General features: G+C 34.4%; 1 protein-coding gene across 6 annotated transcripts; it reads left to right on the top strand.

Annotated features, from left to right (window-relative positions):
- The first annotated feature begins 38602 nt into the window (after positions 1 to 38602).
- PCDH17 (protocadherin 17) lies at positions 38603 to 137596 on the top strand. Of its 6 annotated transcripts, none has more exons than XM_059143892.1 (5): positions 38603 to 39180; positions 39287 to 43694; positions 75080 to 75138; positions 75272 to 75444; positions 132851 to 137596. In XM_059143892.1, the coding sequence occupies exons 2-5, from the start codon at positions 41121 to 41123 to the stop codon at positions 133531 to 133533; spliced, it is 3489 nt and encodes a 1162-aa protein (XP_058999875.1). In that variant the 5' UTR covers positions 38603 to 39180; positions 39287 to 41120; the 3' UTR covers positions 133534 to 137596. The 6 variants fall into 6 exon arrangements, with proteins under 6 accessions (XP_058999875.1, XP_058999877.1, XP_058999876.1 ...); XM_059143894.1 differs by having other exon boundaries at positions 38603 to 43484; positions 43611 to 43694; XM_059143893.1 differs by having other exon boundaries at positions 38603 to 43694; positions 75275 to 75444.
- The last annotated feature ends 6583 nt before the right edge of the window (positions 137597 to 144179 follow it).

Below are 144179 nucleotides of genomic sequence, written 5' to 3'. Positions count from 1 at the left end.
GAGCGACAGATGGAGGGAGAAGCTGGCTCCCTGCTAAGCAAGGAGATTAATGCAGGACTGGATCCCAGGACCCTGGAATCATGACCTGAGCTGAACGTAGATGCTTAACCAACTGAGCACCAGGCATCTCTAACCCCATGTTAATTCTTTCAAAGCCAAATGTATCACGTGATTCTCTTCCAAGTTTATGTTTCTTATTTTGCTTTATTCTTGACTACATGTTCTAAAATCTAAGTTGAAGTCAAACCTAAGTTATATCCCAAAATCTATTTAGCTGATAAAATAATATTACATACTGATGGGCTGACTATCGGACAAGTGGTGGGGATTTAGGGAAAGAAAGCAGCTGAGGTTGACCGTAGTATTTCTTACTTGTAAAATTAAATAATTGATGATATCATTAACCAAGACAGTACAGAAAGAGGAAGTACAAGCTACTTAATTTAGGTTGAAGCATGTCAATTTCAAGTCATCTGTGAAATACACTGAAGATAATGGATCTCAGAACAGAGGAAGAACATAGATATAGTAATCATCTACAGACTGGAAATCACAAGACTGGATGACTCTAAAGATGATTCCACTCAGGAATAGCATCTGGAACAGGAGATTGGCCAATGTGTAAGAGACACACCAAAATTTATTGTGTGGAAGGAGAGAATCCTAGGAATAGTTATATTCATTATAAAAGAACATAGAGGGTAATCTCCTATGATGCTAGGGAGAGGAGAATTTCACAAATACAGCGGGTATACTACTAGCAATGTCAAAAGCTAACAGGAGATCCCATTAAATGAAAACTTAAGATAAGCCTTTGCCTGGGGGACTTCAGCAGAGATGGAATTCTGGACGGGCAGTCAAAAGCTATGGCCGAGATGTGAATTGATTTAAGGAAATGGAAACTTTTTGTTCTTGTTTTTGTTATTTTCAAAGAGTCTGGAAGTGAAGAGAAACCAAAAAAGAAAATAATAGATAAGGAGGGAGGCTGAGGCAAGAAGAATGTAAAGAAAGTTTCAGAAACAGATAAATTTGATCTCAGGGCACTGTTGGAAGTTAAAGCTTTGAGCACTATATTTGCTCTGTTTATTTGCTCTGGGCCAAGGTGAGTAAGAAAAATGTGCAGAGCAAAAATTTAGAATAGTTGCTGTAGGAAATATAGAAAAGGATCTGGATGAATACATATGTGGGAAGGACGCCATTGGTATTGTAGGTGATATTTTGAAACCATCAAGTTATAATTAATCCATTCTGAGTTATTAGTTAATTATCCCCTCAGCAGGCTAAAAAAAGGAAAATTCCACTTTAAGAAACCAAAGTGAGAAAGAAATGCTATGAAATTTTTCTTGAGTTAATCTCATTTCCTTATAAAAAGAATAGTTCACTGAAATGTTTATCAGCAAACACTTAGAAACAAAATCTTTTTTTTAAAGGATCTAGAGCAAAGAATAAGAATTATATCAAGGACCCAATAAGCTTCAGTAAAATTAGTATAAATCCAGCTGTATTATTTAGGAAAATTTAAATTAGTTCAGTGCCTCTTAGAATTAAAAGCCATTTTTAATCAAGTGTGTCTTATAAAACTAGAAGGGCTGTATTTACCACCTGCAGAGGTAGTTCTGTTGAAATAGCACTCTTGATAAAGAAAAGGAGACTTTAATTAAGGAATACTTGAAACCCAAATGGAACCATATCCAGTAATAGTACAATATTATTCTTTACTTTGTATGTGTAATGGAATATTGACATGGTATAGTTTTTAAAGTTGGATTTGGTATGAGAAGATTTAGGTTCAAATTATAGTTCAGCTCCAACTGTACGTTTGTAAATTTGCAGCTACTATGCTATTTCAATGGTTACAAGCCAATTGTTTAAGTGGCTATGTCCACATCAGACCATTGGAGTTCACTTGGTTTTGTTTCGTTTTGCTTTTTTTGTGCTTTATATCTATTTGAAAAAATTACAGTATGAAAAAATAGGTAAGTGAAGTGTTTCAAGCGTAGGTGTTACTAAATAAATGATACATTATTGTTATTGGTTTTGTATACATTTTCTATCAACTATTTTCTTTGCCTTTCATGCTTTAAATTTAGGGAGACTTTTCCTCCTACAGTAAAAAGGTAATTAATTACCCCCTTTGCATCCCTAACCTGACTAATGAAATAGTCCACATTTAGTATTTTTATGATCCATTCAGCTGATCAGCTAATGTGAAAATGTATGAATTTCCTCTGGTGAAAACCATGACTTCCATTTTGCACTAGGAAGTTGAAATAATCACATGATTTAACAAGGAGAGTGGTGCTACAGCAAAAAAATAATAACATTACAGAAATTTCTTATCTTTAGAAAATACTTCAAAGCCTTTCCAAACTACACATGAGCTTTTCTTTCCTCAGAAAAAAATGGATTAAAATTAAAGGAAAAAGCAAACCAACCAAACAAACTTTTACCTTTCACATAGAGTTGGTGTACCTCATGAGGAATTTATTATATTATTATAGTATATGTGAGGCTCTTTTTGTAAAATAAGCTGAATTTTTCTTTTTTGACAGGAAAGTACATTCACTATTTTTAACTTGATTTTCTTAGAAGCAAGCACAATAAGATGTCCACATACAAATCTCTGTACATTATATTAAACATAAAATACCCAACATGCACACGCTACTTTAGAGTCATACTTGTTAAAGTTCATTTTCGGAACAAGATATAGTTGAAAGCTCCGTTAAAGGAATATTGCCATTACAGTTATGATCAAACCACAACAGGGGAATTCTAATTTTCTGTATAAATTGTTATATGGCTGGTAGTACAGATGTTACCCTCTAGTAATTGCTTCTTCTAGAAGCTTCTCCCAGGGAATCTCCAACCTCTCCCAAAGGAAAGGACAGCAAAAACAACACCAACCAGCTATGGACTGACTGGAAAACAACATAATCTCATTTACTTGCGAATGGAATAGTGCCCCTTTATAGATTGCTCGTTGTTGAAATGTTAAGAAGCTATGTCACTACCACTATTATAAAGTGGATGTAGCAATTCAAAGCAAAACTTCTCTGCTGATTCTGCATTGTTGTGTGTGTGTGTGTGTGTGTGTGTGTATGTGTGTGTGTGTGTGTAATGGCTAGTATAAACACCACGTAAGCCTTGCAATATGTGAGGAGACAAAGTATTAATCAACCACCGGGGAGCTTACCCCATATTAGACCCCCTGAGGATTCTGAAAGTATTTTCAGCAGAGCAATTCCAATGCCTCTGGCAGTCAAAGGGTTTTGGTATGTTAAACTCAACTGCAATTTTCATTGCGTGAGGAGAGGGATGCTCTGGAATGCTTAATGTGGCAGTATGTAGTTGCTAAAAAGGTGTAGATTCTGTTGTTTATTTCTACATTTATTTTACCTGACAGAATCCTACTTATATCCTAGGGTTTTAAAGTCACGAAATGCAAGGAGCGTCTGTTTTTTGGCAGTTAGACAGACTGCATATTTACGAATAGAGCCGAAAATAAAAGACAACCAAAAGATGTCGCAGTTCTCAAATGGTTTTGTGGTAAATCAGCTTTGAATATGGTCTCCTGTGTAGGTGGACCATAACAATGATCAGATTCATTTTTCCTTCTATCATCTAACCATTTTTGGATTTCTTGAAACAATTTATCCCATTTAATATTTACCATTACCATTACTACAATTAATCCCTCAATTTGGGATATATCTTTTATTTCAAAAATCATGGATTATCAGTTGACAACTGAAATAGAATGAGAATATTATTTCTATTTGCACTGAATTTGGAAAGTTAAGGGTAATTGAGATAATTTACCTAAGAGGTCAGGAATATGATCAATCAATCAATCAATAAATAAAGGAACTAACAGCTTTCTCTACCAACTTTTTCTTATGCATGGCTTTCATTACATCATTTTAGTCTAACTTAGGGTGTGGATAGAAGGTTAAGGAAATAAATAAGAGTTAAAGGGAGGGTAGCAAGTTAGTCATTTACAGAGAAAGCCATCACAATGGAATCAAAATGCACCAGAGTTCAATTGTCTACCAATTTAGCTCTTCCCATGTATAAAAACAATGCAAGCTTTTCAGTGTTTTAGTAGACAAAATCTTTCAATATCAATATGCTGAAAAATATCAGAATATTATAGTCATACATAGAATATTTGACAAATAGAGGCACCTGTGTGGCTTAATGGGTTAAGTGTCTGTCTTTGGCTGGGGTCATGATCTTGGGGTCCTGGGATCAAGTGCTGCATGAGGGCTCCATGCTCAGTGGAGAGCCTGCTTCTCCCTATGTCCCTCTTCCCCTTCCTGTGTGTCCTCTCTCTCAAATAAACAAATGGATAAAATCTTCAAAAAAAAAAAAGAGAATATTTGACAAAGAAAATATTTACTATGTGATGTTGTGTCTGAATGTAGGGGAATAAAGCACAAGTAAAAGACATACAACTTGGGGCACCTGGGTGACTCAGTCGACTACACATCTGACTCTTGATTTTGACTCAGGTCATGATCTCAGGGTCCTGAGAGGCTCCATTCTAGGCATGAAGCCTGCTTAAGATTCTCTTTCCCTTTCCCTCTGCCCCTCATCCCAGGCACTCCCTCTCTCTCTTAGAAGAAGAAGGAGGAGAAGGAAGGAGAAGGAGAAGAAAAAGAAGGAGGAGGAGGAGTAAGAGGTGGAGGAGAAGGAGAAGAAGGCAGCATACAACTCTTCATATTAATACCTGTTTTAATTGAAATAATATAGAAAATTGTGTTTGTACCAAAGGATATGAAGTGATTTTGTTATGTTTATATTATCTATAAATACTGCATTCAATTCCATAGCTATAGCTATGTTATTAATATTTTACAGGTCAATTTTCAATTATAAGATACATACATACAATTTGTAGCATTACAGTTTTATGAGTTACTGCAGAATCGGGTGGTGTGATTGGTCCCAAAGAAAATAATTTATTTGGCCCAAGTGATAAACTGCTCATGCTATAGAAAATATCTCAAATTATTCTTTTTTAAATTTTTATGTTATTTATTTTACCTCCTTTAGACCATACAATATCCATTGGATCTTCTGTCCCCTTTCCATTCCAAATCTAATGTTTGTTACTTCCATAAGTGTTAGCATATATATCTCTTAATAAAACTTTTTTTTTAAAGATTTTATTTATTTATTTGACAGATGGAGATCACAAGGAGGCAGAGAGGCAGGCAGAGAGAAGGGGGGGCGGGGGATGCAGGCTCCCTGCTGAGCAGAGAGCCCACGGGGATCATGCCCTGAGCCAAAGGCAGAGGCTTTAACCCACTGAGCCACCCAGGCACCATCTTAATAAAACTTGTAATATTCCATTATTGTTAAATGACATTCGATGTTGTTGTTATTGTTGTTTTTAAGATCTTCCTAAGAGTCAGTTTAAGAGACTTTGCCCATCTGGCAGGAAAGTTCTGAACATGGGTATTCTTACATGATTTTTTTTTTCCCTGAAGATTACCAAATCTTGATATAATTTTTAACTTTTCTTTTATGTCTTTTATGACACAATATCTATTTGTTGCCAAACATACCAATACATTTTATAAATTTTTTCCTGAGATATTTTATTTTGCCCTCAGACACAACTGCTGCTGATGCAAAATCTGATGCCATTCTTATTTTTATTGTATCATAGGTAGACTGGCTTGTGTCTCTGGATCCTTAGAGTGTTTCAATCTCCCAAATGTTCTGAAATTTGGGTTGGGTATGTGTAAGAGTTGAGTCTTCAAAATTTTTCTTCTGCTTTTATTCAGAGGAAACTTTTTTTTTTTTTTTTTTTTTTTTTAGAATTTTAATTTTTTATTTTTTATAAACATATATTTTTATCCCCAGGGGTACAGGTCTGTGAATCACCAGGTTTACACACTTCACAGCACTCACCAAACCACATACCCTCCCCAATGTCCATAATCCCACCCCCTTCTCCCAAACCCCCTCCCCCCAGCAACCCTCAGTTTGTTTTGTGAGATTAAGAGTCACTTATGGTTTGTCTCCCTCCCAATCCCATCTTGTTTCATTTATTCTTTTCCTACCCACTTAAGGCCCCATGTTGCATCACCACTTCCTCATATCAGGGAGATCATATGAAACTTTTTTAATATAGAGATCCATATGTATTTTTCTACTTAGGGTATTTTTTCTACTATTCTTCTTCTTTTTTTTCGTTTAAAGATTTCATTTATTTATTTGAGAGAGAGAGATATGGTGAGAGAGGGACCACAAGCAGGGGGAGTGGGAAAGAGAGAAGCAGGTTTCCCATGGAGCAGGAAGCCTGATGTGGAGCTCAATCCCAGGACCTTGGGATCATGACTTGAGCTGAAGGCAGCTGCTTAACAACTGAGCCGCCCAGGTGCCCCTGTACTATTATTCTAATTGAATTAATAATGGACCTCGGTGTCTTCTCAATCTCTCTCTCTCTTTCTTTATATTGAAAGTTACCACTGAATAAAAGCAGAAAAAAATTTTGAAAACTCACTCTTAAACATGTCCAAGTCAAACATATATGGTATTTTTGACTACATATTTTTCTCTCTTTTGTATTTTTATAGTCTATAATTTGTTTCTAAACATTTAGACATTCTCTTAATTTTGTCTTCATGATCACTGAAACTCAATCAGTAAGCATGTGGCTTTGCTACAAGACTACCTGGATTCAAAGTGTGGCTTCTCCTGCGTGATGTATGGAATTGCTGAATCACTATATTGCACACTTGAAACTGATATAGTACTGTAAAAATAAAATAAATAAAATAAAATAACAAAATGGAGCTGCTCATTACTAAATGTATAGTTTTATGCTAGTTAGTCTCTCTCAGCCTTAGTTTCCTCATTTGTGAACTGGAGATGGTAAGAATCTCAAATTCATAGCTTTGTTTTTAGATTGTATGAGTTAAGAATATATCAAGTATATGGAATAATATCTAATCTATTATAGTCATTAAATAAACGTTATCTCTTTATTTGATCAAAAAGTTGGTTTTTATCCCTGGTAATGTGTTATTCAGTTTATTCTTTTTTTTTTTTTTTCTTATTTCAGAAGTCAAGTAAATTTTACTGTTCTATTTGCTCTATCTTTCAATGTATGTTTTAGCCCATACAATCTCTCCAGGGAAATTTATTAAAAACTAGTGTTATGATTGTTATTTCCAAGTTTTCTTCCTGAAAAATGTGGTATCAGTGTTGTTGTTGTTGTTGTTTTCCATGTCTGTGTTAGTCTCTATATGTCTGGTAATCTTTGTTTTTATTTCATTTTCTAAAAAGATTTATTTCCTTATTTTAGAGGGAGAGTGAGAGTGCATGTACACAGGGGAAGAGGCAGAGGGAGAGGGAGAAGCAGACTCCTCACTGAGTGTGGAGCCCTTTGCAGGCCTCCATCTCAGAACCCTGAGATTACGACCTGAGCTGAACTCAAGAGTCAGATGCTTAGCAGAATGAGCCACCCAGGTGCCCTTTTTTTCCTTTTCATTTTTATGAAAAAGGCCATGTTGTTCCATATAAGCAATTGATACAGCCTTATTTTTCATTTCTATAGGTCTCTTTCCACTGGAGATGACTTCCTTAGTAAGGAAGGCGAATGAGGGACTCCACACAAGAGGATATCTGTGGGGCAGGATGCTTGTCTACAAGAGGCCTAAACATAGGGAAGACTTACTCTTTGACTACAATAGTTCAGTAAATTTGATAAAAATAGGCAAAGAAGGTTTTGCAGTGTTTTTAAAATTTTCCTTCAGAAGTATTTCTTTTTCTCGGTCCCTGACACTAACATTTAGAACTTCCTGTGGCATAACTGTCACTTAATTTAAAGAGTGGATCTCAGTTTTAAATCAGGCCACAACAGTTGCTGCCTGTGCTTTCTATGTAGGACAAGAGGATGGGAGGAGGAAAGCTCAGGCTGGCTCAGATGTTTTAATTAAAGTTCTGTAATAAATTACCGAGACAATTTCTTCTTCTCATCTCCTGCTCTTTGGATTTATTGACCCTGAACTTAGAATTTGTCTGAGGTTGCTTGGGAAAGAAACTTTATCTCTGGCATTTTCAGGTGGTGTTTGCTTTTCTGTTTCATTTTTCTAAATCCAAATCCAGTTTATTTTTTATATATATTCAAGGAACTATCTGATAACTGCCATGTGCCTTTTTTTTTTTTTTTTGAGCATGTTATGGTTGCACTGTATTTTCTTTTAATATAGACCTCATTATCTAAGGATAATCAGTTCTAGAAAAAAAAATGTCACTTGATGTAAATCCACTTATAGCAAAGACCAAAATTTTATATGAAGAAATGACAAAAAATGGTTTGAAAGATTAACTTAAATGTAGAAAAATAAACCTTGTCAAGATCCTTTGTAAAATTTTCTTCCTCGGTGGTTAATTATTTTAATACTGACATGCTTTGTATTACTTTGCATCTTATTCCAGAAGTTGTGTTTTTCTGACTTCCATTGCTTTCATGAAATCCTGCATCTTTCTTCAAAAATTTAATTTTATTATTAAAAATATGCAGATTGTTTGCAATGTATTGTGGGGTGTTCGAAATATAAGATTGTGGAGGATAGAATAGCTGACAAAACTTGGGTGCAATAAAGCAAAGAACAGCTGACATTAAATGGGAAGAAATATTTGGAGTCATATATGCTAAGCAGTTATTTTATGACGGTTTTGTTTCCATATGCAACCTCAAGGGGGCTTCACCAGTGAAGACTCTGAAGACTGTGTATATATTTCATCAATTCAATAGAATGAAAGCTTTTAAACATTTTTTGTACACTTTTAGTTTTGAAATTTCTGGTGACATTTTCCTCTTTTCTAGATCACAAACTCTTCTGTGTTCCATAAAAATCAATGATCTCAAATAGTTACTAGTTAAGTAGTTAATTATTTAAATCTTATTGAATATTTTCTTACAATCTTTTTTATAATGCTATTTCAAGTTAAACAAATGATAAATTTTCAGTATGAGAATTCAGAAATGAAGTCTTAACAGTGGTTCCTAATTTTAATGCTTTAGCTAATCATCAATGTTCACTATTGACAATTCCTGTATATGTCATATATATACACATATTCTTTAATGCACACTTAATTTAAAGCACTCTTACTTGCAGGAAGACACACTCAATGATGTTGTTTTATTGAAAAGATTTCCCAAACATTTGCTCATCATAAACACTCTCTCTCTCTCTTTTTTTTTTTTTTTTTTTTTTTTTTTTTTTTAAGATTTATTTACTGGGACACCTGTGTAGCTCAATTGGTCAAGCGGCCTCTTGATTTCAGCCCAGGTCATGATCTCAGGGTCCTGGGTTCCAGTCCCACAAAGGTCTCCCTGCTCAGCAGGAGTCTGCTTCTCCCTCTCCCTCTGCCCTGTCCCCAGTTCATATGCTCGCTCTCTCTCTCTCTCTCTCTCTCTCTGTGAATTTATTTATTTATTTCAGAGAGAGAGAGAGAGAGAGAGAGAGGGCGAGCATGAGTGTGAAGGACAAAAGGAGAGGGAGAGAGAGTCTTAAGCAGATTCCGTGTTGAGCAAGGAGCCCATACCAGGGTTCAATCTCACAACCCTGAGATCACCACCTTAGCTGAAACCAAGAGTCAGGCAATTAAAAGCACTACCCAAGCACCCCTTTCATAAGCTCTTTTTGATAATATAAGTCTGAATGAATGTTTCTTTATTTGTAAAATTCTCCTTTCCAAAAGACTTCCTAATTCTTGCCCACCAATAATTCACAAAAGGTCCAATACTTTATTTGTCTGTTACTTTCTATTTGCAAATTTCTTGGACATTTTTTAGGAGACTTAGGATATAACAGCATCCCGTCTCTTTTTGTCAAAATCTTTTTAGCCTTTACTTGATTAAAATACATCTTGTCCCTATCAATGGGTATTCTCTACTGAGGGTATTTATAAGAATACAGTAAGGATCTTGGTTTAGCTACTCTGTTTTCATAACCTACTCTTACACAGATGAATTTGTTTAGAGTCTTTCCTTAGCATAAGTTCATAATTAAGTGGTAACAAAGATTGTTCTTTCATGGTGTGAAACACAATAAAATTTCTCTGCTACTTACGATATTTTTAAATAACAGTAACTCACTTGTTAGTCATGAAAGAAACCTGCAATGTTAATAAAATATTTTAACAGTTTCAGTGATTATTACCAAAGGCTGACTAAAGCTAAAATAATTTTTACAAGTTTGAATCTTCATTAATCTATTTAATATTATTCTCAAGTAAGTCTAACCTATGATACTCATATGTGAATATGGAGTATAAATGTTAATTTGCCTCATTTTCTACAAAATTCCAATTTGATTATGTTCATCCTTTCAGCAGAGAAGAAACAACTGAAGTAATAGTCTTATTCATTAACTAGGATGATAGAATGATTGATTGATTGCTTAATATTTAAATGTTCTTCCATGTGCATTGAATTAACTCCTCTGTTGATAGGGTAGCTGTCATGCATAATGCTTAGACAGCTTAAATAATGAATTATTTCATTAAAAGAACTGCAGTATCATCATTGTTATTTGTTATTCATACAAATTATGCTAATGATTATCATGTCATATTTTAAGGAGCTTAAATGAAGTCTCTTAAAATTAAGCAATAATTTTAGGACTATAAAGTAATATACTAGGACATCCCACTTGCAAAATAGGGGTTATGTGAGCCATGATTTTAGAAAACGGCTTATACTGATCACTGTATGTCTCATTTGTTTATGTATCCTAGAGAATATGTATACATACATATATAAATAAATTAAATATTTATGTAAATAAATAAATTTACTTTTGTATCCTGAATGTACTCATATTTATTTGATGTCATTTGTTTATAATGATTTATAAATTACAAGCTTTGCATACCTTTTTCTTTCTTAATTTATATGCCCATGTATGATGCACAACAACTATTAAAGATTTCTTCATCAATCTGTTGTTAACTCAGCTGTACTAAGTTATGTTCAGACTTTGTGTCTGGACAATCCAAAGCCAGTTGAAAGGCGATAATTTCATAGTTCTTCTCTTGTATGTATTGTGTGCTAAGATAACTGAAGTTCCATATTCCTGAAATTTCAAATGTTCAACAGAGTGTTCTGTTAGAGGGAACAAAACACAGTTATAAGCACTATCAGAAAAGGATAGGATAATTTATTTCTATTTTCATTGACGGGATGCTATTTGCAAAATGTTGTCCTAGACAGTGTGGGCTACACAAAGATGGGTCAATCATTTTTCTCCTCTAGGTCTTTGTAATTTACAAAAGAAGACAAATGATATAGCAATTAAGCAGAAATGACAATAACAGAGAAAAATAAAGTGTGTGTCATAAGAAATTATAAATAAATTGCTTTAATGGCCTAAAAAATGAAAAATCACATCCAGGGAAAAGGACTCAAAAGAGGATTTACATACATATGGGCTTTTTAAGTGGGCCTTAAAAGATATTAAGGAATGACTTTATGGGATATAAATATAGAGAATTAATATGATGTCAACAGGTAAAGGCTAGGTTCTAAAGGCATTCTAATTAAAAGGAAAATAGGAAAACAGAAGGCTTATTTAAGGAATAGCAAATAGTTCAGTCAGAAATGCATGTAAGCACAACATGTATTGTCTGATCACTGTTTTATTTCACTATCTGATTCCTTATTACCTTGAGAGAAGCAAAATTCCATCTGAGAAGCAAAAACTGTGGAAGATGGGCCAAAAATTCTCTGACTCGGTACTTTAGAGCTTGTGTGTGTGTGTGTGTGTGTGTGTGTGTGTGTGTGTGTGTAAAGAAAAACCTCTCTTTAATGATGCCAACCCCAAATTCAAGGTCCACAATCCTGAAGTAACTAAATGAATACTCAGTATGCTGGTAAGCTTTCATGTTCAATAATAATGTGATAATACCATTCTATCCACACTTCTCACAACTTCTCCCAAAAAATAAACAATGAAGTATATAAATGGAGGAGTAGCAACTACTTGTCCACAAGAGTTGACTCTTAAACCTCATGGATTGAAATTGAAAGTGTCCACTCTTGAACAACATGGATTAGAACTGCATGGGTCCACTTACATGCAGTTTTTTTTTAACATAAATATAGCATTACAGTAAATACTGTGAATACATTTTCACTTTCTTATAATTTTCTTAATGACATTTTTTCTCTGGCTTTATTATAAGAATACAGTATGATACACACACACACGTGTATATATATACACACACATATATATATGACATACAAAATGTATATTAATTGTTTAAGTTTTCAGTGAGGGTCCAGTCAACAGGCTACTAATAGATTTGGTGGGAGTCAAAAGTTATATGTGAATTTTTTATCATGTCGGGGTAGGCACCCATAACCCTTTGTCATTCAAGGTCCAATTATACATTTAAAAATGTCCATGAGTATCTACTGCATACAGTGAAGGAAAGACACAATTAAGGGGAGTGGAGCAATCCTTGCCTATACCACTCTATCACCCTAATCAGGAAAGGACCTTGTCTGGTAATTAAGAGAGGAGACTTAGAACCCTACTATTATTCCCAATCTTGATAAAGTAATGACAACATTAAGTGCAGGGTTAGTCAGAGATCATTAAGGTACTCAAATCCTGAGGCTCTGTTATTTCTGCAGGTTCTAAAAATCTAGCCACATCGAAGAGGTTTCAAGTGGCCCCTGTAAATGCCCCTTGTGTGCGGTCATATCCAGGAAGGACAATGGCAAACATGGTGAGTGGAGGGAGAAAGCTTTTCTTGCTATTACTAACCATTGCATTCGTCTGCTACTCAATTCCTGAAGACTACTGAGTTTCAAAGGGTCTTGATTTGAGTGACTTGCTCTGAAAGCTGACACAAATGTATTTGAATCCAAATTAAATGTTACTTGAATTTGAACTAATCCCTTCCTAAGCTAATGTTTATATTACATGGAGGAAGCATTCCATTGAAGAATTTATACTCATTAGTAAAATTAATAAACATAATTCACCAATAACAAGGAGGAAGAAATCATTTTGTTCTCAGATCCCGGCTTTGCCACTTACGAATTACTAACCAGAAATTTATAATTTTATACCAGTTATTTGATTTCCATTATCCTGTGAATTTGATACCACCTGTGTGAGATTTGGCTTTCTTTTTATACACTGAGTAACAAAAATTACTATTTACATATTACTAACATCCACATTTTACAGATGAGGAATCCAAGCCACAGAGAGGGTAAGTAATTTATCTAAGATCACATAGCCAATAAGTGGGCAGAACCATGTTTTGACTGAGGTAGCATCTCCCAGAGTCTGTGCTTATACGCCTATGCCAAGAGAAGAGGTCATCAAAGGGAACTGGGAAAGAGCATCATCACAGCATACAGTAAATTGGAATATTTAAAACTTCTAAACTCACTTTCAGAGCTTAAAATTTATAACACCAAACTATTTATGAATAGGGCAATAAACGTGAATTAGACTGTTATTACCATAATACGGTTATGGAAGTGACTTTGAAGAAAAGATTAATATATGTAGCATAGTGCTCTATCACTAAAAGAGACGATGGAAACTATGAAATCATACAACTGAAGGATCATGAGGCAAAGATTTTAAAGATGTTTTTCTTTTTGTCCCTCAGTGACAACCTCCTTAGACTGGAAGGAACTAGAATAAGTCATGTGGACCAACTGCAGCAAACAAGGTTCTACATAGACCTTGTAAAGTAACTATTCTGGGACAACCATTTGAGTAGTGGTTCCTTCTGTTAGATGAGTCAGTATCTTCAAGAAACGTGTTTGAATGTCTGTCATTGTAAAGAGTGTCAAGATGTTTTTATTTTTTTTTTAAAGATTTTATTTGTTTATTTGACAGACAGAGGTCACAAGTAGGCAGAGAGGCAGGCAGAGAGAGAGAGAGAGGGAAGCAGGCTCCCTGCTGAGCAGAGAGCCCGATGCGGGACTCGATCCCAGGACCCCGAGACCATGACCTGAGCTGAAGGCAGCGGCTTAACCCACTGAGCCACCCAGGCGCCCCAAGATGTTTTTAAATTAAAGCTTATTGTGCACATTTTCAGATAATTAATGTTCAGAACATTACGATTTAATGAATGATTTCTGAAAATAACATATTTTAATGTGTAACATAATCCTGCAATTACCCGAAGTCACAGAACACTGAAAAATCACATTGCTGACTTTTTTTGTAGTTTTAAGAACAGTTTGAAGAGAAAAAAAAAAAAAAAAAACTGGGACTTAGAGTAAAAGAATATTTTATACAGGACATTTTGATCCATTAGTATTCCAGTTCTTGTTCCTACTATTCTTAGATGTCATGACCTTTTTATTTCCTATTCACCACATGCATTGTATTTAATATAATATATTATGACTTAATTTGAATTCATTAAAAAATACAATTAGCTGAATATATTAATATTTTCTTGCCTGCCTTTTTTCCCAAAATGATTCTCAGAGATTTACACATTAAAAGCAAATGAAATGTCCTTGACGAAGGTTCAATAACTGGGCCTTAGTAAATATTATAAAAACAATAACTTCTTCATCAGTATGGGGAACCAGTTTCAAAGGCCTGAAGAATATGAATTAAATGTTCTCTGGGAGAAATGGAAAAGGTTAAAATTCATCATTTTAACTGATAGGCTTTCTGTGGGAAAATAAGCAATGCAAAGAATACCAAACATAGTTCTAATTTTATAGTCTTCCCAAATACATTTTGTAGGGGAAAATAATTTTATTACTTTAATCATAAATAAGCTTCTTAAGATAATTATTGATTTATATTTAATTGTTCTAGTAAGATATCTTTTTAATTTAACAAACATTGAATGAAAAAATTTCTTCTTTCTTTCTTCTTTTAATTCAGTACAGCCATGAATTGTAATTTTAACTCCTTCGTGTTTGATGTGCTAAATCTCATGGTTTAAGTTTGAGCCTGCTTTTATGGGTACAGGTAACAGAATTAAGCTGTAAATTTAAAACATCAATGTCTTCTTAGGAGTATGAATCAGATTTTTTTAAAAAAAGAAACTTCCATAATTCTTTCCTTTTAGCTTTTGTTCACTTGTGGGGAACAAAGTAAGAAAAAGTTTAAAGTCATTAGCATTCTTCTGGTTTCATTAGAAGAAGAAACAAAGAGAGAGAATTCATCATAGTAAACTATGGCACCAAGATGAAGTTTTCTAAGGATCCAAATTTAGTTGGATTATTGCCGTGTCAAAGACCATTCCTGTTATAGAATGGTATCATTCATTCCCTTTACTTAGAACAGAAATGAGAAATACTAAGGCTAAATATCAAACTACAAATTATCTACAGACAATAGGAGTCAGAGAAGTAGTATTGTTGGATAGACACTTTTGCTGACACTACTCTTGTCGCCTAGCTTCTTAATCTAGAGGACAAGGGACCCTAGTTTCTAGTTTGCTAGAAAACTACTTTCTAGTTTGCTAGAAAACAAACTGTGTTTCTAGCACAAAAGAGGAGGACAAATTTCCTGAAAATAGTTACCGAAGGAGATGTGACCTTAAGGGATATTAATATAAAAGCCTTGATTTTGTTTAAACAAAGAGGAACTTGAACAAAGGATTAAAAAGGGGACTTGGGCGACCTGAAAGAGTCTAGGCAGCAGGATGGAAGTCAGGTCCTAAGGATGGAGAATTCCTTTCATATCAAGTTCTATATTGAACCAAATTGTGTTGTGGGATTCTTTTGTTAAGGGTTAAAAAGAACTGGAGGCTTGATTTTTCCAAAAGCATTTTTGTTTATTTGAGTGAGTGAGAGACAGAAAGAAAGATTTGAAAGAGTATATCCTTGATTCTAGTACTAGACAAAAAGCCAAAATGGAGCCCAAGGGCTAAGGTTGGCTAAGAAGTATTGAGGCAAAGTTTACACTGGACAGAATGTGATTAAATACACAGATAAATGCTCAGGAGAAGAATCCATGGTCTGTACTTGTGGAACCAATGCAAAAACACATTTCCAATGCCATTTTGACTTATGTTTTCTCTTCTTGCCAAACATCTATTTTTCCATAGTTTCTGTGATATCTCCACATTTAAGAGACATGGAATTTCTTATTAAGATACCAAATGGAGTATTTACATCTTTTTGTAATCTTATTTTTTAATCTTAGATTTGTTTTCCAAATATGACCATGATATTAACCAGGTCATACTCACTGTGTCATCTTAGAAAGTTTTCTAACTTCTCTGAATTTTTCACTTGTAAAATGGGGATAATCATGCATCAGAATGTTGCTGGGAGGATTAAATGACATGACACATGTACATTCCTGGTAGTCAGCAGTAATACATGATATTTATTATCATTAATTTAAGTTGTTTAGTTTCTTAATTTTATACTTCTTTAATTCCTCAGCTTGCTAGGAAAACCCAAGTTATAAAGTTGGTTTTAATAATATTTTGGGCATATCATAATGGCATAACCCATTCTCCTAGTTATCTTGGACAATTTGGCATTGTAGCTGTCCTTTCTGCGGTGCCAGTTTGTTTTATTCCAGTACTGGAGAAGTGAGGGGTGAGGTCAATAAAGTCTCCTCAACACCCTGAAGCTATTCACTATAATGAGCAATTAATTTCCACTGTTGGATGTTTTCATAGTAAGTCTCCATTGGACATGAAAAGAGCATAAAATTTAAACTTGAGATGTTAGCTAATAAAAAGTCAAAATAAATATGCATCCATAGGCAACATAAAATATCTTCTTTTGCAAATTTGTATTTGTAATTTTTATTTTAATGGAGACTAAAATGGCCTCAGTTATTGATATTATTTAAGTATTCTTTACTGTTGTGAGAGATTATTATCTTTAAGATCCTTAAGTACAATTATATCAAACACAATTTAACTGACTAGCTTTTACACATGGTCTAATAAAGACAAAATTAATCACAACATGTTCCATTCTCAGTACTGTATATCCTTTGTTCATACAACCATGTATTTTCAGGTTCTGTTTTATTACCACCATGTCTATTTAACTCAGTTGGTTAGTGCATGCTGCTAATGAAGCCAAGGGCATGGGTGATATCAGTTTTCAGGCCAATTAGTTTTACTCTGTCCACAGACTATAACCCTAACCTAAGGCAAATTGTACAAAAATTGAACGCCCTCCATTATAAAGCAGCCAGCACAGGGAAATGTGTGATTCTTTTGTTCCATTTGGAAAAACAATTGTCTATGTCTGGACAAGTTCAATCACTGTAGTCTTACATAAACACAGCACATTGCTATTATTTTTTAAATTACCTTTTTGTGTATAAATTATTACTTTTTTTCTCAGATTCTCTTGAAACAAATTAGTTCATTGGTTTTGAAATCTTTTTAGTTTGATTAACCTTTGCCCATAAACTCCAAACCACAAAGAGGTGAATGGTAGTTCTGAGTGTGGGCTTTCTATCTGGATTTAGAATTATCATCTTACAAAAATAGTTTCAACTTTCATTTCATTCTTCATGGGTCCACAAATAAAAATATTATTTGAACTTTAGGTCAGTTTCCGTTTTAACATTAATTTTAGAAAGATGACCTCTATTCATACCTGCAGTGGGCATTAGGCTGGTGATTCCCATAAGGGTGTTGAGGCTTTAGAAAAGCACATATACTTCTTACCATTAGTTAGCCCTAAAAGTGTGGTTGAACTTTTTTTTTTAAGATTTTATTTATTTATTTGACAGAGAGACAGAGATCACAAGGAGGCGGAGCTGCCATCAGAGAGAGAGAGAGACTCGAGAGAGAGAGAAGGGGAAGCAGGCTTCCTAGTGAGTGAGCAGGGAGCCCGATGTGGGGCTCGATCCCAGGACCCTGAGATCGTGACCTGAGCCGAAAGCAGAGGCTTTAACCCACTGAGCCACCCAGGCGCCCCGTGGCTGAACATTTTTAAACAGTTTATAAATCATTACAATTAACAACTTTTAAACTGCCCATCGAATGCAACTGGCTTGACATCCCATCTGTTATTTTTCCTTTAAAGCCCTCTAGTCTGTTTATCTAAGGCAGCCATTTAACATTTAAAATGATATTCCTTTTTAGGGTATGTGATGGGCTGATGAAGACAAGCTTTTGTTTTAATTATCAACAATTTCTGTGATGCGATATAATTTTTGCAGTGCTCAGGGCCCTTTACAAATCAAAAGGAATCCAACTAAAACAGTAATTAATGTCAAATGACTAGTCACAAAAGGCCCTATTTAATTAAAAAGTTCTAATCTTTGATTAAACCTCATCACACATTCTCCTGATTGCAAACTGTTGTCTCTAAAAGGAATGTAATTGGGTACATAGTATATTGTCTATCTAAAATGACACCTGCAAATTACATAAAATCACTAAGATTTACTTAAAAGTTGAATTTTGTTCCTAAGTTATATTTTCATATTGTTTCTCTCTTTTTGTCACTATAATTGGAAGACTTGTTTTTCATTAAATAATATACCAACTAAGAAATAGAAAGAGTGAAGTAAATTTATCTGTGATTTATAAAAATCTGCTAATAAGGATATTTTGGATCAACTATATATTTTGAAGTTGAAATTCAAGAGAGTAGTCTCATTTTTATAATATCAGTAGAAAAGTTCTGAGAAAAATGCAAATTTGGGTCAAATAATTATGGCATATTTTGTGCTTATATTTAGAAATGTTACAAAATTGATTTTTTTTTTTTTTAAGAGAGAAAGAGGGAGTGGAAAGGGAAGGGCAGAGGGAGAGAGAAAGAGAGAATCTCAAGGAGACTCCATGCCCAAACTGGAGCCCCATGCTGGGCCAAATCTCATGCCCCTCAGGTCGCAACCTGAGCCAAAATCAAGGGTCAGATACTTAACCAACTGAGCCATCCCAGTGTTCTTCAAATAATTCTTTATAAATCTAACATCTTTTTTTAATACTTCTCATGTTTGAAGGCACATTGTCTTTTGCTGCATATTGAAATCACTGATTGCAAATTCAGGTTTCTTTTATACATTGCTTTCCATTGCAGTTATTTTATTTTGTGATCACAATGTTAGATTTAGCTATAGTTTTCCTAGGTTTGGGTATAGATAATGGATATTCTAAGTAGGTCATTAAAACAGGTATAATCCTAAATGAACACAAGGACAAAGGCTTGTTGGCATATTCTAGGAAGTACTTAATTGCTATGTTTTTTCTCCATTTTGATGACTAGTATCTAAACCATATGCAACCCAATAACACAATGTTCATTATAGATTTAGTATTACTGATTTATAAGATGATCTTTAATATAGTATTTTATTATTAATAAAAATTAAAATAAACAATAAAATAAATTAAAATAAATAAATAAATTGATGAATGTTCAACCCACATTATCATTGTTTTTACCCATATCCAACCAAGTTTATGCTAATTTCATGTACCATTCCAACCTAACCTGCATCATTCCAATCATTTCTATTGTTTTAAAAAAATGAATAGGGAACGATTTAAGAAAAGTTGAGGAGAAGAAGATCAAAGTCATTTATTCTGTGTCCACTATTGCTCTGTGTGTGGTAATTATTTATTTTATTTTATTTTTTTAAAGATTTTATTTATTTATTTGACAGAGAAGGAGATCACAAGTAGGCAGAGAGACAGGCAGAGAGAGGGGGAAGCAGGCTCCCCACTGAGCCGAGAGCCCGATGCGGGCCTCAATCTCAGGACCCTAAGATCATGACCTGAGCTGAAGGCAGAGGCTTAACTAACTGAGCCACCCAGGGGCCCCTATGTGCGGTATTTAATGTACATCATTTCATCTAACCTACCATTTGAATCATTCACCAGACTTTAAATAAAAATTCCTTTTGTATATTTATCACACAGAATATAAAGAAAAGTGGAATATTTTTCATTATATTATTAAAACCATATAAAATATAACTGAAACTTTAAGAGCAAGCTGTTGTTTTTATGACAATTTGGTGTCTCATAAATTATTTTTGATTCTAAGATCAAGCTAATAACTAAAGAAATAGAGATGCTTTCTCAAGTCTTCATCTTAAAGTAGAATTAAGTCCTTAATCAATTATCACAACACATCTTAAACTATAACATTGAGTCATTTATATGTATGACTTATAAGAGTAAAGCAGTTTGCTAAAATTTGTGGATCTGACACTTCAGTAAAAAGTGAAATTAACTTCATAAGGATAATTGAAACAATAAAGCAAGTTAAAAGACATATCATAAAATGATTCTAAAATTAATCCTGTCAAGTACTTAGCATATGATGTCAAAACTGATAACTATCTACCTAAAGTAAAAATATAAATATAAATTCTTATTGAATTTTGATGAGTCTCTTCTTTGAAAATTTAACAGACTGCTATAATTATTTCATACACAATAAGATAATAAATTCTCTAATTCTGGAGACAATTTCTGTGATCAGATTTATAAAAGAAAAATTCTACCAGACTAGTTAAATAGGCAATGAAGATTTTATTAAAGTTTATCGCAGTAGGAGAGAAAGATTGAACTCAACTTCACTCAAACAAAAGGCAGTGGAGTTTTTAAACACCAATGTGCAAAATTAGTGCAAAATTACTAGAGGACATTCTTGGGGTGGTTTGGTCAACATAATTTCTCTGCATTTGTTAATTGTCCCTTGTGAAAGTTCGACTCTAAACTCTCACAAAAACTGGATGGTGGGGACCCTTATCTTTCTAGATGATTACATTTTGAAGAGATGATTCCCAAATCCTTGAGAAAGATAACCTTTGTCTGTCGAAAATAACATCTCAAAGGGGCAAAGAAAGAAATTGCAATTGCAAGTTTTCTAAAGTAAATGCTCTAAGAAAAAAGAGGTCAGGGGCCTGGAGTTAGGAAGAAGTCTGTTGAAGTTTCGTCTAAGCTGAGGAAATATAAGGCCATCTTGGTCAGATGATCTGTTTCACCTTTACTTAAAAATGAACTTTTTGTGAAGAGATAGGGCATCATACTAATAATAATATACCAATTTTTCTACCGTACACTTCGGATTCCAGTGAATCTCTTAATTATTAATACATGTTGAATGCCAGAATTTTTAAAATATTAGACTTCTTCTAGTTGTGATTCTTATGATACCAGAACTGAAGTAGGTCAGCTGTTAAAATCACTTGACACACACTTATTGAATCTTCATAACACTACCTTGAAGTAGTACTCCATTTTATTGCAGAGGAAATGGAACCATAGAAATGTTTAAGTAACTTGCCCAAAGTCAAACATTTAGGATTTGTTTAAACCTAGGTACAAACCCAGGTAGTACACAAAAAACAATCACATTTCTCGGCTTAAGAATAAAAGCATCATCTGAATGATGAAATTAACATCGACTATGAAAAGAATTGGGACTTTGGGTTTTTTGTTTTGTTTTGTTTTGTTTTGTGTGTTTTTTCGTCTTGAAAGACAGAAAACAGAAAAGAGATCTAAATATCACTCTGTATTTGTAAGTTTTTCCTTTGTATTGATTTGACATTTTGCATTAGGCCATGTTATGTACCTTTTCCTTATGTGATGATAACAAATGATGATGATGATGATGATGATGATGATGATGATGAAGAAAACTGAGCCTAATTTCCACAAGGGACAATTTGTAAATGTAGATAAATCACATTGACCAAAGCACCTAGGGTCCTGAGCTAGGTGATTTACATTCAATAGCTAATTTAACACTGACCTGTCACAAGCTACTTTCTCTTCCCAATTATGTTGATTTAACTTATTTCATTAGATCAATGTCATTTATTTTTATTTTAAATTATCACAGTAGTAATAATAAAAGCATTTATTTGATATTTATTACTTGTCAAGATTTGGATTAAGACTTTTACATCTATTAGCTCATTAACTGCATAAATAGCACACAGGCACAGACAGAATTTTTTAAATGGTATAGAGTATAAAACAGCAAGTAGATAGTGGAACCAGAATTTGAACTAAGGAAATCTGACATTGGAATCTTCACTCTGAAATGCAAAGATCAGAGGTCTTGTCAAATATTCAAATATTCAAATGGCTTTACATTATTAATACACAGTAAAGATAAATAAAATAGATTCACAGGACCATGAATCCTTTGGTGATATTAACTTAATCATACTTACTGAATACAGTTTTAACTCTGCCATTTAACAACCCTAACACCCTGAGAAAATCAGTTTCCTCTTTGAGAAATGACAAAGATAATTTCTGGCATATCTATTTCAGAAGGGTATTGTGTACTAGAATAAAGTAAGTATGAAAGTGTTTTATAAACTGCCAGGTAGGAGGATATAAGTTAGTATTATATTTGTCATTTTCTTTACCTCTAAATATAAATATATAAATAAAAATAAAAACTATGCCACTAGACCCAGACAATTGCAACTTAACCCCAAATTTCTCTTTTTCTTGAGTTTATTTATATTTAGTCATTTCTACACCCAATGTGGGAGTCAAACTCATGACCCCAAGATCAAGAGTTGCATGGTCTACTGACTGAGCCAGCCAGGTACTCCAATCCCAAATTTCTACTGGGGAAAAATGTTTCATTTTGGCTTTAAAAAGTAAATAAGTACATTTAAGCATATATTTAAATTAAACAATCTACTCTTGAACTCTTTAAAGTTTTCTTATTTCATGTCTTTAAATTCAATAAATATATTTATTTAGTTCATTAAATGTATTTGTGTATAAGCAAAGCATCTGATTTAGGCTATGTTTTGCTGCTTTAGCAAGGTAGTCTGTCCTACATAGACAAACTTTTTACCAAACTAAAACAAGCTTCCTAAAAATCAAGTATATAACTGATATTTAGAAATGCATGCTTTTAAATGTAAAAATATAAATTGCAATAATTAAATTATAATTTTTCACTTGTCCATTTGGCAATGAAGAAAAAGATTCTGTAATATCCCCTAATGGGAAACTATGCAGAAATAGACAATCAATATCTGATGAGGTTATAATTTTTTCCTGCTTTATTTCTATCAATTTTATTTTGACAGTTTCAAATGTAAAGAATAATTACAAGAAGAGTGTAAAGAACTATCATGTACCTTCACCCAGTAAGCCCAGAACTTAGTAAAGTTCTTTGCAGTCAAAGATCCAATCAGGAATTACCATTGCACCGCAAGGTGTGTTACTGTCATTCAAACAGAAACAGTCTGTTTCTCTTTGATTTTTTCCAAATTTGGCAAGTTCATGTATTATGTGTTGGTCATTTTTTAGACTTCCCTTATATTAGTTCTTTGCTGGTGTTGTAAATGACCACAGGTTTAGTGACTTAAAACAACACAAACTTTATATTTCTGGAGGTCAGAACAAAATGAGTCTCATTGGACTAAAATCAAAGTGCCAATCTGACTGTTTCTTCCTGGAGGCTCAAGGAGAAATCTGTTCCCTTTTGTTTTTGATCTAGAAGCTACTCTCATTCCTTGACGTGTGTTCCCATTTCTCCATCTTTGAAATCAGCAAACTTGCATGAAGTCTTACACTGCCACCTCTCTGGTTCTTTCTTCTGACTCATTTTTTTCACTTATAAGGACACATATGATTACACTGGTACCACTGAAATAATTCAAGGTAATCTCTCCCTCTCAGGGTCAGTTGATTAACAGACTTAATTCCATTTGTAAACTTAATTCTCCTTTGTCATAGGTCATCAAACATAGCAACAGATTCTGGGATTAGGATATGGACATCTTTGGGGAGGCCATTATTCTGATTACCATAGCCTCTCATTTTGGGTTTTTCCAATCTTTCTTCAGTTATTTTTAGCAGGAATATCACAGGTGTTCTTTCTTTTCATTACATACTACTGGGTAGCACACAATGTCTACTTATCCCTTTAGTGGTGGTAACATTGATCATTTGATGATAATAGATCAGCCAGGTTTTCTAATGTAATGTTTCTTATTACCATTTTGCAATTAATAACGATTTTTGTGGTGACACTCTTGGAATTATGTACATATTCCATCTCCATCCGGCTTTCATTCCCTACTTTTAGGATCCATTTATGTACCTTGCTTGAATCAATGATCATTCAGATAATTGCAAATGTTGATCTTCAACACCATCATTTCCTCCATATTTATTATTTGGTTTGCTAAGTAGCACTTTCTCTTCTCCTTACTTATAAATTTGTATCACTAAGTACTTGTACTTTCTTATTTTATTCAGTAGGTTACAATGTACCACTGTCACTATTTTGATACTCTGCTGTGTCAGTTTGGCCCATGGGAGCATTTTTAGGCTATCTTTTTAACAATATTCCTACCACTTCTTGATCACCTTTTTACTTATAAAACAAGCTTTTTCAGGCTCATTTTACTCTTTTCTCTACCTCAGCCCCAGAAGCAACAATTTCTTCAAGGACCTGTTTCCTTGTAATATATGAAAAGCACTTGGAGACTAGATAAGTTCATTGCTACTGGAGTCTCACCTGTCCCCGGCCATTTCAGTAGAAACAGCCAGAAAATACATGTATGTGTGTACATGCATACACACATCTGCATGTGTTTCTACATCTATGCATGTATGTTGATAACCATGAATATATACCAATATTTCCAATTCCACTGTTAAGTTACAGGATTCACACTACTCCTACCCACTTCCAAATTTTTGCCTCCCTTGGTAGAGTGTGAAATACTGCTCCAATCACCTCAAGCCTCTTGAATATAGCCAATCTCCCACCCCTGCCAGGCTGCAGCATCCACTTAGGGGCCCCTAGACCGACTTATGCAGATGGATTTTTACATTGGAAGGAAGGAAAAAGGAGAGCAGAAGATAGAGGGAAGAAAGCTGCGAATACTGTTAAAAGAAAAGGGAAGGGGAAAAGAAAGGAAGGAACAGTCCTGTTTCTGGGAGAGCAATTTGTGAATATCTACTGATTTTTTTTTTTTTTTTTTTACTTAGAAATAATTTCACACTTAACGAAAAGTTGCAACTATAATGGTAGTATAAAGAACACATATAAATCCTTTACTAGGTTTACCTTTAACACTTTACCACACTTGCTTTTTCCATCTCTCTCTCATCTTCTCTGTTCTCTCTATGTCATGTGTCTGCATACATATGCATCTATGTAAGTACATTTGCATATACCTCAGATCTGTGTATACACATTTTTTTCCCAGAATCATTTGAAAGTAAGTTTCGTATGCCATATTGTTATGTATATTTTCTTAAAATAAGGGTATTGCCTTGCATAACCCCAGTAGGGTTACTAGTATTAAAACGTAACATTAATACTTTTTGTTGTTGTCTAATGAACTATGTGTATCTCATTTTGTCACTTTATCCAATAATGTCCTTTATAGCATTTTTAAAATTCAATACTCAATTCTACCTAAGATCAGATATTATAACTAATTGTCATGTCTCTTTAGTCTCCTTTTTTAAAAATATTTTATTTATTTATTTGAGAGACAGAGAGATCACAAGTAGGCAGAGACAGGAAGAGACAGGGGGTAAGCATGCTCTCTGCTGAGCAGAGAGCCCAATGCAGGGCTTGATCCCAGGACCCCCAAAACCATGACCTGAGCCGAAGGTTAAGGTTAAGCAGAGCTTAACCCGCTGAGCACCCAGGCGCTTTAATCTAGTCTCCTTTAATCCAAAATATTTCCAAAGCCTTTCCTTGTGACATTGACATTTATGATGAATATAGTTCCTCTAACTTTTTAGTAGAATATATTTATATTTTTTATTAAAATATGTATTTCTTTTGACATAGCTAATTACTTTCTTATAAATTAATTTCATGTGAAAGATATTTCCACATATATGTATATACAATATGTTAACAGTGTCAGTTTCAACATTTTATTTTTATTTTTTTTTGTTTCAACATTTTATAAATAAAATGTCAGAAGCAATCTATATGCGTATTGAGAGGAAATTAGTTACACACATGATTATGTGTCTAACCATAAAATTCTACATATTTACTAAAAAACATAATGGTTTGGTATAGAATGATGTGCTTGATTTATCACTACTGAGAAAAAACTAACTTACATAAAGGTGTGATTAGTAATCTCATCACATGTATACCCTACTCAAGTGGCATGATGGTATTGGTGCTTTTATAAATACTGTGACTGAACTACATTTTGAAGACATTATATTAATATTACTTTGTACAAAAATTATTTGATATCAAACACAAATTTAGAATATATATAAATTATATTTTAGTGCTAACCCAAATAATTAAAATCTTTCCTATTAAAAAATTTTAGAATTTTTACTTTTCATCAGGTTTCTGACATTAGATATCTATAAGACTTTTAATGACATGTAAAACTATTGTTATAACCTCAAATATTTTATTCAGTATGGGACTTTTGATAGCAAATCTCTTTATATAGTCAGAAAAGCATTATCCACTAGTGCTTTGGAATATATAAGATTATTCATTTAACTGATAATTTTTGAGAATATATCCAGTATAAAGTGAAATAGCAATTGAAGATAAATGTATATGTATCAAATAACCATCTAAATAATGTACAGAAGCTACCTTTTGAATCAACTTACAGACATTCAGCAGAAAAAGTCCCATGTGGAAATGCCCTCCATATAATCAACAAGCATGTCAATCCCTACGTTCTCCCCACCCTGATCATGCAATACACAGAAGAATATTGCTGCTAATTGGTATATGTTTTTCTTCTGGAAGTGAAAATTCTAACCTTTTACTTGACAGATGTTTGGGTAAAATGCCATGTAACATTTTGAGAGCTTATCTGTGCTCTTTAGAGTTCTGTTTGTGCTGCCACACAGTCAGGAGCAAACAAATGAAAAAGTAAACAAAAGTAAAAATATGACCTAGTTAGGTATTTTCAGATAAATATATACATCAAAAGCAAGTTAATTTCAAATAGGTAAAATACGTAATAGATTAATCAAATAAAATATCAACCTAGAAAGCACATCTCTAAACGTCTGGAATATTTGAGAGCAAATAACCTATATGAGAGCATATAGGATGGTCAAGAGATTAATAATTATAAATAAGTGCAATTATGTATTTTTTAAAACAAATTTATAATTCTTAAAATTTTCTTATACTCATTTTTATCACAATTTAGCTACAAGATGGACTAATACTATAATAATATGGCAACAATTTTTTTAGAGGCAGCAGAATCTTTCCCAAATGTCTGCTAGTCCCTACAAATTTGGGAGAGAAGAACACCAAACACTTTATTAGTATTTTTGAGATGATAAAATTTAGTTACTGGGAGGTTAACCTACTTGCCTACTGGACCAGATGAAACCAGAGTCTGCCAATAACATTTTCAACATTATTAATGAGATATCCTACCTTGAACAGACCACCCTACCCCACATCATGACTGACATAAAATTTTAGGTTAATTAAGACTGCTAATGATCCTACGTACTCTATTTTGTACAAGAATTGTATTTATATATGCTCTGTTGAATAAATGTATTTAATGCTTTTGTTTAACATACTAAGTGGACTTAAGTCCACATAAACCAATTAGCTTTGTTCTTGAGTCATAAATATTTTAAACCCATCAGAATGAATGATCAATGTATTTAATTGGACAGACATGAAGACAACTATAAATCTCAAAGAATTAATCCACACTTTTATAAGAAAAACAGTATTTTATTAATATGGAGCTAATCTAATTGAAGCACTATCAGATATTAGACTTGACATATATAGCAATATTGAAACATAACAATTTTATATACCTTATCTAAAGAGTATAATCACATAAATTAAAGTGGGAAGTACTACTAAATCTTTTCCTTTTGAAACATTACGTTAAGGTGTATCAAGTCTGACTGGTCCTTATTTCATTTACTTATAAATTAATTTCTCTCATTAGCATTGTTTGGTTTCCCAACAATACACTAAAATAAAAAAGAATATTAGTTATGGACGTATACCAAGGATGCTGTTTTTCTACTTGATGAATAAATTGTTTATAATTAATGTAACAATGAAAAACAAGAGAAAGTAGTTATAAGCAATAAGTTGTTTCTTGTGTAACTAGCATTTTAGAAAGCTGAGTGAGCTCTATGATAAAAGGACTTGCCTGGTGGGAAGAAGGACAAAAGCAAACATGGAAATTAATATTGTTTATATGAGAGATAGTGAAGTGATTGGCATTAAAGTGGTAGTGAGAGGAAATGGTACTATTAGTTTATGTATTTTAACATAGATTATTATGTTTATAATTTATATTATACATTTATATGTCTTTATATATGTATAATATAAATTATAATATAATATTATATTTAGATATAATATTATATAGCATTAATATAAATTTATAGAATTGAGAAGTCACCCACCAACCCACCACCCAGATATAAATGCTTACAACATAGCCTTACAAATGCCTGATGTTCATGTCCCCGCTTACTTTTTATGTACAAATGTGCATACATAAATTTTAAGAAAATTCCAATAATGTATACCTGCTTTTATTAAATGCTGTCTATGTAAAATTTTAAGTGTTGCTCCATTATATTAATTTTTCTTATCTTAACATTCAGATAGAATACTGACAGCTGTTGGGTAATGTATTTATCCACATCCTCTGTGGTAGACAAAATACTCCCTCTGAAGATGTCCACATTCTAATCCCTGGAAATCTGCAAATATGTAATGGAACATGAGAAAAAGAGACTTCACAGATGTAAATAAGGTTACAGACTTTAATTTAGAGAGATTGTCGGGGGTAACTGAATGGACCCAATCTAATAACATGAGCTCTTGAACCAGGGAATTTCCTCCAGCTGGAGTCAAAATAGATGTGGCAGAAGAAGTCAGAGATTCGAAATTTGAAAAGACATCCTCTTTGCTAGTTTGAAGATGGAGAGGGCAATGCAGGAATGCAGATAGCCTTGTGGAGCTGAGACTGATAACCAGCAAGGTAATGGGTACCTTATTCCTATAATCACACATAACTGAATTTGGCCAATAGTTCTGGCCAATAGTTCTGGGTCAGGGACAAAGGACTTCCTCCCTTGTCTGCCTTGTTCATTTTAATTCCAGAACATAAAAATGTATACCTCATTTGCTAAAACAAGGATGAATGAATTATATTTCTGATTTTGTAGATTGCTAATATCACTTTAACAGGTTTTTGTAGTTGTTGTTGTTGTTGTTACATGAAAGATGATTCAATTTTTCTTTATTTGTACGAGCTAGAAATTTTGTATTACATTTGTAGTACTGTTAGGATGAGAAAGTTGGAAGAGAAATTTATTTTACAGGAGGAAAGAAATGCACCAAAGTTAGTCACTTTGGTAGAAATGACTCAATAAAATAGAAATAATTCAAGAAATCAGGAAAATACTATATTGTTCAGTTGTCTTATAGAAAGAGAAATAAAAAAAGGAGAAGAAACATGTAGAACAATGCAAATTGCCTATTTATTTTGGTATAGGAGTGGAAAGAAGCAAAAATGCAGAAGGACTTTGAGTATATGGAGACAAAGTTTTGCAGAAGACTGAAGCACCACTCCTGGTTCCAGGTAGGAGTGTAGAATGAGTTTGTGCAATAGATGAAGTTGTGAAGAGAAAAATGTATATTATTTATAAAATCTGAAATCAAGCTCAAGTATTAAGGACTTTCTGTGTTCTGCAGCACAGAACATGGTTTAGCTACAGTGGAGTGCCTTCAAGGCACATTGTCTTGTCCATTTTCCCATCAGCTTGTTCCTGAAAATTTCACTTGTCCTGGAAATGGTAGAAGCTGCATTCTGTGTTGACCTATGGGTTTGGGGCATGAACAAATGTGACCGACTGCGGTTAATCTTGCTCTTTCTGGTGAAGTAGGTCTGGAGACCAGAACTTAGAATTAACAATGAATGAACAATATATTTTTTTTCATTATCCTTGAAGTTCAAAAATCAAGAGACTATTTCTGTGATGGTTTGTACATTTTGCATGGTAGTCAATGAACTATTTGAATTAACAAATCTGGGCCTCTTTTTTTTTTTTTTTTTTAACCCCAAACCACTTTCATATTTTTATGGTAAGAGATTTTCCTTATTTTTTCCATTCTCTCTTATTTTCTCTTTTCTAAGTTCTGTTATTTATTATTGTGTTCTGTTAATGAATATCTAACACCCGTCATTGTGTTTATTTTTCTCTGATTTTGTTGATCTCCTCATTAGCCTCTTCCTCTGAGTTACAGGAAAATAGCTGAACCTTTTCATATAATTTCCCAAAGCCTATGTTTTTGGCTTCTTCTCTCTAGAGTACATGATATTTACATTTTCCCAGGTCTTTTCCTCTTTTTCTCAGAAAAGTGGCTATGGGGAGCTATAACTTGAGAAGTTCCCTTCAATCAAGTCCAATCTCCACTGTATGTATAAAACACCTTCAGTTATTCAAACATGTCATTACTGCCCTTTCCACAATGATGAATGATTTTCTATATTTTTGCTTTATTTTTCTAAGATATTTTCAATGGCAGTTTCACAAGGTTTGAGGCAAGGGAGGAATTAGTGACATCTACATGTCACTAATTCACTTGGAAACCAGGACAAGATTTTAGACCTTCATTAATCATAAATATTTCTTTTTCTTTTTTAATACATAGACATATTTAAAACCAAGTACTTCAGTTTTCTTTCCTTAAATGATTTTATTCTTAATAGAAACTACTTGGAGGGCACCTGGGTGGCTCAGTGGGTTAAGCCGCTGCCTTTGGCTCAGGTCATGATCTCAGGGTCCTGGGATCGAGTCCTGCATTGGGCTCTCTGCTCAGCAGGGAGCCTTCTTCCTCCTCTCTCTCTCTGCCTGCCTCTCTGCCTACTTGTGATCTCTCTCTGTCAAATAAATAAATAAAATATTAAAAAAAAAAAAGAAACTACTTGGAGTGATACCCTAAGTTACTCACAGTGCTCGAGATTTCTATAATCAGGAATCCATGGGGCATAAGGAATTCCATGGGTTGCTTCTTCACAAATCTTCCCTTAAAAATATGTAATGTTTTAAATCTATGTTTATAAATACAAATATATTGAAAATAAACTCCAAAGCATTCAGCAGATTCTTGGAAGTGTCTATGACTCAAGAATCTAGCTACCATGAGGCACCTGTGTGGCTCAGCTGATTGAGCATCCAGCTCTTGATTTTAGCTCAGGTCACAATCTCAGGGTCAAGGGATAGAGCCCAGTGGCATCCTCCTAGCTCAGCACAGAGTCTGCTTGAGATTCTCTCTCCCTCAACCCCTGCCCTCACTCTCTCCACTGCCCCAAATATATATATATATATATATATATATATATATATATATATATATAAATATATATATTTTAAAGAGTCTAGCTATAACTTTTAGAATATTGTTCATTTATACTTGTTGAAATGGATTAAGTCATAAAATAAAATTTTAAATCCTCACCATTTTTAGGCCCCTCTCTGATTATTCTTGACTGCTCATATCAGCTGTGCCTGCTGCCTCTAACCAGGCAGAATTATATGTCCATTGTTCATTAGTGAGAGTGAGAAAGATCTGTAATCTCAATAGACCCGTTGCTACCAAACCCAAAGGGTAAAAGTGGAAGGGCTCCCCCGCTGAACAATCTTTTCCTTTCCTGCTGGTTTGTAAGATTCACTTGTATCACAATAGTTATGGTCAATTAGGCTTCCACTGTAAATGAAGCATCTGATCATAGTAAAGGAAGCTTCCACTTTAAAAAAATAGATCTTTTAATTATTAAAATATATCTCATACAGTGCAGTGCATCACACAAACTCATCTTGCCTCTCTTAAAAATTTAGTATCAGCAGAGCAAATTACTTATTGATAATTTTCCAAAACAGTTACTTCAGTGTTTGTACCTGAGTCTGCTAATCAAGTATATACAATTCCTATGAGTGTTCATGCAAATATTTATACAGACTGAATTTATAGATCACCATCATATTTATTGGATAGGCATTCTGTAGCATTCAGCAGATTCTTGAAAGGATCCTTGTCACAAAATGTTTTAATTACTCTATTTGCTATTAATAGACCTTCAGAATATTATTAATTTATATCTATATAAATGACTGAGCAGACTGCAAATTACAAAAGCTTTCTATTTAGGCTTCCCTCTGATTCCTGTGCCCCACTCAAATGATACAGAAGAGGAAAATGGGACATCTCTACTCATCTAATTATTGCAGCCTATGTATTTTGGGATTTATTTGTGTTTTTTCTAAGACGAGCTGACTGATATCCTTCTACCTGTCTATTTATTTATTTATTTATTTATTTATCTTCAAGATTTACTTATTTATTTGAGAGAGAGAACAGGAGCAGGAGAGGCAGAGGGAGAGGGAGAAAGAATCTCAAGCAGACTTGGCGCTGAGCAGGGCTCCATCCCAGGACCCTGAGATCATGACCTGAGCTAAAACCAAGAGTTGGATGCTTAACTGTGCCATCCCAAAGCTGCCCAACATTTATGTAAGTACTCAAGAATCTACATTTTTTGAGTTTTCATAGTATATTTGTTGTTGTCACATAACAAATTTATACTCCAATAACTAGTTTTTTTGTGTGAATAAAGCTATCTCACTCATTTACTACGAAAGTTGGACTTAAGTTCTTCAGTGTTTAAAATATTATAAGTCATTCTATTGCTTTTAGTACTGGCAACTTGTAAATGACCATGCCCTTTTTCTGCATATTTGGTTCTCCTCTTTTTGAGAAACAGATGACACTGACTCGGAACCCTGTGGGCCCTCTAAGAATTCAAGGTTAGAAATGAGGTTTCATAGCTCCACGAATCAATCCAGCCATGGTAATTTTAAGGATGATTCAGTCCAGTGATTTAACATTTAACGTGACTTTTAAAACATCATTTGAGTAAGAACAGAAATAATTTTATCAGGTATGCACTTGTTTATTTATGTTGTGGGATAGGGGAGACTAAAGAAAGGTTCTTTACCTAAAACAAAAGCCTGAGGCTTCCAGAGTGACTGTCAATAGCTGTTTAATAGTGCTTGGTTTTCAACTGAACTGCTCCAAATTTTTAAAGATAAGAGGAAATAATATGCTTAACTCACTGAAAAGAGGAATTTACATAAGTAGAACATAATTATCCAAGTAAGACCTTGTCGCTGAGACTTGGGAGGGTTAATGATTATGATGATAATTAAAATGCAGAGGATTTGTAGAGCACTTATTTGCTTTCTGAAGAGCCCAGTGTACTTCTTGTATATTCTTCTCATACTTCTCTATGTGATAGCTATATAACAGGACATTTAAATATCTCAGAATAATAGACAGAAATGTGTGACCTGTTATACCAATAAGTGATTATAAACTTTTGGGTTTGCCTCACCTGAAAGGCAGGACCTCCAGTGACAAAGCTTTTTGAAACATTTCAGGTCATCACAGTAAAACTGACTCTGAGGAAAGAGTGCCACCTACTGAATCAAGTTGTCCAGGTTCCCACCAAGGGCTGGCCTTGCAGCTTTAGAATTGTCCTAACTTGCTTCCCTGTAGGAAACAATGGGATTGCTGCACCATACATGAAATACTAATTATCTATGTTTCTCGCTTAAGCCGTTTTATTTTATCCATCCAGTAGTGACATATACGAATTAACTATTTCATTCATAAACTTTTTATTTCTTTTAAAAAGTTGTATACGAGTATTGAACAAGTCTAACTTTCTTAATGAAGGAAAATTTCAAAACAAATGTCTCAATGTCGCTCTTTATGGCCGAAATGACCACAAGGGGGAGCCAGCATGTAACTTCTCATGGGGCAGGAGCATTGAGGTTTCATAATTAATTGAACCTTTTTATTTCTGGCTAAGTCAGGAAAGGACATGAGTATGACATTTGAAATTTATGAAGCTCCGGATAGTTTTTCTCAGAATTACATTTTGCACAATGTAATCCAACTCCCAGTTTTAATTATATGCTAACTAATACATTAGATGTAACATTTTCTTATCTGATGATTCTTGTTTCTTTGCGGCCTCTCAAGTATTCGACACACAACTTCACACACAATTTATTTACACTACACCAAATAACCTTAAATTGTCAAATTTAAATATAAAAATTTTAAAGTAACTGAAATTTGTCTCAATACTTAAAAATAAACGTCCTGAAATATGTCACTGATCAAAATTTGATCATTTGTGACTAATGTATGACTATGTCCTTTTGACTAACATATTTAGAAATATATGTAAAATAAAATATATGAACACCAGTTGGAAATTTAGTTCATTTCTTGTGTGAGTTTTAAATTAATAGAACTTATATGTTTTTGTAGGGTTAACCCTGTAACTTTATTTTTGACTTTTTCTAGGAATGCACTTTTTTTGTGTGGGAAGAAGTCACAAGTATACATATAGTATTTCATAACAGCATATACATATAATAAAAAAGAAATAAATATTTTATTTCCTTATAAATAATTTTCTAATAGCAAGATTTTATAGTTTTACTAAAAACTAAAAAAATATTCAGTTTAAAATACTGTTTATTTGTGAAGATATTTTATATTTGTTTCTTATTTTGTTGTATAGGAGAGATTGAGTTCTCAAAAACTTTTAAAATTACAAAACATTTCTCCTGAAGCTTAAAAATTATAGTTCACTTGCATCTTTATGTAATTCATATTTATTGTAATTCATATTTATCATAAGAGAGAGATGTTTTAGTGATTGTCCTATTAGTAGCATAGATTTGTCAATTGTTAAAAGAGACAGCTTTGGTTAAAAGTCAGCAAATGGCCAAGAACTGTGTGTTAGAGGTGAGCCACAAGTATCTCTAAAAGACAGTGGAAACTAAGAGAACTAGTTGTGAATGAAATACTATTACTTATTTTAGGATTTAGGTGATAGGGAAACTTTTCATACTTACATCTAAAATAGTTAACTGTTAAAATTATTTTTGAAGATTTTTCTATTAACAAATAAAAATATATGAAAGCAGGTAGTGGAATAATGGTAAGAAGGTTAGAAAAGTAAACAGTAGAGAGGGAATCTTTATTCTCCTAAACAGTGGTTATGTTGAAAATAGCAGCACCAAAATTTCTTCTAAGTACTGTATTGAACTCAAGAATACAGCAAACAGGACAAGTTTTTGAAGAATGTTATAAGCGCTGTCTTTATGGCTGCAAGCATAAATTCTTGGAACTACAAATACAACTAGTACATAGTGAAATACAGACAGTCTCAAAGACATAATTAAATAACTTAAATAACATGAGATTTCATTAAAAAGCATCTTTAAGATTACGTATGAATAATGTTAACTAAGTTATTGATTTAATGTAGAATTATTAGTCAATCTTTCTTAGTGTATAAAATAGGCCATAATGCTTCTGTTAGTAGCTATTCTAACATAACAATCAATTTATTTTAAAACTTACTTGGACTATCACATCTTATTAATTAAATAATTTTATGTTATATTTATATTAATTAAATAATTTTAAAATTATTGATTACATGGTCTTATATTTATATTTTATAATTATATTAATCACATAAGTTCATTTTCTCAATAAGTGTGCATACATATTGTATTTTGATTAAATCAATGATATCTTTGGATGTTCAATATATGTTTAATGAAGAAGTAATAATACAGTTTTGGTTTAAGGTTGAGACTACCATCTGTATTCATAAATCATGATTATCAACCAGTCTTCTCTAGAGAAATGTGAGACTGTAGGTACTGTTAGTTATGCATAACACTGTATTTTTCTAGATTCCTCAATCAGATCTCATATGCCATAGCCTACTATGGTATAAAATATAATAAAATCTTTGAACTATTTAATCACATGTATATCAATTCTTTAAATGAACTTAATATTTTAAGCATACTTAAAAATAAGTTACCTAATAACTATATATCAAACAAAATATTTGGGAAGAAGAAATAGAACTTATGAGATGTTAAAAAATTAGTAGTGATTATAGTTTTAAAAAGTGTGTCTTGTTAAGGGGAAGCAAAAGAATTGAAAATACAGTTGATTCCATTTCCTTTAAAAATAAAATAAGGATGAAGCATAAGGATAAAAATTAGTTAGTTTGGGTACCTGTCAGTGTTTAATAACAGAACTCAGAACTACAACTTAAATAAAATATAAGTAGATATCTGATACAGTTCCATTTTGCTGCCTTTTGCAGATGCCCTGTGGCATGGTATTCTCTTTCTATACACTAGGGGGAAGTGTAACATAATTACTCTGGAAAGGGTGGTGGGCAAATTCTCTATGAGGATATATTATCACTGGTCTCTTCCCAGGCACTGTGTTTTCCCCCTCATTTGTGTAACAGCACACTTATTCAGGGCTAATCAATAAGCCATGTTCCCCTTTCCTTGAATTTTTTTTCCTTCTGTTATTGTAAACCAAATAAAGATATTTTATGACTTTCCCTGAATAAGTATATAATGCAAAAAAAGCCATAGGTTTCTCATATTAAAAAAAAAAAGTAATGATTAATAAAGGAGTGTGTAATTGCTACTCTTTATTTAAGTTATTTAAGTTGCTTTTAAAGCATCAAAGCCTCAGCTTCCAAGGTACACTTATGGGTACAGAGATACCAAGCCAAAGAATATACAAAGGTGAGGTTTTACAAAGCAGCATGTTTAGGCACTCACTCAGCAAAACAACCCAGGTTTCTACAAAGCTCTAGCTTCTGTGTTTATCAAAGATATGTGCACAAACTACCTATTTAGAAAATACAAAAACATTTTAGGATTTGAAGGTCTGGCTATAAAGAGCTCCTCTTTGAATTTTTAAATTGTTAAAGATATCTCTTAAGAGAGTGGTGAATTTTGGATTCCCATCAGACTGTAAACTCAGACTACAAGTTATCTCATTGAATCCTCCAGGAAATAAATGGCTCCTCTACTTGAATCTTTAAGCAATTATCCCAACAACAATCATCAGAACTTTCTGTAATTGGTCTGGATTTGATTTTCTTTGAATCCTGAATGATTCATGTAACAGACTTGTACGTTAGTCATTCACAATTTATAAATGGCAACTTAACTTTAGTATTTATGAATTGCGATCAATACTCTAGCAATCAAAACACTCACCTTTTCTATTTCAATACTTCAATTTTCTTTTTCCTTCTTAACTCTTTCCTAGAACCGCAGGATCGGGAGCAAACCAGTCTTCACTTGTGGATGTTTCTGATATTAGTTTGGGGAAAAAGGAATCTCTGAGATTAGAAACTGAAGTTGACAATGTAAATGAAGCAGGAGCCTGTGTGTGTGTGTGTGTGTGTGTGTGTGTGTGTGTGTGTGTGTGTGTTGGCGGGTGAAAGAGAGAGAGAAATGTGGTAGTAGTGGTGGTGGTGGTGTTACTTAGAAAACATGAATCTTAACAGATGTCCCACTGATCTGCTTTTCACTTTCGCTCAGCTTTTGTGCAGAGGAGCTTTGGCAAATGTGATTATCTACACTTACTTGGTTGAGATCAAATGGTTCAGATAGCCATATAGAACTTCAATAACAAGAGCGAGTAACAAAACCTGAAAACGCGTTGTGTGTGTGTGTGTGTGTGTGTGCGCGCGCGCATATACTTTGTGGGGTGTCCGCTTTACCTTCAATCTGGACTAAGCTGAGGGTGACTGAGAAGGGTAGAGTCCTAAGCATTACTTAGCCAGATTTCAGCTTTAACAAACTACAAAGATTGAATCGACAGTGAGCCTTTCCCCGTAAAGGAGAGGACTTTTCCCCTCGGGAGACACGGCCTCTCTTTCACTGGGCTTCTGCTTTTCTTCTGAAACACTTTCATAATCAAGTGACTTTCCTTGCATGGGTGCCTGGGGACAGCTGATTTTTCTCCGAGGATAAAGAAAGTTACATATTGATTGCTGTTGCTCCGGGTATGTTTGCACCAGCTCCGGCTGAAGCGGGCGCGCGAGCGCCCTCGCATTCACACGCACTCGCTGAAATACACATTACATCCCCCCAGAAACACACACACACACACACACACTCTCTCTCTCTCTCTCCACGCGCGCGAATACACACACACACACACACACACACACACATCCCTCTGCACCACATTCAGACAGATCCACAGCAGCCAGAAGATCTGCTCTTCTCTTGTTTGGTGCCTGTGTGTGTGTGTGTGTGTGTGTGTGTACAGAACCCATCGGGAAGACCGCAGCTACCTTATTCTGCAAGCACGCTGCGATTCAGGTTCCTGTATACATGGAGAAAAAAAAAATAATAAATCGCTATCAAACTTTTTTTTTTTTTTCCTTTTCATTCTCCTTTTTCTGGAGGGAGACGGTGGAGAAGCTTCTCCCATTAGTTAAAGACTCGGGAGACCCGGCGACAAGGCCCTAGGCGCCGCCGTCAAGGCGGAGCGCGGGCCTCCGCTAGCCGAGCTGGTCTCCCATCTAACTGATCTAATCAATGACTCTGAAGAGCTGGGGCTCCTGGCTCCGCCCCCGCCAGTCTCTTTGCCGCCTCCTATTGGATGTGGGCCGAGGAGGCAGGGCCTTGTTCCTCACGCGGATTGGCTGGCAGGGAATCAGTATCAATCTTTAAGCGGCGGCGTGAGGTGAATAGAGTCAGTCAGCAAGAGGCGCTGGGGAGAGAGCTGGGACTGCGAGCCCGGCGGATGCGGCAGCGGCGGAGGGCGGCTGGGGAGACGCTACTCCAACTGTTGAATTTTCACCTTTCATTTCCTCCGATGCTTTGCTTGTGGAGATGGATTTATTTGCTTTGAAATCCGCACGTCTTTCGCAGGCTATGAGCTGATCCTGAAAGGCACCAGATTAAAAGCGACCACCCGTGTCAGAAAAGGAGGAAAAAAAAAAAAAAAAAAAAAAAAAAACCCTCCACAACGGACTGCACAATTAACTATGCACACCGGTGCTGGACTTTGTGAATAGAGAACATTGAGAGGAAAATCATGAACTATGATGCGGGGCTAAGCTGTGAACAGTCACTGGAATCCTGATTTTTTTTTTTTCTTTTTCTTTCTTTCTTTCTTTTTTTTTTTCCAAGACTCTGAAAGATTTGGGGGTTCCTCACGCCTCGTCAAAAGGAAAGGTGTTTTTTTTTTTTTCTTAAACAAATAAATTAAAAAATAAATACACCTAGCAAAACAGACGCCTTGTTTTCCAGACCCTCGGACCCCGGCAGAAAGAGGTAGAGTAAAAGTGCTGCTGGATTCAGCTACACCTTCTTCCCTCCCTCCCTTTCCTCTCGCTTTTTCTTTTCCTCCAAGACATGAATCTGGCTTTTCTTTCTATAGAGTGAGTCAGAGAGAAAGCGTTAGGAAGAAGCCGCAACTAATGTCTGTGAAGGGAGGACCATGAGGCGAGAGTGAATTCGATTCGTTCCACTGCTTCTGACTCATCGGGCAGATCGGAACACCTGCATTTCTGGATGTGTCATTCCCGTATGTCGAGGCGCCTCGAGAACCCGAAATAATGTGTAGACAGACCTGTGCCTAACATCCCCTCGGAGGTCGCTCTCGGGGGTGGGGTGGGCGCCCCTGGCTGGACCGCCGCGGCCGCAGCTCCTCACCCCTGCCCTCCTCGAGTCGCCCAGAGAGACTGTGTGAGAACGAGACTGCAGAATGCATCACGCCAAACCTTGATGTGTTTCTTTCATCCAGCCCACTCCTACTATTAAAAAAAAAAAAAAAAAAAATTGACGGGAGTGGGGGAGGGAAACAAACAAACAAACAAACAAAAAAACCCGCACTTTATTCGCTTCAGATATTCACCACTTTTATTCCTCGCCAAGGTTTTCCTTTCTAGATGAAGAGGACTGGGAGGCAGGGCCATTGGAAGGAGATGCTGAATAGAAAGAAAAGAGAGGCACTTGACAGCCCAGCCCTGTGAATGCAGAGACTGTTTCCCTTCTAGCGAGAGACAGGGAGAGTGTGTGTGCGAGGACTGGGAGGGTGGCTCCCCCTTCCTTTTTATTCCGCCTCCCCTTCCCCCCTTCCAATCTGCACATCCAACCATGAGTTGCCTGTTGATTTCCTTTCGCCTGGGAAGAAAAGCAAACTGGAATTAAACTGCATCGAGAGAAGTCCTTGCTCTCGCGGAGAGAAGGGGATGGTAGCGGCGGCTACCGGCTTGGCACAGAGAAATCACACAGAGTGTGTGTTCCACGAACAGAGGCGGAGAGAGCTATATACGCCCCCTCCCCTCCCCAATAGACTCACGCCGCAAATGCTGATCTGGCTGTGGCTTTCCTGACTTCGGGGGAGAGCCTTTTCCGAGGAAGAGAGGGAGGAGCCTGGTGGAGGGAGGAAACTACAAATCGGGACACTAGTTCTTTGCGCTGCATTTCCTCCCCTCCCTTTGACTGCTCGGAAAGGAGAGAGAAAAAAAAAATACGCTTGGCTAGGAGATGCAGTCCGCGGCCGCCTCTGCCTCAGCCAGCAATGCAAGATTAGATCTCTAAATGCAGCAAAACACTGCCTGAAAACCGAACAGCCCGCGAAGCCAGCAGACATTTCAACCGGGCTCCGGCGAAGCTTCAAAATATATCGGATTCTCTCTCCGTTGCTCCTCGTCCCCATCAATTTCATCACAGGAGACGGGAAACAAGTAAGGATTCCACTTTCCCATCTGCCTCAAGACACACCTCCCCGCTCCCTCCCCCACCCGATGTGAAGAGTATTCCGGTGGCTACCGCGGGAGCGGATTTGCAGCGCCCTAGCGGGAGCCAGGAAAATCTACCGATTCTTCACCACCCCCTTCTAGACGCGATTTCCATCTTATCGCTGGCCTCATCGCTCAACTTTGAGTCGCCCCTAGTCCCGGCGGAAGAGACAAAGCCCCGGGCTCGCCCCCAGCCGCAGGGAGCCGCCGCCTTGCTCCGTGCCCCTGCAGCTTCGCTGCGCCGCCGCTTCTCGCCCAGTGCGGATGCTGTAGATCAACAGGTTCGGGGAACTTGAGCGGAATAAGGAGACCGCCGGGTGCCGCAGCCCAGGAGCCGAGGGAAGGAAGGACCCACAGACTTGTGGCTCGCGTCGCGCGCGCACGCTGCGCCCGAGCCCCAGGCTGGCGCGCTCCCACTGGCTCGCCCCTCCAGTCCGGCTGCTCCTGCCCCCACCCCACCGGTCTGGGATGTACCTTTCCATCTGTTGCTGTTTCCTCCTATGGGCCCCTGCCCTCACCCTCAAAAACCTCAACTACTCGGTGCCGGAGGAACAAGGGGCCGGCACGGTGATAGGCAACATCGGCAAGGATGCTCGACTGCAGCCGGGGCTTCCGCCCGCAGAGCGCGGCGGCGGTGGCGGCGGCGGGCGAAGCAAGTCGGGTAGCTACCGGGTGCTGGAGAACTCAGCGCCGCACCTGCTGGACGTGGACGCGGACAGCGGGCTCCTCTACACCAAGCAGCGCATCGACCGTGAGTCCCTGTGCCGCCACAACGCCAAGTGCCAGCTGTCCCTCGAGGTGTTCGCCAACGACAAGGAAATCTGCATGATCAAGGTGGAGATCCAGGACATCAACGACAATGCCCCCTCCTTCCCCTCGGACCAGATTGAGATGGACATCTCGGAGAACGCAGCGCCTGGCACCCGCTTCCCTCTCACCAGTGCACATGACCCGGACGCCGGCGAGAATGGGCTCCGCACCTATCTGCTGACGCGCGACGACCACGGGCTCTTCGCGCTGGACGTCAAGTCCCGCGGCGACGGCACCAAGTTCCCAGAGCTGGTAATCCAGAAGGCGCTGGACCGCGAGCAGCAGAACCACCACACGCTTGTACTGACCGCCCTAGACGGCGGCGAGCCGCCGCGATCCGCCACTGTGCAAATCAACGTGAAGGTGATAGACTCTAACGACAACAGCCCGGTCTTCGAGGCGCCCTCCTACCTGGTGGAGCTGCCAGAGAATGCCCCACTGGGCACCGTGGTCATTGATCTGAATGCCACCGACGCCGACGAGGGTCCCAATGGTGAAGTACTCTATTCCTTCAGCAGCTATGTGCCTGACCGCGTAAGGGAGCTCTTCTCCATCGACCCCAAGACCGGCCTGATTCGTGTCAAGGGCAACCTGGACTATGAGGAGAATGGGATGCTGGAGATCGACGTACAGGCCCGAGACTTGGGGCCCAACCCCATCCCGGCCCACTGCAAGGTCACTGTCAAGCTCATCGACCGCAACGACAACGCGCCGTCCATCGGTTTCGTCTCCGTGCGCCAGGGGGCGCTGAGCGAGGCCGCCCCGCCCGGCACCGTCATAGCCCTAGTGCGGGTCACTGACCGGGACTCGGGCAAGAACGGGCAGCTGCAGTGCAGGGTGCTGGGCGGAGGGGGGACCGGCGGCGGCGGCGGCCTGGGCGGGCCCGGAGGTTCTGTGCCTTTCAAGCTTGAGGAGAACTATGACAACTTCTACACGGTGGTGACTGACCGCCCGCTGGACCGCGAGACCCAGGACGAGTACAACGTGACAATCGTGGCTCGGGACGGGGGCTCGCCTCCTCTCAACTCCACCAAGTCGTTCGCTGTCAAGATTCTGGACGAGAACGACAACCCTCCTCGTTTCACCAAGGGACTCTATGTGCTGCAGGTGCACGAAAACAACATCCCAGGAGAGTATCTGGGCTCCGTGCTTGCCCAGGATCCCGACCTGGGCCAAAACGGCACAGTGTCCTACTCCATCCTGCCCTCGCACATCGGCGACGTGTCCATCTACACCTATGTGTCTGTGAACCCCACCAACGGGGCCATCTACGCCCTGCGCTCCTTTAACTACGAGCAGACCAAGGCTTTCGAGTTCAAGGTGCTTGCTAAGGACTCGGGGGCGCCCGCGCACTTGGAGAGCAACGCGACTGTGAGGGTGACAGTGCTAGACGTGAATGACAACGCGCCGGTGATCGTGCTGCCCACGCTGCAGAACGACACAGCCGAGCTGCAGGTCCCGCGCAACGCTGGCCTGGGCTACCTGGTGAGCACCGTACGCGCCCTAGACAGTGACTTCGGCGAGAGTGGGCGCCTCACCTACGAGATCGTAGACGGAAACGACGACCACCTGTTTGAAATCGATCCCTCCAGCGGCGAGATCCGCACGCTGCACCCCTTCTGGGAGGACGTGACGCCAGTGGTGGAGCTGGTAGTGAAGGTGACTGACCACGGGAAGCCCACCCTGTCGGCGGTGGCCAAGCTCATCATCCGCTCGGTGAGCGGCTCCTTGCCCGAAGGCGTTCCCCGGGTAAACGGCGAGCAGCACCACTGGGACATGTCGCTGCCGCTCATCGTGACTCTAAGCACTATCTCCATCATTCTCCTAGCGGCCATGATCACCATTGCCGTCAAGTGCAAGCGCGAGAACAAGGAGATTCGCACTTACAACTGCCGCATCGCCGAGTACAGCCACCCGCAGCTGGGCGGGGGCAAGGGCAAGAAGAAAAAGATCAACAAAAACGATATTATGCTGGTGCAGAGCGAGGTGGAAGAGAGGAACGCCATGAACGTCATGAATGTGGTGAGCAGCCCCTCCCTGGCCACCTCCCCTATGTACTTCGACTACCAGACCCGCCTGCCCCTTAGCTCGCCCCGGTCAGAGGTGATGTATCTCAAACCGGCCTCCAACAACCTGACTGTTCCTCAGGGGCACGCGGGCTGCCACACGAGCTTCACCGGACAAGGGACTAATGCGAGCGAGACCCCTGCCACTCGGATGTCCATAATTCAGGTAAGAGACTTTTAGCCTAACTGGGACTTGACTTTATTGCTGGTTTTTGGAGCTGTCCTGAAACCTTTGGAGCAGGACAAAGCCACACTGCCAGCAGCAGTGAGTGGGAAACATTTTTAAGTGGAAATGGTTTACACTTTTGCCACCACGTGTACAACATATTCGATACATGACCCCTCCCATGCAAATAGTCTAAAATCTAGAAGGTGGGAATGTCTTACTTCTGTTGCATTTTAAAGTTTATTTTTGTAGGCTTTAAATGTTAGCAGTATTCACTATTTGGAGTTTATTTTACATTAGTTCTATTCATGGGTCTACATTTCTCTCCATAGCAAAGGATTCCCAGAGTAGGAAAGAAAACATTTTAGTTAAATTTGCTTTTTAATTCTGTTTAAAAAACCTGATGCCAAAAAGGAAAGAAATGTATACTCAAATACTCAGAAGTTAACTTTTTCAAGAACAAAAACAGCAGCTAGTCAGAATTCCAGAGCCTGAATTTGAGCTAAGTTTTCGGTCCTCCACCAGAAAAGTAAGTTTTATATTTTAAAAAGCGTTTTAAAGAATATGAATCTGATTTATTCTTTACAGCAGAAACTGCATCATGGTATCTTAGCATAGTTTAAACTTTTAATATGTGAATTATGCTCTGAAGCTCTTTCAAAAGTTTGAATGAATGTGTGGCTCTGGATAATGACCATTACCTAAGAAAAGTTTATATTTATTTTGTCCTGATCTGTTTCTTGGAGTCATTGAGGAAAGAAAAGAGTGCACTAGAAGGTCACAGACTCACTTTATATGGTTGAAAACAGGACGCAAAGTTGGCAGTAAAGGCACTTAATGCACCAAAAAGAATTTCAGGATGCATTTAGTTTGTATACTGTGTATTTTCAGTATGTCTACGTGGTATTTAATATATTTTAGATAGTATAATGTAAATTTATTGATATATTTAAAAAAAATCCTAGATGACTGACCCATCATGGACATAGATTTTAACAATAGCTGGTGACTGTACTTTGTAAAGTAGTCACTCCCTAGCTTCTTTTATCCACTATTAAGTTGTGTCACAGAAAAACTTAATTCTTGCTTATTATGAATGCATGTTGCTACAAATTACTCTGGATGAGCACTACTTGAAATTCAAAATTGAGTTTAACTAAAAGTGACACTTTGGGAGGAAGATTAGTTTGGGGCAAATGAAGATAATTGGTTCATAATTTTATGCTTTGAAAAGCAAATACCTTTTAATGACACTTGACTCAGTAATGTTTTTATTATTAAAATGAACAGTAAAATTTCATAACCTTATCCTTTCTAACATAAGGATAGCAAATGCTAAAAAGTTAGTAAAACATATTTTCTTATAATAGTATAATGTCCTTGTAAAACAGAGTCTTCTACTTGATGCTACTGAATACTTAAGTATCGATTGTAATATTAAATCCCACTTTTAATGGTGTCTACTGTATACCAGTAATCATGATTTTTTTGATGTCTATAAAAGACTGAGCAAGAAATATATCCCTTGAAAAATATTGTGGTTTCTATGAAAGTCTTTCTGTGACTGCATACTGGAATTTATGATAATCTCTTTAGGGAGGTATGTTGAAGTATGTATTTATAGATCTTTTGCAGTCATTTTATATATATACATATGTTAAATACCTTCTTTCTATTTTCACCATTGACAGTTACAGATATATCACAGAGTTAATGTTTAATCTTCCATTTCAAGTGCTTTCAGTTGAATTCTTATTTAGGTTCCAGTAAAAATGAAGTTGGTACAGTAGAATGTCAGCAAGCCTGGTTCCTCAGCCAGATTAGTGAGGAACAGATTTGAACGGAAGTACCCAGAAAGGTTTCAAGGGACAGGGGTGCCTATATTGTATTTACACCATGCTGTTCTTTAAGCTCTTCATTGCTTGAGGAACGGATGATGGTGTTGTTGATGATGGTGCTGATGATGATAATGATGATGATGATGATGATGATGATTCCTCTTAGCAGTGAAACCTAAGCCAAAGCGAATCTTACACGTGCAGGGAAAGAGACAGAAAATTTTAAAAGAAAACAAGACAAACTTCCTTGTCATTCCCTTTCTTCTAGAATCTTAATCCATGCCATAAAAACACAGAAAAACTTTCAGTTTTAAGTTCTTGAAATTTTTTCCAAGGTGACTCAAGTTGCATATTGTTCCTGCCCTAGAAATATCCTTGATTTAAGCTATCAAAACGGGCACTCCTCTTCCTCTTCTTTTTTTTTTTTTTCCCTACTGAGTTTTTGCAGTCTTATAAAGAATGCTTTGTAAATTCCTAATACGTTAATTTCCTCTTAAATATATATCAGGTTCTTCTCAGTACCCATTGTTGAGAACAGAATAAATTAACTCTAGTGACCCTCCTTTCCTCTTTCTCTTTAAACTAGCATGCTGCACACACTTTGTGCTGAAGTGACATGCTTAAATTCAAGTGCCCAGGTATCCATAACCTTGTTTTGAAGTGTATGTATTAGTGTGTATATTTAACACAGCCTGCTAAGGAAACACACTACTAATCTCACTTGTACTTCTGAAAGTAGTATTTTAATCCATGGAGTGCACTTGGACTAGCACCTACTAAGTCTGCTTTAGCTTTATTTTCCAGCATGTTTGTGCTGTTTAGAAGGTGCACAGTGTATTTCTATTGATGGAGTGAAACATATTTCGTCATTGTTTTGATATATACTGGTATGAAATTTAAGAATTTCAGGATGTAGAAAACTCATATTGCAGCTTAAATTAAGATTTTTTTAAAGTATCAAATGATATTGTGTGAGTCACAGGGTCTAAATTTTAAGGTTAAAATCTAGTTTCTTGAGCATAAGAGTATTTTTATTAAGTGAATTCAGAATAATCATGTAAGCTGGTTACACATGTAATCAGTATGTAAAATAGTGGTTTGTGAGAAGAGATTTTATTTCAAGGTTTCTTCAAATTTCTCAGATGATGTAAAGTCAGTCTGCGATGTGTTTAAATAATAGACTAGTGATTAAAATATCTTCAATAATGTGAGTCATAATACATTGTTATAATTAAACATTTTATTCATTTTAAAGCTATAACACTGAAATTGAAAAGTAGGATCACAGATTTTGTGGTAGGTAAGGGAAATAGAGAATTATACAAATTTATAACAGCACTTTTCATGGGAGTAATTTTCATGTGAATTATTTCATATGTTAACATGAGAATCTAAAATCAAGTAGAGATCATTACTAATTGTCACAAGTTACTGCATATCAAGGCTTATCAAGAAATATTTGTTCAGTCTCGGAGTAACTTCTCAACAGGTGTTTTCAACGAAGGTCTGGCTGAGAAGAGGCTGGGGACTTCTTCACTGTTGGGAGAATTTTCAGTTTTGTTTGAACATCTGTGTTTTCAGATTTTTTTGTAGCATTACTGCAAGTCATTTTAATATGAACTCATAGAAGAAAATATGTTGAGCCAGCAGAATAAGATCTACTAAAATAAATTTTAAAAAAGAACACATTCTCATGTGGTGTTTTATAGTTCAATTTCAAAAGATTCACATTAGGATTGACTTTAGACTTTTTATACTACGAAGAGAAAATCCTTTTGATATATGTGCATGGCCTTTTCAATAAAAAGGAATTAAATTCATGGTAAATACAGTCAATCCAAATATATAAAAATGAGATTGCAGCATAGAGGACTAAAGTAGCATAGCATAGAAAATAAACTCAGTATTTTAGAATGAAAAGGTGAAAGAAAAAGTGTATCTTTACTAGCAACATTATCCGTTGTGTGTCTTTAGTCCCACATCTCTAATGCAAGAGATTCTTGATGATAGGGACTCTGATGAGCTCCCAAGATCGTGAACTTTAAAACTTCATATTCTAGCATGTTAGGATTTCAGTAACAAATATAAAATGTGTGAACATTTTCTTTCTTCATATATAATTTTGAGGTTAACTTTCTGCAATGTTGTTCTAAGATAGCACATTTTGATTAGTTACATTCTCTCATTTTCATAAACACTATATACATCTCTACTTACAAGGAGAATGATGGGCTAACTAAGGAAAAGGATGTCTCCTATAGCAGGCCTCCAAGAGTGTCTTCTCCACTTGTCTTTTTTTTTAATTTTTAAAAGATGGAAGGATTAATTTCTGCTTTAAAATGAGTACATAATCACAGCACATTTTTTGTTTTACCATATATTAAAAATAGTATAAATAAGGTACAATAAAGCTGAATTAAAAGATAATCAGCCTCAAGGTGTTTTGAGTGTCTTTGAAGAAGAGTTTAAAATTCAAATTACTATCATCATTTTTAATACATTGTTACTTTTATTCTTAGTTTTGTGTGCACCTATGAAAATCTCAGCTCCAATGTGAATTTGGATGCATTTCCTTATTTTGCAATAAATGAAAACACAAAAGTATATATTTTTTAATTATATGAATTAGAAACCTGAGAAGCTTATTTTTATGATTAGTTGATACACCTACTCAGAGGTAATAACCTCTACATCCATTAGTTTTTAGTTTTCAACAAAATTTTCAAAATGCCAGCCAGGTAAAATATTTCATCATCCTTTCACCAAGATGATAATTCATCAGTCTTTTAAAAATGTAGGAGTAGGATAGTTTAAAAAATTTTCTGAGCGCATAAGTGAGTTTATAATTTTACTTAAGTTCTATGAGTGAATTTTATAATTTCAATAAATATTATCAAATCCAAGTCTAAATGGAGGATTTTGGAATTTTAATCTCCTCATCTTCATTTTATTTAAGGCTGTATGTGATCATGGAAACTATCACATCATAGAAAAGCATGTCCTAAAATTCCAATCCTAATTGCTTGAACATATTTTTTTAGTCAGGAAAAAATTTCCATGTTCTAAAACATTATCAATCACCTGTGACCATATTGTTCAAAACACATTCAAAAAATTAAAAAACAAACAAACATAATTTCCAGAAATTTTGCTTAATGAAGTTGAAGTTACATATTATTCACTTTTTTACAATGCATATAGATTTATATATGAGGTTAAAATAAATTAGTTCCCTGAAAATAATCTCAAATACCTCATTAAAGGATTAAGAAATGCACATATTTTAAAATTTAAAAAAAACTTAAAAATCTACAGATAAGTATTTAATGCTATTTACAAATATAATATTTATATTTTCTAATGTTTCATTACCACTATCAGGCTTCAAAGTTTTCACTGTCAGTGCTGCTTATGTAATACAATGTAATAGAAATATATCTATAAAAATAAAAGTTATAAATTAAGAAAATATTTTTTTAATTATTAAAGGATTATATGTATTTATTGCAGTGAAAGTTGGCTCTATTTATGAAAATGTAAATCATAAAACTTCTTGGCAAAGTTAAAGTATGTGTATTCGTGCATCTATCTCTTTATATTTTTCATATCATGTATATAAATACTCAAGCACAGATATTAGCCCATTTTATACTTGTTTAGTTCCAAGGCAGTGCTCTTCTTTTCAAAGATGAAGTAAGACCTTCCTTTTTTCTCTGAAAATATGGTAAAACTTGATGATTGCACTGTTTTCAAACTTCACACATTCAAATGCCTTGAAGTAGAGCCAGTCATTCTAGAGCAGAGAAGAAGTTGAGCAACGACTGGCCCTCAGTGGACTGTTGGCTGGAGTTTATGTAGATGAAGAGAAAAAAATTTTTATCCAAGTTTCTGATTCTTTTGGAAGGATGGTTGGATGGCTGGAGATACTGTAAGAATATACATCTTGATCCTGGTGACAAAACAACCTCAGGAAAAAGATGAGGCCTCTAGAACTGTGCTCATGCCAGGTTAGGAAGAAAAACTTAACTCCCTTATGCTGAGAAGCCTTGCAATATACTCAATAGTGGGTAAATTCTTACAAATGCACCTGCTAATTATGATATTAGTCATTGCTCCAGAATGTATTCTCCTCAGTGATACTTCTGTTTAATAAATCCCACAGGGCATTATCTTAAAGTCATATTTTAGTAAAGTCATTAGGGAAGGTTTTTTTTTTTTTTTTTTTCCCTGTACTGAATTCCTTTAACCAATGACTGTATATTTGTTAGAGAATGGCATGAAGTTCATTTTGCCCATCAATTTGAAGATACTGTGACTTCTGCCACCCACCTACAATATACTTTTAAGGATCATCAGGCCTACACTAATCTATTGTCGACCTATGTTAGCAAAGGAGACGTGACAAGAGTTTCCTTCAGTGGCACAGAGTATTTTACGGTTAGTCATGGCTTTCACCACCAGCTTTGACAGTGATATATTGCTATCCTCTGGTCTCCTGAAATAAATTATCTATAATAAAGAAGTCCTTAATGACATCAACATTCCCAGCTGTGACTAAGCAGAAGTTTGCCTGTGCTTCCTTGCTACTGTAGAAATTCAATATTTTTAAGGTAAAGCCAAAAAAAAAAAAAAAAAAGACAAAAATACAGATGCAAAATTGTGGCTGTGTGGGTGGCATCTTTCCCTTGTATGCACAAAGTTCTTCCAGTGATAGACTGTAAAATTGGTTTCAGACAGTGTTTGAGAGAATCTATTGATATACATGTGACACACTTCTATCCGTTCTGGTCTTAGTGACATTCTGATTACTGGTATTTCTAGGCCCTGCCCTGGATCTATTCCAGGCAGTTTTATTGTAGTGAAATGGCTCTTACAGTTCATTGAGCATCTAGCATAACTGTGCTGAATATGATTGGCGCGTTTGCATATATTTATTCAAAAAATAAGGCAGTTAAACAGCATAATTATGGGAAAATGAATCATAACAATAAAAGACCATTTAAGTTAACAAGCTTTGTGATCAAAGGATAAATACAGGTTGGATAAATGAGACTTTAGATGTAACTAATCTACATAAATAGATTTTGGTTTGATTAGAGGAATGGAATATATTAAAATAATTTAATGGTATTAGAAATGCATTTTGTTTTAGTCATTTTGAAATATTTAGAGACATGTTATTTTCTTTATATTTCTACTCAATAATATATTCAAGAACCATATCTATATTGGAAGCAAAATGGGCAAGGTACAGATTCAATATAATCATGTAAGCTTTTTTGGCTCTGGAATCCACCCTGTCTGAACAATATTTATTATTTTTTAAACTTGTGTTTTTGATTGATTTTTAATTAGTGGAACACATTAAAAGAAGCATATAAAGGACAATTCCTGTTTACTTTCTTTATCAGGTGAAAGCAGCTTTTGTAGAATTTGAAAGTGAGAACATTAAAACTCTATTTCAAGTTTTCAAAGCTGTACCTTTATAATTGTTTTTGTAGATACATATTGTTTTTAAGAGACACTGGCTACATTTTGTAAATTATATTAATACATAATGTAGATAATGACTTTATATTCAGAAAAAAATTATTGTTATTTTAGTGGCATATATATCTTTTTAAATAACATATTTAACTTATAAGGTGACTAAATAATTTCTTTCTAACAAATATGGTTCTTTAGAGATTTTTCTTCAGTTTCTTTTGGTGGTAACTTTTAAAAAATGTAATTTAGGCATAAGTGAGCAATTGATATACCTCTTATAGTATTTCTGCCTGAATCATTAATAAACCCTCTGAACAGTGATTGGATTACAATTATACCTAGGATTTTCATGCCATGCAATTCAATAAAACTCAAGTTGAAATATACACATATTTCCTAAATTCCAATAGCTTCCTTTTATAAAGTGACAATGCAACAGGTATTTTATTATAGGCAGAAATGACCACAGTGGCTTAAATAGCTTTCTTATTTCTATTGCCTAATTTTATACTATCTGTGTCTTAGACAAATTCCTCAATATTTATTTGCAGGATGAACACTTTCATCAGTTTTGAAACCTAAAATGATAGTTTTTACCTTCAAGATATATTTCTTTTCTTTTCAATTCATAGACCCTAGTATAAATGACTTTGCTTAAAGCTGTTTATTTTATTTTTCACACAGCATAATTTATCAGAGTAAACTGAGATTTTTTTATGACTGAATATTCAATAGATTTTTTGCTACTTCACCAGAACAATTCTTATATGCAGAACTGATATCTATAAAAGAAATTCACCTATAATTACCATGAGAAGCATTTTCTTACCAGAGTGTACAGTGAACAATATGTGCTTTTTTGCCAATATCTCCATTTCAGTAGATGATATGACAATAAGAAATTAGAATCTCTGAGATAAAAAGTACATAAAGTCTCAGCAAAAATTACTAAGGAAAAAATGTTACCATTTAGTATTGGGGAGGGGAAAAAGAGAGTTAGTTCCAAAAGGGGTTATTTTCCATCTCAGACCTGATAATTGCTTAATGACATATCTTTGTATAAAGAGTTGTCATAAAAACTTTCCAAACCGCCTTATAGATAACTTGCTTTGATTTCCATGGTTCTGTCAGCAAAAAATGGAATATTTTCTAAATATTGGTGAATTTATTGTGGTGTCTTCTTGGAACACAAAAGTCTTGCTTTCTATTTTGTTTTTGCAGTTTTGCATCTATTTCAAAATAGTTCATCCCAAATCAACTTACTTCATTAAGAATGTAAATAAGGGGCGTTATAAGTCAAGAAAAATAAAAGAGAAATCAATCATTTATCTTTATTATTATTATCATTAAGATGGAATTAAAGACTACATACAAACTTACCCTCATGTAATTTCAAGGCAAGACACTTGATTGATTTATTTTTATTATTATTTTAAGCCTTGTGTGACCTCCTGTTACAATAATGAATTTTATTTTGTTTTTGTTTTGTTATAAGTCAGTGCCTAATGTCTAATTTTAATCTTGGTTGATTAAATCCGAATTTCCTGATTAAGAAAGTTTGGAGTCACACTTGACAATTGGAATCTTACTTGGCATGGTATGCCCGGAATACATTTGCAGTTTTAAAAAACAATGATAATATGTTGATGCTAATGCATGAATCTAACTGTAGAGAAAGATAAAGCGTTATTGAAAACGTGTGTGTGTGTGTGTGTGTGTGTGTGTGTGTGTGTGAAAAATAACAAACATTTTAACACAACACATAGATTGAAATAAGTTTATAACTTTGCACTTTTAGCATTGGCAGATACACGGATAATAGTAATTATTAGCTACATTTCCAGATCCTGACCTTCTAGGAAAGCTACTATTTATGTCTAAATGATAATAAGGCAGGAAATAAGTGAATTATCCTATTACACAAATCCCACTCACAGCAATTTCTAAGGGTTATTGGCAAAAGCCTATTCTACGTTGTGGCCCTGATATCAGATGGGCCAATACCAACAAATGAAGCTATATGCCTAAGTGGAGAGAAACTAAAAACTAAAAGACAAGAAATATATTTAAGGAGAATTTCTTTTTTCTGATTTTGAGCAATAGACTTTCTGCATTTTTTTTTTTTTATAATCAAGACAATTACATAGTAATTTGGGTTAGAATGCATGCCCAGTTCTCCATCTCAAAACCCAATTTGTTACCACCTGTGGCTATTTCTATTAAAAAAAAAAAAAAGAAAGAAACATAATTACTATGAGTCTCAGCAGTCTTAGAGTAAATTTTTGCAATTACAATACCTCCCTCGGGCAGATGTGTGAAAATGGCAGATTAATTCCTGCCAGGATCTTTCTGTTCCTCGTACATTTTTAGGTTTGGTGTTGCCTGCTTATTAGAGTGGCTCTGTTTGCTCTGGTTAAAGGTTATGTCAGTGTTTCCACAGTAAATCTCTAGAAATGAAGATCCACAAGTCAACCATTAAATTTTGCCCTAGGCGAAAGTTGACATGTAACGTTTTAGCAAAGGGGTAGATAATATTTTCCATCACACTCCTCTGTTGCCTGGTTAAGTTTGAAGTACATGGTAGTAGGACCACTTGGCAGTGTCTAAGAAAGCAGGACAGACTGAAAGTAAAAAGAAAAGTGCAGTCTTTTGAACTATAAAATAATATTTAATCAGCAGAAGTCAGTGCAAGTATTTTTTCTTCTATGCTTGATCCTTAGGCTACTTAATGCATAGGAATTTTAAAAAGCCATGATAACGATATTGAGACTGGATGACAGGAGATTTAACACCCATTTCCATTCATTCTTTCTTTCATTGTGGTACATAGACTTTGTTCCCTTAAAGAAAAAATTGATCTAACACACAAAATAATGAATATTATTAAATCTCAACAGTTTTAAAACTCTGGATCAATGTTATAACTATCGGCAACTAATTTGTCAGTTAGCAACTTAAGTAGCTGAATATTGGAGGACAGAGACCAGATTCATCTTGTTTGTCGCTGTAATTGGGAGAACCTAGCATGTTTTCTAATACATAGTAAGGACCTAAAAATATGGATTCTTTGTAATCCTATGATCATCAATCAGATATGAGCTGGAGTTTAGATTCAAACCTAGAAATTACAGAGGTTAAAGTCTAAGATATTATTTATATATAAACATGCTGGTAAACAATTTATTTGAAGGTGGCATGTTTTGATAATTTTTATTTATAATTGTTACCTTCTTAGTAACTACAATGAAATTCTTATACAATTCTATTGATACTATTCCAAGTTCATGGGGAAAAAGTGATCAAAGTTCACAATTATGAGTATCAAGCTTTCAGTGAATTCATTTATATATATATGTACACATGTATATGTATATATACACACATATGTATATGTGTGTGCATGTGTATATTATATATACACACAGTATATTAAGAGCAAATGGTGTTGGTAAGAGTATTTGTCTTTTGTCCTATTCCTTAATACGCTTTATAAAGTATTAAAACCATAGAATTCAAACGTTATGTCTCTTTGTTAAGGTTTTAAGAATCATACAGTTCTAGTAAATTATTAGCAAAAAATGTGATTATTTTATCTATGGGACTTTTTTAATGAAATGAAATTACAGATAAACCATAAATAGTAATTTTTGGATTATTTTTATTTGTATTTAATAATATATAATTTTATGATTTAATCACTTTCATATCAACAATTCACCATCTGATAATGGGAAAAGGATATCACTAAGGGCAATTATCAATGTGTATAATAATAATAATCCAACCTACAAAAGTTTTCTCAAAATTTCAGAATTTATTTCATGTAGGTGGTATGACATTTTTATGCACATATTGAGGAAACATAAGCTAAGCATTTACATAAGCAGTATGTTACCCATTTCAGTATTGTTATTTAAAACACATCTACAACCTGCAGGGTTGTTCAGTCCATAATCAATTCAGTTAATAAATAACAAAATAATTTAAAAAGCTCTTAATTGAAATAATTTACTACCTTTGAGCTATTCTAGGACTTAATTACTATTTATCTGAATTTTAAACTTTAACTGCAAAATCCATATCAAACAATAAGGAGGTTTGATAAAGTTTTCAAGCAGAATGAACTTTCAAACCATATTAAAAATTTAATTATCTCCACTGCCAGATAGTTGAGATACAAAGTGAAAGAAAAAATAATAGGAAGGAACATTGAAATGCAAATTTAAGTTTAGGATTTATTGTCAGTTAACATTCAAAAATAAGAGAAAGGCTTTCTGAAAGATTATAGTGTTAAATATTATATAAGATAAACCAATAAATAGCAAGTTCTCAGAGGGGACATTTATACCCACATTTATCCAAGCATTATAGTTTGAGCCCATCCATAAATTTATGAAATATTTGGCATTTTAGGGAAAGAAGGCATAGCAGCAATGGGTGCTGCTGTCTCCAGATGGGTCTTGCTTTCCTGTCACTAAGAAAAGCCCGAGTACTAGGAGCAGATAACCTCTCAGTAGATCAGAAACTGGGCCTATCATCATCCATAATCTGTCTGAATTTTACTCATTTCTCTGAATGTTCTTTCCTTGACCTATCATACATGCTTTCTTTTAAAAGGATACAGCTTAGAAATCTATTGGAAATGTGACTTCTAAACAATGTTGGAAAAGCTGTGAATGTGCTACAAATATACCAGGTTTTGTGCATTTATATTAGTCTTCACATAAAACCATAGAATCTGAAAATGTATTATTTGTTTAGAAATTTCAAAAAGCTGTTTAGATATTTAAAAATGATCAAAGTACCTAGTTTGAAGCAAAAGGAAGGGAATTATTATTTGTGTCTTATGCTGACTTGTTCTACTTGTTTTCTTCTTATTCTTTTCATCTGGTCTCTTTTCTGTGATATCCATTCAGAAAATATATTTTTACAGGGATACCTTAAGAACGTTGTACATTTACATCTAATGTAAATATTTTTAAATAATGCAGACATATATAGATAGATGGATAGATAGACAGATATAGATATAGATATAGATGAGCCCGTGGTGTTGTTTATCACCTTAAGCTATTTAACATATTTAACTATATATATGTACATTCAGACCTCAGATGCCTATAGTTGATTCCTATAGTGGAGCTATAGCGGGGTGAGTTGAATTTGAGAAGGGTTGGATTAAATAATACTATCTTTAGCATTATTAAAATGCATTTAATACATGAGAAACTTTTGTTTATTAGTTAAAATAAAAAGCTTTTTGGATTTTCTTTCATCTAGACTTTAAGAGATAATGTATTGATTTATATAAAAGCAATGAAATAAACATTTTCATAATTCATTACTTTTGTTCTTGGGACAAGAATGTGCTCTACTGAGCTATAGTAGGGATAAAATCCTCCATCTGCCATTCCTGTAAATAAAACATTTATTTATTTAAAGTAAACTCTACGCCCAATTTGGGCCTTGAACTCACAACCCTGAGATCAAGAGTCTAACACTCTACCTAACTAAGCCAGCCAGGTGCTCCTAGAGCATACTGTTTTTTTAAACTACTTGATAAACCCTCCTTATATATTAAGCCCATGCAGGTCAGAGAAATAGACTAATATATCAGTTTATACCATAAGGAAAGGAAATTTATAGTTAAACTTATTCAACAAATACCTTTGAACTAACAAGTTTCTCAGTGAGCCTCAGTAAAGTTGGGCTTCATTTTAAGCACTCATCATTTGACTAGAGATGTCAAATCTCCCAGGGCACATCTGTTATTTAATGATATTAAAGTTTGGGTTTTGTTTGGTGGTAGGTGTAGGATGGTGATGGAAAGGCACTAAGGGTGGGAAAGGAAAGGAGCACTGATTCAATATCCCCAGGTAATATGATATAAATAATTGGAAAATGGAGATATCATTTCAGTTGCTTAATTGTAATAAACCTATTATCTTGTTAGAGCATTAAGGTAGAATCAACATGTTGGGCAACAGATAAAAGGTGCATGAAAGCATTTAAAATTCAATCATTAGGTTTCATTGCACCCATCTGCTCCCAGGAAATATAATTGGAAATTTGATTCATTGACCTTTAGCTGCCATTTTGGACCACAGTTTCAAAATCTATGTTTTCAAGTTGGACATTTGAAGTTAATTTGATAAGAGCCATATTCAGTACATTTTTTAACCCAATTACCTCTTTGAACAAAATTTGAAAAACATAAAATCAGCCCTAATGGGCTGGTGTATATTTGACAAAGAGTCAGCATAGTTATTTAATCCTGGATCTGGTTAAACCAACTGATGTTCAAATTCATTAAGGTTTCGATTAACTAGAGGGACTGCTGAACTTTTTTACTGTTATTTTATGCACGAACTCCTGCTTCTCATTAATTATTCTCTGGGTCCATATTATACTATTTTATGCTTACAACATCCAATTACTCTAGAACTATATACCATGACCCAAGGAAAAAAAGCAATATTTAGTACTTCAGGTGGTTATCCTGCATTTAAAAAATTGTTGCACCTCTCTCAAGCTCTTTTGCCAATATAAATGTGATGCCACAGAACCTTCCCAAAATATTTCTTATGTCTTAACTCAGATGAGTGATACATAATAAAATTATATGCCTAACATGAGAAATACATCATGTAAATTGATCATTATTTCTGGTCAGCATTTGTGTACTGCTCTGCTCACGGAAGTTCATGTAACTTGGAAAAGAGTCATGATTAGACAGGTGTTTCTTCAGCCTATGGGATCAAATTTCCGAAATATTTATATAGTGATGAGCCAGATGTACACAGCTTAACCTTATAATCCCATTTCACAGCTTTTCCAAATACTTGGAAACTTGTTAAGTAGGGAGCTGATTATTTTGGCAGCATATCTCCATTAATAGGATTCAGATCTTTCTTGTTTACAAATCAGTGCTGCTAATATAATCTAGTATATTAAATCAACAGGGAAACTGAAAACATAGAATCCATCCAAGGGCTAATTGACAGGGAAGTCTTTTCTAAAGCTTGTTAATGTGTTTTTTATTGACTTTCTAATATCAGAACACACATAGCACAGGTGAATGATGTAACTGTTTGGGATACTGTGCTATTATCAGTTTGGAATGAAGTAGTTATATCTCCAACTCTTTGTGCTTTTATTGTAATCTTGATATAAGCCACATAAGACCATGCATCTGCCCTTTACAAATATTCCTTTCAATCTTTCAATATCATCTCAACTGGAAGGTTTAGTGTCATTTGACATGTGAAATTATTTTAAATGCACTCATCTTTTTTTTTTAATGAATAGAGGCAATACAGAGTAATGTAATAATGTGTCATGATTTTCATTATGCTTATTTATTGGTTCTGCAATAATAGACAGAGAGCTTATTGTTATGCTTTCAGCCCGAGCTATTTATGTACTGTGCTACTAGGTGCACCATTTCATATTGTGATGTTCTGTCCTCTTAAGAAAAGGGGTATCGGGAACCTTAAATCAAATTAGACTACAGGAAGAGTTTTATACCTTGCCTTTTTTATATTAAGTATATGGCTTTTATAAACTACCTAACTCTGCTTGAATAAACCCATGCTCCTTCACAGACAGGAAAAACCTATTTTTCAAACTATATGTGACAACCTGATTCAGTTTTCAAAAGAAGGGAGGAGGAGGCAAGCTATCAGAAAAAAGAAAAATTCTTCCTTTTTTTTCACTTCTTTTTTGGGAAAAACTATCTACTTTGTGTTTTATATTAATACAAAAATGTGTCTAATGTACATACAAGCAGGGCACATAATACTTTTTTCAAAAAACATAGAATTAAGTAATGTATAAAGAAGAGTTTCTCAAGGACAACTGAAAGGTAAATATATGAGATTTTTGGACACTTGGTTTTGTGCTCCATGACAGATATCCTAAAGATGAAGCTACTCCTCTGAGACTGTGCTTCTAGACCTGTATAGTTGAGATTCTGGCTCTGCTAGTCTATTGCCTTTTGGATTTCAGCTCCTCTAACATTGAACTGGGAATTTGTAGTCAGCCTCTAGGGATGAATTGGCTACATTTGATTGCAAGGCCAGTTACTTCTTTCCTATTTGATTTTCACCAAGTCAATAGTTTCCCTAGAAGAGATTTTACTCTCGGGAATAACAGCCATTATTATAAAACTCTTATATGCAAAAAATCAAAATTTTTGCATTAAAATAACTTCAGATTTTTTGATTCAGAATGAGTTTCTTTCTTTTTTTAATTTTATTTCCCCAAATTAAATGATTATGTTTTTATTTATTTATAGTCACTATAGTCATTTATCATATTTTTAGCCATATTTTGCATTTTAATAATTTTTACTGCAAAACCTCTGCTAAAAAAACATACCTAAAACAGCACCTGGTGCATTGTAAGAACTCATTACATATCTGTAGTCTGAAAATAGAGAAACTTACATATATTTTTTATTTTTAAATTTTTTATTTTTTATTAACATATAATGTATTATTAGCCCCAAGGGTACAGGTCTGTGAATTGCCAGGTCTACACACAGAAAGTTGCATTTAAAAAGTTATAATTGCTGAGCACCTGGGTGGCTCAGTTGGTTAAGCAACTGCCTTCCACTCAGGTCATGATCCCGGTCTGGGATGGTGTCCCACATGCGGCTCCCAGCTCCATAAGGAGTCTGCTTCTCCCTTTGACCTTATCCCCTCTCATGCTCTCTCTCACTGTCACTCTCTCAAATAAATAAATAAAATCTTTAAAAAGTTACAATTGCTTATGATTAAGTACTCAGAGGTAGCTATTGCTAACCTTTTGTTGTTCAGATCCACAGTCCCTTCTCTAAATACAGATCCAAAAGACTCAGACCTGAACTGATTTAAGACTATTTTTAACCTTTACTAGTTCCACTTAGTGTTAATATAAACATTTTTTTATTGAAGACATATTAAAATGTTTAAATTTGAGGTATTGTACCATTCTCTGCTGGGATAGGTAAAACATGACATGTACAACAAAATGTCATTCTGAAATATGAAAGAGTTTGGGATTACAAAACATGTCTTCTAAGTGCCAGGGTTTTGAATAAGGGTTCATAAACTGCTCTGTCTTCCCATGCTGTTAAGTACACACATAAACATGACACACAACTAGATTTTTTCATAGGTATATATTAAACACAATATCTTAAGCTGCTTTTTGCCTAAAATTATATAAGTATATCACAGGTAGACATCATCCCATGCCAATGATGTAGTTTCATACTACCTTAATGATGCTGGAATTCTGGGCCAATTAATGGGTAATTCATTTAATCAGTTACTCCCTGATTGACAGTTTGATGCTTTACACTGAGATTCAATTCCAAATGTTCTTGGTCTAAAAAGAAAATATATCTATCTGTAGATATCTATCTATCTATCTATCTATATCTATCTATCTATAGATAGATAGCTTTTCTATATATCTATATCTATATCCATATATATCTATATATATATAGATTTTCAGTCCAGAACAGGTTGCTTAACTTTTTTTTCTGTTTTCTTATTAAGTGTAATAATATTTGCTACTCATAGAGCTGTCATAATCAAAATTCAAGATGCAATATGATTATGCATAAAAAGGATATAATCAATACTAAATGTTGAATAAATATTAACACATGGTTATTGTTGTTGTTAATAGCAAATGACATAAAGCACTGAAGCAGTTAGGGTACTGATTGGCAGGCATATTTTCCATAAAAACAATATTTCAGTTGGCCCAAATGTTAGCAATTGTTTAAGAGTACAATTTTATTCCATAAAACTTACAATATTAAAAAATAATTTTACTGGGATGCTAATTTATTTTATCGTAAATTTCCACTTTGACCTCTCTAAACCAAGACTGGTCACCTTTGCTTTAAATGTTAAGTAGACATTTCAAAAAATGACCATTTTTGGTAGACTGTCTTTTTTTTTGGTCGACTGTCTTCTGAAGAAGTAATTTACAGATATTTTAAACTTCTTACACTACCAAAGTAAACTCTGAAGTGGAAAGATATTATTAAGTCTAACTTAAGAACTGTGCTTTTTATGCAGGGAGACCTTATAGGAAGAAAACTCACACCAGGTAGAAACTGAAGAAAAGTTTGCACAAAAGAACTGTTGTAATGAATGCCAGAAATTTAGAGACATATGATAACATCTGATTTCATTTACACTTCTTTTCATGTGAGAAAACTGAAGCACAGAAATGTTACTCACATATATACAGCTAGCTAGGAATAGAGAATTAGTGTCATCTGACTCAGAGTTTAGGATTTCTGTTCCTATACCAGTTGGGATATCATGTTTGACATACATTTCTACTGAGGTATCTATGGAGTATGAAAACATTGTATAGCATGAATAATCGCTACTCCGAGTTACTGCAACTTACTTTCTAGAATGCAGGTCAATTTGGAAAAGAATTCTTTAGGCCTCCGTATACTAAGCTTCAGAAACTGTGCTGGGACCAGTGTACGTATGACACATTGCCTCAGGGTCTTTCAAAGTGACAATCGGCAGAAGCTTCAAGAAGTTCTATAAGTTGATCCTATAGAGTGAAAATATTTCCAAATTTTGGAGACTCCAGAAGCATCCCAGGATCATCAGATTTAATCATAGAACTGGCTTTGATTCTTTTATTTGAATCAAAGTTGACCAGTAGGCCTCATTGCTTTTATCTTTGTTTAAAATGATTCAGAGCTGAACAATTATAGGAACAAAGCCATTCAAGGGGGTGTGACTTGGTATCAGTACTCAGTAGGGAGCATTGATTAACAAGCAGTATTAGAATGAAAGTAATAAATCTGTAAAATACATCAGACAGTGATAAATAGGCTAGAAAGCAAAGCATAATACATACAAAACGAAGATGGATCATTACAGTACTTGCAGGTTGTTTATTTGAAATAGTGCAAAATTTTGAGTGAAAAGAAACTTCTTCCTCTTACTTACTCATATTGGGACCTCCGTCTAACCTTTCATGAATTCCACAGGCCTCAGTTTCTCCGTCTGTAAAATAGAAATTATAATGGTTCTAGCTGGTGAGGTTGAAAGGAAGGAATAGATTTGGAGGGGTTGAGAAACAATGACAAAAATCACCCTGTAAAATACATAAGGAAGCACAGGAGATAAAGGACCAAGAACAGAAGTGTTCTTTTTTTCTGGGAAGGAACAGGTTACTTACTCTTATTCTAAGTACACTCTAGAGGAACTTGTAATACACTTCAGGAAACTTAATGTGTTTAAGTGCATTTTGTTTTCTGTTGTTCCCATGATGGTACTGTTTCCATAGTTTTAAGTAGTTTGGAATTGAATATAAACATGCTACAAATCACCTAACACTGAAAACCACTTTAAAAAAAGATATAAACAGTTTTTCAATCGGGCACCTTCAAAATGCAAACTCTGTGAGAGAAGTCTGTCCCACAGAGGATGAAAATGAATTTTGGGTTTTGTTTTTTCCCCCTAAACTATGACCTAATAAAACAGAGTGTATATGTGAAAATGCCTCATTAGTATTTTATCTGCAGGAGTGAATAGAGTAAAAATTGTAATTAAAAGGTTAAGAACTGAGACTTAGTTTTTCTAAGCCAGGAGCCTGCAACTTTTTCTGTTAAGAGTCATATAGTAAATATTTTGGGGTTTATGGGCCATACAGTCTCTGTCACAACTACTCAACTCTGCCATTGAAGCATGAAAGTGGCCATAGACAACATATAAATGAAAGGGCATGGCTGAATTCCAATACAGCTTGATTTTCAAAAACAGATAGCGGGCCAGAGGCCAGGGTTCACCAACTATTTTTGTAAGGTATTACTAACTGTTAACATTTCTTAATTTCTTTCCATTTGTGTATCTTTAAAAAAAAACTATACCATGTAAATTATAAAGAGTCTCTAACAAGATCAAGGTATTTGTCCGTTATTTCAAATTAGATATGAAAGAATGAAAGCCTATTATCTCTGAAATGATTGTGTAGGTAAGACTGCTGCTTTTACCCAATGAGAAAAAATTCTTAGAATTGAAGTCTCCAAGCAAAGAAAGCTGGGGATACTTGAATTAGGTATTAAGTGTCAGTCTGATAAAGAGTAGAGATAATTCATTTCATTTTGTGCTAATGTTTAATTAAAAATCTGTTAACATTAGTAAAGACACTTGGCTTTATTCTAATTTCAGGAATGAATGCCAACCTAAAATAGACTCTTCCCATACATTTTGAATGTGCTACTTCTTCCTATATTTCTTAGGAAAATGATAAATATTCTCATATTCTAATACTCAAAATTTGATTAATAATTAATTTTTTCTTCAAATTTAGAAATGCCTTTTACTTTGTAATAGTCATTTCTGAGGACAGGTCTTCCAAATTCCTTGTATATTATCTCCTAAATTTTCATAATTGTATTCTCACATTACTCTTGTTTTTCAAGACAAATTCAAATACAATGAATAATTTTTTTTTGAAAATTTATAATTGTATATGATTTTTATAATTTTTGAAAACATAATAAATTATCTTTGAAACCCATGCAAAAGACTGGGGGCTTCAAAATTCCTCCAAAGTATTTACTAATTACTGTAAAATATATTGGTTGGTTAGCTGGTTGCCTGCATCATTGTCCCTAAAGAGTTAAAAATTCCCCTATCAAGACTTGCAAGAAGGAAAAAAATGAGAAAGGTGTTGCATCACTCAATTTCACCTTGAATTCCTTCTATTTATTAAATCCTATTAGGACCTGGACTATACCTATACAGGTGATTATTTGAAAGGTAGATGCAAAATCAGACAGGAACCTGATCTTCTTGATAATTTTTTCATTAGCAAAATGAGTTACCTGAATAATTGACTTTATCTTATGATTAAAAATGTAATATTTGGGGGAGCAAGTCTGGTGAACTTTGTGTATCAAAATCATTCATAATGTTTTTAATTTGAGTGTATTTTGAAAAAAATAAGCTGATGAAATGGATAACAGGCATACAGTTTGGTTCACCTTTTAAATTAGTTCTTGTTTTTTGGTATTTACATAATGATAGACTATAAGTAATACCTTGAATTTCTTTTGCACTTTAAAAGGTAAGTGTTCAGAAGTGCCTATTTTGGCAATTTATATGTCTGTCATGATGGTAAGTAATCATACAGTTAAGCCTACTACATGCATTAGAATATTTGGTAATAAATGGCCATAATTACCTTTTTATGTTATTGGCCAAAGGAAAATAAATCTGGTTATTGGAGTTATATAAAATGTTCAGCTATTCAAATAATTTAACATGCAAGTCTAGAAAGAATAAGTCAAGCAGGGAAGTGCTGACTTTTTCAATGAGTTGTCTTATTATTAGGGATGTTAGTAGCATTTTTCTTTCTTAGTATGTAACAGTAATTTTTAAAAGCACTTCAAGTCAAGTTACATTAATTTCTCATTAACAATTCTGAAAATATTGGGATGGAGCCTTATTTTTCTCTGTTTTTAAGAGAGGTAGTAGAGCAATTGACTGGTCCTAGCAGTCACCAGCAAGGGTTATTGTTCTGCAATGAATTGCTTATATGATGGGTAACTTTATGGAAGTTAGTTAGCTGTAGTTTATCTGTTAAAGAAACCATGTAGACAGTAACACTATTATGTCTTCTAGGTCAGTTGGGAAGAATGAATAATAAATATCACTAATACGGTTTTGTAGGTCCTAATATAAGACAGAATACTCCAAGCCTTGTATCACAGAAAGTGCCCAATAACACAAATTACATAAATTTAGATTCAGTGCAATATGGTTGTCCATACTAGCTAAATGAATTAGACTGAAAACTGGTTTGAATCTAAATAAATCAATTTATGAAAACTTCCTTTTATTTGTTAGCAAGTTCTTTAACCCTAATAAGATTTTAAGGAAATGTATCTTGCAGAAGATTCAGCATTCATGGGGATAGTAAGTAAAATCATGAGTCACCAATCTGTCTCCCTCCCTTTCCTCTCTTTCTCTTCATATGTCAGAGTTCTAGAAGTTCAGACTTCTAATGAATGTTCATTCATTGGCTACATAGACCTTTGACTGTTCAGAGAATCCAGTTGTAGGTATTCCCTCCAGTGGGATAATCCTTCCATATTCTTTTTTTTTTTTAAGATTTTATTTATTTATGACAGAGAGAGATAGCAAGAGAGGGAACATAAGCACAGGTGAGCTGGAGAGGGAGAAGCAGGCTTCCTGCGGAGCAGAGAGCCCTCTATGGGGCTAGATCCCAGGACACTGGGCTCATGAGCTAAGCCAAAGGCAGATGCTTAAAGACTGAGCCACCCAGGCACCCTTCCTTCAGTATACTTAATAAAGATAGAAAAAAAAAAAAAGCATGATAGGAGTAAAGCAGAGGAGAGTCTTCTAAGACAACATATCTGGCTGAGTACTAGCAAAAACCAACCAAAATAAGAAGCAGAAAGGAATTAACTCCCGACCTCCCTCCCCCCTCCACATTATGACCACTACCATCACTGGAAGAAAAAGAAAAAGATTGAGTATTAGTTAGCATTGAAATGGAGAGGCTGATTGTACTGAAGAGAATGGGTTAATTGGAGATGTTGAAGTTAGCAACTCAAATTTTGGATTTTTTTCTCCCTAAGACATCAACTCATGGCATAACTCTATGCCCTTGCCAGTGAGAAAGCAGATATGCTTTCAGTGGCAACTTGGTGGCCTTTAGCAAATATTAAAAAGAATGTACAGTATTCTTTATTTTGTGTGCTTTTGTAGATAACAAATAGCAACTCCTCTTACCTTTTGATTATTTCAATTTTCTTCTTTCTTGTCAAAGATGATTTTCTTTAAAATTCAAAATTACATAATTAAATTTGGCACACAAGTTATTATTAAAATTATCAGTATCCTTTACAAAAGAGTTACCATTTGCAAGAGCTTTTAATATGTAGCCACATAACTTTAAAAAAATCATCTCAGTCATCCTAATTGAGCTGTAGACTTAAAATGTTCTCTTTACAGGATGTGGCTCTTCTTGTCGTCTCATTTTTAATTTAAAGTAATGCTAGTTTTTGCTAAATGTGGTAAGAATTTCTCATGTTTTTATTATGCCTTTGGTTGCAAAACATAAATGTCGATCATACTATACTTATATAAAATATATTATTTTGAAAATCATTGATAAATACAGTTATTGCCATACCTCATGCTCTTTGAAAATTCCAAAGCCATAGGTGCTGTCAGATAACTTTATAAGTGGTGGCTTAAAATGCTGTTGCCTACTTCAGCAATGTAGAAAGAACCACACCATATATTCTGTTGAAGGCAAAGCTATCAGAAGCAATGTCGGTATGAAAAGGCTTAAAGTGAATTATTCACCTCTTAACTCTCAGTTGTTTTTAGTGTGCTGCAAAGAGAATGCTCCCTATCAATGTGAAAAGCAGTGCCTTTGAAATAAGGGAAAAGTTCAACTTGTTTGACTTTGTTTTCAACCCAATGGCATCAATAAATGCAGTGAACTTTATGTGCCCAATTCAAAAGAATTTTGAAAATTCCACTCCCCTGTACTTCTGAAACAGGATAACACAGATCATCTTAGTATAGCTGAAGCTATAATGTTATGATTTAACAGCATACTACACAACTAAACCCAAATTTGTTTGTGAGAAGTAAATTCTCTCTTAATGAGGACTTCAAAGAGTTAAGGACATACTTTCGTTTTTCTTTAACAATTCCTATTCTAAATCAACATTTCTCGAATTAAAACTTTCTTCATTTTTGTATTGCAATCTTTGGGAAATCCTTCTGGTATTTGACATACCTGTCTCTGCTTTCTAGTATATTACAAATTTAAAAATATAATGTTGACACAAATATGTAAAACTTGTACAAACACAAAGTATAAATATAACATTATATATATTTATACTTTGTGTTTGTGGGTTTTTTTTAAGATTTTATTTATTTATTTCAGAGAGAGAGAGAGATCACAAGTAGGCAGAGAGGTAGGCAGAGAGAGGGAAGCAGGCTCTCTGTGAGCAGAGAGCTTCATGTGAGGCTTGATCCCAGGACCCTAAGATCATGACCTGAGCCGAATGCAGAGGCTTAAGCCACTGAGCCACCCAGGTGCCCCGTGTCTGTGAAATATATATATATACATGCACTCTGTCAGTAGAGTATACAACTCTTGATTTCAGAGTCACAAGTTCAAGTTATACATTGGGCATGTTCTTTCTTGAAAGAAGAAGAAAAAAAAAAAAACTGTTCCTTTGCAATAAATGGAGTAATACAAACTTCATTTGAAGTATTTATGTTATGGCTGGGAACTGTGTGTGTGTGTGTAACACACACACACACAGACACACACACACACACAATTATTGAGGTAAATGCTTTTGGAACCCGGTACAAAATGCTGCATCTTTTCTTCAAGTGTCTAATCTGCTGTCAGTCCTATTTAATGTATTTTTCATTTCAAATATTGTAGTTTTCACTTTTAGAATTTCCATTTGGGTTTTTTTTTGTATCATCTATTTCTCTCCTTCAGGCCTAAGATGAAGATGATACAAAGGGAGGTACTGAGGACTCAACATTTAAGGAGACACTTATTCTCAGGTTCATGCTTTCATGTTCTTGACCATATTTTTAATATTCGAACAGATTTTTAAGATTCTTTTTGGTTAATTTCATCATATTTTTCGTGCCTGGATCTGTTTTTTTGATGTTCCCCTAGCCATGGATTATATTTTCCTAGTTTATTGCATACCTTATCATTCCTGATCAGATGTCAGATGTTGTGAACCTTACATTGTTGAAAGCTGGATTTTTAAAATATTGCCTAGGGCCCAAGCTAAATGTACATTTGTGGAGTGAATTCACCCACTGAGTCTCTGTCTCAAAGGTCTCATCTTTGATAAACGGGCACAGAAAGGTGAAAGGATATCAAGGAAACCAGTGTTTCCACGTCAAGGATTCTGGAAATGCCAGAGCTGTTTCGTTTGTCAAGAATTTTCTCCATAGGAAATTTCCTAACTGCCCCATAACTCTGTAATGGGAAATATAAGAGAATACTGGAAATTAGCACCAAGGTATTTTGTATGTATTTATCACAGTGATTGCCCTAATCACAGATTAAATTCTAGAATTTACTGAAATAGCATCTAGGACGGCGAAAACTAACCATACGATCTATTTTCCTAATGCTGAATTTTTTTCCTCTCTTCCTTTTGTGGGAATACTTTGGGAAATAGCATTCTGGTATTTTTTTCTTAGAAATTAATTAGAAATGAGACTCAGAGTGATGAGGTCTTTATTTTTCTCATCCCACAGTTTTCTCATTTTTTAGAAATCCAAATATTGTTTAAAATTGCTCAGACTTAACACCCACTTATCATTATTTTATGATTATTACAGTGCTGCATGTAGGATTTTTTTCTAATGCAAAAGTTATAACAAGAATTGTATTTGATAACTGAGAAATTTTCATATATTGTCTCATATAAAATATAAAACCACATATTTTAAATAGTATATCCTAATTTTGCCACCAAAGTTGCAAAAACACTTTGAAGATATTTTGCATATACTTTGGTACATCTTAGACACCAACTATTTCCTATTAAAATGTCTTTAGAGTTTTTACAAAGGTACTCTGTTCACTTCCAAATGCAGAATCAATTTATAAGGCATTTTCTGAATTTAGAAACTCACGGTTTCTGAGGATGGATCCCAGTTCTTCACAATGTAGCCATGTTTCTTTCCTGCATTGAAGTTTAAAACAACAACAACAACAAACTGTTTCTTTGTTGGGATGCTTGGCTGGCTCTGTCTGTAGAGCATGCAACTCTTGATATCAGGGTCACAAGTTCAAGTTGCACATTGGGCATGGGGCCTACTTAAAAGAAGGGAAAAAAAAAAGCTGTTCCTTTGCAATAAATGCAGTCTGCAAACTTCATTTGAAGTATTTATGTATGGCTGGGAAAATGGGAACTGCACACAAAAAAAAGATCTTCGAAATTAACGAAAATTTTGCTAAATAATTCATATTAAGGTGGATGTCTTAGAGAACTTTTGCTTGGGTTTGCTAGTGTGGCTAAATAGACCTTTATATCTTGAATCCATTTGTAGTCTGTCCAAATTTCTACATAGATTTTAAAGTTGGCTTTATATCATTTTAAAAGACAAAGTTCAGAAACAGTGTTTATTGAAGATACTTAATAAAAGAACTTGTAGTTTTATAATCTTTGAGATGAAAGAATCTTCAGTATATATGACACTCAGATAATCACTTTAGTGTAATTTGCCATTACCTTTTATTAGAATATAGTAATGAAACTTTTTTTGAGTGTAGAGTTCTGTGTATTTTTAATCATGTACATATAAAAGCTTCATGAAACCACCACCATAATCAGGATATTAAATAGTTCTATCACCCAGAAAACTTCTTATGCTATATCTATAGTCAACTTTAAACCTTGGCATCCCCTGATCTTTTCTTTGTCATCATTTTTGCTATTTTCTTTTTTGAAAAGTTTTATAAATAGAATCATCCTGTATGTGATTTTTTGAGGCTGGCTTCTTTCACTCACCAAAATGCTTTTGAGATTCATCCATTTTATTACATAAGTGGTTTGTTTTTTTTATTGCTAAATAGTTTTCCATTACGTGCATGTACCATAGTCTGTTTATCTGTTCATCTATTGAAAGATATCTGGGCTGACTCCCGTTTTGACAAATTGAGCTCCTGTAAATATTTATGTACAAATCTTTCATGTGAGTCTAGTTTACATTTCTTTAAAGTAAATACCAAATTGCTGTGTCATTTTGGTTCTTTTTTTTCCTATGGATTATACTTTTTTGGTATCATGTCTAAGAACTCTGCCAAATGTCAGGTCACAAAGATTTTCTGCTAAGTTTTCTTCTACAGTTTTATATTTTTACATTTACATTTAGACATATGATCCATTTTCACACACACACACACACACACACACACATATGTTTATATATAAATGTGAGGTGCAGGTTAAGGTTCATTTCTACTGAATTATCTATTGAATTGCCTTTGCAACTTTGTCAAAAATCAATTGGCCTTATTTCTGTGGGCTACTTATGGGCAGTCTCTTCTTTTCTATTGATCTCTGTGTCTTTTCTGTCTACAATACTATACTGTCTTGATTAGTGTGGCTTCTTAGTAAGTCTCAAAATAGTGTGATTCCTTCAACTTTATTCTCCTTCAAAATTATTTTGCCTTTTATAGTCACTTTGCTTCTTGTTATAAATTTTAGAATCTCATCTATATTTACATAAAATCATACTGTAAATATGAATATTATTATGTTAGGTGTATAGATTGTTTGAGGACCATTAACATCTTTACCATGTTGAGTTTCCACTCCATTGACACAATATATCTCTTCATCTATTTAGGTCTTCTTTGATTCATTTCATAATTTTTGCCATGTTCAGGGTATAGATTCTGTACTTATCATTTGAAAATATTTATTTGCTAAGTGTTTGAATCTTAGGGAACTATGCTAAATGTATTGTTTTTGAAATTTTGATTTTCTATAGTTTGTTGCTAGTATATAGAAATAATGATTTTTGTGTGATGACCTTGAATATGGCAACCTTAGCTTATTGATTTCTAAGAAATTTTTGTGATTCGTTTTGATTGCTTTTTATTTCTTGCCTAAACAATATGATTTGTGAATACAATAACTGAAAATTTTCCCCTTCCTTTTTAATTTACCCATTTCTTTTTCTTGCCATATTGAACTTACTGGGTCTTTTCCTACAATGGTGAATAAAAGTGGTGAAAGCAAGGGTGAAAACTTTTAGTGTTTCACTAGTAAGTTTGGTGTTAGTTATATATATATACATATATATATATATATATATTTTTTTTTTTCCCCCTTTGGTAGATGCTCTTTATACAGTTGGGGAAGTTTCCTTCTCAGATTTTGCTGAGAATTTTTATCAATAAGTGTTGACTTTTGTCAAATGCTTTATGTATTTTTAAAATTTCTATTTTTACTATTTTAATGATACAAAAATCTATTTTGTCTCCTTTTACTATTCATTTTCAACTCAACTTCCTTAGCCACTTGTAAGTAGTCATATCAAATTAATCTACTTCCACAAATAAAGAACTTACCCAATTTCAGCCAATATGGTTCAGTTTCAGTAAGTGCTTCCTTTTGGTCTTCCTCATGGATGTTTATATTTTTTAGATCATGATTTGTTTTCTAGAGTTATAATAAGATGAGAAAATTGTAGGATATATTAATATATATTCTGATATACTTTAGGAATAGTTTATTATTGATTACTGCTGACAAAAAATTCTGATTTTGAATATCACTTATAAATTGGCTATAATCTGCTGAGTACTTTTGGAGATATACATGGAGGCAAATAATCAAAGAAACCCTTCATATCATGCAGACCCACTTTGTGTGTCTCTTTAAGTGATTACTTGCTTATTTCTTCATGTTTTCGGTACAAAGGAAAGTAAGGAACATCTAAGTTTTCCTGTTCAGCAAACAAAATAACAATAAAACAAAAAGTCAAACTAGGAAGGTGGACTCAGTTTGATAAGATACTTTAGACCTGTTTTGTTATGAGTGAATAGTCACTAAAAATCCCACAGCCTTTGTCTTTTATCTTGACTGAAATAGATTAAAAAGATCATCACATAAGTTTTTAATGTGTTTGTTTTGGAACTTTCCGTAATGACCTACCAACTCCAGGTACTTTGAAAAAAATAATAAACAAATTATATGTTTTCAAAGTAAAAGTTACTGCATTCAAATTCAGTTTGAAGGGAAAACATTAGTTTGTACTATTAGTTTGTATGGAAGAGGATAGTTTTCAAGAATTACAAATATTCACAGTTAATTACTCTGCTGAAACCTAAAATGCCACAAGTGTCTGACCTCAAATTTTACTCTCTTCCTAGACTTAAAAGTTAAGATTTAGTGCTGCCTGGGTAGCTCAGTGGGTTGGGCCTCTGCCTTCGGCTCAGGTCATGATCTGAGATGTTCTGGGATCAAGCCCCACTTTGGGCTCTCTGCTGAGCAGGGAGCCTGCTTCTCCCTCTCTCTCTCTCTGTCTGCTCTCTACCTACTTGCGATCTCTGTCTGTCAAATAAATAAATAAAATCTTTAAAAAAAAGTTAAGATTTAGATATGTGCAAGCTAGAAATAAATTTTTGAGTACATTATTGGAAAATATCTTAAAACCCTTCTATTTCTAAATTAAATGATGCTGTGGTACATATGGCTTTTGTTTTGGGTCTATTTTCATTTTTCTATGCAAATACATTTATTTTATATTCAGATTAGTTTAAATGAGTTTTCTGACACCCTTGGAGCCTGGATAATGAAAATGTTATTTTCTATATTAAAACCAGTGTGGTTTTTATAGTGAGTTAGTTATATGTTTATTAAAGGCCAAATGGCTATTTCATTATGATAATTATAAACACACAGAACCTCTCACATTTCTACCTACTTTACTGGATAAATTCAGGCATTATTAGTAAACTTCTGCTATTCTGCTACTGATTAAGGTACAAATTTTTAAAAGTTGTACTTTGTGAAATTCTACAATAATAAACCAACCTTTCTTTTTTTTTTAATTCCTTTTTACCTCTCTTCACCCTCATTCCTCCACAGTATATATACCTTTTTCTCTCTTTCTCCTTTCTATTTTTCTTTTGCCTTTCTCCCTGCTTTATTTTTCTCATCTTTCTTTTCGTCTAAAATCCCTTTTTTAACGACTTCCTCTTGTGTTTCTATTTTCATCAAAATAACATTTGATGGCAATACTCTTGCTCAGTATTCATCAAGCACCCCGATTCATTCATGCAAACACACATACACACGTGCACATGCACACACACACATAATTTAAAAACAGCTCTTCATTCAGTGGGGAAATGTATTGTATTTCTCAGTTTAAGTCCTGTATTTCATCAGAGCTGTTTAGAACTTTAGCAATAGGCAAACACTTTCAGATACTGTCCCTATTCGAACAGAGGAAGGGAAGTTTCCCAGTCTGTCTCCGTATGTCTAACTGAATAGGGATCCATAGCCTGTGATGCTCCACCTAATTAAAGCCATTAAAGTCACAAGGTTACTTAAAATAGCACTTATAAAAGCTAGAGTTTCCATTTTCACTTTACATTTTACTCTCTCCTTCATACCCAGGATTCTGTTTTTCTGAAGTATTCTAAGATATTCATGGCTTAGTCTTCAACTGACAACAATAATCGGTTACATGCATGTTTTTGACCAATTTAGCAGATCTTATTAAGTTAAAATGTGGAGTTTTTAAGTAATAGTAATTTTAAAAATTGGAAAAATTCGTTTGCAAACATTTTGCCCCAGTATTTTTTTTTGCCACTATTATTTAATTTAGTTTAATTCAATTTAATTTTTTTTTTTTTTAAAGTACGCTCCACGTCCAGCGTAGAGCCCAACATGTGGCTTGAACTCAGGACCCTGAGATCAAGACCTGAGCTGATATCAAGTGGCACTTAACTGACTGAGCCACCCAGGTGTTCCCCCAAGCCCCCGCCGCCACTACTGTATTTACTAGAATATCGTTATCCTTAAGAATTGGTAGTTTGCTATTATGAAAAGAAAACTGAAGGTGCTTCACAGAATCTAAAAATTAGTAAAACATGTTAATGAAACATGTCTACATGTTTCTACATGTAGTTGCTACAAACTACTAGTTAAGGTGGATTAGAAGTGAGACATGTATTGACCTTATTTACCTTCATCTTCGCACTTTGATAACGGTCAGTTGAACAACAACAGAAAAAGATTATAGATTAAGAAATTTATGAGGATACTTCCTGTCCCCAAACTTTTAACAGTGAAACTTAGACAGTACTTTAAGCTATTACTCTTAACATATCTTTTTTTTTTCTCCTTCCAGTAATATTTCAAGAAAGCCGCAAAATCAAATTATTACATGGGAAGAAAAAAGGGTCCTGTTAGTTTAAATGAACTTTATTTATAAGGAAAATACATATTGTACTAATTAAGCCTTACCTTGGGCCCTCTTCTTCATGAATTGCATGCTCCCGTGTCACTGATACTTGCATGGTAGATGATGTTGTATGAATCTGTGGCTGCTTCAGAGCACAATGGTGTGATATGAAGTGATGCAGAAAACAGGAGAACCTTTGTCGCTGAGTCAGCTGCAAGAAGAAGTGATGTGTATGAATGTACAGTATAGGGAGATCTATGAAAGATCTAGTATCTTTCTCCCAAAAGACTCTGTTCCGTGATACAAGGAGAATTCAGTTCTTTTTGGCAGACCTCCACATCAGTTTGGAAGCAGTAAAACAACCACAAAAACAAGCCTGGTTTCTCAATGTCTTTACTCTCAATATTTTAAGTAACATTTTATTTCTTGTTTTCATTTTACTTTGTTTTTAATAACCAGAAGTAATACCCGTTTCCACTGCCTGCTTTGAGTTCAATGCCGTAGTAAGAATGTAGATGAGAATGAATTATAGAGATGAGTTCAGCCATATGTGCCGTGCTTGTAATTGTTATTGGCAAAATTTGAAGTAAATGCCCTGTATCTCTTAATTGAGGAGTGGATGACTTTAAGTGATATTACATCAAGGAGGGCATAGAATCCCAGCAGATGATGTAATTATGTTTAAAAATGAGTATTATTAAATAATTCACACTTTTAATATGGAGAAATTAGGCCATTTTTCCACTCCTCCCACAAATGTTCGATCTTAATATCTAAGTAATGAAACAACACAGACTGTGTTATCCATCCTCGTGGTAACAGAGAATGCCAGTTATGACAGGCTCATTGTTTACTTTAACAGGTAATTTGTGGACCGGAATCATTTAATTGTTCTGAGTACATAATTACATGTCAGCAATTTCCAATTTAATTAAAATGTACAAATCTGAAGATTAAGGGAATTTTTGAATTATTAATCATTTTTCCACTAGGAAATCTTGTTGCTCTGCAGGAGATTTGTCCAGTGTACAACTATACGTATTTTTTTCCTTCTCTTTCGCAGACAGACAATTTTCCCGCAGAGCCCAATTACATGGGCAGCAGGCAGCAGTTTGTTCAAAGGTAAGGCCTATTAAATAACTTTCTCGGCTTCCCCATTTGCATTCGTGTCAAAATTGCTTTGCAAGAGACTACATTTCAGATTCAGACTCCTAGAGACAACACTTTCTCTTCTTTTTCTTTATATGTATTTCAGTAGCTCCACGTTTAAGGACCCAGAAAGAGCCAGCCTGAGAGACAGTGGGCACGGGGACAGTGATCAGGCTGACAGTGACCAAGACACTAACAAAGGCTCCTGCTGTGACATGTCTGTTAGGGAGGCACTCAAGATGAAAACTACTTCAACTAAAAGCCAACCACTTGAACAAGGTGAGTGAAGCCTTCCAATGCTTACAAAGTGTAAAGCTTAAGCAATCATTATAAACCTATTAGTACTGGAGTTGCAGTTTATCACGCTGGAATGGACCATTGATAATAAATCAAAAGAAACAGCAAATCCAGATCTTGTCCCAGACAGAAAGCAGCTATTCAATTCTTCAGTAATAACAGAAAAAGGAAGACCATGGATATTAATCTGTAATCTTCTTAAAATGAGAACTTGACCAAAGTCACTAGATTGTTCATATCTTTATGGACATTTCCTAACCTTTTCCATTTTGTGTTTATCAACAAGGAAAGTAGGGCATATTTAATTAGGTATGCACATCTTAATATACTAGTTTACAAGATTAAATTTAGTAAATTCACCTCATTTAGGTAAAATGAAAACCTGATTGGAATTTTAGAGCTCTTAGCAAGGTTTGTTTATTTTTAGCTTGAATTTTAGCCTCAAAGTCGTTATTCAAGAGTCAAACTACAGCGGAGCCAAAGTTTTGGCTCCGTTTTTGGATTTACATCTAAATCTGCAGGGATGTCAAATAAACACGTACTTGTTGGCCCTGATAGCGATATAATAAAGAAACACTTCTTAATAAATACATATATTTTTTTCTAAAAGTCTATCTTCAATTTTTTTTGTTTTAGTAGTTTTGATGTTTTTATTGTTTCAAACACAAAGAAATATTTGCTAATGATTCACCCAAAGAAAAGTGAGCAGCTCTTTTGTGTAAGACTTAGACCCTGTGATTGTGAATAGGTTTTTGTGTCTTATCATCATAAAAAAGGAAAAGAACAACTGGATAAGTCAATTTCAGAATTACAAATGCATTTATATTTGTTATACTAGTTCTCAAAATTCTAATAGTATTTAAATATTCTAATGTTTATTATTTCAGTTTTTTCATGAGAAACTACTTCTCTTAAGATATTTATTGGTTGACAATTCAGAGAAAATACATTTTGCCTGTAGTGCAGTCTGTCATATCATACATACTTCAACACATATCATCTCTATTAAAATTTTAATACACACATTCACACATATATAAATTCAATGCAGACATAAGGGCATATGTTCCGTTTAATATATATTTAAATTTCTGTACTACAATTATGCTGTTTTTTAAAAGTTGGCCTCCCAAAAGGCCTTCTTTTGATAAATTTTAACTGCCAAATATACCATAACAACTTTTTGTCTAATAATGCAACATTATGTTTTAAATTTTCAATAAAAGGTATTTGAATGCTTATAGAATATCTATAATTCCTACAAATTTGAATATTTACTTGAAGTGACTTAAGTGATCATGATGGGTTTTGATTATGTCATATTTAATATGTTAATTTTTTAGACAAAGTTTAAATAATGGGTTGTTGGATCTTAGTATTTGAATACAGAACCTAACATAGATTCATCTATGTATGTAATAAAGTGACTGACGGATAATGCACTGGCTACTTTTTGTAAAGCCGCATAGAGTAAGTAAAGAGTTTTGCCTTTATTATATTTTCGTGAGAAACTCTGTTAAGCAAAAAAAGTTTATATGCTGTTCACATTAACCCTTTAAATTTTTTTAACCACGTGAGTGATGTATTCGATGTGAAGGGGTAAGGATCCTTATAGAAAAAGGAAAAAGGAAGGGGTTTTATTCATGTCTGAAGATGTACTTTATACTGAAAGTCTGTTTTTTTCAACTTCAGTATCAGAAAATAATACCTTAAGAAGGTGGCTGTTGTTCTTAGAAGAAAGTACATTTGGCATATATTTTAGTTAATGTTACACATGAAACAATTGCTAGTGTAAGAGTGAGAATGCTAATGCAAATGTCTCCTCTAAAATGAGTAGTTGCCACACATCCTTATTAATAAATATGGGAAAGATATTAGGAATCTGAAAGCCACCCTTAGATAATCTGTAATAATGAATTACAGGAGAGGTATTAACTTCTACTTTAAAACATGATTTGGGAGGATTAACTAAAGTAGTATTTCATTGATTTGTTGACTGTTTATTAATTCATTTATTTAATAAATATCTATAAATCCTTGTAATACATAAGGTGAGTTAGAATCTTTAGTAACATCAAAAATAAATTTGACTTGGAGTGTGCCTTCAAGAAACTCTATGATGAGAGATCTCTCTTTCCTTCTCCTCTTTCTCTCTCTGTCTCTTGTCTCTCTCCCTCGCCCCCTCTCTCATTCCTCTTCTCTCTATTTACCTCTGTCTGTCATCTTATCTATCTCAATGTCCATCATCTATATCAACTTTTTTCTTTTTCCTTCCTCCCTTTCTTCCTCCTCTTTTTTCCTCTTTTCTTTCTTTCTTATCTATGTTTATATCAATATCCATTTACCTATCTAGATTGGAGGAGGACATTAGCATTTACTGAGTTTTTACTATCTACTATAAACATTGCTAGCTGCATTTCAATGTTAGCTTATTTAACCTCCAAACTCTCAAATACTTACCATTTTTATCTTGCATTTAAGAAAACTGAGCTTATGGGAAATTTATTAATTTGTGCAACAGGTTGGAATATTATCCTCGCTCTAGATATAGCCAAACCTTGTGTCTTTTCTACACAACTTTGTCTCCAAATGGTAAAATTTGTTCAAAGAGACAATCTGATCCACTTCTATGACTAGATACCAAATAAATATTGAAGAGTAAGTTAAAACCCGAGTTCATGTATGCAAACCTTAGGGGAGAACATCAAAATAGCTCATATGCATTGAATGAATTATTCAGCACTTAAAACTTATTATCCTATTTATTTTTCATTGCATTTATAAATAGGTAAGTAATGTTACTCTCACATTTAGTAGATATTAAGAAATTTTCTCAATATTCTATAGCTGTAAGTAGTGAAATCAGCATTAGAAATAAAATGGCATGCCTTCAGAGCTCCCCCTCCACTTACCCAGGGGTGTATACTATTCACATAATGAACAGTTTACTCAGAATTAATTTTAAAATGTTTGAAGAAGCAATCAGACATTGTCTTGGTCAATATACGCTGTTAATTTATTTGAAAAGCATCATGAGAAACAATGATTCAATGCACACTTATAAAAAATAATTTTCTTTACAGATGAAGGATGATGACAGCCATCTTTAAGCAATCATCTCATGTCATATTTCAAATATTAAACCCATTTTTAATACCTTTAAAATCTCCTAAGAAACAAAAGTAAATTTCCTCTTAGCAGAAAGAAACCGAAAACTAAACAAAAAAGAAACCTGCTTATGAGTCTTTTTCTCTTCTAAAAATTTGTAGTAGTGCCTTGTCACATTTCAATTTAAAAAAATCAGTACATAGGGGCACCTGGGTGGCTCAGTGGGTTAAGCCGCTGCATGATCCCAGGGTCCTGGGATTGAGTCCCGCATCCGGCTCTCTGCTCAGCAGGGAGCCTGCTTCCCTCTCTCTCTCTCTCTGCCTGCCTCTCTGTCTACTTGTAATCTCTGTCTATCAAATAAACAAATAAAATCTTTAAAAAAAATCAGTACATATTATAGTTTACATTTTTATATTAATTTAGTTGGCATCTTTCTTTGTTTAAATTTTTTCTATTAAGAAAGATAATGTTCTATTTCTAAATCAAAATATTTCTTTAACTTAGAAATTAGAATCAATTGCAAGAATAATCTTCACATTTTCAATGGAAATTTTTGTGCTAATAATGGTTTTCCTTTGCAAAAGACTTAGGCCTTTGAGATTTTATATTATTAGTTTAAATATTACTTTTTTCTTCTCTTTTGCACAGATTTTTCCATTAGTTCTGTTCCTGATTACTGCGTTTTTTGCTTCTCTCAGCTTAATCATCCCAAATATACAACATGAGTATATGTTACTCATTATTTTAGCAAAAATATTTGAAAGGGTTCAGTAGTTAATTGAAAGAGTGATATAGGACACTACAGCTGGGGATAGATTTAAGGATTTTATATTAATAAATCCTCTAATAGAAAGAGGTTATTTTAGTTTCTCTTAGTGAAATTTAAAAGATTCTTAAAGAATGTTTTTAGTTTCTTTCTATTTGATTGTTTTTTTTGTGCCCTTCTTCTCTATTTGTCAATTAGATTTTCTTCATGCTCCCTTTGTCAAATATTATAGGTAGGTAGGTAGGTAGGTAAAACAACCCACTCTGACTTCTTTAAAGAAGTGTCTGTATCTCTGAATTTCTGTCCACTACAGAAATCTGATAAAGTATTTTGCTTGTTAGCAATAACTTTTTCTTCTTTAAAAAGATTTAGTAAGCCTTCCCTAAAATTCAGTAGTCTGTACCGTAGTCTGTACCATTTCCCAAATAATACATATGCAGTGTTCAAAATTCTGTCTGATGATTTCTCTGAACTCTCTAATGCTGGCTTAGGACTGTTCTCAATTATTTCAAGGATAATCAGGCTTCTGCTGTCTTTATAGTTGACTGAAACCAAGTTCTTGAATTGAAGCCAGACACTAGTGGAATAGCATCGCACATTATGTTGACAGCCTTTGCTGCCACGGCAGTGGAAGCATCACCATCCGGGAATCTGAAGCCCCTTTTAGGTAGCCAGCTTTTAGTCCCTTCCTCTGTAACTGGATTCCAGGACTTTCTGATCCTCAGGAGTTGCTTCCTTCAAATTCTTTCTCATTTCTCCTTTTATTTAATTGCCTTATAATTTCTTTCTTTCCTTTTTTTTTTTTTTTCTATTCATTTCTGCGACTCTGCAGTCCTTTCTCTTCCACTAGAAAATCTGACTTCTTAAATTACATTCTGGGTTAAAAGCGTTTCACAATGGAATCCCTGATTAAAATCTAATAAAAATAAAATCAATGGAAAGTTGAGAATAATAGAAATACTAAATAAGCCAGGTTTGCTCCAGTGAATTCAGTTTTAAAGCTAAATTACATTCTTAAGGGTTGCCTTCCCACTTCCCAGAGGACATTCTGCAAAACTACAAAAACTAAAGCTAATGGATTTTTGTTGTTGTTTGTTGCTTTTTTTTTTTTTTTTCAAGTCAGTGATTGAATTTTGCTTGTGGACCCCATATTCAAACAGGATTAGGCTAGTTTAAGGGACTGCAGTATTTGTTATGTGATTTCACTTTGGTGAGGCTCTGAGCCCCACTCTTTCACATCTCCCTCCCTAATTTACTGCATAATGACTGCAATTTCACCATATTTCTAATTATGCCTGAAAAGGAAACAGTTTAAAGTTTCCACACCCTATACTTTGCTGTGAAGGAATGACTTAAAAAAGAAGTAGTAGGGAAATGGGGGAATAAAAGGTGAAGCTCTTGTCCACCAAAATGGGGTGAAAACATGCAGATAGGATTTGGGAAGGGCTTACTGAGGCAGGATTAGGAACACTGAACACAAGCTTGACCTACTTTGAAATTTCACCTAGAACTGACCAGGAGTAGGAAAGTAACAGGATGGTACTTTTATATTCCTTCTCAAGCTTCCATTCTGTTTTCTATGCTGCACTACAGTTACTGCAGCTCTGACCCTTCCAATACATGAGTGTCTTTCCCCAGACCTTCCCACAACAGGCAATAGCAAATTGCTTCTACAAAAGTATGGACATGGACATGATGGTGACATCCATCCTCTCAGCAGCCATCTCGCAATCTCTGAAAATAATTTTTAAAAGAAATGCTGCTGTAAACTTATTAATAGTCAATTTGTCTTAGGAAGGAAATGGAAAATTACTTCCATATACAGGGGGCTGAAAAGGAACTGTTGAATATTTAATGCCAGGAAGAAATCATTTACAAATTTTTAAAGACACTGCTGCTTTATGATTCAAATATATGGCATTTAAGAAATTGTATTATTTGCCAAGAATTATTCTTTTCAAGCCCAATAAGTTTTTATTGGACTGCATTTATTTGAGACCACCTTAATACCAACTTTTTCACTCTCTTGTGCTGTGTTTTAGGACTTGCAGAATTCATCAGGTTTTACATTTGACTGGATAAAATATTCGCCAAACTCTGAGGCGCTTCAGTTTATTTTTGATTACCAAACTTTGCAAATGTCCCATAGTTCACCTAACTTTAAAAGTTTCAATGACATCTCTTTTTCTCGTATGCAAACATCTGCTTCTAGAATCCAGCAGCTGGTATCATGAAAATAGAGAGATTTTATCACCCTCACATTTGTTCTCATCGTAAAGCCTCCCTAACAAGTGTTGCATGATTTACTATAGACTCAATGTGATTTTGAGATTCTCTTGCTTTTAGTAAGCACAGCAATGACTTTTGCTAAAACACTCCAATTTGGGAATGTTGGGGCAGTATTTCCCAAACTTTTAAAAACTCATTTTGCCTTGGGGGCAGGGACACCCTTCCCAGCCTTAGAATTACTGTATCTTTCAAACACTTGAATACAGCTGGAGGTTTTTCCTTTAATGGTTTTTTAGGACAGTATTTTTTTTCACTTTTACAAGTAAAACTCTGTAGTAATATTATGAACACTTCTATGAAAATTAGAGTATGCCCGTAACCTGTGACAATCTAGAATGGTTATCAGTTCATCTGTTAATTACGAACTGTGAGAAAATAATGTTAATAGGTCTTAAGCATCTTCCAAATATTTTCCATTATTTCACTTGAAACTCATGCTCTACTATTGCAGGTTCTCTGTTCTTTTGAAAGTTATATTCGAAACACTAGAGTAGAAAGATTCCTGAAGTATAATTCCCATTTTGTAAGAAAACAGACAGATTCAATGACTTTTTAATCAAGTCTTCAGTTAGAGGCAGAGGTAGTACTAATTGTAGGTTTATAATCTGCTGGACTGGAGCTCTTTGCATTTTTTCATACCATTCCTCTAACACATAATAGAGAGACCTTCGTGTCTCCAAAAAGGTATTCCAGATTTGTCATCACTCTTTGTTGCCTTATGAACCTAAAGATGTAAGCACTTTATGCTTGATTCTTTCATATATATTGAATAGATACTTAATATATTTATATGTTATATATATTGAATAGAAGCTCCAAAAGATTAAAAAAAAAAAAGTTTTGTACCAAATATAGGCATTGACACTACTGTGTTATTTTTCACCAAGTCCAAGGATGCATCTATTTCTTGTCTGGGGACAAGATCTACACTAACTGTGTGTCTCATAGCTCTGGAAGAGATTTTCATTCACTCATTTATTTAATCACTTATTTTTCCTTTTAATGAACAACTGTGCCAGGGGTAGAAGATGAGTTAATGCACAGGCTGGGTTCTCAAGGAGCTCACACTATAGTAAGAGAACTTGACATATAAGCCACGAGGTTGGTGCAGTGAGAGATATACCCTGAGTATTCATGGAGACATGAGAAGGAAAATCCATCCAGGATATGGGGGAACAAAGAAAATTCTTGGAGAAGGAGACATTGGAGTTGATTGTTCCTTCAGAAAATGTGTATCTCACCTGGCCCAATGACCTTTGGGGAAGGAGGATGACAAGGCTCTCTCAGAAACACAAACGAAGTGAAGCAACATGTTGGATGCATGGGAGTAGGAAGGTGTGAGACTCAGAATGGGGCGTAAGACTGAGACTCTGAGAAGCTCAGTGATGGGACAATGGACTGGGGCCAGGAATCATTGGAGGTTCAGGAGGTAACAGTTCAAAGTCTCATTTACAGAGATTATTGTTATGTCAATGACTGGGGAGACAGGGATTTGCTTAGGAAGCTGGGGAAGTAGTCCAAGGCAAGGCAAAATGAGGCCCAGAGTAATAAAGAAGTAGCAGGAATGGAACTAAATGAAAGATTAGAAACTCCTTTTAGTATATGACACAATTTTATGATTATAATTAATTGCTCAACATTCATTTAAAATTGATTTTGGGATAAAAGTTTCTAAAGAAAAAATAATTTGATACTCAAATAAATGGAGTAGAACTTGAATTATTTAAGTATGTTTCTGTGTAATTTATACCACATATATTCGATTGACATATAAATATTTGAAACTTTCAGCATTTTCTCTAAATGAACAATGATTATTTGCATGCTGGAATTGACTTGCTAAAGAAACTTCACCATTCAAAGATGGTAGGTAAAAACAAAAACAAAAACCAACTTCAGTTAACCAGATCTTTGGGAGAAAGTTTAGAAAACAGTGACATAGTATAGGGCGTGGTGTCATAATGAATCTTAGCATCATAACTTGGGTGACTGAGTTCAGTTTACTAAAGTGGCGAAGATAGGGTGAGGGCACCACTGGGAAAATACTTGGGAAGTAAAAAGAGTTTCCATGAATATTTCTAAACTAGAAATTATAGTTTGGCAGTCAAAGTAGAAGTTAGGAAGTGTAAATTTGGAAGCCATTGATATAGGACGATACTTAAAGTATGTAAATCAATGAGAAAGGACATTGCAAAAAAAGAATCCAGGAGATTGGATTCTGGGATTATTGTAAGGAAAGGGTCCAGAACTAAATCCTAAAGAATTTAGAAGTTGGGAAGGGAGAAAGTTCAATAATTGCTCAACCTGACAAGAAACATTTCTGAATACTTTGTGTCAACCCAAAATCCAGAGACCTTGTAGATGAGTTATGTGACTAAAACCTCGAGTTCTTAGATTTCATCTCCAGCCACATATAATTGAGAGCCAAATTAAAACAATACATTAAATAAAGTTGAATAATACTGTTTTTGTTAAAAACAGTAGCTCAGATACTGAGATAGTTATAATTTATGATTCAAAAAGCTAGTTTAGTGTAAAGTCCCATATATGTGACCTGGCACCATGGGCATAAATAAATAACTTCCAGAGCTCATTCACTTTGAGGGAAGAACATTCACTTGGAACCAAATGTTTTGAATTTTAAATGTAATTCAATAACACTTTGTATAGTATCATTATGTATCATCATATATCTTAGGTGCTATGTTGTATATTTATTCAGCAAATATTCTTTGGGTTTCTGTTATATACCAAGTACTCTTCCAAGTGTTGAGGATTGAATAGTAAGCAAAATGTACATTCCCATTTACATTGAGCTTACATTCAAATGAAATTCTCAAGTGAACCCTTTTTGAAACTCACAAAACCCATTTTCACAGAACTAGTAATCTAGTAATGGAAGTAAAACATACACCAAAAATATAGTAAGATGTAGAAAAAAATGGGCTATTGATTAGGTATATACAAAAGGGTCTGAGAATTTCAAAAGGAGGAGTAGAATACTGATAATTATTTAATGAAGACTTCATACAAGAGATGAAATTTGAGCTAAGATTTAAGGGATGAAGAAGCTTTTTACTTTCAGTGGTAGAAGAAACACCCAAGTACATAAATACATAAGTGGGATATGGGAAGTGTATATAATAATCTAGGGGATAATGAATAGTCCAATGTGTCCGGAGGAGAAGGGACAAAAGGAAAAAAAGCCAATGAAAACAGGAAAGAGGTGGTCAGTAAGGGGAGGAAGTAGAAAAGCCGCATCACCATGGTAGCCAGAGATAGATAAGAACAAATATTTTGATTCTTTAGAGAAATCCAAGAAAATGAGGCACAAGGAATAGTTATGGAATCTGATAACTGACAGATCACTCTTGATTTCCATGAGAGAAGTTATAATGGAGTAATACAAAAAAAGAAAAAGGATTTCAAGATAGACCATGAAGTAAGGTCAGAAATTGGAAACAACAATTTCTCTGTTATTTCAAAACCAGCAAATAATGGAATAAGGGAAAGAAAGGGGAAATAGTAGGTAAGAAAGATCGTATTATGAATGGAAATGCTTTAATTATTTAGGGTAACTAATTCTTAATATACTGATGCGGAGGATCCAATTAAAAGGAAATACTGAAGGGTTGGGCTAGATACAGAATATTCATTGGAGTGTAATAGAGATGCTAGCTTTAAAGTAAAGATCAATTATTTTTCTGTAAAAGAAAGAAAAGAGAATTAAATGAAAAAGATAAACAGCAATGTAAAGGTAAAGGGGAATTTATAATAGGTGGATCCAATCTTCTCTATGAAGTATAATGCAAGTTCATCAATTATTTCACATAAGCATTTATATTATATAAATGACCTCAACTTTGTGAAAGCCAGAAGAGATCAGGAAATACCAAAATATTCTACTCCAAGGTACACATCTGTCAAAAACAGATATAGCTGTTATTTTATATTTATAATTATTAAAAAAACAAGAAATAGGAATGTCATACCACAGAATAAATGTATATATTTGTATTTGATAACTGTATAGCCAAATATATTAACATATTCAAATTTGCTTCTCCTATATTTTCTAGTCTCATAGCTTGAGTAAATTTTTGAAAGCAGATGTTTTGTTATGTATGCTTAAAATTCTTAGAACAAGATGCTTTCCAGAATTAAGAATTTTTCAGATTTTGGCAAGGTGATGTAATGCATAAATCATACATCATGTAATCTCCCCACTGGAATCTATGGCAGTACTCACAATCAAACACATTACATTTTGTAGTAAAGAAGGCTGAATATTTACACAAAATGGACAAAAAGAAATAGTTCATGCCAGTTCAAGTCAGTTTTTACCACCAGATGAGTAACCACCATTTCCAGATCTGAAATATTTTTGGATTTCTAAATCATGGACGAGGAATTGTAGACTTGTCCTTAATTTGCATGTTGGGGCTTTTGCTTCCTTACATTCTTGACAACCAGTTATACTGCTGATGACTCAAGTAGTAAGAATGAAAAAAATTATTGTCTACCACCTGGAGAAATTATTTAATCCAGTTTCCTTTTAAATCATAAGAGAAATGTACAGTTGGGGTGTTTGCTTCAGACCAAATATAGAATAAAAAAGTCTATCACCCCTGTAACAGTTTTAATGTGATAAATATTTACTTTGGGAAGCTAAAAAATAATCTGGAACATGAAAATATTACTGCTTCATAAGCTCCTTTCAAGTAGTATTTTCAGAATTTGCAGACTGATAACAAATGCACCCCACTTCTGATACAGGATATATTTTTGAAAAATAATACATATTTCATGTAGATTGATTTGTCTGCCCTGGTTTTTATTGTCTTTGAAGTTTTGAAAACTCATATTGAGGAATGAAATTATTTTATTTTGGTTTTGTCCTAGTCATTTCCTTCCTAATATTAACTACTGTGCTTATTACATAATTTCCTTTATAGAGACATATGATCTTTTGTCCCTACAAAGTAACATTATTTAAGTATTTAAGGGAATGTTGGCAAGAAAACTTTAGAAAATTTTAATACATGCAGAATGACTTTGTGATATGCAGAAGCATTGTTCCACACTGTTGGAAAACAATAGACAATAGTTTGAATCTTAAGCAAATCTATCTGATAATTTTTTTTTTTTTTTTAACTCATGGAGTTGTATTGTGATTATTTCTCAGGAGCGGATTTAACAACCATTAATTAAAACGAGTACATTAATTCAACAAATATTATTTTAGCACTCATGTATTTGACACTCTGCCTTCAAGATGTTTAGACTTTGGAGATGTCAATCTTCCATCCATCTAGCTGTAATTCCATTAATTAAAATCAATGATACAGGGGTGCCTGGGTGGCTCAATGGGTCAAGCCTCCGCCTTAGACTCAGTTCATGATCTCAGGGTCCTGGGTCTGAGCCCCACATCAGGCTCTCTGCTCAGCAGGGAACCTGCTTCCCCACCCCTCTCTGCCTGCTTCTCTGCCTGCTTGTGATCTCTGTCTGTGAAATAAATAAATAATTTTTTTTTAAAAGATTTTATTTATTTATTTGACAGACAGAGATCACAGGTAGGCAGAGAGGCAGGCAGAGAGAGAGGGAGGAAGCAGGCTCCCTGCTGAGCAGAGAGCCCGATGTGGGGCTCAATCCCAGGACCCTGGGACCATGACCTGAGCCAAAGGCAGAGGCTTTAACCCACTGAGCCACCCAGATGGCCAGAAGGAGAGGATTTTAAGCAGATTCCACAGCCCAGCACAGAGCCCCATGCAGACTAGGTCTCACAACCCTGATGTGCTGACAGGAGCTGAAGTCAAAGTCCAATGCTTAACCAACTGCCCCACCCAGGTGTTCCTGTACCAAGCTCTTCTAAACAAATTTCTCCTAATGGCAAGCTGATGAGATGCTCTCTTATCTCCTGCAGTAAATGAAAAGCCTATGTGTCAGACAACCAAAGGAACTTGCCCACAGTTGAGGTTCTTAGTAGTGTAGCAGTTGTCTGGCTGATGTCATGTCTTTCCACTCCAGTCCCTCCCGCTTATTTAGTCTTCAGTAATTCTGTGCAAAGACTTCCCAAGGCAGTTATGTTGCGTGTATTAAGCTCTAGGATCCGTGTTACTTTTAGAATTATGACAGACGACTCAGAGATATCGACATTACATTCACAAATTTAATTCCACTTTATTAATGATCTACAATTTGTAAGACACTATAGTCGCTATGTAGTAAGACATTTCACAGTTCTCTAGGAATTTGATCAAAGGTTTTGCTCCATTAAAACAGAGCAAATAATTCCATTCACTTCATTTTTTTTCCTCCGTCCCGAACCTGCCAATATTTTCTTTCTATTTTCATAATCTCTTCCCAGCCAGCTCCCTTCTAGTCACCATAAGGGCTATCACCATGTACTTACTCACCCTAGTCAGAAACAGGTAAAGAGACTCCTCTCCTTTCTCTCCAGCATCCCACTAGGTGTCACTAAGTCCTGTTGTTGCACCTCCCAACCCTACTTCCAGGGTATTTCCCCAGTCTAGGCTGCCTCCCTTTTTCAGATCACCCTCCTAGGCACATGCTTGGCTTCTTTTGTGGTCTTGGAGTAAACTGCCAGCCATTAGCAAGACAGTGATTTCCTTGAGATGTAAATTTCATCATTGCATTCCTCCTGCAGTGATCAAGATCCTGCAGTGGTTTCTGTAGAATACTAGGGAAACAACAACTACAAAAGAAACAAAACCAAAAAAATCCCAAGTTACACTTTTAACCTTGGCCTATAAACCTTAACCTGGTGTCACTCTCTCCTGCTAGTTTATTATACACCAGCCAGCGAAGTCTTTCAGTTTCTTCTTTCATTTCTCAATAAAGCGACCTCTGGTGCTGAGACCTTTTTGGCACTAATTTGTCTTCCCCAGGAGTCTGCAAATTCTGTGTTGCTAAGGACACACTTCTCTTACTCTTGATGTATTCTCAATATATCACCAATGTTTATTTAAACACACACAGAGTTTATGGAGGATTAAAACAAGATCAGGGAGAAGATTTTAAAGAACTTGAAGTCACAGGGTAAATATTAAAGGTTGTTGATCTGGTAAATGACATGATAGTGAATTAATCTTTAGGGAAGCCAATTCTGTTGCAGATAGAAACAGACCCAACAAACATTTAATGACTTCAAAGAACTGAATTATGCACATTTATTTAAATTATCTCATTTACCATACACAATTTTGAATAATTTTATAAGATAGTTATAGGATGACTTTAGAGTATATAATAGCCTTTTCCATTTCGAATAGAGAAATAACCAGTCTAAGGTCATCAAGCTTTTATGTGGCTCTCTGATTACAATTTCATGGGTCTGTTCATTATCTCACAGTGGCAATTGCCTATGTGAGAAGTAATGAAGTTCTCACTAGTCTAGGTGATATTGAAAATGAGAGGCAGTCATGGGGGTTACCAATATTTGGAGACTAATAGCCTCAACATCTTGGTAGGGAGTAAGAGAGGGTCATGAAGTTTTCTCAAACTTCACCAGGTCATAACGATATTGTTACGTGATTGTATAATATTGGCTGGCTAAAACGATGGGCAAAGAAAGCAAATGATGCAATAGGAATGAGTACAAGAGAAATGGGACAGTGCAAAAAGAAAGCACAATCTATTTGAAATATATGATGCTCTACTTGAAATATTTGACTACAGGCTTAAAGATTAGTCTGTAATGTTGAAGGAAAGGTGGATAAATCTGGGCTATCTTTTGAGTATCTGTTACTGATATTGGACTCTAAAGTATATACAAAAATTAAGGCATGTGGATAAACTGACACGATCAGGAATATAATAAAGTGAATTGTCCCTGGGAAACACACGAGACAAATTAGTAAAATGAAAACTTGTCTTGAACTTTAGATTGAGTCAGGTAAAGATTCCTCAGAGCTCAGAAGTAGTTCTTCCTGTATTACTAGACGGAGAAGCCATATTTGCAATAAAATTATTAGATTTGAATACCCGGGAAAGTGGTATTCATTTATTTCTGAGCAATACTGATACAGTCAGCCATATCCATGTACTGATTTTTAAAAAATCAATAATTAGATAAGTCTATTTAGAGGAAAGAGGAGTGGGGAATAATGGTTAATTTGTCAAAAGGAATAATAGACAACACTAAGAAAAGGAAGAGCAGGAAAGTACTCTATGGAAGAGTTTCCAAAGAGAGGTGTAAGTGCATCTCTTCAGAACATGATGTGAAATCCTCTTGATTACACTTTAATAAAAACATATATTTAAAATAGTAAGGATTAAAGAAACAACCCTCTAGAAGCCAGAGTTTTTCAGATTTCTTCCTTGCATTTTACCGAGGATACCAATAATATTTCTGCTCCTCTTTACTTCTATAAAATATGGAGATTTTTAAAAACTAGACTACATAGAACTTCATAGTTTAGAAAATAAATCTCCTAGATTTGTTTTAATTAGGTGTTTTGCTTTTCTATATGTTTGATTGCTAAACTTATTTTCTGTTTTCTACCCACACATATATGTATGGAAACATATATGAGTTTACATATATGTATTACTTATCTTCAAAATTTGAATGGTAAAGCTTTAAATTTTTTTCAATTATGCTTATCCTACATCCATCAGAATATCATTAACTTCTGATATGCGTTGTAACTGTGTCTGGAAATTCTACCAGGTTACTAGATACTTTCCCTTGAAGTTACAAAATGTTTTAACAATATATAATAATATATTTTCATATAGATTTATTAGCCTAAGAATATTCAAAACCCATTAACAACCTAATAATTTTCATGTTCACATGACAGTATTTTATTAAAGATTATTTACAAATTTTTTGAATGTTGAAAAGAGTGAAAGAAATAGCATTGTAAAAGCTATAAGGAAACTTACTTGTTTTAGATTATGAGCAACATGTTTTATAAACAGAGGTTACATATTTTGTCTAATTTTTTTTGGATCTATGGTGTTAATGAATATAAATATGTACATTCATTTCAATCTATGTATTACTTACATGTCATCAGTTCATTTAAACACTGGATACATTTATTAATACTATCAGCGTTTGAGTGATATGCTATCATTTTCTTTAGATGTAACCTGTCTTTCTCTGATACCAGTTCAATAACATTAAACTGTTTAAATTCACTTTAATAATGCAGCACAGTCATTAATTCTATCCTGGGGGACCTATCTACATCATAAATTACTTTAAAAAGAAGTCAGATTTCTATTTTGGTTGATTCAAAGACAACGGAAATTCAAATTGAGCCAATAGTATGTTGCCGTATAAATCCTTATTGAAATCTTCACTGATGAATAGTAATACAGATAGTTACTAGTATGCTAACTATAATTTGCTTCTAATTTATTTGACGAAGACTAAAAGTAGTTTATTGCCTTGGTGTTGTACGTATCCCCTTGTAATTACGCTTGTGCTCTTAATGTGCAGTTTCTGTTTAAAATATTGGAAAAGGTAAAAAATCTAACTAGTAATAATTATACTGATGTATAAAGCATTAGTGATATTTCAAAGTGACATAAATTCTTTTTTACCTTCTCAAATATAGTTTGAAATAGATGATTCAACGTTTATTTGTCCTAGACACTGTATTAGGCACTAAGGAATAAAATTATATACAAAACAAATCTAAGTCCTGATCTCTGGTAGTTTACCCCAGTTAAATGTTTATGCCAGTCAGTCGAAGCTCTTGGAACAACATCTAGTTTGACTTCTTGTTCTTGAAGAGTACAAGTCTGAAAAACACACCTTAGCTCTACCATGTGAAATCAACAAATATATGAGAGTTGACTTTAAAATTTGGGAAGAGTAAAAGCTTATCTTATCTGCAGCTGTGAAAGCTGTAGATTGGAATTTTTATCTCTTTCCTGTAGATAAAAATATTGAGGAACAATTTCCTGCATGGAATTCTTGAACAGAGTAAGGACATACAGTGAAAACTAAGGAAATTTTAATATAATATGGACTTCAATCAATAATAATGTGTCAATATTCGTTAATTAACTGTGACAAATGCACTTTATGGATAGAAGATGTTAATAATAGGGCCAATTGGATGTGAGGTTCAGGGGACTCTATATTAGCAATTTTTCTGTAAATTTAAAATGATTCTAAAATTGAAAAGTTTATTTAAAATATTAACTTTGCTAGAAAAAATTGAGGAAACAAAATCGTGCAGAATGTTAGATGTTAAACAAAGAATGTGGACATTATTTGTTTTGTTTTGTTTTGTTTAAGATTTATTTATTTATTTATTTATTTATTTGACAGACAGAGATCACAAGTAGGCAGAGAGAGAGAGAGGGGAGGAGGAGGAAGCAGGCCCTCTGCTGAGCAGAGAACCTGATGCAGGGCTCGATGGATCCCAGGACTGTGGGATCATGACCTGAGCCGAAGGCAGAGGCCTCAACCCACTGAGCCACCCAGGAGCCCTGAATTGGGGCATTTTTAATGATCTATAGGAACCATTGAAAATACAAAAGTAATGCAGCTATGTAGGGAAACTTTCTCTGTGACTGCACAAACTCTAGAAAGGGAAAGACGGCATCTAGGAGACCAATCAGGTTCGGTACTTTCAAAGTGATAAAGACCAGAACTCATATGGTGGTCAGTGTGAATGAAAAGATAAAATTTTGACACAGTACAGATAAAGTAATTAACAGTATTTGGCAATTTATTGAGTATGAAGTCTATCAGAGAAACACAATCTGGGTGATTTCGAAAAGAGATTTATAACATAATAAAATGGATATAGAATAGGAAAGTAACATAAAATTTTAAACTTAAAAACTACATAACATAAAAATTTAAACTTAGAAACTACCCTAGATAGGGTAAAAGAAGATATATTTGAGTTCCCAAGGCTAAATGAAAGTTTAATCATTTCCTCCAGGAATGTCCTGTGTTTAAATAATTTGAAACCTCTTGAACAGTGAACAAGGAATGTTTGGCATTTTTGAGCCTAGAATGTCACTGTGGTCTATTTCCCAATCTTTGTAATGGTAATTGTATTCTTATTTGAAATATTAATATTTTCTCATAAGTGCACAGTGAATCATACTCTCAGTGCATAAACCAAGAATTGGGAGTAAAATAGGAAAATTTCTAGCTGCCAGGCTATCACTTAATCAGTAATCTCTAATATGTATTCAGAATATTAATTAATAGTCCTAATAGAAGTCTAAAAATGGCACATGGCTACAATTCCAAATTCACTTGATAAAATGAAATTTTAGGTAGTTAACTTTTATTTTATTCTCATTTACATTTCTACTTTTGATTATTAAAAGTAATTTTATGTTCCATATCTCACATGTGCAAAATAAATTACTTCTGAAACTTTTAAAAGGTAAATGGTTGAAATTATCAAATTTGAAAGTGACCCACAAAACAGCAGTAATGAGAGAGAGCTGAATTTATTCCCATTGTGTGGAACAGTCCCCTTGATGTCAATGGATTTTCCAAAGAAACTTTTTGTAGTCAATTTGAAGTGTTCAAATTAGAAATAACTATTAGATTAAACACAATCTCAGTTGGAATTAAATTTTCATTTTATAGATGTGACGAGCTCTTTAGGCTCATTCTTATTAAAGAAACTACCTTTTCATTAAAAAAAAAAAATCTAACATTGCATCATCAAATGAATAGCTATGAAATAGTTTCTGGTTGGGGAGAGGGAACTCACATTCATTGTTGATTTGTACAGTGCTTTTCATTGGGTTCAGGAAAATGTGACTTATAATTTTGTGATTAAAATAGAAAAAGATATATATATTTGACCACCAATTTGCCATGGGTACCAGAAAATGATAATGGAGTTTTTGTCACACAAGGGAACAGATACCACAAACTCTCCTTTGATGAGCTGTTCTCTCAAATCCCACTCCCTTGCTGTCTAAGGCTGACATGGAGGAGGGAGCTCCCTCAGGGGTATAAAGTCCTGAGACTTGATAGATTTATTTTTTCCCATCAGGTACAATATTTTCAGGCTGGTTGGAATCCTGTGAGAGTATTTTGGTCAGGATAAACTGTGTAGAGGTTGACTGGTCATTGAGATTACCCATACTGCAATGAAGTACAAACATCTTTGGAAACTTTTTCTCTGCTGAGAAAAGCTTAATACAATCATCCCCCATTTCCAATCCATTTTCTCTGAAATTTTCAGAAGTCATGAGCTTTTCTCTTTGGATCATTAAATAGTGCATTTAAAATTCTCTAGGAAAAATTGGGCTTACATATAGCAAGTATAATAAAACTTTATACTAATCAACACATACATTTTTTATTTTTGCTTTGCATCTTTTATTTTGTTTTATTTTTTGATGAGAAAAAAAAAACAAGGCTAGTGACTGTTATACTGTTATATATAGGCTGATCTGTCTTTAATACAAGATTTCTTTTTGTTTTGTTGTTTCACAAATACCTACTGACATTTAAGTATCAGAAGTGTTTGCATGAGTATTTATAGAAATGCTGTATATTATAATGTTATTTTCATGTATCATCAAATACACGGAAGAAGACTTGAAACTTTTTCCATCATTGTAATGAATGTCATATCTGGAGTTAGTAGATTCATTTCTGGCATTGGCTCAGTAATACCAGTTGCTTATCTCTGTCTTTCACTAGGACCTTAACTTGCTAGGTCTTTAGTACCTTACCTGTAAATGAAAGGAACCAGTTAGGTTTTCTCTATCTTGCCTTACCCTTTACAATGCTATATGTATACAGAAATATGGACTCTGAAAAGTTTTGCCACTGTAAGATTTATTTTTCAGCCTCTACTCAAATTTTACCAATTATTTCCTCAGTATAGAAATATGATTAATTCTATATGTGTAATATCAATAACTAAAAATTCATCAAGAGGGAATTCATTTGCACTGTCCCAAATTTTCAGCAGTCCTGTTGTTGCTCATAATAAGGATGGATGATGATGTATTAATAATTAAAAATATTTCTGGACAATAACATTCATTCACTTAGTACTTTTTCACTATCTACACTAAGCCAGATATATTGTAGAAGGTGGAGACAGGAGTCCTCATGGAGAAATATACATTCTAGTGAACATGCAAGTCATGAGTAGGGTGAGCCATGAAGGTAGTGAGAGAGTACAGCCCGATTGCTCCCTGGGGAAGAGAGTTCTAAGCAGTGAATGACCAGTTCTTCTACTTGCTTATCTGACATATTGAATGAAAAGCACAAAGACTCTGAACTCTGGGAACCAAACTGAGGGTTACAGAAGGGAGGGGGAAGGGGGCGATAGGGTAAACAGATGATGGGTATTAAGGAGGGCATGTGTGCTGATGAGCCCTGGGGGTCAATACATAACTAATGAATTATTGAACACTACGTTGAAAACTAATGATGTGTACTATATACTGTCTAACTGAACATAATAAAAACAAACAAACAAATAAATGAATGAATGGCGTGGAAATATAGTGTGTAGGGGGGGGAGCACAACGTCCAGCATGGCTGGGGCAGAGGAGGTGAGTTTGAGGTAGAAGGAGGCATTAGGGAAGAAAAACGGGGTAGATAGATAGTATAGCACCATTCATGGAAAGTGGAAAGGATACAGTTTCTGGTTATGTATCTTACTGATGATGCTTGTGATCTATTAGGGAGGGCACATATTGCATGGAGCACTGGGTGTGGTGCATAAACAATGAATCTTAGAACACTGAAAAAAAGACAAAATAAAATTGAGTGACCTAATACGAAACAAAACAAAACAAAACAAAGAAAGAATCATCTAAATTGGATTCTTTTACATTAAAATATCCAATTCCGTGGGAATTCTAAATTGTAATTCCCTGGAGACAACCTTTGTAAAACATGTTTGTATGTTTCTTTAGTGTCTCTGGATTTATTGTGTGTGTGTGTGTGTGTGTGTGTGTGTGTGCGCGCGCGCACGCACCTGTATGGGTGTATACACACACACACATATATATTTTGCAATTGGAGTAATCCCAAATATATAATATATATATATAATATATATATATTTCCCTTGACGCATAGCATTATATTATATCTTGAGCAAATCTCCAGCCTATAAGTCTTCAAAAGCCTTAGTTGAATTCAACTCAGTATTCAAACTCAGTGTTCAAAACTGTGGTTGAAAAGGTCTTTATTGATGTATGCATCTATTTGGGGAAAATTATGTATCATAAACATATACATATACTTTATAATTTCTTTTATAAATAATGGGCTATTTTACTTTACTCTTATAAATAATGTACGGTTGAATTTACAATAATATCTCTTATTTCTTTAAGAATTGATCCTAGAAGCAAATTACTGTCTCAAAGAACATGAATTTTTTTCAGGTACCTAATAAAAACTAAAACTCCATAAGAATTTTTTTAAGTTTTTATTTAAATTCCAGTTAGTTACCATTAGTTAGTGTGTTATTAGTTTCAGGTGTGCAATATAGTGATTCAACATTTCATACAACACTCAGTGCTCCTCACATGTGCCCTCTAATCCCCATCACCTATTTAACCCATTCCCCCCTCCTACTTCCCCTTTGGTAACCAGTAGTTTGTTCTCTACAGTTAGAAGTCAGTCTCTCTCTCTCTCTTTTACTTTTTGCTCATTTGTTTTCTTTCTTAAATTCCACGTAAGAGTGAAATCATATGGTATTTTTCTTTCTGTACTGACTTATTTCACGTAGCGTATTACTCTCTGGCTTTATCCACATCATTACAAATAGACATTTTTCCAAAGAAGACATACAGATCTCCATAGGAATTTTTAAAAATTAACAGACTCTAGATTCCTCAAAATTTTCACATGGATAACTAATCCCATATCCATAAAGGGGATATTCTTAAGAAGGAAATATAATTGGTTTTTCATATTCCATACTTAGGTTTCAGAAATCACACATGAAAAAATAATTATTTTAATTTTTAGACCAACACCCTAACCATATTCATACTAGGTTTTTCTTATACTGTTGGCTTTATTTGGGCAAAAATGCTTTCACAGTTTTAAGAATTACTGTAATGTCAGTTTAATGCAATAAAGAGTTTAGGGGATTGTGCTCAAAGGTTCTTTATTCAATTAGAATGTAAGGAGATCGTTTAACGAAGTAAGAGAGTTCAGGTTTTAGATACAGCAGTTTAGAAAACCTAAAATTATTACCATAATATTCACACAAGGAATATACCTTGTTTTATCAAATTATGCAACTGAAACTGAATGGAAAGAACAAAAATGAGTAAAATCATGAATTTTTAGTAGGTGAAATAATATATTTAGTATGTAGCTACAATCAGAGAATATGACTTCTGAATAAAAGTGAAAATTCTCATGGGTTAAAAAAAGATGATTCAGTGCATGAGCCACAGTACAAATTCTTTATAGTATCATTTTTATGTTTGATGATGTGTGATCTGTAAATTGTGTAGTCTTTACTTTGTGCCAGATACAATTTTCAAAAATATCTAACCACAGCATGTTCACTAATTGCATTACTCTAACTAGTTATATTGTATGCCCTTCATTTGACAATATAACGATATAACCTTTGAAAATGGTATCCCTTGTGATTTTTAAATGCAGCATCAACATTTTGGCAGAATCATTTTGCAAGTTATACATTTGAGTTAAAAATATATCTTCTGAAAAATGTCTGTATTATACTGTTTTTTCTTTTGCTCTTGCTCACTGGAAGCATAAGGTATTAATTCTTTGGTGATTATTTACCAACTCATTAGTCAAAAGTGTTTCCCAAAATTGGATATGAAGAAATTACAGATATTTAATTATTTTAACCAGAATTCTATTAAAAATATATAGAGAGTAATGCAATAAATTTTTTGTTCATTTTAAATTAACTTCATTCAAAAAATAAATTAACTTCGTTCACTCATTAACTCATAACCATCTTAATACCACTTAGTGACAATTTATTCTAATAACCACATGATTTATTATCCAAGTGGCTCGTTTTTTTAGGGTAAAAGTGGTACCTTTATTACTTTCTCTGAGACTGGTGTTTGAGGGCAAATCAAAGCTTACTATAAAAGGATTTTTAATGCAATAAGATAAACAGTGATTGTGCAAGAAAACTGAAATATAAGAACAATGGAGAAATAAGTGAAACAAAGAAAAGCAAAACCTAAAAATTAATATTGTTCTAGTTGGCTCCTCTGTGATTATTTTTTAATGTTAAAGCTTTTAACATTTGCATTTTAATTTTTAAAAAGAATACAAGCTATTTTTATTACTCATAGATGGAGTGTGTACACATCAATTAAAAGTTTAATAGCTTTACAAATAGCTTTACTCACCTCCCTTGTGTATTTGAAGTGGAAATGCTTAGTTTGAAGGAGAATCCATGAGAAAGAAAATTATTTAAAATTTAATTCATAGATAAGACAGCCAATCTAGAATAATTTTAGTTCCTCCAAAGTGAAATATATCACCCTTACATATTTTACTTTTTCCTAAGTCAACAAACATGTTAATATTATGCCAACTAACAAAGGTATTTATTTTTAAATTAAAGACAAATCTATATTTGAATGCATATGAGACTATGACTTTCTATTTTGAATGTATACTAGAGCTTATTAAATTTTAATACAAGTAAACCAATTTAAGGTGACTTATGGTTTAATAAATGCCAGTGAGAACAGGAAGTTAAAAGACGTATAAAATTCAGGAAGATAATTTCAACTTGATAATATTTCATGGTGCAGACTGATAAAAATTTCTGTTACTATTTCTTTTCATCCTCTATTTTCTGGTATCCAGACACTGATATTTAGCATTTTCATGCTTTGAATAACAGTTCTATGCTTATTATTAAATTGTCTGCAATTTTATGGATAAATAAATGAGAAATTTTCCTTTCTCGGCCATGCCCAGGGAGCACACGGCCAGCTTTCATTTCTGTACAAAGACTGAATGTTACTTTGACTAGCTGCTCTCTTCATTTATCAACAGTTAATTTTATCTGTATTAGTTTTCTTTTATTTTTCACTTTTGTAATATTGTTAATGTTTTGAAGTTAACTAGGCTGATATTTGGCAATCTTATTTACAATGAAATAAAACTTTCAAGACCTTTTATTAAAATGAGTTAAGATGTACCATAAATTAGTCCACCTAGTTTCTTCCCTGATAATTTAAATATTTTATTTATTGTAAAATAGTTACATCTGGAAATTCTACAATGCTGTATGTATTTCATCTCCCTTTATTAGATTGCAGCTCTAAAAGTGACAATGCTCAATGAATTAATATAATCTAGAACAGAAGGGAAGAACAAAAATCAATTTGTATTTTCACATTCACTTATTCTACATTAGTACTTTGTTTCTCATTTTTCTTTTTCTTTTCTTCTTCTTTTTTTTTTTTAAGTCTTCTGTTCATGCTGTTCCTTTCAAAGGGGAGGGAAAATAATGCTTATTTAGTTTTTCTAGCTCATTTTGTAAAAGTTCATTTTCCAAATTACCATTCCAATTAAAAAGCAAACATTATGTATATATAAACATGCATATTCATCAGGAAGATAATCTATATGATACAATATCTGATTTTGTATTTATTTGAACTTGTTTTACAATCAAAGCATTTCATGTCCATTTCTCTAATAAATAAACTTTTAAGAGGTTTAAGAGGTTTAAGGATTTCTTCAATTAAAGAAGCAGAGACAGTGGAATTTCCTAGCTTTCCCAAAGCTAAAAGAAAACCATGACACAGTTTAGATTAGAGGATACAGTTCCTGATTCTTCATTTCAAGAGATATAATTATTGTCAGTACTTCCACTTTAAGATATGTCCACAATTTTCAAATACCAAGGAAACTAACAGCTGTTTTAAGGAAAAGGGACACTTGAATACAGATCAACATTTTTTCTGTTTCAGTGTTACAAACTCATAGTGAATTAAAATAGTATTTGAGGAAAAAAATTTTTTTAAGGAAGCTGATATGTTCACTTACTTTGATAAGTATATCAAGGAGTTAGGACACAAAATATATTTTTTCAAATAATACTCAAATTTTCAAATTCAGGTAAACTAAAAAATTTTGCATTGCACTTTCATATTTTATCTTTTTAAAGCTTAAGCATATTATTAGAGGAATTACAGGTTGATTAAAGTAGGGATGGATCCTATATACTTTGTATGGTAATGATAAATTAATTGCTTAAAATATTCTGTATCTTACTATTTCAAATCTGATTGTGGCAATGCAATAATTTAACACTAATTTTTTTAATGTTTATTTATAAATATGCTTTATATAAATATGCTAAATATGCTTTATTTTTTAAATTTTCAACTACTGAGAAATATCTTTTATAAGACGGATTGAATTATTACACAGCCCTTCACTTCAAATAATCATTTTGTTAATTATGTACATCTTTTTATTCTACTTTCTCACACTTTATGATCTTTTATTATGTTTGGAAAATATACATATTGCAAAAAAAAAAAAAAGACCACAGTTTTATAAATCCCTGATTTAAGAAGAAAATCTAAAAACCTATTACATTTTTACGGTTTCATATTCTGTATTCTCTTACAATAATTTATGCCATGTCTTCAGAGACCAATTAAAGTCAAAAGAGTTTGTAAAAATACTTCCAATTTATAAACTGTGGATACATAAATTTTAGAGACCATATTGCAGCACTCAGTGAAGTATATTTTTTAGTCCATCTACGCAAAGAATGGCATATCAGGAAGGTGCAGATAATCAATGGCAACGTGTCCTGGATATTTCGTAGCCAAGTTCTATATACTTTTTCTGGGTCAAGTTAGATGCAAATGGGATCAGTCCTACTTTGATGTTTCAAAAGTTGGATCTTGACTCAGTTATTAAGATGTAAAGGCTAGAAGTAGGTACCTACTTCCAAATATATAACTCTACATGCTGTTTTCTCAGTCAAAGGTGTTTATTGCTCAAAATGCCTGTTGGAGAAGGGTTCTTTCTGCAATATTTTTGGAGCACAGTGTAATTCCTCCATTATAATAGCTACTTTTTTATGTGTAAAATTATGTTCAGCAAGGCCTTGCATATTTACCATCCTAGAAAGCAGTTGTTGAAATTCTAAAAGTAATGAATATGAAGAGGTTTCAATGAGAATGAAGGACTATCCTGGTGTCAGTCTTCCTCTTCTAGGCAGTGATTCCTTGAGGAACTGAATGTCCTGTATTATTAAGAAAAATGTCACGAGACATTAGCTAATTCAGATGTTAAAAACAGATTTATGATCTTCAAAATGAAGTCTGTGTGAATTTATTTATTGTTACATAAACACACTAAGTAGTAGTTTTAGTCTCTATGATAAACAATATAAACGTAAATTTTATTTTGTTTATAGTATCCTGAAGTCTCCTGAAATCCACTGTGATTATTTTAAGGTTTTTAGCCTTTTCTTGTTTCATTTTGTTTTGCTGCAAACCAAAATACAGTCATAGTATTTGGTAGTATAATTGTTCCATTTTAATAGGGTCTATTTTTTCCCTAGTCCTGAGAGAGAACCTATGTAGGCCATTGCCAGATGTATCATTCTAGAGTATATTAATCAAGGATCTGAATCAGAATGGCAACTCCTGTGTGTCCAGAGAGCTGGGTCAGGATGTTTCTATAATTCCCTGATGAAGAGTAGAAAGATATTGGCCTTTGTGTCATATAGACTTTAGTGTTTTGTATGTTATTAACCAGTTAATTGCTGCTTAGCATACCTGCTAAGTAGGACACACTCTTATTCTTGTAAGTGAAGGCCTCAATTATCCAGTTGACTATAATTTTTAGAAGAGGTTCTTACTGCCAGCAAGAAATGAAATAAACTGGTTTTTCTTTTCCAAATAAGTTAAAATTGAGTATATGGGGGCGCCTGGGTGGCTCAGAGGGTTAAGGCCTCTGCCTTAGGCTCAGGTCATGATCTCTGGGTCCTGAGATCGAGCCCCGCATTGGGCTCTCCGCTCAGCAGGGAGCCTGCTTCCCTTCCTCTCTCTCTGCCTGCCTCTCTGCCTACTTGTGATCTCTGTCTGTCAAATAAATAAATAAAATCTTTAAAAAATAAATAAATAAATAAATAAATAAAATAAAATTGAGTATATGCCGAAGAGAAAATTGAATTGCCTTTTCTCTATTGTGAGGTACCCAGTATAAAACAATGTGTCTGGGGCGCCTGGGTGGCAAAGTGGGTTAAGCAGTGGACTCCTGGTCTCAGCTCAGGTCATGATCTCAGGGTCCTGAGATTGAGCCCTGTATCTTGCTCTGGGCTCAGCCCAGAGTCTGCTTAAAACTCTCCCTTTGCCCCTTCCCTCTCTCTCATATGTGCCCTCTCTCTCTTTCAAAATAAATAAATAAATCTTAGGGGGAAAAATGGCTCCAAATATATGATAATGTACACCTTAAAAATTTCAGTACTTCTCAAAAAGGAGGGGCATGATCACATTCAGTTTGCAAATTGTCACCTCTTAATATCAATACTAGCTTATCTCCTTGGTTTTGAGATCTGTCAGAATCGTGTTTATCATATAAAAGCATACAAGATAAAAGGAAGATTGCAAATGAGAAAGAAAAAAAACAAAGGAAAGAAGGAAAGAGGGAAGGAAGGAAAGGAAAATACTGGTTTCTGAAGATAAGTTATGTCTTCAGGGGAAATGGTATTTACTCTGATCATTTCAGAAAAATCAACCCATTTTTAAGGTATAACCTGCTGATTATCAGTTCCCTCCCCCAACTAAGCTTTTCTGAAGTAAAGTTGATTTTGGATAGGAAGACTGGGCCAAATTTAAGAATTATGGACCAATGCAGTAGAATACCTCTTTGCCATGTATCACATAACTCTTTACATTTATCATCACTGTCCTCACAGACAGTAATTTAGTAATTTAGATGTCATTCCCACATTATTAAAAAAGGGATTATGGCTTTGCAATTATTCTTGTACTTTAAGTCTGATCAGGATATCTTGGTTCATGTGGAAGTAAACAGCGAAGAAGAAAACCTGGATTCTGGTTTATTTTTGCCATTTGTCCCTTTAATGCCAGATTTCAGGATCCTGTTGAAGGAATAGCAACGCCCGTCTTCTTTAGAGATGAAGTTCAAGTATATTGATAAATGTGAACACAGCTTGTAAACTCTGTACTTATGTGATATTATAACAGTTGTTCTTACCAAGAAATAAGAATAGATGGTTGATCTTTATATTTTATTTGTATATATTACCTTGGTTTTCTAAACCAGTTACTTTTAACTTTCAATAGACCACATCTTACGAGAATACTATTTCATTCCAGAACACAAAAAGAAAACTGCAGATGGCATAAAATTATTTAAATCCTCCGTTTTCGAGGAATGAATTCTTATTTTGTAAATTTTTAGTAATTTCATGTAAACTAATTTATTTAGCCCTAACACTGTAAGAAAGAAAATCACATTAATTAAATAGAAGAACTGAAAATAGAATAGCATTAGAAAATGTCAGTGTTACTTCAAATAGATTATTTGAACAGAAGAAAATACAGGTTTGTACTTTTTTGCAAACAAAAAAATAAGGGAAATAATTTGACTGTCTTTAAATTTAGAATTAATTCTTGCACTCAGTCTTAAACAGTATCATGCAAAATATATTACTTATTTCAAAGCACTCATTGTGAGATTTAAATGTACTGTTATCATTTACACTAGATGAAGGAAGTTAGTGGTTCTCTTTTTTAAGTAAGATATAAGATTTTATGCATTTTGAGTATTAACAATAGAGATTAGAAAAGAATTCTAAATTGAAATTCACAGTGAGAAAAAAAAAAATGTCTTCCTTCTAAATGGCAGTGAAACTACCCAAGTTTTTATCTGTGTTAGTAGAAGAAAGGAGTCAAATATGAAGGTTGGCAGTGCTCTCATCTATTTAAATTCCTCCCACGTCCATAGTTGATTGACACTCTCAACAAACTGATAATTGCCCACTTGATTTGTTTTAAATAATTCTCAATTTTTCTGGATTTTTAAGTAGACTTAAATCATTAGGAAATACTTGTGATCATTGTGTGGGGCCTTTTTTCTTTTTTATCCTTTATTTATTTACTGATTATTAATACTACACTTTTTTAGAGCAATCACTTGCTTTATTTATGGTAGAAGATCCATTTTTTCTGGAGACAATCTTCCATTCCTTTCGACACCTGCTCCCATTTTTAGAGCCCCTCCCTCCTTGAGGGACATGCACTTGTTTTCATTAAGTTTAAAACCCCTGAATTCAGATTGGTTTTCTGCTCTTCCTAGACTTCATGGCTAGGCAGAGTAGCTCTTATTTATTCATAAAATAAAATTATTTTTATGCATATTAGCCATGTTGCAGAACAGCAATTTAGTAAATTTTTGCATGAGTGTTTCGTGCTAGAAATCTAAGATGACTTTCTTTATTCCTAATGGAATATTAGTTTTATAAGCTATCTTTACAGATTTATGTTAATGTAACATGTACTATATACAACTCATACAGAAAAAAAAAAATGCAAAGATTTTGCCAAATAAGCAGAATAGAAAAAATGTTGTTAAGAAGCCAACCATTTCTTATATCCAACATGAATAGCTCTCTTACCATGTTATTTGCTATTTAGGTTTATTATAAACACATTCCTACCAAAAGTGAGCTATGAACCACTTGTTACCAAATCGCAGTGCTTGGATATAAATGACCACCTTTATATGTTCTTTACCTAGAATCGAAAGTCAAGGGGTATACCTGGGTGGCTCAGTGGGTTGAGCCTCTGCCTTCAGCCAAGGTCATGATCTCAGGGTCCTGGGATTGAGCCCCGCGTCGGGCTCTCTGCCGAGTGCACAGCCTGCTTCCCCCTCTCTCTCTCTGCCTGCCTCTCTGCCTACTTGTGGTCTCTCTCTCTCTTTTGAATGAATGAATAAAATTAAAAAAAAAAAAAGAATCAAAAGTCAAATATCCTAGAATGTTTTTTAAGATCATAGCATACTGATAATGAAATAAAACAGAGTCTATATGTTTAGCATCCTCATCCTACAGCTCAAAACAAAGGTGAATTTTTTTAAGGTTGCCAAGAAAGTTGGAAAGGGGGTCAGAAACAAAAAGGAACCAAGACTACAAGTCTGCTGCACTTCAAATTACATGAATTAAGTTGTCTTCGTTATATGAAATCAAATAGATCATAATCCTACATCTCTTCCCATCATTATTTCAAATGTATTAAAACATATTTTAGTATTCCAGATATTCTTCAGTTTCTTTCATGAATAATAAAGTCATAACAGTGGGGCATCTAAATTCCACGACAGTGAACATCCATAACCTTGAGAAAGCAATAAAATGTATATTTTGGTGTTAACAGGAATTTCATCAAGTGGATTTTTACTTTAACCTGATGTACTTTGTGGCATCATTGGTCTATAAAATGTTCTGAATTGATTGAATTGGTTATATTTTTATATATACGCATAAATATGGAAAGTATATAAAAATACATATAAGAAGAGAAGAGAGGGTTTTGGGGTTTTTTTGTTTTGTTTTGTTTTGCTTATTTTTAATAACATAGGATCATTCATATGCTTATTTTAATTACCATTACAGGGAGATTCTCATGGGAACCAACTTTTCTTGTTGACCTTATAGAGAAATTGAGGTTACAGAACATTTACCTGTGCAGGGGCACAGTTGTGAAGGAAAATCAGGTTCCAACATTGGTCTTTCCTGTTTTGTAAAGATCATATTGGTTTCTCTTAATCTTCCAGGGAAACAGCAGGCAATTATTTCTGCTAATGTTACTGAAAACACCAAAGAACACCATATTGTGTTTTGAACAGTTTACAATACTAATTTTGAGTACCATCTAGTGAAATGAATTCACCTGATTTACAGAAATCATTAATGTGACCCCCTCAAAAAATATGCTAACATATTGTCTCTCACTCTGAAGCTGATTCATTCAGGTCACAGAGATATAATAATCAGAGATGTTGCCTTGTAAAATGGCCTTGAGTACTGCCAAAGCCAGTTTTCAGAGCTGAAGGACTCAAATGAGCAGTCACCTTCACGTTATGCAGCATATATTTATGAGGGGAAAAAAAGTGATCTTTGGCACCATGTGGAAAGTCAGAATAGAATGTACCAGCTAATCATTTCATGTCAACTGCTGAAAGGAAAAAAAGTAGAAAAGCCTTGACATCTTTATTTCCTCACTCTGATTCAGTTCTATGTAAACAGAGCTCCGTTTTGACAACTGTTTAGCTCAAGGCGCAGATTTGAAGTATTAAAGATAATGGCGTATTTATTAGATTAACTTTTGCCAAGATCTTTTAGTGTCCTAGATAATTACTAGCCATGGTACATTTGAATGGTTTCGGCATGTATTATTGTAATGTGTACATTCCCTTGTAGGCATTGATGTTGTGTCAAAAGAGATATTAGAGAGTCTTTATTTAGTTATGTTTCATTGATTTGTGTTTTTAAAGTTTGTATGTGTGTGAAATAATTCATATCCCTGGTTTATTTTTTCCCCAAATTAAAGAAAGAGGTGAGGTTTCCTTTCTATTAATTTCCTGAATTTTAAAGAAACTATTCTTTCGTCATCTTTCTAATTTTAATTATTGATCTGTCATTCTTTGATTACTCAAGTGAGCACCACCAGAATTGCTTCATCAAATTTGCACATTATATTTCTCCCTTCTGTTTTGTATGATTAATTCATACAGTCTCTTTGCATACTTAGATTTTCATTCGCGATCTAATGCCCTTTCATCCTTCTTTTATTTTTATATTTGTTTTTACAACAAATATATATTTATATTTGTTTTATATTTTTATTTTTATATTTGTTTTTTACTGTTTTACTTATTAGATTTTTTTTACAAAGCATGTTTTTATCACTACATTTTATAACTTTTAATTTTCTTTAAAGGTTTTTGATTTTAAAAATAAAGGTTTTTGATTAACTTAATATTTTGTATGGATTTTCCTAACAGCCCCTTATTTTTGTTTGTGGCTGTGTGGATTTTTCTCACAAAAGAAATTAAGATTTTCTTTCTTTCATTTTTCTTTTTCTCTTCTTTACTTTTCTTTCTTTTTTATTTTTATTTTTATTTTTTTAAAGGGGAGTGGGGCAGAAGGAGAGGGAGAAAGGAATAATCTTAAGCAGGTGCCATACCCAAGAGGGAGCCCAACACAGGGCTCCATCTCACGTCCCTGAGATCGTGAGCTGAGCTAAAATCAAGAGTCAGACACCCAGCCAAATGATCCACCCAGGTGCCCCAAGCAGTAAAGATTTTCTACTGAATTTTTCTATGTATGTAGATGAAACAGCTTTTAATTCAGTCAATAAATATATGATTGTTTTTCAGTTTTAAAGAATAAAAAGTCATATTAGTTTCTAGAAGAAAAGTTAACATTACTGATCCCAAATAAGATTTTCATTTTTTTAATCACTTTTTCAGAGACAAATCACAGGGTGTTAACCTTGATCTTTCTTTACTTTCTGGGTAGATTATCATTTGTCATGATTTACCCAGAAAAATCTCTGTCAGCACCTGTTGTCCAGGCATAGTCATTAATAGTGGTCTCTATCATTTTCAAAAAATACCCTTGCTTAGACAGTATGTCATATGGTCACCTGTTATTTATGGGTGACTACTACAAAAATGCAACATAAAAAGAAAAATGTAGAGATACACAGAGTGAGGAATAATAACTATACTTGGGATCAGGAGAGTAATTTTTATTTTGCTACTAACTATTCTGAATTCCAATTTTCTCACCTGGAAAATAAAGACATTTTATTGTATGATCTCTAAACCTCTCATCCTTAAAGTATAAATTATGATACATAATTACATTTCCCTTGAGATTGAAATTACACAAAGACTGTGGATGTATATAAACAATAGTTGCAAAGAAGGAAGTTTAGATGGCCTGAGTGTGGGAGGGAATACTTGCTTTCTTTTGTTTGGGGTTATACTGAAGTTGTCCAAATATCTTTGGAAAAATATAAACGAAGTGTGTCAATGTGATTATTATTCTGTATGTGAGCAGTAAATCACATACATGGAGACCTGAAATAGGCTCTAAGAAAAGTTCAGGCAAACAATTCTGAAAATAAGGTTCTTTCCACAATGTTCAATAAAGAGCTAAATAAGATGTAATTTTTCGAGGGGTGCCTGGGTGGCTCAGTGAGTTAAAGCCTCTGCCTTCAGCTCAGGTCATGATCCTAGGGTCCTGGGATTGAGCCCCTTATCCAGCTCTCTGCTCAGTGGAGGAGCCTGCTTCCTCCTCTCTCTCTCTGCCTGCCTCTCTGAAAAAAAATCTAAAAAAGATGTATTTTCTTGAGTCATGATTTCTTTGAATGGTAATAAACCATAGGTAAATAATGAATAGAAGGCCAAACAGGAGCGCCTGGCTGATTCAGTTGTTGGAGTAGGTGACTTTTTATCTCAGTCGGGGTTGTGAATTTAAGTAGAAATTACTAAAAAAAAATTAACTCCTAAAAAAAAAGAAGAAGATAAACAAAAACTAAACTTTCTTCATTATTTTCTCCCCATATTTAGATATGGCAGAAAGAATTGTTAAAAATGGAACTTAATTGATTTTTTTAAAAATCAAAGAAAAACAAAAACTAACTTTACTTTTCATAGTTTATCCAATTAGTTTGTGATGGTAGTACTTTGAATTCCTGATTTTGTTTGTTTATTTATTTATTTATGTACATAATTGAATAGAAGTAGAGCATGGGAAAAACCTGTATGGTAGCCACGGAACACCATTCTAACCTTCAATCTGCTTCAGGTTTGTGTGGCCCAGGTCAAATCCTTTGCCTTTCTGGTATTTCTCAGATTTTTCTATTAAAGAATCCCTAAAGGCAAAGGACAGGAAATGCATACGTACCTCTCACAACTGCTAGAGGTATTAGATTCTCATGTTCTAGTTTTAAAATACCCAGAATTTTGCTTTCTGCTTTCAAATGTTTGTTTTAACAGGGAATTCATGATTTAAATTGCTTTCCATCTAGTCATCTTATTCTTCAGGAAAACGGATCTTCACTATTTGTGTGTATCTTGAATACATTTTCCTCTTAGAGAAGCATAGAGACAGAACATCAGTGTTTCTGGAATTCTGACGCCATTCATTCCAAAAGTGCCCTAGAGGGAAAGAATCATATATTTATGGCTTTTTCACCACCACTGTGTAAATTAATACCACCCCCCACCAAAGATTATGTGTAATACTCGAATTTGGCCTGAGAAGTATTATATTGAGCATATTAAAAGCAAAAGCGACAACAGGAATGGCATGTTTTGCTCTGTAATGCTCAAACACTGAGCCCCAAGACGAGTGGCTTTCACTTCAGCAGACTCCACATTCACATGGAGTTTATGTGCAAATTTTGCTGTACTTTCTTTGACTTGCCAGCACTACCCTGCCATTATAACTTCACGGCAGCCTTCACTGAGTGGTTTCTGTGAACTCTTCTAAGTGCTTGGCATGCATGTGCGTGTTTCCTCCCCACAAGGGCCCAATGAGGATATCCCCATTTTGCAGATGAGGAAAGGAAACAATGTAGAAGTTCAGAACAAAGGCGCTAAGATGTTAGATCCAGCTAGGGGGTCTGCCAAATTTGATTTCAGCCCTTTCTCCTTATTCTAACTGCCAAGTATTATTTATAGCTGAGAATGCAGTTTTAAAGATCGAAATTTTCAACTCCCCACCCCGAGCAGAGAGCTAGAGCGGAGCTGGTAGGCCTCTCATAGATAGCCTGCATTGTGCTCTCCGGGTAGTGAAAGAGCTCAGCGGTGTCACATGCAGCTGCATGGAGCAAGACAGGCAGGGCCTGATTTATAAATGACCCACATACACAGAAGCACACTCTCCCTTCCTCATTGTCTTTGCCACATTCTGAACCCCTGCTGCTGACTGTGCCTTCAAAAAGTGGGGAAAGGAAATAGCTATTAGAAGCAGGCACAGCCAGGGATGCTGGCAGGCTCCCATGCGACACTGGCCTTTCTGTCTCTCTGTGAAAGTGTGTATGCATCTGTGTGAATGCAGGTGCACATGTGCATTGGTGTGCCCCTCCCTGGCCGTGTTTTTAGGTCCCCAGTTTACTTTGATCAATTTCCACATATGAGACAGTTAACTTGTTTTGGAAATGTTACTATTTTTGTAAAGACATGGACTCCTTGGCCAAGAAATTCATTAAAAAGGTCATAAAAGGTGCTTTCTTTTTTCTCTAAGTTTTGAGGTTTGGGGGTTTATTAAGTCACATGAATTTGGATAAATTTAATCGGGTCGTTTTCATGTTTGTATGTGCAACCTGTACCAGATATGCACTGTGTGGCAGGAAAGAGAATTTTCTTGAGGGAGGAAAAAATCTTTAGGTAATTTGGGAGCATAGCAAACTTATTGAGGGAGTAAATAAACCCGGTGGGATATTTCTCGATTGGGAACACAAGGGAAGTCTAATAAATTGAAGGGTGGGAGTAAGTGTGTTCAATGGAGGGAAAATACAGAAGAGAGAACAAAGAAGATTGGAAGAAAACAAACTCTTACTCAGATGTCCTCCTAGAATCACTCCAGTGTCTGGGATTGAGGGAATGAGCTCTGTTCCTCCTCCACTTCCTATTATGTTTTATTGTTCCTTGTTGCTAGGACTTCAAATTAAAGCCAAAATTAGTATTCTTAGTACTATAGTTAGCCACCCCACAAGTTAAGCGGGTTTTTGTAAACTAAACTAAGAATCTATTTCACTATGGCTTTTTTATGTAATAAAATAATTTTGAATCCCAAAGTCAGAAGAAAGAATAAACTCTCAGAATAGAACTCATTTGTACCTGTGGCATGTATCTAAGCTCAGTAATTTTGCTTGCACTGTCCTCTAGTGATGTTTGCTTTCTTTCATAAGAAGAATGTTGACTTGCCTTTTTTTTTTTAACTGTTTTTTTGTTGTTGAAGTAAGGAAATTCACAGAGAATTTTTTGGTAAGATTTCTTCTGACTTAGTTGGATGTTTTAATATTCTTAGATACCTGTCCTCTGACTTCAAGACTAAAATGACTGAGAATTCAGCTACATAGGTTTGAAATCCCTGAAATTTGATCATAATCCATCCTGTACCTCGTAGTGTATCATTCTGTTTCGACATCAAAGTAACATGGATTAAATGATTTTCTCCTCTCTGTAGCCATCGTCAAAGATAATGATGATTACATGGCCTATTATGCCTTCATGGCTTTTGGTAAGCATTACAGATTATAAAATCTGCTCACTAAAGCAGTCTAATAGTCAGCTGAACTTTTGTAGAAAACCCAAAGTGTATCAAGCATTGTTTCCTTTTGATTATAGTTGTGATAGTATAAATCCGTTTTTAAAATTTAATTTTGCATTCTTTTTCTAGGTCGTCATAATGATTGAGATCCAAATAGCAAGGAAAGATTAATTTAATAGCTCTTTGCTATTGTAAAGCCCAGCTCAGTGACTCAAATCCCTACCAAGAATCCACAGAAAGCTAAGATACAGGCACGGTACTTGAAGACATTATTTGAAAAAAAGTAGCAATGTGTAATTTGCTATGCTGCAACAAAGCATGCATTGATTTTTCATTTAAAGAAACTGAAATAACATGGCAGAAATATTCTACTGTGAACAGTATAACAAAACAATATGAGATAAATTTCTTGCATTTATGTGTAAGATAATAATGTCAGTTTTTACATATCATTAGATTCAATCACTTGGAGAGATATATAACCAGGGTCTATGCTTAGGCTTTGCATTTGCAAAGGGCACGTGAATACTCAGTAGCTGATACATACAAAGATGTAACATATTCTATATGTTACATCTTTGTATATGTACTTGAATATCTATACACACACATTTTTTCATTTTTGGGTAGTTCCAAATAGACCAGTTATGAGATTTGGTTCCATTTCTTTGTAGACCTATTTGATATTTAGTTATTTAGTCTTTCCCCCTCCCACAGCATTTGTTTCCTTTCGTGAAGTAGAGTGCTGCTATAGACTGAAGGTATGGATCCTTCCAAAGTTCATATGCTGAAACCTAATCCTCGGTATGATGCTTTGGGGAGATTAGGTCATGAGGACGAAGCCCTCAAGAATGGGATTCATAACCTATAAAAGAGGCCCCCTTCTGCCATGAGGACAGAGAGAAAAGACAGCTTTCCACTAACCGAGAGCTTTCCACTAAGCCCTCCAAACACTGAATCTGTAGGTGGCTGGGTTTTGGACTTTTTCTTAGCCTCCAGAACTGTGAAAAATCAAATTTCTGTTGTTTATAATCACCCAGTCTATGGTAGTTTGTTATAATAGCCCAAAAGGACTACGGTAAGTGTTTACAGAAAAAAAGATGACTTAATATTAATATGCTGGGACATAAAACCCTAAGGAAACACAATGATTATATGTGTATATACTAAACTAACTTAAAAAGAAATGCTTTTGCTAATAATGTATATAACTTTTGCTAATGTACAGTATATTTTGGTGAAATTAAGTATCATATATTTTTTAAGATTTTATTTATTTATTTGGCAAGGAGAGAGTATAAGCAGGGGCGAGATGCAGAGAGAGAAGAGGCAGAGGGAGAAGCGGACTCCCCACTGAGCAGGGAGCCTGATGTGGGGCTTTATCCCAGCACCCTGAGATAATGACCTGTGCAGAAAGCAGATGCTTATCTGAGCCACCCAGGCTCATATTTCTTAAGGGAAATATATTTCTGCCTTATTTTTTCCACTTAAGTGAAAAATCAAATCAAATGCTGTCCATACAAGCATAAAAAGTGACTATTTTAATGTTTATTCACTCATTTCCAAAAACGTGGGAAAATTTATTAATATATGCCTTCAGATAATGGCTGAGTTTCTGACTAAAAATATACATGTAGTTGAAGCCATATTTAATATATGAAAATGTGTTTTTCTCCTTATAAGACACTTTTTTATTTGTTAATCCAAATTCCCATGCATGTATGTGTACATACCTACAGTCACATTTTGTTTAAGAGCCTACTAGGATGCATGGAATTTTAAGTGAAGTTTCCATACACATGATACTGAAAATGTGATTAGTATACAGAAAAATCAAAAGTAATAGAAACTGGGGCGCCTGGGTGGCTCAGTGGGTTAAAGCCTCTGCCTTCGACTCGGGTCATGGTCCCAGGGTTCTGGGATCGAGCCCCACATCGGGCTTTCTGTTCGGCGGGGAGCCTGCTTCCTCCCCTCTCTCTCTCGGCCTGCCTCTCTGCCTACTTGTGATCTCTGTCTGTCAAATAAATAAATAAAATATTTTAAAAAAAATAAAAAAAAAAAAAAAAGTAATAGAAACTAAAGAGAGAAGTCTTAGCAATCTTAGAAAAGCAGCATAGAGAGCTATTAATTTGCAGGCATTTAAAGAAAATACTCTATTTCGAAACTTCATGGGATATGGATAATCTTACACGTACACATGCACACAAATATATTTTTCCTGGGTGATTTCAGTTAAGCCTTATACACAGCAGCATCAATTTTACTAGCACATGGACCCGTCTCTTATGCCAAATTTAATTTATTTATGAATCATAATATAGAAGACAACATTTTAGTTCATTCCTATAAATCTTGTTTTACTTTTCTGGAATCTATTTTTTAATTTGCCCCATTGTCATTCTCCATAGTAATTTTTTGCCATCTGGGCATTTTATATTTTGAAGGTTGTTTGTTCAATTTTTGATTGTTTTGTTTTGTTTTTTGATAATCTGTATTAGTTTCCTATGGCTGCTGTAACAAAATACTGCTAATTGGATGGCTTAAAAACCAGAAATTTATTTTCTCACAGTTCTAGAGACTAGAAGTTCAAAATTAAAGTATTAGCAGAGCTATACTCTCTCACAGTTCTAGACAAGGATTCTTCTCTGCCTGTCCCTCGCTTTTGGTAGTTGCCAACACTTGTAGACAAATCACTCCCAAGACTGCTTCCAAGGTCCTATGGTGTTCTCCTTGTATGACTGTCTCAATGTCTCTTGTTTCTCTTCTTAAAAGGAGAGCAGTCAATAGGATTTAAACACACCCTAATATTAACTTAACTGACTTCATCTTACATAATTATGTCTGCAAAAACCCTATTTCTAAATGAGGTCACATTCTGATTTTCTAGGTGGACATGGATTTTGGAGGAGCAGTATTCAACCCCGTCTACTCTCTTGACCCTGATATTCACTTCTGCCCCATTTACAAAATCCATCAACTCCCTCCCAATATCATTCAAACATCTTAACTCTTTCTAGCATAACTCTAAGTCCCATATCTTATCTAAATATCAACTAAAAGAGTCTAACATCTCAGCATCTAAATCAGGTATAGGTGGGACTCTGGTGTGGTCCCTCATGAGCAACTTTCCTCTTCTTCCACAGACCTATCAAACTGGAAAAGAAATTACTTGTTTCCAAAACACAATGGTGGAACAAGCATTGAGTAGACATTTTCCTTCTAAATGGGAGAAAATGGAAGGAATAAAGGAACTACTAATCTAAAAGAAGTTGGCAATGTAGAAAGGCAAATTCTATTAGATTTCAAGGCCTGAGAGTAGTTCTCTGTGTTCTGGTGCTTGATGCCCTAAGTCCTCTTGACCCTCTGGGACAGTAACCCACCCTTCCTGGTCCCCATATCTGTGGCTGTACGTTAGCATAATTTTTCCTTCATTTTGTCTCATCTCTGTCCTTTTCAGTCCACATTAGGAGTGTTACATAAAATTCTCAAAGACTGTCTTCTGTGGAGGTTGAAGGGATTCACACCATTAGACAAGCATGTTCTTTCTCCACAGATCTTTCCTCAGTGACCTTATCTCTAATCCTAACTTCTCTTATGATGATGGTTGATTGGATCCATATATCACACCTTAATCTCTATAGCAAATGGCTGTCAAGCCACACCATTGCCCTTGTTTCCTGAGCACATTATCTGGATAGGCAGAGAATTTTCCAAATCAGGTGTTGGTTCCTTTTTGCTTGGAAGTTCATTCCTTAATTGATCTCTTTGTTCTCACATTTACTATAGCAGAAAGGAGAAATCAGGCTGCATCTACTACACTTTGCTCAGAAAGCTCTTTAGCTAAACATACAAATTCATCAATTATAATTTCTTCTTTTCAACCAGCATTTTGTCCAGGTTTTCTGCCACTTTATGACAAGGATTGCTTTCTACTGTCCAATAACATTTCCATCTGAGACCTTATAAGAAATACCTTGAACATTCATATTTCTATGTACTTTCTGTTCTTGATGGTAAAGCCACATGTTATCCTCAAAGATGATAGAAACTTTCTCTCTAGCTGATCTCACTTCTGACTGAGCTCTGAGCAGAATCATTAAGTTTTTCCCAATAAGTTATTTCCCAGTAAGTCTATATTTTTTCCAGTAGTCTCCTCAAGGCAATCTAGGCTTCTAAAAATCGTGCATCTCAAAACTCTTCTAGCTTATTACCATTACCCACTTCCACATTTTTAGGTATTTGTTCCAACAGCACATCACTTCCAGACACCAGAATCAGTACTGGAGGGCTGCCGTAACAAAATAATATACTAGGTGGCTTAAAATAACAAATTTATTCTCTCCCAGTACTGGAGGTCAGAAGTCCAAAATCGGGGTATCATCAGGGGTCTCTAATGACTCTAGAGGAGGGTCCTCCCTTGCCTCAAGCTACTTCTGGTGGTTGCGGCAATGCCAGGCTTAATACACTAATCTCTTCTATCTTCACATGACATTTTCTCTGTATGACTGGCTCTGTGTCTCAGTTTTCTTTTAAGAACATCATACTTTGGATTAGGGCCCACTCTAATCCAGTATGACTTCATCTTAAGTAATTACATTTGCAAGGACCCTCTTTCCAAATAAGGTCATATTCTAATGTTCCTGGTGGACATGACTGCTGGGGGACGATATCCAACCCTATACTCTCTAATTTCAATGAAATATATTTTTCTGAACAAAAGAGTTCTATACTTATGATTCTTATTATATTATTTTAAAAAATAAATGCTATACCTTGAACATATCTAAAATATGTTAGGTATTGATTACTAAAATATTAACAAGTGAATGTAAATTGCCTTTTGCATAGTAAAATGGTTAGTGGATAGAAAAAAAAAAGTCCAATTTATGGTAGGATTGAATACTTAAGAGAATTGTGTCAAATGCACAAAAGGCAAATGAGTCTGGTAACAAAATAAGAATAAATGAGGGTTGTAGACTATAAACTTTTCCTCATATGTCTTTAGTAAAAACCAGGTTATCGTTTCAGAATTTTAAATTGAACATAGTAAGAAGGTGGCTTACAGATAAATTATATTTTTCTGTAAACCAATATTCTGTATATTCTGTATTTTCTTTTCTGTGTTAAATATCACAATAGGCATCATTAAACATGTGCATGAGGGAAACTTATTTTCAGGTGTTTCCATCTGTTGTGGGAATATACTTTAAGAATAGGAGAGAAACATACACAAATTAAACACAAAGCCAGGGGAGAAAAGAAAAAAAATGAAAGAAAACATCTGCAGGGCAACAGTGTGGAAAAATGTTTGAGCTGCCTGTTATTAACTACTCAACCTGTTTTACATTGGAATCCTGCATAATTACATTCCAGGGGAGGAGCAAGCAACAGATGTTGAATAAAGGTTGAAAATAAGAAAATGAGACTATTTAAAAAATAAAGCTACTTTGCTCACCAACAGGCTTTTTTTTTTTTTTTTTTTTTTTTGGCAGGACTTTCAGATGGCAATCGATTTCATATATTGACTATGCATTTAGATGCAAACAAAATGTTCTCTTTTTTTTGCCTAAGAAACTGATAAATTATACATCCATATATACCTAAGTTTGAGGTTCTTAAAAAGCAAAACAAAAACAAAATGCAGCATTTCTTTGAATTTTGTAAAAATAACATTTATATGTTGGGTAAAAAAAGAAAAGAGTTGAGATTGTTACAGAAATATATGTATATCTCATTACTGAAGTCAATATGCTTTTAAAAATTGAGGGTTTCTAAGTGACTGAATAAAGAGCTAAGTTTCAAACAAGTTCCAGACAATCCATATCGAAATTTTACTAGCAGTGAACATTTTTATTAAAGCCTTATTCTCTAGAGATATTAAAGAACAGACAGTCTGCAACAGATTTGGTGGCCTGCTTCCTTACATCTTCTAGCCAGTATTACAGAAAAGTTTTTATTTTATGTAGGATAAATAAGTCCATCATCACAAGCATATTTTTCACATTGACCTAGGCGTTCATATAGTTACTTTGCATTGTTTCTCTCTCATCTAAACTGAAATACTCTCCTGAAGTAATTTTCTTCCAATAACACTAAGTTTTATCTGGGGAAATACCAATGACCATATCTTTTAGGGATTGATCAGTTGAACAGATTTTAATATAAAAATTGCAATCAATAGAGAAGGATTCGTGATTCAATTGGCCCTTTTTTCCCACTTGGTTTTTCTATTTGTTAACTAAAAATATTTTATTTTTCAAGCATTCCCGACTTTGCTTTCCTTTGCTATCCTCACCCTACACACCATCACAACTAGACTTCAGTCTGTTGATCTGCTTCCTCCAGGTGAGCAATTTCTTCATCTGCTAGCTTTCTGCTCTGTGATCCGAATTTTACTTGTTAGATGATGGCACTCGTAAGACTATACACACATAAATGCAGAACTTGTAGACTTTATTTCTTTAAAGAACAGTAGCATAGTGAATAAGTAAGTTATTCTATTATCTTTGCATCAGTACTATTAGGATTTCAGGAAAAGCTGTGTAACATTAAGGATTGAAAAGAGAATTTAACTGTTCATCTAGATCAAGGTTTTTCATGTTTCACGTTTATTGTTGTTCTTCAGTGAGTTTAAGTGCTCCAGTTCTTAATTACTTAATGTAAAAAAAAAAAAAAAAAATCACCGCTTACACAAATTTCACTTTGGAGTGAGTGTTAGGAAATGCTAGGGAAGAAATTGGTGGACTGGAGAGAGAGCTAGTATAGGAAAGAGGTTTGGTTATTTTTCTTGGATTTTGGTTGTGGATGTAGAACAAGCCATGTGACTGTTGTAGCCTGAAGAAGAATCTGTGTTTCACCTGAGAAACTGGGTCCACAAATTCTTCTTTCACTTTGGACAAGCAATGACACTCCATATTAGAAGTGTTATTTTATGGAAATATATCTAAGGCTTCTTTACACATTACTTTGTAAAATCTGTACACATCACTCTGATACAGAAAACACATTGAAATTTGAAATAAGTAGATGGATTAAGTGAAAGACAGAAAGAAGTATCTATCTCAGGTGAAATTTTAGTTCATCACATTATATTTTTCTGTGTTTGAAGTGTATATTGTCCAAGCCTGACTCATTTGAATGCTTTTGAGAGATCTAATTGGTTTCTGTGCAGTTTAATTTCTACACAAGGGGCACAAGCCAGGGGAGAAAATTATTTTATTAGGATTTTGTAGTGCTTGAAAAATATACATGTATGTTATAGCAATCTAACAATTACTGTCATATTTATTTGTGTTTCTTTACTTCATGCCAGAAAAAGAGAACAGGTTGCATTATTTCTGTATGGAAATGAATGGAAATGGAGAGAAAATACAAGTAAAGTCCTTAAACAGATGGTGTTACAGTGAGGGGAGTTTTACTTATTTCTGATTTGGGGGAGTGAGGAGAAAGTTTGACAATGTGAGTGCATGTGCATATATGTATACTGACACATCTATATAAAATTATCCCTGTTAGTGATTTCACATTCGTTAAATTAAAATCAGTAGGGAAAAAGTTTTATTTCTCAATTCTGTAAAAATTAAAATTAAAGTTAAGGATAACATTTATACCAAAGAAACATTTTGGCTTTTAGAATGTAAATTTCCTCACATTGTTTTATGTGTTCTTGAAAATCTCTTTCTCTTAATCTGACGTTGATTCTTTGCTCATGTGCACATACATGCTTCTGGTGCATGTATAGGTGTGTGCACATAAACACCTGGGCACACACTTGGACTTCACCATGACTGTCTATTGATGGGAAACACAGGGTCATCTGGGAGCTAGGGCTGAATATAGGAAACCCAAAGATTGTTGTAAAGTGGATTAGGCCTTTATTTTTACATCCACTAAATAATTCCAGAAGATTTTTGTCCTTAGGTAAGGCTCTTTCCATTCATTTCCATTTGATATGGCAATGTGTTTTTTCATCATGGGTACAAAGGGTGCATATATAAGGATATGTATGCTTGCCTTTTTAGTTGTATTCCTTTATTGATAAAGTTATGACATATTACAATTTATCTTATCATTTCAAGAATTTTTTTCACTTAATGTATTAAGATAGTAAAGCTCATGAATATTTTCCACCACATATATACTACAATAAAACTCTTCAGTTTAAAACTCAGTTACTGGAGTCCACTGATTATAATCTTTTCCTACCTTTGCACATATATATTTCTTTGATTTTTAACATACTAGAATGATCATATGTAAAACAACCATTTTGTGTGTGTTATAAAATAATCATACTGTTTTTTGTTTAAATCACTATTATTTCTCAAATATATGGTTCACAAGATACCACCTTTATGTTTATGGATAATAAGTAGATCAATGAGTTATATGCTAGACTGTGAAATTTTAAAATAAGTGATTAATCTTACAATGAATCATGTATATTTGGAATTTTATGTAAAATTATGTGCAGATATATATGTTTTTAATCGTAAAAGCATCATTCCCAATAGATAAGAAGTTTTTGTTTGCCAAGTACTTCTCACTTAATAGTTTTTCTATTTTGCTGTACTTATTACAATGACTTTATTTACCATAATAATTAAGTAGGTAGTTTTCTTTTGTGATCATGTATCCTTTTATCAATTCAGTGAATAAACACTAAAATACCTCTTTTATTAGAAATTTGCCAAATCAAATAGTTAAATTTTATTCCATTTTTATTGGACCTTGGATTTTAATACTAATTAATTTTAGATGAAGGAACATACTCATCTGAACCAGTAAAATTAAAATAAGTCACGTAAAAATAGGGTGACACTCTCTCAAATTCAAGTTGTTCTCTCTTTTTGTGATCCCAACTCTGTGGCCACTAGCAGGTTTCACATTCTCCAATCGACTCAAGTAATTACACCATTCTAAAGGAATTTTAGGGTCCAGTTAGAAGGTTGCTGTCATTTTCCTAAAGATTGCTGTGAAAAAACATTGTACAAATTTGACTTGTTCAAATTGAAGTTCATTAATTTTGTTTTATGCCAGAACTGCCTAAAAAATTTATTTGGACCAGATTATGGAGGGTTTTGAAAACCAAATTGAGTAGTTCTGATTACAACAGCGCCCCTTATCCACAGTTTTGTTTTCCATAGTTTTGGTTTCCTGAAGTCAGCAATGTGATCTGGAAGCAGATGATTTCCCTCTGACTTATCACCAGGTGGTCAATAGTAGTCTTACATTACATCATAGCATCTACGTCCCTCACCTCACTTCTCATCACATAGGTATTTTCTCATCTCACATTATTACAAGAAGGATGTGCACAACACAAAATGTTTTGGGAGACCTCATTTCATGTAATTTTTTATTACAATATATTGTTATAATTGCATTATATTGTTAGCAAATATTATTGTTAATGTCTTAAAGTACCTAATTTACAAAATAATTTTTTTAAATAAATTTTATTGAAGGTATGTATGTATAGGAAAAAACAGTGTATAATATATAGGGTTGGTACTATCCATGGTTTCTGGCATCCACTGGGGGTCTTTGAATATATCCCTGTAGAAAAGGGAGGACTCCTGTATAACCTTTTTCAGTAATGACCATGGAAATTGTTAGGCAGCTACTCAAAAATAGCTTTGGCAGCACAAAGGATCACTTCTTCTAAGATGGAGCATACATATTTTTAGGGGGAAAAATTCAAATATAGCATGCCTGAAATTAAAAAAGACTGTCTCAACGAATTCTCCTTGTGATGTCAATATGAATTTCCTCTTAGATTGGATTTAGACTACAAGTCTGAAGATAAACTTTCATATATTTATTTCCCTCTTAATATTATCATGGGGAACACACTTCATTTTTATCATCTGTTCTTTGCTCCAGGTAAGGTTGATTATCAATTAAATCACAGAAAGTACTCTCCAAGATAAGAAAGCATTTAAAACATCACTGTAGACACCTTTTGATGTTTATACTGCATTATGTATGGATAAGCCTTCATATCCTTTAGAAACACATTTTTATCTTTGCTCTGATTCAAGGGTTGCATTCTCCAATAGCATTTTGACTCTGGTTTGATTACATAGCAGGGTGATACAGAGGAACATATCTCCTCTCTTTCTATATATGAATTTCCTGACCTCTTTTCCCAATTTCCCCATTGCTTCAGTGAGCTTTAATGATTACAAAATATTAAAGCTGTTACATAAAAAATGACTTGTCATTGCCAGTAAAATCCATTACAGGAAACACTTCTGTATATTTACTCCAGAACATGATATTGAGTGTATTGATTTTGCTTAAATTTTCATTCTTAGGATGACCCAATCATATGGGATAAAAAACATCAGCTTCCAATAAACTTATAACACACTAAAGGTAATACGAACAGAATGGTTTTAGAGAAGTAATTCCAAGAACAGGCTTTCTTTAAAATGTCAGTTATCTTTTTTTTCCTACTCCTTGTGTGTTTTAAAACCATCTATAATAATAGCAGCAATAATTGTGACGGTATTAGCACTTTGACTGTGGAAACTGTTTTAGTAAGATCAAGGTCAAATTGTATGGGTTCAAACTATCTGTGTTTCATTCTAAAGTTACCTTTGGGACACTGTCAATTTTAATAACTCTTTAAGGCAAACTTCATCTCACAGAGGCATTTTTGGTAAAAGTATATGTTTATTGTCATCTGTGTGTGTGCATATAATACATTTCCATAAATTTATTTTGTATTGCTTCTTTCTTTAAAAACATGATGTTTTTAAAATACTGATCAGAGTGAGGTACCCCTCTGTTCTTTCGGAACCATGTCCATATAATTTAAGGTAACTGAATTGAAACTTAGATCTATCTGTAGAGTAGCGTTCTATGAATTTAACAAAAAGCTTTGGGAGAGTAGAATGTCATTGAAAATATAAAAATATAAAAATCTTTCTGGAAAATCTGTCTTTTGGGATTCCCAAATCCTATTGGCAGGTGTTGATTACTAAGTAATAAGCAAGAGAGGATTAGTTGCATCTGAATTAACTCTATTTTCTGAGAATGTTAAAAATGACACCCGATTCTGTGTACTTGCATCTAGCAATTGAAAACAAACAAGAGCAGGAAATAAATGAACAATGGGATTTAAACCGGTAAATAGTTAAACATCCCAATAGAAATCAGATAGCAAGTCTGAGAGAAAAACGCTAATAAGACTATCTTGCTCGCTTCTTGCAAAGAGTTCGGCTTAATAGGCATGTTTTCATTGACCTTCCTTACAGGATTACCACTTTGCTGGGAGGATGACTTGAATTTTAGATGTATTCATCCATGTCATCAAAAATGGTGTCATTATCTGAGATGGGGTTAGCTAACACAGGCAATAAAAGCATAAGAAAACATCCTCTTTAAAGATGAAGAATAGTAGCATACTTAAATAGTCTTGGGCCTGAAATTCAGAGTATTTCTTTAAGTTGCTATAATTTTAAATTTGTCCTTGTAAACCAAACAGCTTTCTTTATGCATACCAGAGCATAAGTTTATCGCTGCATATAAATCAGGTTCTTTTGGAAGCTGAATTAACCCTTTCAAGACTCAAACATTATAAGGACTGATTAATTAATTCATTTGTGATGATAGCTATCAGATAAAGAATGAGAGAGAGAAACAGCTGACTTAAACTATAAGAGAGAAACTGGCACATTTGACACAATGCAGTAGAATAAAAAAAAAGACAAAAGGAGAAACGTAGGAGTGAAGTAGATGCTGAGTAGGCTTAGGTTTTTAGGGCACTCACTGTTTTCCGTAATTTAAAAGTATAAAGAGGTGATTATTTAAATATAGACTTTAATTTCAATAAAAGTGTCGCTGATTTTAAAAAGTCCCCAAGGGGAAAATATTCTGACCTCTGTGCTTCAGTGGATGTATTCCAGGCAGATGCTTATCTTATTAAAAATTATAATAAATAAGTAATAAATATAGAACTTTGTAAGTTCTCAAGAGTAAGTAGAGAACTTTGAATTTTTATGTGTGGTACTTAACAGGCAAATGAGATGTGACTTTATTATTATTATTTTTTTTTAAGTAAGCTCTAGGCCCAAAGTGGAATTTGAACTCATGACCCTGTGATCAAGAGTCACATGCTCTACCAACTGAGCCAGCCAGGTGCCCCAGAGCTGATGTGACTTTAAATCCTATATATCTCATAGCAAAAGAGAGCCACTATGTATAACTTTGTTTACATCCTGGGGTCCTTGTGAAAGTCAATATCACAGCTTCATAAATGAAAGGCTTTTTTATTGCTTGGTTTGGTTTTGGGGTTTGTTTTCAAGTTTTTATTTACAAGTCTAGTTTCAGTGGTTTTGAAATATGTAGTTTGTAAGGAGTGGTCTTGCTTATTATAGATTATCAATAGTATTTGGTATCTTTTTAATGTCTTCCTTTACATCAATGACAGCATTAGGGTGTGAATAATGAGTGTATTCTGTGTGCTCAAGGAATGGAGCGTGAGAGAAAATACCATGGTATCAGTATCTTGATCCTCAAGGGGTATAAGGATCTCATTGAAGCAGACAGATTAAAAAAGAAAAAGAAGAAGAATTAGGGAGCTAATGCTAGAATACATAATTCTGTGAGAAAATGGCATTATCTTCATCCAAAATAGAAATACTTATTTTGGACAAAGTTTTCAGGAATTTTCTGTAGTAATTTATTCTTCATGATATCCAGAATCAACTTTGAAAAGTTTCTGAGATTCAACATCTACCTTATTTGTGGCTCTTCTCCTTGTAGGAGTATTTATTACTTCTTTCCTAGTTACCAAAAGGATCTTCTTTCTTCCAAATCTTTCCTCTTCTGGCCTTCTCAAAGACATTTAATCTTTCAGATATGTGATTATATGCAATTTTATGGTTGGTTAATAATAATAGCAAATTAGAGGAAGAATGAAGAAAGATAAATAGATGTAGGAAGAAGAAATATTTTTCTAATGCAGAATTATTAAATACAAGATTTATATAGTTAATAGAAAATAACAGTTGAATCAACATACCTTAAGACTTTCTTTAGTTTAGGAGGCGTAGGATGAGATGTGAGCACAATGGGGTCACAATGAGGTCAGAATGACTGTGCCAGTGATTAATGTCATATCCTATTGTGCTCCACCAGAGATATCCTGGTTGGGGCCCAAACTCTAGCTGTCTGTTTACAGAAATAATGCTGATTTGAATGCTGCTTGCCCTGTGGCTCATCTCAGTTTTGTATGTTAATAAATGTTGTCTAATATCTTTTCAATCAAGCACCTAAATATTTCAAGAATCTTCTGAGACATACCATACATTGCTCAGGTATCTGTAACAGTGGTCCGTGGCCTGCTTCATTACATTTGTTTTTATTCAGAGAGTTTTCATTGTCTTTTAAATCCCAGTGAATTTTCGGTAAATTATTTTTTTATGTTTTGGCATTGCAATGTATGTTCTTTGACTTATAAAGCTGGTCTTTTACTACCCTGTGAAATGCACAATCCTGTGTGGGTATTATTTCACTTTCTAATCCCTTTACCTGGATCATCCTGTTCCTGCTCTCCACTATTTATTGAAACCCTGATCATCCTTTGAATTGCCATCAAGCACCACTTCTTGTACAAAGCCTTTCACAATATTACATTTTCCCTATATTTCTGTTGCTTGACACTCGTATGACATAATTCAAAATGTAATTGATCATGAATTATTTCCCCTAGATGGTTTTAAACCTATTTTCTAATTTCTAGTCAAAATTCAAATGCTTTAGTGGGGAGATAAAATCTTACAGCCTGGAGAATTTTAGAAGTGGATAGACATAGGTTTACTTACTACAAACCTTTTCTTGACACAACCTTATTATTCTACAACATTCCATTCAAGATGCCTTTGCTCAAAAACTTCCAATGCCTGAAGCACAAAGTTGGTGTTTTATTCATTCTTACCTTCTGAATGCTTGAGCATAACTTCTTGAAATTAACTACTGAGCTGTACATCTAATATTGTCACTGAGTTTGAGCTGTCTTTCCTCTGGTGGTTCATTTGAGTTGTACTGTTTTTCCTTGAGAAGCCCTGTCAGAGTCCTTTTCTCAAAACAAAAACAAAAACAAAAAACAAAAAAAACAAAGTTTGTTTCATTACTATAGTAAGCTTCAGAGCCAGTCCTCCTCAGCATACCAGTTAAGAAAGTGATGGCACCATTTATCTGTGCCTTCACTTCCAAGCATCTGATGCTGCCCCAGGTGACGGCTGCACCTACAGTATGGGATTGGGGGAAGGGGGCAGCTAAAAATGGAATGTTAACTCCAGAGCAGTATACCAGGATACATAATTATATTTTTGCTATAGATTCCCAATGCAAGGTTTGGATTCTCATTCTCATTTTTTTTTAAATATTCTTCTTGTGTGCACATTAAATCTTCTTATATATTTTTGCTTTCATTCCTTAACATAAGCTTCCATTTAATTTATGTTTTCTTCATCTCAGAGCATTATCTATGGGTTGTTAATATATATGCCAGAAAATTCACTCTGGTAGACATGTTATTATGTCCAAAGGGTCACAAACACTTAAAACCGTCCCTGAAGGCGTGCAGGTGCACTGAATAGTAAGTGCAAATGCTCCAAGTGCTCCAAATACCCAGCTGCAATTGGATGCAGTTGAATATGATATAGGCCAGTGGTCTCTGTGTCTGAATGCAGCCGTGGCAGTACATTGGAAAGCATTGTGCAATGCAGGTGCACGCTAGAGGATTGCTACTTCAAAGCTACCACGGTTTGACTATTTGATGGTATTATAATAACTTCCTCTTCAAAATGTGCTTTCCACCTATCAAAAGCAGACAGAATGGTATTTCACAACTGAGGTAAAATCTGAAAGCCTGATTGGCAGTGGATAAACCTAAAAATACATACACATTTCTCTCAGAGTTTTTTACTACAGGAACTGTGTTTCCAATTTCTGATTCCTTATGGCCAATTATTAAGAAGTAATTTTAAGTTTCTGGAGTTGTATATATAGTGTTTAATCGTTGTATTGCTGCCCATGTAAACAGTCATCCTCATAAGATGAGCACATCAGCATATTATAAAAAGAGACATGGTCCCCCTTATGTTAAAAGAATAAAAGAAACAAAAACATCCTATATGTGTGTGTATTGGCGTATCAGTTATTCGATTAGTAAAACAAGAGCTTCCTGTGCACAAGCAGCATGGGAAATACAAAGCAACAGACAAAAGATCACTTAGCTGAAGTAAAGTGGTTGATTTTCTGATGCTGCATTTTCCCCAACCCTTTCCTTTTTCTTCTCTGCACGAGGGATGCACCAAGCTTATTAAAAATTGTGCTAAAATTAAGCCTGGCAGTCATGTGAACATTAGCACGAAAAAAAAAAAAAGTGATAAAATTGTAATGTGCTCCTTTCATTCTTATTCTGACACAGGGGAAAAAAAAGTTTGAGACAACTTTCCAAAACTGTCTCTAGAAGTAATATTGAAAGTGAAATTTTTACTCCTCTCCTAGTCAGAGCGAAATCAGAAGGTTTATTTTTAACTAATGGACTAGTAAATGGGACATAGAGACCATAAATGGAAATAATTTGAATGAATATAGATTAAAGTGCAGTTTATATGGAATGATTCACCTTCTCATCATAACAAGTATAACGAGTTTATAAAATGGTAAAATAAAGCAAGTGAATAATAATCAACCACCAAAAAAAGAAATAATTGTTTATGTTAGAAAAGTGTCAGCTCACAGGATCGTGTGAATTATGTCAATTCACTGCAAGGAAAATTTTATTAGAGATCTGTTGGACTGTATTCTGATGAGATTTCTCTTTTAGCATCGATAACTTTTTATCTGATATGTTCAAATATATTTGGATTAAGTTGTAATTTGTCGCAATCATGAGGGAGAGTGTTTACATGCGTGAAATGGAGAGTGTGTGCTGAAGAACAGAAAAAGACAGCAAAAACAAGCTGGTCTTATACCAGTAAAATCTTTCAGTAGAAAACTGGTACCCAGAAACTTCCAGTTGAAGGTCTTGGCTTGTCATTATTTGCTGGTGGGTAATCTGATGGGTCCCTAGTTTAGCTTCTGTAGAGTTTATCTCCAAAATACCAGTGCCAGCCATAAATAGAGATGGGTGCCTGCTCTTTGCTTTTCCAGACAGCTAATTAGGTGTTATGAAAGCTTATGCTGGTGAAAGGAGGTAAATTAGAAATAAAAAAGAAAAATGAGAACAAATAAAAAATGGACTTCCATTTATAGAGTTGTCTACTTGGAAACAACTCTAATTTTAAGATGCTGTTAGAAACGGTAGCAACCACCACACTCAAAGAACAAAACTATTCCTATTTAAAGCTATTTACAAAGCATAAATAAAACCATTTTGTTGACAGTCAAAAAGCAGAGCAAATTCCCTGTCTCTCAAATGCCCTTACCCCCCAGCCATAGCATTTTAGAACTTCCTCATTGATGCCCCGACTTGTGGATTTTGGTTTTCAGATTTCTATGGCACAGATGTTTATTTCTTCATTATAAAAAATGAAATCAGATGCATATGTGAAGCTCTTAAGCTAGAAACTCTATGCATGTTTTTGTACAAATATGTGGGCTCTGGAGGCAGCAAGCAAGTGAAACTAAGGGGAGGAAATCCTTTTATGTTTTCTGATAGCTCCCTAAGTAGAAACAAATTAGTTGCCAAGTATCTTTCTTTGGGTAGTGTGGTAAATAAAGCACTTTGAAGACAGGGAAAATAAGCTTAAATTCTGATTTGTGATAAATTCCTGCCTGACAGTGAGAGAGACTAGAATAAATAGGTAGTTTTACTCTGGACTAAGAAATTTTACGGAGACTGGCTCCTTGACACATTCCCTTTGTAGTGAACACCACTGAGTCATAACACACGAGGATTGTTTCTCCTGACTTTTCCCAAAATGAACATGTTTAGCTAAGGCTCCCTTAATCTTTAGTAGTCCTTGCTGATTTAAACAGTGCTTTGGCTTCAAATTTTAATCTTATGCATAGTACTCTTTGGCTCTTCTTACCCGTTGTAGAAATGGCTGTGCATCCCTAATGATACGGTGACGTTACAATGTGAAAATCACATGGTAAACATTGAATTATGGACACCTTTGTGAAAGCTTGCTAAAACCCAATAATATAAGGGCAGGTAGTTGATGTCTTACCTAAATATTTTCTTTCCTCACAGAAGTGTAACTTCCACAATGACAGTTCCTTTGAAGGAGTATTTTGGCACCAAATGATTGCTTGCCTCATATCGCCAAGATTAAGTTATTAAACTGCTTAGTCTAGGTTACAAAGACAGAGCTTTCCTATATGTCAGCAAATATGCATATGCAGATTTCAGACATCTTTATGTCTAAATCAATTTGAATTACATAGAATTCTAAAGTCAGGGGTAGTCAAGTTGTTGATTCAATCATGGATTTCATACCTACGGTAGGGCAAAGGGAAAGATGAAAATGTCCTTGGAGATTTGAAATAAAAAGATTTATACCTGCATATGTACATTATATGTAATGTTTTATATATAAAATGTGTGTAGATATATGTGTGCGTTTTATATGTATTTATGTTATCTCCTAAACTGTGAATGTAGAACTTTCTTGTGCATTTGATTTATTTGTATTTCTCTTATGACAATTACTGATAGTTAGTTTTCAGGAATTCATTGGTTATACATTTGAGTTTTAAAATTTTGTTTGGTCTATATCCTGTAGAAAGCTCAATTTTTTAAAAAAAATTTTATTTATCTGACAGAGAGAGAGGGCATAAATAGGGGGGAGCATCAGAGGGAGAGGGAAAGCAGGCTTCCTGCTGAGCAGGGAACCAGATGCTGGCCTCCATCTTGGACCCTGGGATCATGACCTGAGCTGAAGGCAGAAGCCAGACACTCAATCGACTGGCCACCCAGGTGCCTGAAAGCTCATTTTTTACATACATACACACACATATAAACGTTTATATATGTATGTGTGTGTGTTTGTGTGGTTTATTGTACAGCTGAATTGCAAGTGCTAGAGTCATTTGAGTGACTTTATGTCTTTTGCAAAAATATAATATACATTAGGATGAAAATTAAAATAATTAACATGAGTATGTTTAGATCCCTCTTTTTGAGAGCTTGTGTAATAGATGTGACTATAGGTATATAGAAAATTCTTAATACTAAACAAGTATTTAAATTTATCAGATTGTCACATAGTCCTTCAAGGAATCATATATTTTAAAACTGAGACACTGTAAACTTTCCCTGTAGGCAGAACTGCCCAGAATCCCAGCTGTTGGCCTTCAGAATTGTTTTCTCTGTGCACTATAAGTATGCTTATCTCTCAGTTTCTCATCCGCATACCATTTGGATTATGCTATCTTTGTTTGGCAAATTGTGCATGCTATGAAAAGGGTCATCATGTTATATTGAGGAAAGGGTGAAAATGGGCATAAATAATCTCTTTGTAACCTCAGATTGGTCCAGAAGAAAAAAAAGTGAATCTGGGATCCATTATGTTTGCCTTGATTTCTTCTATCCAGGGTCTCTGAATTTGTTTTCTGATACAAATATCCAATCTATGCTAATAGCTGCTGTCTACATAATTTGCTTCTTTTTCATTTCTGTGGCATATAATTCAACATACCTATTCTGAGATCTGTTGTCCCTAAGGCACAGGAAAGAGTTTGACCTTGTAGCTCCAGGTCTGGAGAAGATACTCCACACTATTATTTTTATGATACATATTTAGTTTATTGAGGGGATCTTAAAAATATATAACAGAAGCTACACATGATAGAAACCCTCCTGCAGGGCGCCTGGGTGGCTCAGTGGGTTAAGCCGCTGCCTTCGGCTCAGGTCGTGATCTCGGGGTCCTGGGATCGAGTCCCGCATCGGGCTCTCTGCTCAGCAGGGAGCCTGCTTCCCTCTCTCTCTCTCTGCCTGCCTCTCCATCTACTTGTGATTTCTCTCTGTCAAATAAATAAATAAAATCTTTAAAAAAAAAAAAAAAAAAAAAAAAAAAAAAAAAAAAAAGAAACCCTCCTGCACAACTGTCCCTCCCTCCTCTGTCCCTCCCTTCACTTAGCTTTCCTTCTCCCCTCTTTTTTCTTTCTACATTTCTCATTTTGTTAATGTTTATGTCTGGATAGTCATTCATTATATACTACCTCTTTTTTTTTTTTAAGATATTATTTATTTATTTGACAGACAGAGATCACAAGTAGGCAGAGAGGCAGGCAAAGAGAGAATGGGCGAAGCAGGCTCCCCACCAAGCAGAGAGCCCGATGCGGGGCTCAATCCCAGGACCCTGAGATCATGACCTGAGCCGAAGGCAGAGGCTTAACCACTGAACCACCCAGGTGCTCCACTACCTCTTTGTTTGTACCTACCTATTCCCTTTTTTGTACCTACCTATTCATCTATTTATTTATGTTCCTTCAGGAATAATTTTACTTTCTCATAAATTCTTATTTGACCCTTGGCAGTAATAGTTCACTTTTTGGTCACAGTTTCTGCTGCTTGTGCAAAAGTATCCATTAGATTATCTTCACTGGCTGGGAACCGCTACCGTCAAAATTACAGTCTAATCAGAAGGTGAACAGCTTATAATGTGTCATGATCAATACTTAGAATTTGCTCCCTAGGTTGTGACATAAAGGAGTCAAGTAAAAAGCTGTAGATTTTCAGCTGTTAACTGCAAACAATCATTTCATGTTGATGGTTTCAAATTCAAGGTCGATTTATACTTTCATACATCTGCATTATTTTGTCTCTTTCACTCTCTTCTTAAATTCGTATTGAATTCATGCAGTGTCAGGCTACCCAAATTGCTGAAATTGAAGGCTAGTCAATATTGGAATATAAAACTATGTTAGCATATTTCAAAAAGAATATGTGGGTTATAAATATTATTTTTTAAAGTTGTGACCTTAAAAGGCACAGAAGTATTATCAAATGAAACAGATAGTGAAATTTTCTACTGTGTTTTTGGAGGATAAAATTGGTTGAATGAAATGATATATATTTCTTTTCTAACACAGACTGACACAGTTGTAGAGGTTATATTTATGATCCCCATTCAGAATAGGTAAAGAAAACAAATACCTGATGTTAAAATTTTCTGATATCTGTTTGTTTTATAAATGTCTCCTTGACTTCAAATTCATACAGGAAGTCTTCCAAGAAAATTTCTATGTCTAGATTTTTCTGCTGCTCTTTATGTCCATCTGCCTAACAATCTTCCAAGGCGCAGATAGTATTTGAGTCTTTGGGGTATGAGTTTTTGAGTTCAGTTTGAGACTGCCTTTCACCATTCTTACCTGTAGTGCATAATAAACTGAACATATTTCATTCATTCATCTGTAAATATATTTTTTGAAAACATGACAAAATTAAAAAAGAGGCAAGCCACTTGAAATCATTTTTAACATTTCACAGGTATGAATGACACATGGGATGAAATACCACAGTATTTTTGTTCCGTCAAGACACTATTCTGACTCCTTTCTAAAAAAGTTTAATTTCATAGGAAATGATTTTATTCTAAAACCTTTTGAAATAAATCAAGTTGTGGTTTATTTTTTTCCTTTTTTGGATAAGGAATTATTTATGTGTTTTAAATAGGAACTCAGATTTTATATATGACTTTACAAAGTAACTGTATAAATTTACCAGTGCTGTTAAATTCAGTGCCTTCTATTTTAAATACCTCTCACGTATTTGTGGCCGGGGGCTGGGGGGAGGATTGTGCCCTGCACAGGACACTATGAATTTGTAGGGATCCTCTCACATCAATTAAATGGCTATCCCAAGTGTTCCTAAATGTGTAGGGAATTCTATTCCCATCACACAGAGGTGAATAGTAAATATCCTCTCCTGGAAAAAAAAAAAAAGTCCCTGATTTAAAAAGAACCATTAAACATAAAGGGAAACAATCATTTGTAGATGAAAGGGACAAGTGGGAAGATGCAGTTCAAAGTTATAGTTTAAAATATTGGGATGGTGGAATTACACAGCTGTTGTCATAATCAAGGAATTTTCTTTCATATTTTCTGTTCAGCATCTTTGAAATAGGGATCATTAAAGAATGCTTTATTTAGATTTTCTCTATGCCTATTGGCAAAAGAGAGAAGCAAACATTCTCACAGAAAACATTATCCTTTAAATAGGAAATCATGAGTTGTCATTCATCTGAACTATATCTGTTGACTAAATCCATTTTCACCTACTTACACTAAAAACAAAAAGCTGGAGTGAAGAAAACTGATTATATGATCTATATCCATATCTAATAAAATAGGAATGTGCACTTTTTTGACAAGTTTATTCATAACACATTCTGATAGAAAATTCCATTTTCTCCTCTCAGTAGGAAAAGTAGTTTTTAAAGGAAACCTTTTATTTCATGACTGTCACCAAAATAACAATTACAAGCAAATAGGGACAAATCATGGGGGGAAAAAAAAAGCAGCAGCTTAGGACTTGGAAGTATGCGATCTAGTTTTTACCCCATTATTTGATTTGAAAAATTAATCCTGGTAATCCTTTTTGAAGTTCACTGTTTCCAGGATGGGTTATACAGAACAAAGACTAACTGATATCCCCAGGAGATTAGTTTACAGTGATGATCTATTCTACTGAGAATGATTCTCCAATGGCCACTTTTTACTTCTTCCCAGGCTATGGGAATTCATTAATATCTAGAGAAAAGACTTAAATAAAACCATTGTCTCAACCAGCAGGTTTATGCAACCATCCTGAAATGTTTTAATTATTGTTTTCTTTCCCTTTTTAATTAAGAGACCAGAGGTCAAACAAGCCCACTGAGAGCTGATCACAGCCTCAGTAGAAATTTAAAAGCAACCCTAATGATTGGATTTGCTGTTTTCTTTTTTTGTTTTGCAGAACCAGAAGAGTGTGTTAATTGCACAGATGAATGCCGAGTGCTTGGTCATTCTGACAGGTGTTGGATGCCACAGTTCCCTGCAGCCAATCAGGCTGAAAATGCAGATTACCGCACAAATCTCTTTGTACCCACAGTCGAAGCTAATGTTGAGACTGAGACTTACGAAACTGTGAATCCCACTGGGAAAAAGACTTTTTGTACATTTGGAAAAGACAAGCGAGAGCACACTATTCTCATTGCCAATGTTAAACCTTATTTAAAAGCCAAACGTGCCCTGAGCCCTCTCCTCCAAGAGGTCCCCTCAGCATCAAGCAGCCCAACCAAGGCATGCATCGAGCCTTGCACCTCAACAAAAGGCTCTCTGGATGGCTGTGAAGCAAAACCAGGAGCCCTGGCCGAAGCAAGCGGCCAATACTTGCCCACTGACAGTCAGTATCTGTCACCCAGTAAGCAACCAAGAGACCCTCCGTTCATGGCTTCCGATCAGATGGCAAGGGTCTTTGCAGATGTGCATTCTAGAGCCAGCAGGGATTCCAGCGAGATGGGTGCTGTTCTCGAGCAGCTCGACCACCCGACCAGGGATCTGGGCAGAGAATCGGTGGATGCGGAGGAAGTCGTGAGAGAAATCGATAAGCTTTTGCAGGACTGCCGGGGAAACGACCCTGTGGCTGTGAGAAAGTGAAAAAAAAAAAAAAAAAAAAAAAGCATTGGCATTTTCTTGTCTCTCCTGTTGATTTAAAAATGATCCCTCCTGGTGACAACCCGTTTTACAGGGATGAAGAAAGACCAATGCTGCTTTAAGGCTTTTAGTGAACATCTGAAGTGCCCACAAGTATGTTCTTTTCACTGCTGTTTCTTTTTCAGAGATAACAATGGTTTTGTTTTGACCAAACTTATATTAGGACAGAATTAACGATGCTGAAAGAGAAAAGAAAAAAGAGGAAGAGAAAAGAAAGAAGAAAAAGGAGGATGAGGAAGCGAGTCACCTTTTGACAATCTGTTAGGAAGGTGTGCAGTGTGAGAATTGAAGTATTTCTGATCACTCTTAAGACTGTCCTCCGTGATTTATGCTGACTTAACTGTTTACCTATAAACCCCATACAAAGCAGGGTCATAATTTGTGATCTGTGGTGGATTTCTAGCAGTCACCACAGGCTTCTACTTAAAGTCCCGAAAAGACCTTGCAGTAGTCCAAGCTACACCAAACATTAACACATATTTGTGGTAAACATTTCTGTATAAAGTTACCTGCCACACATACAAACACAAAGAACATTCCATATCATTAGTCGAAAAAAAAATAAAAAAAAAAAAAAAAAAAAACAAACAAACAAACAAAAAAAAAACCTTGGTCATTTGTAAGACACTTCATGTCGTATAAAAGTTAAATGTAAAAAGATATAGTCCATTTGTCCTGCACACACATAGACTAATTCACTTCATTAATGGAGAAGAAATTTTAAAAGGTTTAAAATGCCTCTTCAGCATTTTAGTGTCCAACAAACACACAAATAATGATGGATATGTTTTAAATTTGACCTGAAAAATAGTTACCATTGAATGATAATATGCAGAGGAAATTAACATGATTAATACATTTTTTTCATTTGTGGACACTAAAATAGCTCAGGAAAGTGAAACTGTCTTAGGCATACACCAATCACATGACCATTTAAATGTGCAAATGTAAGAAATTCAATGTGTTTACATCAAATGACATATTTTTATTGATTTATTGCAGATTCAGTGCATATGAGCCAAATTGTTGAGTGTATAAGAGCTATATTGTGTATTTTATTAAATTAATATATAGTTGTGTTGCAAAAATATTTGGGCTTATATTGTAAATGGCAAGTGTTGCCTCGGTAGCTGTCGAACTCTATGAGTTTTGTTTTTTCCTGCTTCCTTTTCCCCATGGAGTGTGGGAAGCAGTGCCTCAGAGCAGAGTCTCTTGTTTAATGTATAGTCTACCAAGTACTACAGTACATAATCTGTTCAAAATGTGTTTGAGTGAGCCAATGGAGCTAACTGAAAGGTCAAAAAAGACATCCGTCAGTCATGGTTATGTGCAAGTCCTTGTAGAAGCTTTTATTAAAGTCACGCTAAATCACAAGAGTTACATTTGTACCGATACCTGAAACTTGTTCACATTTTTTCAATAACATCCAGCTTCTGCCTATGTAGATATCATAACGTTGATTGGTTTCTCAAAAGTATCTTAAGTGGTTCAAGATGTGTGTTCCCATTATATTTCAAAACCATGAGAAATGCTTTAATGCATGTGTGGTACCAGCACTGGTTCCTTGCATTGTGTAGTGTGTTTCAAGAGGTCTGGGTCTTAACAAAATGTTTTTCCTTTTTCTGTATACTCTTCTGCCTCTTTTTATTGGTGTCCTTTGAGAACAATACACCTTCTCTTCCTTCATCTGGTTACACCTTTTCTTGTGACATTTAGCAAGTTTCAAACTTACTTCCATATGAGGCTAGGAAATCTCAAATTTCAGGAATTGGGAAAAACAAAATTAGCACTTGCAGAAGTAGCAGCAGATGGGAAAATGCCTTGATTGACATTTTCCTTCAGCGTTTAAAATTTTTGGCATTTTACAGCTTCATGACAAACAGTTTCCAGCCCATACCTTAGAAAATGTGGTGCTGAGTTAAATAAAGGCTGTTTGTGCACTGGAGCAGAAAAATGCGTTATTTGCAAACTGGTGGAGAATTCTGTGCCTTCTTTTCTGGCCACCAAGCCAGTGTAGAAACAGCATAAATGTCATAAAATCATTATATGAAAAACAAAAGCAAAAGCAAAAACAAACATTGAACTGAATTAAGTTTTGTAATTTTAAACCTCAAAAAATTCAACTGAAAATATTTCTGTCAAATGTCGTCAAGATTTTAGACTGTACCTCGTTTGCAAAACAGCTCTGAAAGGGAAGAGTGGACAACTCCCATCAGCCTTATTCTCTCGAGAACTGTATTTGGTTCCTAGTAACAGCCTTTCCAAAGCTCTACTCTTGGTTTTTATTACTCATAAATGTTTAAATTAGAAAAGAAGGGATCTTGTACACGTGAAACCTAATTGACTCTCTATATTTTGGACAATTTATGTATCTGAAATGTGTTGTCTCTATTATATGATGTTATTTTTTTGCCAGGAGACTACAGGTTGATTTAGCTTGATAGCTGAAATTTGATGGAAAACTAATTTCCATTTAGTCTTACCAAGTGTTTCCTCTCTCTGACTAGACAGATAGCCACGTAGTACAATCTAAGGCAGTATATAAATGAAATCAACAAAGAGAGTAGGCTTTATTTTTAAAACATTCTTAACGCTGAGTAACCAGTTGTTCAATTTATTATATGTGTCTGAAGACATTAAAACACTATAAAATTTTAAGAATTGGTTGTGCCAATGTGTGAGGGATTTACCTTTAGGCTCTGTCACTGGTGATTTACTAGCGTTAGCTGTTTAACACATTACCTGTATTTAGTAGTGATTATTTATTTACAAGTTGGTGGTAATTCAGCAGTCAGGACTCTGAGCTTTTATAGTTGAGTTGAGGGAATCTCGTGTTTGTTCATTTGGCTGACGACTGCCTTTATCACAGACCTCTGGTGCTTGGCTTCTGTGGAAGTCTATGAGATGCCAAAATCACCCCTGTAGAGAGCAACTTGCTCTGAGGGGTGATGCATGATCAAACAGTGATATTTCAAGCAGTTTTGGCATAATTCAGAATACGGAAAAATTGTCTTAATTCACATCCTTCAAATACTAACCCCTCAAAAAATCCCACACATTCAAAAAAATAATAATAATTTGATAATACTTTGTCCTTTAGGTCTTTCAGTAACTGAAGTCAAGCACAGAATAAGAATTTATAGAAATTTTTGTAAGAAAGTTAAAAAGTTCTAAAAACTGTTCACTGGTGAACTAAAAACAATCAGTAACACAACAATCTTTTCATTAAATGTTAATGAAAGATCTTTTCATCAAAGTTAAAAGTAGTGAGAATCAGTGTTAGTTATACCTATACCAAAGTAAACATTAAAGAGACATATCATGCAATTGTAAAGAATGCTTTCATATTATTTCTTAACCTTACGTACTTATCCTTATTGCAGGCCATCTATAAGGATTGGCTCACCACCCCCATGAATTAATTGAATTCCTGGTTGGGAAATTGACTTTGTTTCATTTTCCCGAGATCTTGTAAAACATGACTTCCCTTTAAAGTATATAGGCAGTGCTCGATATAAAAAATGACACCATAAAAAAAAGTCATGTAGTAATAGAGCAGTATGCTTTATTTGAACTAGGTTAAAAGCTGTTTGTTGCCTAATGGAGTAGAAGTTGCTGAGGTCAACAAGTAGACTGAGGTCTGGCATAATATATGCCCACTCATTATTGTCTAATTATATTCTTTGACAACAGACAGCATTTATCACAGCATTAATTCAAATGAGAGTTTTGGCTATCAAGATGTGTTGATTTGAAACATAATTGAATGAGACCTGATTAAAGTCTGACTTTCCTGGCCCCAGTGTTTTGCAGGTTGGCTATTCCCATGTATCAACCCCATCACTCCATAAGGTTCTTAGCTGCACCAAGCAATTGGTGAACAAGGACAACAACAACAAAAGCAGCATACATTGTATGGATTTATCTCAACGCTATTGTTTAATGGCTGTGTTTAATGTGACCTATCTGGAAAATGAGGACTCCGAATAAAAAGCTATTACTAATAGTGGCGTTTCTTTCCCTTGAATTCGTTAACACAGAAGTGGTGTATTATACACTGTGTACCACAGGGACGTTCCATCACAACTGTTCAGCTAGTTATTTGTTTACCAGTAAAATAAGATTTGTTAAAAATTTATTTAACAATAACATCACTACGTCTCATCAAGTTAACAGTCTTTCAGATAGCTTCGATAAGGTGACTGGTCAAATGATTACCATGGAGTCATGACCTAGACACTTGTGGCTTTTCATAGCTACAGTTTGTTTGAGAGTAATTTAGTACGAGAATCAAAAGGACTTCAGAAAAGTCCTTTTTTAAATCTTTCTCATACATGATTGATGAAAACACATATTTATAAATTAAAATTTTAAAGTCAATACATATTTATCATGGTATCTTAAAATAATAAGCCTCTCCTTCTACTCATTCAACAAACATCTACTGAATTGCTAGTGTGTGTTTGCCCTTGGCTACTATGCCCCAGAAGTAGAGAGTAAACAGAGGAGTGGTCCCTGGGTCACAGTCTTGTGGGAGAAACAAATAAGTAAGTTCTAATACACCTTGCTCTTTATATAAATTGGATTGGGTTGTTTGCATCTTCCCTTAGTTTCTCCACATACCCCTTATTTATACTTTCTCATTCTCAGTGAATGGCATTTCCTAAATATTAAAAAAAAAAAAAAAAAAAAAAAAAAAAAAAAAAAAAAACAGAACAATTTGCCCATTTGGATTTTTCTTTATCTTAATTTTCTTTTAACAGCACATTACGTATCAAAGAAGTGTGCATGGCTTTTCCACATTACAGAAGAAGAAGTGTGCATGGCTTTTCCACATTACAGAAGATCTTTACGGTTTAAGTTTTTGGGATAGACTAACTGGCTTATATATTCATTCTTTTACTCATTTATTTGCTGAATTCTGTTTCTTTTTTATTGAACACGACTTAGTGCTATACAAGGATCCTAAGTTCAAAGAACTAAGCAGAAGACAATGATTTTGCCCTCGGAGTACCTGTAGTTTGTGATATACACTAACATAGGAATGTAACTTATGTTGCCTTGACACTACTTATTTTTCAAAATGAAAATAAGTTCTTGTTTAAGAATAACAAAAACCATATGTCTACCATGTCATTCATCACTTTCAAGGGTGAGGGTAGAGCAAGCTGTTAATTGGTTCTCCTGAACCATCTGACCAGGGTTGAGGGAACTCTAAGTCACCCAAATGAGGAACCCTAATGGCAATATTGCAGTTAGAAGGAAGTCATGAATGGAACACATATTACAAGTTTACATCATGTCAATAAGCTATTAAGTCCCTCAGATTACATCTTTTTAAGTAAATATGCCCACAAAATACAATTATTTGACAAGGGTACAGAACAATTCTTTGTAGGATATGATGAGAATGAATTCTTAAAGGTCACTATAGCATCAATATAGTACACAGAAATTGATCAGCAGGTTAATGGACCATCCTCAAACTCTTTATTACATGCTTTTAGAGAAGGTTGCACAGGGTTCACTAAGGAAATATATCATTTTCTGTTCTTTTTAGACACTAATAGTACTAAACAACCCATTGTACACTAGGACTTAAATTCTCAGTATTCTTAAAAGAGGGTGCAGCCTCTGTTATTGTATCAGAAAGAATTACCAAATATTTCAGAAAGAGTTGTCAAAAAATAACTTTATTTTTTCAAACTACTTTAAATGGTAATGAGTATCTTACAAGCACTGATTGAAAGAGGGAAGATTTTAGTGAGATTTTACAAATTTTGTATCACAGAGTTTGACTTACCACCCATTAGGTCAAGAGAGGTATTTTGGGTTTTGTCTTTCAAGTAAAACATTTCACTTTGAGAGGACCAAGTTATTACTTGTTCCACTCCTTTTTTTTGGATACATATTATATTATTGATATCATTTTATAAACTACATCTTGATTATGATTTATATTTTTAAAATCTACTTTCATAATATTTTTCAAAGATCACTAATAACAAACAAAACCAAATTTGGAAGTCTTTGTTTACCTTATACAGATAATCATTATATATATATATATATATTTTTTTTTAAATATTGGTATTCAGTAATTGTATGAAAATTGTGCTTGCTTCCCTAAGGGTTTACAGGATAAGGCCAACCAAATAAAAGAACAATTACATAAGCCTAAATTAATACTGATAAATTCCATTTGTCAAGAACTTTCCAATTCACAGCACTTTCACAAATTCACAAGATATTAAAAAATTAAGGATTCTGAAACTCAAAATGGTAAAAGGACTTACCCAAGGGCAAGTAGCTAGGAAGTCCTAAAACCACACTTAAACTTAAAAGTTCTTCTTCTTAAAAGAGGGTGCAGCGCTTCTTCTTGTTCCAGATTTTGTGAATTCTGCAGTCTTGCCCTATTTAATAGTTTTTGCCTTTAGTATCTTAAATTCATTATCTGAAAAAATTAAACTATTTCAGTGATATACATTTCCCTTTAAGTAGACAGGCATATGAACTATGTTAATAGTTCATAACAGTATTAAATAATTAATAGAGAATAGGGATTGTAGTCTCCAAGAAAATGAAAAGACATCAGAAGAATCATGCCTTTCTTAAGATTGCTCTCAAGTTTTTGTTGCTATCTATAAAACTGGTTCACAACATTGGTGGTAAGTTCTCCAGACTATTCTAAATGAATATTATGGGATATTAGTTTTTCTGTGAACTTGGTATATAGAAAAAATTGTAAGGCTGCATTAAATTCCTTTAATCATGAATTTTGGCACATAGTAAACTAATAAATAATTGCTTTCTTTTAAATAGTCACATAAACTCCAGTAATACTAAGGAAACATTTAAAATATTACATATATATATATATATATATGGGATTAATATGTACATAGACAAGCATGAGAGTTGACTACTTTCAAAAGCTAGTGTCACAAAATAAAGGTGAGAAGGAATTTAAGCAGTAGCAATATGGCTAAGTGATGAACAACACATTTTTTTTTTTTTTTAAATCTATGACTTGCCACATCCACAATGGATAAAATGTTGTATCATTGGCTCCTTCAATGATCAGATGAAAAGAGACACTGCAGGTGTTATCTGAGTCATTTTCAGTTAATCAAAAGTGAAGTTCTATTCTGCCTGAATTTAACTTACTAAAAGGTTTACTACTTCTCTACAATTTACAGAGAACCAACTTTATTTTCAAGAGGTCCAGAAATAAATTTTAATAGCCTATTAACACTAATCAACTAGTTTATATCTTGAAAACCTAAATCCAAATAGGTGGGATATAATATTCATTCATTTTATTGATTTGCTGAATATCTCCATATATCTCTTTAGCAATATTAAATCTTATTTTTATATTATTCTTTCATACATTGCAGTTGAGAGACTGTCTTCAATATAATAATTTGTTTCAGATAAGATTTTTAAACTGTTATCCTTTCCCTTTTAAAATTAGATTTTTGTCTCGATTTGTAGTACCAAACATTATAGTATCAAATAGCTGGCTTGCATGTGGCTATTCTCTTAAACTCATTCTTATTTCATAATTTTATCTCAAAATAATCTATTATTTTCCCATTTTAAAATTATATATGTATATATATCTGCATGGCTATGAATCAATAATGGAGATAGTGATGTGTTTCCTAATAATTACATCAATGTGGAAAATGTCCAAGTTGCTTTTATTAACCTATAAGAAAACCGATAATATTTTTAGATGTAACCTACATGGAATGTTAAAATGGACAAAATGCATAGTAAAATATAATAGAAATATGTAAAGCAGTGAATAGGTTAGGATGCAGGATCTTAGCTAAATATTTTTATGTGAGACTGCCTAGCTATTTCATTGAAAGGTTGAAAAAGAGAAAGTGAATCATCTTACTCTATTATTACTAATTCCTATATGCTAAGGAATCCTCATTTTAATATCTTATGTGAAATGGTTGGCTTTGATTGAAGATAAGAAAAGACCCTTACCTCTGAGATTGTGTACTTATGATTTCTCAATCTGCATTTATTCCCCAAACACCTCTGAAATTCAACCACTATACATATTTCATCATTTCTTTCATTTTGGATAACTACTAAAATTTACTTTGTGTTCATAGTCCAGAGGAGGGAAAAAAAAAATGAATGGGTCAAATGTGGCCTCTCCAGTGATTTTCCTCCTTAGAATGTGACATCCCATCAACATTAATTTGTGGAGCATATATATATAGTGTTTTTAAATACAATGGAGCATACAGATTTTAATAAAATATGGTCTCTGTCTCTATAAAATTTAAAATACACTGGGAAATGAAGGTATTTTCCTGAATACAGATTATAGTTGGTACTATGAGAGAAGTGCAAGTTGCAGTAGACAAAAATGGAGAGAGAGAGGGAGAGAACACAAGCACGTTCAGCTGAGGAAAAGAGAGATGGGAGAGGGAATCATCGCAGCGTCTTGGAGAAAGCAGTGTTTGCATTGAGCATGTAAGGTGGGACAGGCTTTTGGCAGTGGCGATGTACAGGAAATGCATTCTGGAAGAAGACAGGCAGTGTGCGCAAAAACATTTAAATGGAGTCGGAATATTTTCTGATTAGAAAGTTAGAAAGTGTTAGAAAGCTGGGTTAGGTCAAGCCAGGAATTGTAGTGAATGCTGAGCTTAGGCGATATCACTCGAATGCCTAGTCCAAGGAAGAGGAGGATCGAGGACACCTGAATTAGCTTCACAAGCTGGGAGAGCTCTGTGAAAATTTTGCCAAGTGGAATGCAAATTTAGGAAAATAACACTGGGACAGCTTGCTGCGGCCTGGTGATCCATTCTTTATAAGATGCTGCCTAATAGCACCTTGTTCTTGGGGCAGATCCAACTATCTAGAGGCAATGCCAACTTTGCTGAATCTTGCAATTCTCAGCTTCAAGCCCTCAGCAGAGTATTTATGTGTATATTTCCAACTTCCCAGAAATAATTCTCCCTTTGAAATCTGCAATCATGTTGGAAATTTGGGGAGACAAAGAGAGACAGGAGAGAAAGACAAAGATCAAGAACATGGATGAATTTCATCCCCAGAAAAGTGGTTTTTGTTTTTTTTTTTTTTTTTTTTTTTAAGATTTCCAGATTCTCCAAGCATCCCCTCATTATCTGCAGTGTGAATTCTGCCAAGCAGAATCATTCTATTCCTAAGAACTTTTGTCTATGTCTGCTGTCCCAAGAACCCTCAGGCTGATAGAGGTATCCTGTCTTATTGCTTCCATGATGTTCTATGCATATCAGTAGAGGAGCTTATAATTATTGATTATTTAGACACCAAATAGGGAATAATGACTTCAATTGGCGATTTCCAACTGGAGGGCAGTTTTGCCTCCCAGAGTTATTTGGCAGTATCTAGAGACAATTTTAGTTTTCAAGAGGCAAGGGAGTTGGTTTATTACTGGCACCTAGCAAGCCACCAAACGTCCTGTAATGCACAGTTCAGACCCCTACAACAAAGATTCACCCCATCAAATATGTCCAAAATGCCCAGTTTGAGAAATCCTGCCTTGGAGAGAGAGGATGGAGTTAAGAAAAGAAGAGTGAACAACATTGGGCTTTGAATAATGGGCATTAAGTACTAAGTGGATTGACATGTCTTCTTCCATAGTTTTGAGAAAAATCCTGGAAAGTCTTCTAAATTCCTTAGCATAGGGCTTATGTTCAACTTCTTGCAGGTATAGTCTACTTGGGAGGTAGTCAGGGCCAGTGGCTTTCTGCAGCTGCAAATATTATCTTAGACTGTAAACAATACCAGTAATACAGATAATTGGAGGAATCTCCATCGAACGAAAAGAAAAGGTGTTGCTTGGGATGGTCGGGATGGTCGTTGTTTGCTTTACTCCTCCTGGAGTAGTCTGAAACTGATTTCCTGAGAAGGGCAGGTAAAACAAAATCCCCCAGCTGTAAAGGGAGGGAAAAGAGTCTGCCTCCAGGGCCATCTTGAGTCTATTGTGCCTTATAGGCAATTGGCATGATCAACTTATCCTCCAACCTCAGTTATCTGTCCCCACTGTGTATGTAGAATCTGTCTCTGCAATGACACTGGGAATGTGGGGCAGTCAAATCCTAGAAAAGGTGATGATGATGGAGGCAGATCAAGGAATGGCAATGTTAACGCAGAAGCTAGGTGACCATAAATGTGCCCAGACGCTGCAGAATGAATGCCTCCATTGATCTCTTAGGCATCTTCCTACCATAAATACTGATTTTAATTCTTTCAAAGTAATATGTGGAATGCCAAAAAATGTCAGATTGACTTTCTAAATGAGGTGAAGGGAAGGTTAGTGCAAATGGTTCCTTAAAAGTTTTATTTCTCTTGACACATTCTGTTTTACCCATCTGTAATGCAAGGTGGGCGGTTCCAATGCACATTTTATGAATTTGAACTTGAAATGACTCTGGTTTAAAAATAATAATGATAATGTGTTAAAAGGGTGTCAGGAACTCCAGTGGCAAAGTTGAAAGTCTGCACACTGACAGGCCAATTAATATAAATAGTAATTACCATAGCCAATCCACATTTGAGATTTTATTTGGTCTAGA

Source organism: Mustela lutreola, chromosome 13 (assembly GCF_030435805.1).
Source record: "Mustela lutreola isolate mMusLut2 chromosome 13, mMusLut2.pri, whole genome shotgun sequence".
NCBI lineage: Eukaryota > Metazoa > Chordata > Mammalia > Carnivora > Mustelidae > Mustela > Mustela lutreola.
This window is presented reverse-complemented; position numbering and strand designations above follow the sequence as displayed.

Excerpts from the sequence above, each read along its gene's own strand:
- PCDH17 (XM_059143892.1), top strand. The coding sequence starts at position 41,121 with ATGTACCTTTCCATCTGTTGCTGTTTCCTCCTATGGGCCCCTGCCCTC. Across the intron at positions 75,139-75,271 it reads AGGCAGCAGTTTGTTCAAAG|TAGCTCCACGTTTAAGGACC; the intron begins GTAAGGCCTATT and ends TATGTATTTCAG. Across the intron at positions 75,445-132,850 it reads AAGCCAACCACTTGAACAAG|AACCAGAAGAGTGTGTTAAT; the intron begins GTGAGTGAAGCC and ends TTTGTTTTGCAG.